A 144,179-nucleotide genomic window follows, 5' to 3' on the forward strand; every position below is an offset into this window, starting at 1 on the left:
GACTGGTTGATAAAATGAGGACCAAGGTTTCTTCTTATAAATAGAATAGCCTACACTGTGTATTCTGTGGTTTCGGCTGCCATTTAGGGGTGTATTCTAGTGTTTGATATAAACCAAAGGGCAGATGAAGTAACTGATCTTTGTAGAAAGATCTAAGTAATGTTGTTAAATATGTCTGTGTTAAATATGTATTTTGCTGAACTACTCTTTGTCTCCGTGGCATGACAACTGGGAGTCCCTCAGGGCTCTGCCCTTAGCCCCACTTTATTCAACTTGTATGTGAAGCCGCTGGCTGCTGTCGTCAGGCAATTTGGCCTCACCATGACATCGTATGCCGATGACACGCAGCTGGCGGTGACACTTAGTGGGGACCCTGAGGTGACTGCGCTCAGATTCCGGGCAGGACTTATAGCTGTGGCTAGTTGGATGCGTAATAACTGCCTACAGCTTAATGCCAAGAAGACCGAGGTCCTGATTGTAGGGAAGCAGGCGGACCTCTGGGGAGATCAGTGGTGGCCTCCCGAACTAGGGGTGATCCCCCTCCCAGCGGCCGAAGTGAAAAATCTGGGGGTCTGGCTGGAGTCTAATCTATCTTTTACCAGCCACACGAAGAAGACAGCAGCTACCTGTTATGGTATTCTGCGAGGACTGAGACCAGTCCTCAAATTCTTCGACCCTCCCACTCGGCAACTGGTGGTGCAGGCCTCCATCCTTTCCCGGATTGACTACGGGAGCGCTTTGCTTCTAGGAGTCAACCAGGCGGAAGCCACTAGGCTTCAGAGGGTGCAGAATGCGGCTGCACGGGCTATTGTTGGCCTCCCAAGACGCTGCTCGGTTTCGACCGTTCTGACCTCTCTTCATTGGCTTCCGGTCAGACAGAGAATCAAATTCAAGGCTCTCTGTCTGACATTTAAGATTCTGAAGCTTTCCTCTCCCCCCGCCTTGGTGGGCCTCATCTCGGCGTATGTCCCCTCGCGGTCCCTCAGATCTGAATCACTCCATTTGGTGAGTAAGCCTAGGTTCAGGCTGAGCAGGATGGGAGGTCGTTCCTTCCGTGTTCTGGCGGCTGATCTGTGGAACTCCCTTCCTGTGCACATTCGCGCCCTTAATAGTCTGACTCTTTTTAGACGGGCCATTAAAACTCACTTGTTCTCCCTGTGATCTGAAATTCTCCTCTTTTCAGCTCGGATCTGTTGTGTTGTGTACATGATCTGGCGCCAGGACGCCCCTTTGCTGGGGCAGCTGTTGCGCCTAATAAATGTTATTAACATAACATAACATAACATAACAACCTTCTCATTTGATTATTAATTATGTTCTTCAAGTTGAGGCAATGACAAACCCTTCAGCGCCATGTCAAGGGCACGGGCCCAGTTATTTGAATTTGATTGAATACCTCTCTGGAGTATTTTCACAACAAGGCGCGTAATATGGCTTTGCCTGAAGACCTTAAAAGCGACATATATTTGAGAAATTAGCCTTTTTGTGTTAGATCTTGACTTTTCAGGCCGAAATCAAGTCGAATCTGAGAAGGCAACACATTCTGGAGAAGATGTAACAGTAGACAGAAAACCTTATTTTGTGCAGAGTTAAGGAAAGACCCAAACTTTCCTGGAAAGGCTTCTGTACCATATCAGACTGTTGGAATAACCTGGCTTTTATTGCAGTAAGTAGTGGCAGATAGGTTGGACTTTGTAATTTTCGGTGTATTCAGTGAAAATCTGAGATCAGGGAAGCAAATCTTGGTTTCAGTGAGTTGCGGTGGATTTGGTGCAATAGCCAATCTTGTAGCCAGACGCAAAGATATTTATACGATGAGCCTCGAATAATTGATTGCCCACCCAAAGACAAACTCCCCTTCTTGTTGATTTGTCTGCCAAAAACCACAAGCTGAGTTTTTGTGAGGTTGATAATCCTTTAGTTTTTAAAACAATAGGAATTACGATTTTTAAGTAACCTTTGAAGCCCAATTACAGTCAGATTCCTCAAGAGAGCAGTGATAAAGGGAGACAGTAAGGTGACTGGTATAACTATTAGTGCACAGTCAGGTGAGTTCACTGACATTAATAATGATCCGAATGCTGGGTAAATCCTCCCAAGACGAACAAGATTGTGTTTTTTTTCTGCTCACAGGTCAAAGACAACCAAAAGAGTGTTGTTCAGTGGGCAGAAATACAGCATAAATAATCCACAACCTAAACCAAGTAAACTGGCATTTATCAATGTAGGCGCCCTATGAAAACCTCACAAAAGGAATTCTAGATATGGCACACTCAAACTACCTAGCCCCCACCCTTGAATGTTTTATCCTCTACCAGAAGTTGGAAGGCCAACAAGAGTATAGACTCATTTTCTTGTACAGCGGCATCCCTGGTGATCCAACTTCTCAATGGTCCTCAGAAGAACGAAAACAAATAGAAAGAGACACATTTTTTTACGAGGAATGCAGTGTCTATATTGAATTAAAGATTATAAACTGGTGATACTGCTCTATTTAAGAGGAGGTAGTTTCTCATTTTTCCTTTTCTGATGGACATTACCAGTAAGTTCAAGTTTATTTCAATTTGCACAATTAGTTAAAATCATAGCAAACAATTCAATAAAAAGAGCACCCGGAATCAAAAAACATTATCAGGCAGATTACAAAAGATACCACTGACAAGTGAAAAGTAATACACTATCGCATGATTAATATTATAAAAAAGAAGCAACAAAAAGCTCCGTTCCTAATAGCAGCAGCGGGAGATCATGTATCATTCAGTTTATGAAAAATACTGCTAACAGGACGAATACACACTTTTACATGATTTGGAACATAGCAGCAAAAACCCTATTCATAAAAGCAGCCAGGGGAGATCGCAGGTCAGCTTAAACAAATGCTCAATAAAAGTGCAAGTGCTAAACAGAGCCTACATAGGCGAGAACACCCTTTGCTTATGTTTCCCAGAGTTAAAGTACAAGACGTGCAATTTGCAGCTAACAATGAGGTCGCCCGGGCCATCCTGAAGGGGTCCATGCCCAGCATAGTGTTATAGGATTTCCTCTCAAGTTGTAACAGTTTTGAGAATTAACCAGGCAGTTGTCATAAACTTAATGAATCTTGCCGTCTGTTGACACAAATAACCTTTCAGACATTCAATTACAGCTGTTTTGCAGACCGTTATGCTCAACTGCCTAACAACTGGAAGAAGATATCCTCTGAGTAAACATAAGAAAGGGCACTAGCATTACACATGTAAAAGTGTTGCCTGCTTATAACCACAGCCCCTACATAAAATGTCCAAGGTGGCGGTCAGATGGCTGTACTTTTATGATTTGAGGGTGTTAAGAAAGAACACTCCACGCAGGAAGAGAGAGAATGATGAGTTTAATAGAACAGGATTCTTCAGTGCCAACTACTGGAGTGAGCTCCCCAACAAGACCAAGTAAGGGGAAGAGGGCAGGGAGGGGGGAAGGGGCATACCATGTTATAACACACCTCCCTTTGTTACACAACACATTTAGGTAAGTGCAAAGAGGCGGTAAATTGACAACAGCCTAACTACAAAGTAAAAGATACATTTGAGAGAAAAGTCCAATACATGCAATAAAATACAATACATTACATTGAAATTGCATATGAAAACCCCAGGCAAAAACACCAGTAGGAGGAACAGCGGTGAGAGCACTGAAATATATACTTTACATGCTGTAGTCAGCTTGCCATGCCGGACACCTCCGTTGCCGTGCCTCTCTTCCTATGCTTGAATCACCCACCGCTTCGCCAGAGTCCTCCTTGCTAGTGGATTTGGAGACATGAACATTAGTGCAACAAGCCAATCTATCCATGCTCCATAGATTGCCATCTTCTAACAAAACAGAGTTATTGTTTATCTTCCTTATTCTAAGGGGTTTAGAGAAACCAGAAGGTTTAGACTTCACTAGAGTGGGTTTCTTGACCACCACCCAATCCCCGACCCTCCATTTTCTGTCCTTAGTACCCCATTTAGCATCATACTTGTCTTTATACTTTGCTTGATTTTCTTTCACCTTCTCTGAAACATAGGTCCTGCCAACCCACACCGGGGATCCTCCATTTAACCAATTGGGGTGAGCTTTGAACCTGGGTTCCTGCCTTTAAGAGAGGTAAACGGGGAGACTCCGGACACTGAATTAGGTGTGATGTGATATGACCACACAATCTTCCTTAAACACTCTACCACGGATTCTCTAGTTGACACAGCTAGTTGAATGGTATCCTTCAACATTATATTAGCCCTTTCCACTAACCCATTAGATTTTGGTGAGTACAATGGAGATTTGATGTGGACAATAGATAAGTCGTTCAAGAATTCCCTCATCTCATCTGAAGTGAATTGCACCCCATTGTCCGTTATCAATTCACTGGGGATGCCCTCTTTTGAGAAGGTCTCTTTAAGAAACTCAATGAGGAAAGCAGTGGAGATGGAAGGGACGAACTTAGTGGTTATCCAATGGAAATGATAATCGATTAGAACGAACATGAATTTTTGAGAAAGATTTAACATATTCAATGGGCCAATGATGTCCATCCCCAGTTTGTCCCAAGGTTTGGTAGGCACGGTGACAGGAACCAAAGGAGCTTTGCGGACATTCTTGGATTTATCACTAGTACCGCACTCAATGCAATTTTTTACAAGTTCATCAATTTGTGTGTCCATTTTTGGAAACCAATAGCTTTGACGAATTTTACTTTTCTTCAGACTTCGACCTGGGTGACCTCCATGCCCTTTCCGTATGATGTGACCTCTCATTCCAGACGGAGGGACTGTCTTGTTACTCCTCCAGACCAGGTCTTCCACTATGGATAATTCATCCTTCACGCACCAGAACTCTTGGAGATCCTCTGCCACCTCCTCTTTTTTTTCCGGCCAGCCCTTTAAAATCATTTCTTTCAATTTGCGCAACACATCATCTTCCTGAAGTGACTTCTCCCACTCATCTTTTTTTATGGCCGGGACATCAACAGCAAGGATGGTTTCTTCTACTTGGATCTCTTCAGGTTCATTTTCCAATACTGGCATACGCGAAAGACAGTCCGCCAAGGAATTTTTTGAGCCAGGGACATGTACAATGGAATAGTTGTACCCTTGCAGTCCTAGAACCCACTTGGAGATGCGTGGAGTGGTATTTTCTAGCAGTTTGGTGGCAAACAGCGGGATCAAAGGTTTGTGATCTGTCCTTAAGCAGAACGGAATTCCCCACAAAAAGTACTTAAAATGGTGAATAGCCCAGTAACACGCCAGTGCCTCTTTCTCGATGGTGGAATAATTTGCTTCCGCAGCCTTCAAAGTCCTTGAAGCGAAAGCTATCACTCTTTCTTCGCCATTTACCATTTGAGTCAAAGAAGCTCCCAACCCTTTATTACTGGCATCAGTTGAGAGTGTGGACTTAGCATTAGGATCAAACGTGTGCAGAATTGGAGCATTCACAATGGCTTCTTTGACGCGTTGAAATGCTTGTTGGTGTTCAGTGCCCCATTCAAATTTGGTTCCTAGTTTGAGCAGTTCACGGAGTGGTTGTACTTGATTGGCAAAGTTCTTCACAAACTTCGACATATACTCAACCAGGCCTAGGAAGGACTTCAATTCTTCTTTATTTACCGGAGCAGGAGCAAATTTGACTGCATCCACCAAACTGGCCTTGGGTTTGATACCTTCTCTAGAAATAGTGTGCCCCAGATACACCACCGTCTGCACCCCAACCTTACATTTTTCTTTCTGGGTCGTGACTCCCGCTTTGCTGAGTTTAGACAGAACTACCTCCAAAACTTTGTTGTGCTCACTTTCGGATGCTCTATAGAGTAAGATGACATCCTGGAAGCAGATAACTTTTTCAAGGCCTTGCAGGATAATTTGCATTATGCGCTGGAAAACAGCAGCCACAGAAGCGAGTCCAAATGGTAACCTTGAGAACTGATATGCACCAAAAGGGGTTATGAAGGACGTGAGGTGCTTTGAATCTGGGTGAAGGACAACCTGGTGATAGGCCGAGGACAGATCTAGAACTGTGAAATACTTTGCTCCTTGAATTCCCATCAACATTTCATTAATGTTGGGGAGGGGGTGTCTGTCTACCCAGATGTTGGCATTCAAATCCCTAAGGTCAACACAGAGGCGGATGCCCTTCCCCCCCCTTTCGCCGCTACCACGATGGGGGCCAACCACTCTGAGCTTTCAATACGCTCTATTATTCTGTTTCCTTCCAGTCTGTTCAATTCTTCCTGAAGGGTTTCTCTTAGCAACAAAGGGACAGACCTTGCTTTGTGTACAACTGGTTTTGAATTAGATTTAAGTTTTATCTTGTGAAGGAACCCTTTAAGCTGCCCTAACTTGTCTGTAAACACCTCCGGAAATTTCTCACACACCTCCTTCCCAACCGCAGGCCTATCAATCAGCAACACCTGTTCAGGAGCATTCGGGTCTAGTTTGATACCCAGGTCTTTCTGGTGTTTCCACCCTAGCAAATTAGATCAATTTTTTGTGATATACACTTTACCCAATGTTGGCCTATCTTTAAAATCAATCTGCATTAACAACATTCCAATCAAAGGAATCGGGTCGCAATTGTATCCTCCCGGTTTGATATCTGGAGGCAAAAGATTATACTCTTCATGACCTGAATTTTCTTTAAATGCAGACTCATTTATGAGAGTGTAAGGTGAACACGAATCTGCAAAGACTTCATATGCAACATTGTCTAGTAATATTTTACATTCAGGATATACATTCACCTCCTGTTCACCAATGTTCATCACTTGAAAAATAATGTCCCCTTGCAACGGTTGGTCCAACTCTTGGACCACCATGTGAGTAGTACTTTTCTTTTCGTGGCATACCCTCGAAAAATGGCCCCTTGATTACAATTACTGCAAGTGACTCCCCTCGCTGGACACTTTACATCATTAGCTAGATGGTTTGGGTTACCACATCTGTAGCACTTTGGCTTATTGGGCTGAGCACTGTGTTTATTCACCTCAGGTTGGTTAGACTTAATTTTAACATCTCTCTGAACTACTTTGTTCACACCATTGTCATTAACCTGTTTAACCTCACCAGCCTCCTTCATTTCATTCATACAGTAGCTTGTGTGTTCAATGCTGATGGCAATATCAATAGCTCTTTGTAAATCAGGGGCTTCTGCTAAGAGTCTCTCCTGAATTTTCTTTTCACATGTGCACCTAACTAATTGATCCCTGATTAAGGACTCAGAAAGAAGACCAAATTCGCACGTGGCTGCCAAACCCCTCAACACAGCAATATAATTCTTCACTTTCTCATTTTTTCCTTGAGCCCGCAAGAAAAATTTGTGACGCTCAAGAACTATATTAATCCTGTCCCCAAACTGTTTTGCCAATTTTTTTATGGTAGCCTCATACACATCAGGCTGAACCCTGCCATCACCGACCACATTGACGTTAGCAGCGTCAACAGCTACTTCAGGTAAGTCTTCGAACACATCCCTACCATATTTTCCTAAATTATGCAGTAAAATGTGTTTCTTCCTTAAAGATGAAAATCTATTTCCTCCTATAGCAATCAAATATGATTCAAACAAATTAAACCATTTTTTCCAGGAAATAATTGGATCACCAGCTTCATCCAAAAATGGTGGTGGCTGAGACAAATTTAAGGCTGTCATGATAATAGCTAGAGAGAGAAGAAAAGAAGAAAACAAAAATAAGGAGAGAACCAGAATGATGAAATAGAATACCCAGAGTGGGTAGAAATAGAAAGGTGAAGGGAAACCGTCAAAATAGCTCACCACCTAGGATACACAAATTATTTTCAACAGGCCTAGATAATGAAAACAAAAAAAGCAGTGCTGTGCCAATCAGCGAAGAAACCGTCAAAAGGCACCTGTGGTTAAACAAAATGAAGCTATATAAATTGAATAGATGGCACCAAAAGGATATAAATTAGTGCTATGTAGATTTTGTAAATAGATTACTTTTGAAAACACTACTGAACTACAAAGGAAAGCACCAACATAAGTATTTACCACCCCATGCTCCTTTCAATAATAACTCAAATGCATATTAGTTTCGAAAAAAACATGTGCACTCCCTCTCCTAGCAAGTCATTGGCCGTAGGTGAAATCTCCAACAATTCCTGACTGGCTACGATGACACACCTGTAGAAAGAAAGTAAGTCACAGTCTCCCTATGACAGCAAAAAGGAACAGGCCGTGAAATGTTAATCGTTGTGTTCCAGAAGCAAATTACCGTTCCCTTGAGAGGAGCGAAAACGCATTACAGTCATGCAACCATTCCTTGTAAACGGGAAAGCCCAGCAGACCGAAACAGTTAAGAGGGAAGGGCTTCCTACCCACTGTCTCCTATCTCATTCTTGCCCCTCAACAGTAAGAGCTGGAAGATTCTGTTAATTATGGAAACAACCCGGAAGATTCCGAGTTGTCACCGCTAATCAAATCGGATACGTGGACACATGCGCCAGACTCTTCACGTTACCTCAGGGTGGTTCACCGACGTGGAACTGAGGAACGCAGGGATCAGGCAGGCTGCTTCTACAATGCCGATGTCAATTTTCCTCACCACCTTGAACTGGAAGCAGTCCGTCACAGATTTCTGTCCTTCCCAGAGGACTTGACGTGACAGGAACCACCGAAGCAGAGCAGGCTCTCCGACGTAGATTTCCCTCGCCGGCCACCAGTCGGAACGAAACAAGTGTCCCGTTGCCAAGGAAACTCCGTTGGTAAGGAACTGACGTGACTGGAAATGCAAAGGTCGTAGCAGGTTCACCGGCGTATAGTTACCACGCCAACACCAGGCAAAGCGAGTTCAGCGTCCTGTTGCGAAGGAAAACCCTTTATCACCACAGACACAGTTCTCCATGTGAATGAGACGGCTGCTGCTTAGGTGTTGAAACGGCAGGGTCTTTTAATCTCTTCCTGCTTACCGGTGTGTCACAACTTCAGATGAGCTCAGATGGATTACTTCACGAAGCTTGGTCCTTGACAGGGGTGAATGGAGCGCCGCTACGCCTCTCTTACGATCCGTTTACTTTTGTAGTTGGCAATTATCACAGGGGAAAGAATCCTACCGTCCCCAGCACGGTATTAGTCGCCAAATTGTTAAGAAAGAACACTCCACGCAGGAAGAGAGAGAACGAGGAGTTTAATAGAACAGGATTCTTCAGTGCTAACTACTGGAGTGAGCTCCCCAACATTCCAAGGCGAGCTTCACTCCAACATTCCACAGGAGGGAGAGACCAAGTAAGGGGAAGAGGGCTGGGAGGGGGGAAGGGGCATATCATGTTATAACAGAGGGGTAATAAGCCGAACCTCTAGTGCATTAGTTCGGACTTTACTGTAAAGTTTCTAGGAAGTTTCAAGTACACCAGAAGACATAGTGGTTCATATAGAGGAATTTTCAGATCAGGGTTCTTCTTCAGGTTAATAGAGCGTAAGTCCTCGTGAGCTGACAAGAGCCTCGCTTGCTTCCTCAGTGGTTTTGCCAACTTTTCGGGGGCAAAGCAGTCTTTAAAACATCTCTGGCACTCACATGGTCTGTGGCTACTTGGATACGTGTGTAGGTGTCAGATTGCGGATCCTGGTGATGTCCCACAAGAGGTTTTTTTAATGGCCCCTGCTCACCTAATGCAAGCTTGGAGCGCATGGATAAGAAGCTGGCAAACAATGCATAGTTTTGTTGAACAAAGTTAAACTCCAAACAAATCTGTGCTTGGGCTGCTCAAGGGAGGGATAACGCCGGCCGGGCTTCGCTCCGCTGAGGCGTTCATCACCAAATCCCTTTGCTTGCTGTTTGCTGTGGGTGGCGGCCGGGCTTTGCCCCACCAACCGACTCACCCCCACTGCAGCTTTCCTGTTTGGCCAGGCCCTGCTCCGCCGAGCAGGACTACAACTTCCAGCTGCCCCACCCAGGCCGCTGGCTCACCTGTAATCACCGTGCGCCAGGAGGCGCTTAAAGGTCAGTGCGCACTCAAGGACCCTGGGCTGCTCAAGAGAGGGATAACGCCGGCCGGGCTTCGCTCCGCTGAGGCGTTCATCACCAAATCCCTTTGCTTGCTGTTTGCTGTGGGTGGCGGCCGGGCTTTGCTCCGCCAACCGACTCACCCCCACTGCTGCTTTCCTGTTTGGCCGGGCCCTGCTCCGCCGAGCAGGACTACAACTCCCAGCTGCCCCACCCAGGACGCTGCCTCACCTGTAATCACCGTGCGCCAGGAGGCGCTTAAAGGTCAGCGCACACTCGAGGACCCTGGGCTGCTCAAGAGAGGGATAACGCCGGCCGGGCTTCACTCCGCTGAGGCGTTCATCACCAAATCCCTTTGCTTGCTGTTTGCTGTGGGTGGCGGCCGGGCTTTGCTCCACCAACCGACTCACCCCCACTGCTGCTTTCCTGTTGGCCGGGCCCTGCTCCGCCAAGCAGGACTACAACTCCCAGCTGCCCCACCCAGGACGCTGCCTCACCTGTAATCACCGTGTGCCAGGAGGCGCTTAAAGGTCAGCGCGCAATCTCGTCCCGCGAGGACGCGCGTGGGACGCGCCGGGCTAAGCCCGGGCAAAGGGCGGGCCGTCTGTGGCCATCCGGGGTCGGACGAGGCCGGGCTGGGCCACCCCCCTGGCCCCCTGACTTACTTCTGAAGGTACTTTTTATTGACTCTGTCCTGTCACCGGGAGGATACCATGACTGTCACACTTTTAAATTACCTGTTAAAGACTACACAAAAACTATACTTTTGTGGACTGGTGGGAAGGGAAGGAAGAAACTGCTTTATTACCCCGATACCCATTGATAGAACGTCAGAGAAAATCAGGGTCAGGCGAAAGCGCAGTTAAAATCTAATCATGTCTAAACCTCCCAAAACGCTCTCGGCTACGAGTAAAGCACAACTAGCCGGTACACCAAACCATGTTAACCCTGAGCCAAATATCGTACTACCTAATAAAACCAAAAAACCTACCGCGATTGACCTGATACTGAGGAAAGTCACAGGGGAGATTGAGCGCATGGAGAGGAGTCTGTCCTCTTCTCCAATGCCCTTACTAGTCACCCCCACACAATCTAGGGATTTAAGTACCTCTGTAAGTTCCAACATAGAGATAGTGAGTAACTTAAGTGAGGGTATCCCCTGCGCACAGTTGGCAGAACATAAAGGGGCAGACGACACTAGGGACACTAATTCAATCACATGTAAAAGGCCCAAACAACGGGGGCGTAGGAAGGGTCAACCTTAGAAAAACAAATTAAACACACTGGTGTATCGATCTAAAAATAGTGAAGAGGTAATTCCTGTAGAAGTAGTGCCAGACCACTCAGGCCCACCAGGATGGTTAGACGAGGTAATCGGAGACCTAAAGAAGCAGCTCTAGGCCTTCATCACTACCCAACTAAAACCGATTGTCAGTAGGATAGACAAAATAGCTAGCGAACTGATTAAACAGGGAAAGACCAAGGGCCCGATAAGCAGTAATTTCACTCCAGGTCCAAATCAAACTACCAACACGGTTATTGGCCAAAAAGCGGATATAAACAACTGTGTCAGTAATATGCAATGTACGATCGCACAGGTACACGACTCACCTAAAACCTCAGTACATCCAGAGAGGGGAAATGGTCAGAAGGAGGGAACTAGGAATATAGATAAAGTCCAACAGCGAACAACTACGCAAATGGGGCAAGAAGGGTACCACACAACTCAAGGACTAACTAGTCTACATCAAAAAGACCATGCTCCGTATGAAAGACCAGAAAACTGTTCACCACACATAAATCTGCCCCCTGAAGCATGCCCCTACGTCATTTTGTTCGCAGGGGTTCCAGAACTCAGGGCTGCAGAACAAGAATCACACCTAGACCAAAAAACTAAAATAATCAAATGGTTGAATATTCATAGGCCTTTGAATACCGGGGAATGTGGTGAGATCCTCCATGTAAGACAAGCAAATTGGTTAGGTGGTAGAAAGAAAGACATCACTGGGGATTGTATTGTGGCGAATTTTAGAGACACCAACCTGGTGGAATATATACTAGGAAACCCAAACAGAAACCAGACCAGCACCATTTGCACCCTACCATTGGGATACTTTTACCCAAGGAGACAGAGTATTTACACTCCGCCCTATCCCAAGTGGAGTACCGGAAGGGCACCACCTAGACAATGGGATAGAATGACCAATCACCCAGGCCAATTTTTACCATCTCGAGACTACCCACAGTGGAGAAATAGATTCAGTCCCCTACAGTCCCTTGACGAAAACGACTGACTACCCCCACCAGGGAACGGGCAAGAAAAGATGACCACAGGGGAGGGACCCGAACGCATTAGGAAGGGGGCTGGGGAAAGCCATGAAGTAATGATGACTGAAGAATCCCAAACAAACTGTGGCGTGGGTGATAGCGGGGTAAGGTTGCCTAAGATGGCGGGGCACAGATCGAATGATCAGGACCGTATGGGTGGGAAAGCTTCCAGGGCAGGGCTAGCTCTACTGTCCTGGAATATAGCTGGCCTGGGGGGGAAATTTGAAAACAAGGACTGGAGGGAGTATATCTGTGGCTTTCAAATAATAGCACTCCAGGAGACCTGGACACTCGATTCTTCTCCCTATCAGTTAGACGGTTATAAATGCTTCTTCGTGCCTGCACAGGAAGGAAGATCAGGTAGGGCAAAGGGAGGGTTAGCCTTGTATGTTGACCTTGATCTAAAAGGCACATGGACGCAATCTCGTTGGGTATCACACACTCTACAGGCAGTGGTATTCCAAGGACAAGGTCAGAGGTTGCTGATATTAAATTTTTATAACTCAGGACCGGTTGACGGGAATTATCCGGTCATAGAGGAATTAGAGAGCAGACTAAATGAAGAAATCGAGCAAAGGAAAGGGGTGTTGAACTAATTATTTTGGTCATGGGCGACATTAATTGTCACCTTTGCCCAAAACTTCTCCCCGTAAGCCCTGATTGGTCATCCTGTCCAATAGAAAGTGGACCACACTTCGAGCACAATAAAGAAGGAAAACTGCTAATGAAGCTGTTTGATAATTGTGCTCTTACACACACTATTGACCTCTTGGCCCCGAGAATAGATGGCAGTCTCACACCAACATACAAGGGAAGAGGCTGTTCATCTATCATAGATTTCATTCTAATATCCACCTTTGCAAAAGACCAGGTTAAAGAGGTGAGAACGGACTGGAGCCCCTTTAGCGACCACAATCCCCTAATTCTTGAAATTCTATTTAATGGGATCACAATAAGGAATGACCTCGTAGACACTGAGATGCGCCCAACGGACCAGGGGAGGCGACTACGATGGTCAAAAATCAATGCTCAAGATTTTTACAGAACCTTAAAAGAAAGAGGAAAAGAACAAATAGTTGCCTGTTTAGAACTTACAGTAGAGGGCAGAGATGTGGTCTCAGCATTCGAGTCCTTAACCAAGGTGGTTGATGGACTACTAAAAACTAAACGCCCCATAAAGGATACAGTACTCCCACGATGGTTTGACTCTAATTGCTCGCGGGCACTGAGGGAGTTAAAACTCTGCCTTAAGACTCGCCCGAGGGATAAGCAGAAAGTTGCCTTGTGTAGGTCTAGCTACAAAACACAGGTCAAACAGAGAAAGATCACACTGCAAAAGGAAGTCTGGGTGGACCTGAGGGAAGCAGGGGAAAACAGGAACTACACTCAATTTTGGAAAATCATTAATAGGCCCTGTATTCAAGATAGCAGTTCCCCGGTCATCAGTACTAACATTCTCCCAGAACAGTGGGTCAGCCATTTCAAGAGCCTCTACAATCATCAAGATGACGCAGCTGTGGCAGAGTCATGGGAGGGGCTGCGCCCTACTGAATTAGAATTCTCTCTACAAGAAATCACCATGGCCATTCAAGGTCTGACCGTAATAAGGCACCAGGCCCGGATGGCACGCTACCAGATCTTTATTTAAGTAACATTGATTTATGGGCGCCCGTTATGACTAGGGTGTTAAATGCAGCGATAAAATCTGGGCTCCCGCGATCTTGGTCTACTGCACTAATTGTCCCTATCTACAAGAAAGGTAGTAGGGACAATCCGCAATGCTATAGACCAATATCGCTGATAGACGTGACAGCTAAACTACTAGGTAGGGCGGTTTTAGACCGCCTCACCGCTTAGACTGAAGAGCACCACACCCTAGTAGATACCCAATACGGATTCAGATCGGGCAAATCAACTAGCGCTCAATGTCTTAACCTCTACCTATTAGTTGCTAGGTATACAAAAGCTAGCAACGGAACGGTGTATATGGGGTTTATGGACCTGGTCGCGGCCTTTGATAATGTAAATAGAAGCAAACTCTGGGCCTTGATGTCTAATTTGGGAATCGACCCTGGACTTATAAACATTTTAAAAGAATTACATTGGAACACCACTGCTAAGGTTCGCTACAGCGCGGAGGGGGTGAGTACCGATCCCTTCCCGTGCACTAGCGGAGCGAGGCAGGGGTGTATCCTGGCTCCCTTTTTATTCTCACTGTACATAAATGATCTAGAAAGTACACTGATTGCTCTGGAGACTGACTGCCCCAAAGTGGGATTGCGCCATATACCAGTACTGTTGTACGCGGATGACGCGGTCCTGCTTGCACGAACAGCACTGAGTCTGCAACACCTTGTGGATGGATTTGTGAAGTTCATGAAAAACTTAGATCTTTCCGTGAACTTGAGCAAATCCTTTGTAATGGTGGCAGGGAAAAAAAAAAACTAAGAAATTTGTATTCAAAATAGGGGCCCACGTTCTAGAAACCGATACCACCTTTTCATATTTGGGTTTCTTATTTGATGGGGAGATTAGGTTTGACTCCTTGCTTGAGGAAAGGTGTAGGAAACTGGTTTCAGCAAACAGTGCTATATTAAACTTTGCCCGTAGGCTGGGCCGCTGGTCACCAGAGCAAGTAATGACTTTGTATAGAGCGGTAAGCACCGCCAAGGCCACGTATGGGGCAGAGGTCTGGGGCTTCAGGGATGTAAGACACTTACAAGTGGAGGAAGACAAGTTCCTACGTAGGATTCTGAAGACACCGCAGAGTATCCCAGCAGCAATTGTACATACTGAGCTTGGGATCCCTTATATCTCCGACCAGATAAAGGTGAGACCTATCCTGACTTGGCTGCGCATCTGGGTAAATCTGGAAGTGGAGCTAAGCAGGCAAATAGTCAAAGACTGCCTACAGAAAGATAAGTGCCTCCAAATCCCATGGCTAAAATATGTTAAAGATACATTAGGGAGCATAGACCATCAGATACTGTTCAGGGAACCGACCTTGATTGACACCTCTTGTAAATATCGGATTCAAAAGCTACTACTAGCCAAATATGAACTGGGCAGACAGTATTCTGACTCTCTAAAATCATCTGTAGTTGCTCACCGCTCAGTAAGCAACGGGGAGGGTATGGAACCATATTTATTTTTAATGTATAATCAGCAAGACAGATTTTTAATGTTCCGTTTTAGGCCCAATTTGTTACCTAATATCTTAGCTTATCCGTCTGGTTTTACTTTAACAATTGAGCAGAAGGGTGCCTGCGGCTGCGACAATAGGTCTCCGCAGGACACCCTTCATTTTGTACTCTTATGTTCTTTTTATCGATCCCCTCGCCGTAGATTCCTTGTAGATATTTTAAAAGAGTTAAAATTCCGCCATGCTAAATCGGCATTACTTTTTCTGCAAAGAGCTTCTGACATGCGTACCCTATGTTCCATTATTAGCTTTCTAAAAGTTGCTGTTAACTTAAGAAACACGAGAGGCTGACCTAGGATGCACATAATTTTTATATGCTTTTAAACTGTACTAATTCTGTATTTAATATTCTATGGTTCAGAAATGTAATTGATGATTTTGTACAATGAATTTTTATGATGGTTTTTAATCATCGAAATAAAGTATACTGAACTGAACTGTAAGGTTTCTAGGAAGTTTCAAGTACACCAGAAGACATAGTGGTTCATATAGAGGAATTTTCAGATCAGGGTTCTTCTTCAGGTTAATAGAGCGTAAGTCCTCGTGAGCTGACAAGAGCCTCGCTTGCTTCCTCAGTGGTTTTGCCAACTTTTCGGGGGCAAAGCAGTCTTCAAAACATCTCTGGCACTCACATGGTCTGTGGCAACTTGGATACGTGTGTGGGTGTCAGATTGCGGATCCTGGTGATGTACCACAAGAGGTTTTTTTAATGGCCCCTGCTCACCTAATGAAAGCTTGGAGCGCATGGATAAGAAGCTGGCAAACAATGCATAGTTTTGTTGAACAAAGTTAAACTCCAAACGAATCTGTGCTTGTGCAGACCATCCCAGTAGATTTAATAAGTGCGTGTAGCCTTGGCACATAGCCTGGTCAAGCCAGCTTGTAATATGATTTAGATGAACAAATGCTCTGTATGCCAATGTGGGCAATAGTTTGCTTTCAATTACTTAGCGGATTGCTACTAGTTCCGGGCCAGAGAGATTAAGATGTAGTCGCTGAAAAGGTAAGGACCTTGGCTGATGTTGCTAGAGCTTCGAGGTGCGGGGTAGGAAGGCCGCATTTTGGTTGTTTTTTGGGGGATTTTTTTGTAGCGCAAACTAGACTGAATGTATCAGAATGCTTTACATGAGCACCATTTGTGTACAGACGGACACATTATTTTTTTTTAAGCACAGGAAGATTAAGTGATTTTCCCAGAACCACGGGCTGTTGAGCATTCCTGCTGAGACTCGAACCCGGTTCCCCAGCTCCGGGGTCAACCGTTCTAGCCGCAAGGTCACATCCTCCCATAATTCCTTAAGCAAAACTCCTAGGTATTTTATGCTAGGTGCTCTTTCAATTTTTTGGGTATTTATATACCAAGCACCTTCCTTATTTGTATTGTTCCCAAAGACCTCAATCTAAGTTTTTGTTATATTAATACTGAGTTCAATTTTATCGCAATACGCAGCCTGTGACGATAAGGCCCTTTGAAGACCAATTGCGGTTTGATCCATAAGTATATTGTCATCAGCCTATTGTAACATCTGCACCATCTTTTTGGTTTAAAGCAGTTTGCTCAGGAGAGGTGGTCATTCAAATCCGCAAGGTACAAATGAAAGAGTAAATGTGTCAAAATACAGCCTTGCTTGAGGCCTCGGTTGGTGAAAATCTTGGCTGATTAGGCCCATTTGCTTGTCATTTGTACTTTGACCAAAGTATTGGTGTGGAGGCTCCTAATTGCATTCAATAGATGTGGAGGTATACCCCATGCATCCCATTTGGCCCACAGCCAAAGTCTGTCTACTTGGTCGAAGGATGTTGCAAAGTCAATAAATGCACTATAAAGATGTTGCATCCTTCATTTAGTCACATTCCTGATGAGGATTGACATGCATCGGTATTGCCCATTGATTCCTATGGGCTTCAAGGCCCATGGGAATCAATGAGCAATACCGATTCGGTATTTACCGAATCGGTAAATACCGAATGTTACCGATTCGGTAATTCAGATTTAAGAAATACCTACATCTCCCACCTTCATATTTACCGATTCATAAATACCGAATCGGTAAAATTCGGTATTTATGAATCGGTAAATAGGAATTACCTACATCTGGCCCTATATTTCCTAAACAGGGGTTTTAGATAGACAATTCTATAGTTCAGGTTCAGATTACATAAAAGTAGAAAGTGCAAGGTACTCTGTTTGGTATGCTCATCACATGGACATGGAATGGCTGGTCGCTATTTCATTTCTGGGAATGCGACTAACTGGTTAACAAGACCTAGTCTCATCCTAGTTGATCAAACCTATGAGAGGGTCTTGACACTATTGATAGATAGCTTTGAAAACCATCAGGATCGATATACAAGTGGTAGAGCTGGTAGATAGCTTGTTTCATCACAATTTTCATCCTACACTCCTTCTTATGGGACAAAAAACACATGCTTCATCTCCTGCTTAGACAGACCAACCACTTCAGATGGATTTTCTTGGATCATAAACTTAAATAGATCACTGTTAACAGATGCTATATATTTTAGCCATGGAATCTTGAAACAGTTGTCTAGTCGCAGGCAATCCTTGATAATTGATTGTGTAAATACGGTCTCCTCTTTGGACCAGATTGATCTCCATAGCTGAAGCGGCCTTAATGTGATGAAGTCTGACAGGAAAATGAGCCCCACTTCACTATGGATTAGCTCAGTAGTGGCTGATGCCGGCAGGCACAGGAGCTTTTAAGCAAGAGTTTTCCTCAGATTGCAATTAAAGGCTGGATTGGTAGCCCCATACCCCTGCGCCGTATAATTTATTTATTTATTTATTTAAAACTTGTAATGCGCAACAGCTACCCGCAGTGGGTTTCCCGGCGCAATGCATTAGAGACGGATCTAGCTTTATAGATATAAGTCATATCTTTAATACGGCGATCCCCTAGTTTAGCGGCAAACCTAAAAATCCCATGCACACTTTTAGACATCTTCATCTGAACATTAAACATTTCACGTGATCATTTACCATTACCAGAGAAAGTTAAACCTAGCTAACAGAAATTGTCCACTGTTTCCACTCTATCACCGTCTATAAAGAACGATTTCAATTTTTTGGGTTTTGTACCACAAGTCATTGTATAAGTGTTGGCCTTGTTTATCAGCAACTTCCTACCCTTCCAAAATCTGCAAACCCATCTATTAAACGCTGTAGGCCAAGCGGTGTTCTAGATAAAAGCACATCATCGTCTGCGTAAAGCAAAACCGGTATAACCTGGCCCTCCACTGCCTGTAACATCTTGAGGACTATGTCAACATCATTAATAAATAAAGTAAAAAGCAATGGAGCTAGCATGCAGCCTTGGCAAATGCCACGCTTAACCATTCGCCCTGATGACCATACCGAACTCTAGTCATTAATTTCTCGTATAGTCTTGCAAGAAAATATATAATACGCTCAGGGGCACCCAGGTAAAGTAAAACTGGCCAGAGAATTGCATGATCCACAAATTGAAGGCACTGCTGAGATCCACAAAACATAAAAAGAGACCCCCTTGTTTAGCACAGGTATATTTCCCGATTAAAAGCTCTAGATTGATGCACTGTTCTAATGTACCTAACCCCTTTCTAAAACCGTATTGAGCTTGTGTTAAAATCCCATTTTCTGCAACCCACTCTTCAATCTTACTAATAAAACCCTACTCATCACCTTTACAGACAAATCTAATAGCAAATTGGCCGATAGTTCTTGGATTCCGATTTATTCCCTTTTTTATAGATTAGAATAATGATTGATTGGCCCCAAGTCATAGGGGTTCCCTCTATAACAGAGGAGTCAAAAGTGTGGTCCATTTATTAATTGTCACCTTAAAAATGCTTGCTAGAAGGCTGTTGAGACCAGATGCGTCATTAGAGCGGATTGATACTAGGACTTCCCGAACCATTCCATCTGTGATTTGCGTTTCAAGACCATCTGCATGGTTAAGTAGTCCAAGAGAGTGTGATGTCGAAATTGCCTCCTGTTCTGCTCAATTATCGATGTATAACAGAGATATATATGCTACCCAGTTAGCCATGGGGATGTTAAACAACTCTTCTTCATTTTGATTCCCACTTGCTTTATAGACCATAAGCCAAAACCTTTTTACAATCCCTTGCCTCTATTGCTAAAATGCTACCCATTGGAAATCTGTATTGCGCTGTTGTTTCACACTGACTTGATCTTTTCGCTATGTTTCATATTTGTTAGATCCTTACACACAGCCCTTAGAGATCTATTAAGCTCTCTTTTAAGTAATATTAGTTTGTTACTTTTCCTCTGGCCAGGACGAGGTTTACGCAGAGGACCAAGGCAAGGCTGCAGATTTATTAGAGAATTTAGTAGTTCATTTGATAGTCTGGCCAGGTTTCAATTAGAGTAGAGGACATATTTAAAGTATACAAAAGAAAAGTATCAAGGAATGTCGTAGTTGGAAATTCAAAGTTTACGTGCCACCCTATATGTTTAATGGGTTCTAATCCTGCTTGCTCTCCCCACTGAGTTTCCCTATATAAGGTGGCAGTCATCAAATGCAGAGAAAATTACAGTATTGCGTGGTCACTTGATAGATTATGATCAATTTAAAGTCTGAGATCTGATCGAAGTTTTGGATAGTGACCCATAAGTAGGCAAGTGTTGCCAGTCTTTCATGAGAGGTGTGCTAATAAGCAGCATCACAATCTGAACTGCACCTACCATTAAGGGTGCCCAGGCCCTTGGAATGTAGACTGGAGGACAACTTGATGTCAAGTGTTGAGCTTCATGAAAGAGAAGAGGGATTTGAAGATGAAAAGCTCCTAAATTTGTCTTCAACATCTAGCCACTTGTGGTCATTTATCCATTTTAAACAGATTGGCGATGAAATCACCCGCTAAAAGCCAGGTACACTTAGGTGGTGTTTCAAAGAGATAATGGATTGTGGACCTTTTTTCTCTTGATTCGGCTTAATGTAAATATTTGCTAGTATTATTAAGTTTGATTGATTCCCTTGTGCTAGGGGAGATAAGAGTTTGACGGTGAAGACTGCTCTGTTTAATTCAGCCAGGGTGGAGATAGTAAAACCCAATTTGTTGTACACATACATTGAAACACCCCCAGAATGTCGACCCCCCCCTTGGTGGATCTGGGTGCAGGTGAGTGATATTCTGTGTAATCCAACCAGGTGTTTGCAGATAATTGCCGAGTTTCTTACTTTACCAGTAGGGCTTTCTTTCAGTGAAACCCCATCACATTCCCCTCATTTCACCTTCCCTGCCTTGAGTTTGGAAAAGAAAAGCAAGACCTGCAGCACCAGTTCTGTCACTCCTGCCTCCAGATCAAACTTCTAACTCCAGTGTAACTTCATGGCCCAGGGACCTTGCTTTGGTTGTGGTGGACAATATGGTGGAAGAGAAGAATACAGTAAATCAGGCTGATCTGGTGTCTACATCACACTCCTTATATGTAAGCATCTGGTAGTAGGGATAGTTTCTTTTAGACATGCACCTCTCAGCAGCACAGTTACAGCCATCCAATCAGGCATAACAGCACGTTAATGCTGTGAAAGGCGGAGAGCTCCATACAGCCAATATCTGACTAATGTTACCCAATAGATCATGGATCTGATTAAGAAGGACCAATGTGCTACTGGACATGCTGTGTTCCAGTCGCATCAGGCCAACAGCAGGAGAACCTCCATCAGTAGAAAAGGGAATATTCAATCTCATCCTGACTTTGCGATTGCTGATTTGAAATGGTGTTCAGATATTAAATTTGCTGGTGGAGCAACTTCACTGTGTCTTTGGTTGATGTTATTTTATGTTTGTTTCCAGAGTAGTGACTACCCCAGACTTGCTAGCTAGAGCGTTGTGCTGCATTACCCCCTCTGAAGGAATGCACTCCACAGATTGGCCATTACAAAGCATATTTTGCAAGCACTCCCGGGTGCATGCTGGCGTAACCCCATGGGTGCTATTAGTCGAGCTGGCATTACCATTGTTGTTTCAGGCTGACAGTAGTAGAGTTGCCTATGCTCACACACTTCTGGTTTACCTACTATCCCATTGAAGCTCCTTTGAGGTTTCTTTTCCTTTGAGATTGATGGCACTGTAACATAGGACCAGAACTAAAAAAACATCCTGAACTCAGTAAGCGTGATTAAGGTCTAACACTCAGCCAGTGAAATTAGTCAGCATGAATGTATTTCACTGGTCTTATCAGAAAAAAACATCAGGCACACAAGACCGTGGAGGCATGTTTTTACCCAATGGTAATGCAAGACATCAGTGAAATGTGATATACAAAAATGCACATTTCCTCAGTTATGTGACACTCTTCATACCTCAAGGTTCCAAATAAAAACGCAGTGCAAGATTATTAAATTCATCTGCAAAAGAGGGGGCGTGCTGTACGCAACTCCGGCCAACTCTTGAACTCACGCCATATTTCTGTATTTCTGCTTTAATGCCTTAACGTAGGACTTAGGAGCAGCCCTTCTAGGACCAACACGACTTACACTCCACCCAAAAATAAGATGAGGCTTCTCAACTGGGTTTAGCGTATGAGAGGCTAAAAAACAGGCTAGCATCAGAGCTTTGGTGGAAATAATCTGGAAATGAAGAGATCATCAGAACTCTGTTATGGTAAACTGTGGTTGAGGAGATGATCAGCTTTCATTTGAATGGAAGGAAAGCAATGGATAAAACAAAAAAAGTGATGGTGGAGGTAAAGGCAAGAAAGCTTGAACATGTACATGAATATTAACGCCTTAACTGCGGTGGTTTTTCCGCCGCGGTGCAGGAGTTCTAAAGGGTGGGCGGAGCTGCGTTGGCCGTTGGCCGACGGCATCACTAGGGAGGTACTGCTCCCGTCGGCCAACAACTGATGGCAGCACGGAACGGGTTAATCCAGAACTTTGTAAATGAACAAAGGTGAGTCCAATGAAGGAACAAACATCAGTAAAGCTCAGCAGGGGACACAACTAGGTATCCTGCGAGGGCAAGATAAAAGCAAAGGACAACCAGAGCTTGAGTTAAAGATAGCTATAGAACAGCTAGGTTTTGAAAGTGTTCCTATATTAACAAGCATTGGCAACGCCAATAGGTCTCGGCAATCCAACAGATATAGGCGTTGTCAATGTTAATGTCTATAGGCATAGTCAATGCTAATGACACATTAGCGCAGCTATGTACACTCGGTTCCAGGTAAGGTCTGTCCTCCTCACAGCGAAGCGTGTAATGCGCCCTTGCCCCTCCAGGGGCCACAGCACTAAAAGCAGTGCAGCAGACACACATCGACATAGAGAAGCAGCCGTTTGTCTGCTTACAAATGGCATCATGTTACAACAATGTATTAACAATGTTATTAACATTAGCTTGCATAATGCAAGCAATTGTTATTTGTTATTGTGGTCTCAATGCATGCTTGAAACAATGTATATGGTCCTATTAAGGATGTTTGTTTCAACTATATATTTCTTGTTCCATCACGCAAGAGATATTAATAAAAGTTATATAAAGGAAATGCATTTTGGTAAATATAACATAGTCACTGTTATTTTCCATGTGATGATCAGCCTTTAACTTGATGGATATGGCAAATGAAAATCAAGCCCAAAGGCATGATAAAACAATACTTCAAGGGGAGATGTAAATATAAACTTGCACTTCTGTATATTTCATAGAGGCTTTATGTGATATGTTTAGGGCCCACTGGTCACAGGCAGTGGGTCTGGGCGGGTATTTCATTATTTTGCATTGTTTTGCACCCGCTCTCCACTGGGCACAGGCAGCATTTCTTCTTTACAAAGTTTTGGGCCTGTTGCCCATTGGTCATGGGTGGTGGGCCAGAGAGGCATTTCTATTATTTGCATTGTTTTGGGCCCAGGTGGTGGGCCATTTCATTGTTCTTTAATGTTTAGGGCCCACCACCTACTGGGCCTGAGACACAGGCCGGGGGGGGAGGGAATTATTGTTTTTTTTTAAATGTTGGGCCCACTGGGCACAGGTGGCAGGCCAAGGAGGCATTTTGTTTTTTGGAAATGTTTTGGGCCTGCTTCCCACTGGGCACAGGCAACGGGATATTTTATGTTTAGGCCCGCCGCCCACTGTTTATGGGAGGTGGTGCTGGAGGCATTTATTTTACTTTACATTGTTGTGGGTCCACTGCTGACTGGGCATGAGCGGCAGGCCAGGGGGCATTATTGATTTTTTTAAACACTTTGGGCCCTCTCGGCACAGGCATGTGGGTGGGAGACATTCTGTTTTTTAGAAATGTTTTGGGCCATCTGGCCACTGGGTATGGGTGGTGGGCCCAAACGCATATTTTATGTTTAGGGCCCGCCACCCACAGATCACAGGCGGTGGGCCCAAGGGCATTTCAAGTTTTTTTTTCTTTGTTTTGTTCGCAATGGGCACATGCAGCAGGCCCAGGGCATTTCTTTTTTTCCAATTGTTTTGGGCCCAGGGACACATTTTACATGTTTAGGGCCCATCACCCACTGGGCACAAAGTGGTGGCCCGGGGGGCATTGATTTATTTTTAATGTTTAAGGGCTGCCACCCACGAGCCACAAGCGGTGATCCTAGGCTCATATGGTAAATGTTTAGGACCCAGGCAGCTGGCCCGCGGGCTCATGAGGTGGGCCCAGTAGCATATTTTAAATGTTTAGGACCCACCCCCCACTTTGTGCACGCGGTGGGCATGGTGAGGCATTGAGCTCTTTTTAATGTTTATGGGCCTGCCGACCATTGGGTGTGGGTGGTGGACCCAGGGAGGGCATTTATTTAAAAAAAAAAAATTGGGGGTTTTAGGCCCAGCACCTACTGGGTGGCAGGCCCGGAGAGCATGCATTTCTTTTAGAATGTTTTGTGCCCGCTGCACACGGGGCATGTAATGGGTGAATAGCAGGGCCCGATGCACACACTTGCCCCTGGCATTTATTTTTATCAAGTTCCCTGAAAATTGCTAAATATACATGCCCCTGGGCCCCCATGTACCCCGTGGGCGGCAAGCCCTAACCATTTTGAAAAATACATGTCCCCTGGGCCCACCGCTTGTGGGTTGCGGACCTCATCATGTACAAAAATAAATGCCCCCTGGGCCAGCCGTCCATGTGGCACCAGGGGGCACGCATTTGTTTCATGGTGGGGGTCTGCTGCACACGGGGTATGTGGAGGGCCCAGGGGAGCGATGTTTTAATTTAGGAGTCCAGTTCTTTCAGGATACAGTGGGGTGGGTGGCTGTGTTGTGGGGTAGGGTGACATGGAAAAGGGCTAGTCTTCTCTTACTCCTTTTTGTCTTTTGTAGAGTCTCTGCTGGTTCGTTAGCTGTTGGGGAGTCTCGTACATATGCTTGCTGCTGCACAGCTCTCAGGTAAATCTTAAGTACTGTACACTTTTGGGGCGATAAATAATGCATATGTTAAAGTGCAAAACCTTGAAGTCTGCATCCATATATGTGAAGTCTTACTTGCAATGGGCCATTGCAAGTAGGACTTCACCCGTTATGGGTGGGAGGAATGTGGTTGCCCCCACACAGGCTTCATTATGTCTATCCCAGACAATCCTTGCAAGTGTTGAGTTGGGCCACTTTTCACAGGAGTAGCCCTATGTTAACACATGGTTTTGTGGTAGAATTCTGTGTAACCTTGTGTGTGTTTTCTTTAATTATCAATGAGTTATTTAAAAAAAATGAATACACTCTTTGGGGCTTTTGAGTACATATGATTTATAGCATTTGGCCAAAAGGCATGCCATAAACATGTTTTTTTTATTGTTTTCTTATTGGGGTCAAGGTTGTGATTTTGAGCCCATGCATTCATGTTTCATCCTTTTTATATCTTGAGTTCTGATGGGTCCACTGCATTCCTGTTTAAACTGTGATTCTCTCTTTTTTCCCTAATAACTGGAATGTCAAGGGTTTTCTTTTCTTCTCAGTTGATTGTTCTGGTTTATATCTGCATTGGTGGTCTGTTCCCAACTGTTTCTTGTTTTTCATTTCTTGAAGCCACCTGCATTGCATTGCACCTGGGTTCAAGGTTCTTTTTTTTGGTTTGTTGAGGGTGGTTTGGAAAGAGTTTTGGATCATCCATACAGACCTTTACTCTGACTTTTTCCTAATCACATTGGATTACTGTGTAGCAAGGTATCTTCCCTTTGAGCACGTATGCCTGGTTTTATTCTCCCTCCGCACAAGTACAACAACTGCGCTTATGTGCTCTTGCATTTAAACTATGCTTGTAAAAATTTGTTTCCAAAGGTTTTAGGTTTTCCTTTCTTTGCAGGCAGCTCACCCTGCCCTTTCTAATTCTCTTTTCACCATCCATGCCACCTCATTTGAAAAAAAAATTAACGTTTTCCATTGTGGTTCAATTTCCATTTTTTTTTTTGTTGCACATTCTTTCTAGAGCAGGCATGGTTGTGTTTTTTAAATCATTTTTGACTTATGCTTTTTATCTTCGCCCAACACTACTCCCACTCCCGCCCCCATCCTCCACAGACAACTCAAACTTGCCTAGAGGGACCAAACAAGTGTGCCATAACACTAAAAAGGACTTCTGCCTTTCTTTTTGTATTTAAATCGGCTAAATGCAACTTCGCTTCAAAAGGTTTCATGTTTTCCTTTCTTTGCAACTGACCATTCTGACACTGTGTGTACTCAACTCCATTTGAGGACTGCCGTTTTCCATTCTGGTTTTGTTTCAGCACGTTTTACTTTTTTCCCTTTGATTTGCACATGCTCCAGAGTTTAGTGCATTTTTTAATTACTGCTTCCCTAAATTTTCCAAACTTTCTTTTCAACAATTGCAATGCCTTTTATTCCTTTTGGAATGCATCAAATAACACCAAATATATTTTCTAAGTAAGTCCTGCACCGGCCCCCCTAAAGACAACTCAGACTTGCCTAAAAGAACCAACCAGAGTGCCATCTCACTACAAAAGACTTCTGCCTTCCTGTATGTATTTATACTCCATATATGCAACTTTGCTTCAAACGGTTCAACATTTCCCTTTCTTTGCAACTGGCCATTCTGTTTTAACACTGTTTCTCAACTTCATTTGAGGAGTGCCATTTTCGATAATGGTTTTATTACAATACTTTTTTGCCATTTGCAAGTGCTTGAGAGTTAATTGCATTTTTTGACCACTGCTTCCCTACATCTTCTTAACTTTCTGTTCTAAAAAAAAAGGGTCAGTTTTCAATGGAAAAGGGAGGTCTATTTTTTAATCGAGAGACTTGCGGGAATGCTGGGTGGAAGGTAGTTTGTGACTCCCCTCAGAGTCCTCAGCTTTCCATCATAGAAATGTGCGAAAAATGTGTTTTTAGGTGCATTTTTAGGTTTGTACGGGAATCTGGGTAACAGAAACTGATGAGAGTGTTGGATTTTAAAATCCCATTCCCGCAATGCACTTGTTTCATGCTATGTTAGGTTAGCAGTGTGTGGCTAAATGGATGCCATTTGCATTCAAGTTATGCAACCCACTGAGGTATCCCCGTAACGTACAGACTGCAGTTAGCGAGTGTGACTCCATTTTGTATTTGGTAATCCTTCTTAGACTGCTTTGACTGTGCCTGAATTAGGCCTGTTGCTCGTATTGCTTGCCTCAGCAGAACACTGTATTTCGTTATTATTTTCTCTTCTGTTCAAGGTTGTTTCTCGACATACTAATGAATAGGCCATTCTGCCCTGGTATATCTCTCAGAGTGTGTAGTTCTGCTCCCACGTTAAGAGAAGCTGAGACTCAGCACGTTAACCTTTAGTTGCTAATAGTATGTAGCCATCTGGCAGATGGTAGCTCATCCCTCTGTCCCCTCTTTGTTCATGTTCGGCACAGGCTGGTAACTTTCCACTGTGGGCGTGGTTGGAGGCTCTGGGGAAGAATCATTCCATGTTGTAGAGTCTACAATGTAGACTGTTGGGGGGCCAGTCCCTCGGCAGACATCTTAGGGTGCAGGTCCGATTGGACTCCTCTGCAGAGTATTGCTAATAAATGCATGTTTGTATTATCTACTGTCTGACCGACTCTTCATTACTCTGGAAGGCATAGCAAGTAGTTATAAGTAATCCAGGTGGCCCCTAAGGGCCACTTATTTTAAGAGCCACACAAATCACTCCATCCTGGATTACCCTGGGTATCTAGTTTTCAAACATGTACAGGTTTGCAAGGTTTCCCTAGGTGCCAGCTGAGCTAGAGCCCAAAATACACAGATAGGCACATTGCAAAAAAGGTTCGGTTTTCAGGGGAAAAATGTGATGTGTCCTGGTTGCATTTTGGGCTGTTTCCTGTTGCGGACACTAGGGGCGATATGTATCAACATTCTATTCTGCGATTCCTAAATAGCGATTTTTAAGAAATCGCTATTTAGGAATCGCAAAATGGTATGTATGTAGAAATCAGCTTCTTTTTAGCGATTTCTTAATATTCCTTAATTGCGATTAGCAAATTGCTAATCGCAATTAAGGAATAATTTCCCATTCATTTCTATGGGCCAGGAGGCCCATAGGAATGAAGGGGAAATGTGCGATTAGCATTTAGCTAATCACAAATTGAGAATATTTTCAAGGGTGCAGGGGTGTCCAAAGGACACCCTGCTGCACCCCTGAAAATGACATGTGTGCGCATATGGCACACATACATGCCCTAAGGGCATGTATGAGCGTCACATGGCACCTTTTGTTTTTAAATAAAATGCTTTTTAATAGGAATTCGCAATTTACCACCAACTTGAAGTTGGTGGTAATTTGCGATTCCTTAGGGACAATTAGCAATATTTTTTTGCATCATACATTGCATTTAAGGAATCGCAAATTTTGCGATTCCTTAAATGCAATCGCAAAATAAGGAATAGCAATTTGTGCGATTCCTTATTTTGAACCACATTTGTTTCATACATACCATTTAGCAAATTCGCATTCGCAAAGGCCAAAATTCTGCAAATTTCGGCCTTTGCGAATGCGAATTTGATTGATACATATCGCCCTAGGTCTCATCACACAAATGAGGTACCATTTTTTCAGGAGAATTTGGGGAATGCTGGGTGGGTGGAAGTTTGTGGCTCCCACAGATTCCAGAACTTTCCATCCCAGAAATGTAAGGAAAATATGTTTTCTTTTTACAAAGTTTGAAGTTTGCAAGGGACTCCGGGTAACAGACCCTGGCAAGAGCCACACAAAGTACAGGTTTTCTAGGTTTCCCTAGGTGCCGGCTGAGCAAGGGCCCAAAATCCACAGCTAGGCCCATGGCAAAAAAGGGGTCTGTTTTTATTGGAAAAATGTGATGTGTCTAAGCGGTGTTTGGGGCTGTTTCCTTTCACGGGCACTTAGCTTACCCATACAACTGTGAAATCAATTTTATTGCGAGACGTGGGTGAATGCTGGATGAGAGGAAGGTTCTAGCTCCCCAAAGATTCCAGAACTTTCCAATCTTAAAATATATATGAGGAAATTGTGTTATTTTTGACAAAGTTTGAGGCATGCAAGGGCTTTTTGGTAACAAATCATGATGAGCGCCACACAAGTCACATCATTTTGAATTCCCATGGGGTGTATAGCTGTAAAAAATGTTCAGGTTAGGTAGGTTTCTCTAATTGCCGGCTGAGCTAGGGTCCAAAATCCACAGCAAGGCACTTTCCCCCCAAAACGTCAGTTTTCAGTGGAAAAAATAGATTTTTCCATGTTGTCTTTTGGTCCGTTTCATGTTTAGGGCATTAGTCCTAATCACACAAGTCAGGTACCATTTTTATCGGGAGACGTGCAGGAATGCAGGGTGGAAGGAAGTTTGTGAGTCCCCTCAGATTCCACAGCTTTCCATCATAGAAATGTGAGGAAAATTTGTTTTTTAGACAAATGTTGAGGTTTCCAAGGGAATCTGGGTAACAAAACTTGATGAGAGCCATGCATGTAACCCCATCCTGGTTTCCCCTATGCAGCAGGTGGACGGGCCTTGAGTGTTCTTCAGTGATGCAAGGTGGCAGGCGATGGACAGTCTGGGGATGATTGCATAGAGAGTGCTGGAGTCATAATGGGGATGGTCTGAGGACCAGGGTCCATGGCGCCGGCCACAGTCCAGGCACGGATGGGCCAAAAAAAGGCCTAGCACCGGAGGAAGGCCTAGCAGCAAAGGGGTTATTTTAGACCCTGCAGTGGTCTCTAAAAATGGTTGCAGTGACTGCAGAGTGAGGACTGAATTGTTTGTGAGGTTCATGTGTAGGTCCTCTAGATAATCATACATCGTCATTATCACTAGTGTCTGACTCTGTAACAAGTCCATCAGATTTTAAATGTTTTGGCATTTCTCTGCCACAATGTCCAATTAAACATTTATACAGTTGTTTTGGTCACTGTTCAGAATGCTTTGTAGATTTTCAAGGGAATCTGGGAGACTTGTTGAGTTGCATCTCAGACTCAATTCAATTCAATTCAATAAACTTTATTCGGCTATATTTCATAGCCATAAAAGTACATAAAATCACATTAAAATTTACAAAGATCAGGCATTAGTGAAGGAGTAAAAATGAACAATCTACACAGTTTATAAGTACATAAACAGAAATTATATTATCATTGTTTTAAGCAAATAAAATACACTTTTAAGAAATGTCACAACAGAGGAAACAGTGAAAATGTCCTCCAAAGTCTGTATGGCCAGAAAGGCAGGGCGACAGTGTCTCAAATTCATATATTTTAAAATTGGCACAATCCATCTTTTTCTAGATATCAGATAAAGTCTACAAAAAAATAAGATATGTATATCCGATTGGTCAGAAATATTGTCACAGGGGCATTTAGGCAAAACCCTTGCCCAGTCATTCATGGCTGGGAAACTTACTAGTCTAAACAGAATTCCAAACCTAAATCTGGTCAGTAAAAACCTTTCATGCTCTTTCATATGTAAATTTAGATAGGGCTGGATAGTCCTTACATTAGTAACCATTTGATGAGAAATCACAGTTTTTCTTAACATTTCGCCTGTTTGTCTAAGACTAAAAAGGAAGTTTAGACACAAGGATTTCAAAAACTTTCTGGTAATGTTAGACATAGTTTCTGGCTCATCAAAGAACTCTGGGTGTTTGATATTCTTACAAACAGTTTTGATATAACAGAACCATTTTATCCTTTTTGCCCCGCCTAATTTTAACGCATCTCCCAATATGAGTCTATTTAAATGACATTTCTCATTGGTCCATACCCGATGCCATAATAGTATCGGTTGAATTCTAATTAGGTCTTCCAAAAAGGGAATTCCCAATTCTGTATGGCAATTATAGTTGGACGTGCTCCTTGGGAGTGCCAACAGATAGCGTAAAAATCAATTTTCAGTTACTTGTAGTCTACTGACGTTTAGGTTTCCCCATATGCCTGCCCCATATAGTGCCACTGAAACACAGCTAGTCTTATAAATGTAAATAAGCTCTTTAACTGGCTTTTTGCCCATTTTTTTGCTAAAAGATTTAACGGCCATGATGGCTTTAGAGAATAATAGATTTCTAGCCTGTATTGCACTATTCCAATTTCCAGTATGATCAAAAAGAATCCCTAAATAAGGGAAAGTTGGGGTGTGCTGTAATGGAATTGATTTAATGAACATGGTTTTTTTCCTTAGACGAACATTGCCACCACAATTCATTACAAAGGTCTTAGTGCAATTTATTTGTAATTCCAATTTCTCCATAAAGGCACTAAAAGACGAAATCATGGTCTGCATGGCTAGGGGGGTTCTCGCCATGAGCACAGTATCATCTGCGTAAATAAGTGCAGGTAACCGGCGAGCTGAGGCGTTTGGCATATCAATACATTCCTGTAGGAGGGTGTCCTCTAGGTTGTTAATATAAATAGAAAATAAAAAAGGAGCAAGGACACACCCCTGCCTCACGCCCCTGCCAACTCTAAATTCCCTTGTGCATTCACCCCTCAGACCAAATCTAACCATTGCACTGGCCTCATTATATAGTTCTCTTAAAAAGCTAATAATGTTTGCTTCAACACTCAAATTAGTTAAGATAGTCCATAGTTTGCCATGATTTACAAAATCAAAAGCCGAGGTGAGATCTAGAAAGGTTAGGAAAAGTCTACCTCCCTTAGCCGTTGTGTACTTCTCTATCAAAATTGATAGATTGAGTGCTTGCTCAATAGTGCCAACTCCTTCTCGGAACCCATATTGAAGATCACTTATGATATGGTGTTCCTCTGCCCATTTCTGGAGTCTGTCTAGAATGACTCTCCCAATGATTTTAATGGTGGAGTCGAGCAAAGATATAGGCCGATAGCAAGCACATCTCAGACTCAACAAACCTAGCATAGGTAACAAAGTGCTTACAGTGGTACTGGACAGAAGCAAACCAAGAATCCCAGGGGCTACAACAAGGGTCCCGTATCATCCGTGGTTTCATCCTATGGTTCTCAGCAGGTGTTGCAGGTACCATCCCTTTCTGCTACTTGCCATGTAAAAGATTTACCAGCAGTACAGAAGTAAAGGAAAGCATTTAGCTCCACAAAAGGCTTCATAAATCACACCCCAACAAGGTTCATGATGTGTGCCAAGCATGGATTTTGTATATTAATGATTTCTTAACACAGTGTTGTATGTCTTGAGCATGCATACTGCATTGTCTAGAAAATAACATTCTGAAAGGCTATGTTGTATACTGTGAGCACCCTCACAACTACTCGTGCTACAGTCCCATAATTGCACTGTGAGAGGGACACTGTGTCTGCAAGGTGGGGCTGGATTTGACAGCTACCCTGTGAAGAGACCATCCAATATACATCGCCCTTCAAGAGGAGGTTTTTCATCAAATATAACACTGATCTTCTGATCTTGCAATTGTTCTTTCAGATCATTACTGGCTCCTACATATCTCTCTGGGAGATAACGGTCTTGAACCTGATGACTTCCAGGTATCACGCCACCATTCCGTACTCGCTCGCGGAGAAACTTGCACAACACATGGTGGTCAGTTTTGCTCAGTGGAATGTTCAGCGCTGTGCAGACATTGACCCAGTCACTTATTAGAGGCACTGGCTGCTGTCCTCTTTGTGAAAAGTGAGTTCAAAGTCATCTGAGTGGCCCGTTTCGGTGAAGAGTGAGGTTCTGGAACATCTGGGCAGCATGACAAGTGTTTTTGGGATCGCTCATGCATACCCACTGTGTGGTTCCATATTGAACACACCACAAAACAGCACACCACCATCAGCATGCATCAAGTCTCTGTACTCTCTGGCCCAATCCGCTGCTATCGGGGTAGGTAGATGTGAATGGTGCTTCACAGCCTACACAGGCTGCATTAACTTCTCCATCCTGCTTTTGGTGTGGTGGCAATTCGTGCCGGCACAGTGATCCCACACAGAAATGTAAAGAAATTTAGATTTTTTAGCTAAATATGTTTTGCACCCTTCCCGGTCACGGGCATTTGGCCCACCAACAGAAGTGAGGCGGAATTTTTATTGAAAGAAGAATATGGCATATGGAATATGGCACAGTTATGCAAGGAAAGTGAATGACTTTATTTAGGTTTGTAGGGCATTGTTGGTAAGAAAACGTTTTGGGATCCATGAGCAGCACACCATCCTGTACTGCCTTGTGTTTTTAGTTTATGAAAATATCTAGAGGTGGTAGATTTTCCTTAGAGACAATGTACACCATGGCAGGGAAAGACAGAAAAGACAAATATTACTGCACAACCATCTATTCCTCGAGTACACACACATACTGGTTGGATATGGCACAAGGGTGAGTGAAAGGTTCAAAATGTATATTTTATTAGCAAGAGAGTTCACAAAAATGAAATGCACTGTTAATAATTGAACAGTCAAAACAATGAATCAATGAATCACATCTGTAAGCTGTAAAACCGCAACAAGGAACCAACTGCTTTACAGGCCATTCACACACCTTTCACATGTGATACACACAAGACCATTCACACCGCATGCCACAGGACCAGCACATTACAACATTCAAAAAAGGAGACAATGTACACCCTGGCAGAGAAAGACCAAAAGTACAATTATTACTGCACAACCATATATTCATCAAGTGGGTGAGTGATGGTTCAATATATAAAATTTTATTAACCAGAGCTTTCCCAAAAATGAAATGGACTGTTAATAATTGAAAGGTCAAAAAATGAAACCAGTGACTCACAGCTCATGAGCAGGAAAGCCACGTCAAGGCCCCAACCACTTTACAGTCCATTCACACACCATTCATACATGACACACTCAAGACCATTCACGCTGCTAGCCATGGGCCAGGTAGATTGCAACACTCAAATCAACAGACAGTGCCATTCAAGGGCCCATCACTTTCATGTGCCCACATGCCTTACACAGCAACCACAGCAGTTGATGGAGTGTGTGGACTAGCGTTTGGCTAGCACTGTGTGTAGTGACCTGCAGCAAGTCACCTCTCACTCCACCAGCGAAGCACCAGTTCACACACACTGCCAGCCAAACACCAGTCCACGCACACCACCAGCCAAACACCCTACCATGCACACCGCCAGCCAAACACCAGTCCACGCACACCGCCAGCCAAGCGTCAGTCCATGGACACCGCCATCAGAGCGTCAGTCCATGCACACCACCAGCCAAGCTCCAGTCCATGCACACCGCCATCACATTTTTTTTACAGGAAGAAAACACAAACGTACTAACTGAACACAAAATATGAAACAATACAGATCAGGCAGTTCACTTTTACACTCACTGTTGCTCCTACAAATTCTTTTCTATGTGGTGCATTCTAAAACAAGCAGGCACACACAGCACAGGCTTAGAAGGACACTCGGGCAGTACATATGAGTTTCTTTCCATGCATGTCTTCGCAAACAGGCTCTACATCTCCTACTAGGAAAGTCTTTTTTGGCTGTGGGAGGAATGTGATCAGGAAAGTGGTGATCTTTCAATATGGATACAAAGAGATTCCTTCATGCACTCCAAAAGGTAAAACAAAGTTCAAATATTCCTTTAAAGGGTCGATAGGGTGGTGAATGCAAATGGGGTATCGCTCACTGATCCAAGAACGTCAGTAAAAATGTACACGATAAGCGCCACCCCAGGGGCGGCGTCCCCAAAGTGCAAAGCGTAATGTCCAGCAAATCGAGTAATCCAAAATTAATCAAACATGGAAACAAGTTGATCTTTTCTCAAGAATTTAATTTATTGAGTCTTCATAAATTCTTTTTCATAGAAAATGATGTTTTGTTTGCATATTGCATATTTGATGAGGCAAATTGTTGCTCCCAAGTTATTGGTCCCAATGCATTTTGGGCTGAATGGGGCCCTACATCAGGGGAATATTGAGGGCCAGATGTAGGTAATCCACATTTACAGATATTAAAATACCGAATTTTACCGATTCAGTATTTTAGAATCGGTAACTGGGATGTAGGTATTCATTCGGTAAGTATTACCAAATCGGTAAGATTCGGTAAATATCGAATCGGTATTTACCAATTCGGTAATTCCCATTCATTCCTATGGGCCTGGAGGCCCATAGGATTGAATGGAAATTACCGAATCTGTAAATACCGATTCGGTAAAAGGGGGAACACATTAAAGGGTGGCAGGGTGTCACTTTGACACCCTGTTGCACCCCTGAATAGTGTATGGGTGCACATGTGGCAGAGATACATGCCCTAAGGGCATGTATCTCTGCCACATGGCACTGTAATAATTTTCAAAAAATTGCTAATTTTGGGGGTTTCGATATTTACCACCAACTTGTAGTTGGTGGTAAATAACGAATCCTAAAATGGGAAAAGCACTCATTTGATTGCTCCCTACATTTAAGATTTGGTACTTTACCGAATCGGTATTTAAGAATTCGGTAATTTGCCAATTCCTTAGATTACCGACTCGGTAAATTATCGAATCCTTAATTTAGGCCCCTACATTTGAAAAGCCTAATACCGGTCGGTAACGGCCGAAATTTGGTAATTTTGGCTGTTACCAACCGGTATTAGGCTAACTACATCTGGCCCTGAATGCCTAAACAATTGAAGCAAGAGAAAATGCAGGTCACTGTACAAAAATGGTGGTATATTGATATCATGCATCGCAATCAAGATCCGTCGGTTGTGATGAAATGTCGATAACAATCATGCAATTGGTGAGAAGATTTAGAAGAAGAGGTTGGGGCTGTAGGTGAGCTTACCGTGGGTTAATCGAGAGCTTTTAATTAATCGTAGGCTGACCGTGTCTGTGGCTGCAGCATTGTGGAACTTATGAGGCTAAGATGTGATCTCATGCAGTTAGTTTGCAGAAGTCATATAATCAGTGAAACAGAACATTGATGTGAAGTTATTCCGAGTAACTATTGTCAATGTCAATAGACAAAATGGCAGCCGACGGTAGGTTAAGAGAGTTTGCACTGCGGCATCAAAAATGTTTCCAAATGGAGCGAGTAGCCTGACTGTGTTGTGAGGAAGATTTAAATGGCATACCGTTTCACAGGAAGTGCCAGAACAGACTAATTAGTGTGCCCGGACTGGGCAGGTGATCTGACGATGATGTGAAGAGAAATCAAAGACAGAGCGATTTAGAGAAAGTAAACAAACAAGAGAAAGGACAGATTAGCTTTCTAGACGTGAATATTTCCAGATCTGGCATGAAGTTGGAGACCGATATGTATAGGAAAGGCACGGACCGTAACAACTTGTTACACTTTAACAGATTCCATCAATTGCCTTCAAAACAACATTTGCCATATTCCCAACTGTTACGTTCAAAAGAATACCTTCCGACCCTGGCAAATTATCCACAAATATCAATGACATGCTTCAAAGGTTCAAGGACAGGAAATATCCTTCAAGAATATTGGGAAATGCCTTACAGCACGTTGCATCTACACCTCGCGAACAACTTTTTGCACCGACTACAATGTCAAACAAAGAGAACCGCATCGTTCTTGTGTCAAAATTCTATACACAGAGCTTGGGCTTCAAAAAATGTATCTTGAAATATTGGCCACTGGTACAAACGGAACAGGATTTAAAGGCGTATTTTATAATCTTCCAATGTTCGCATACGAACACTGCAAAAATATTAAAGAAATCCTATCTTTACCTGAACTTGAACCCATTCAACAGTCTCACAAAGGTACAATTCCATGTTTCAATTGTGACAACTGCAATAACATTTTCAAGGGGAATTACATAATCCACCCACGCAAAGGCAATAAAATCAAGTTACGTACCACCGCTATTTGCGACAGCAAAAAAGTAATTTACCTGCTGAAATGCCCCAGCGGTTTGGCTTATATTGGAAAAACTGAGCACAAAATTAAGACAAGATGGAACAAACATAAAAATAACATTCAAACTCACAATCTGAAATCCAGCATAGATTCTCACTTTCTGTCATCTAATCATAACATCAGTTAACTGCGTTTTTTGGTTCTTGAGACTGTGTTACCACATGACGGTACAAACAACAACAGATTTCTTCTCCAGAGAGAAATACACTGGACCAAACTACTGGATACACTCAGTCCGCACGGGCTAAATGACTGGATTGACAATATTTGTTTCTTATAAACTGATATGACTTCTCAATATATTTCATCATCATCAAACTGAACTGATCAGAACATATTATTTGATACATTTCTTCAATAATATTTTTCACTTATGGCATTTCTTTCAATGATTTTTTGCAATGGTTTATGTTTTAATCATCATTGTTTATTTTATACTTATTGTCCAACATCCCAAAACTATTTCTGTACCATGTAGTGGTAATCTAATTTTTTCCATAAAGGATTCCAGTCAGTAGTTATGTTATTCCATGATGGCGCTCATATTCACCTTCGCACTTCACTCTGGTCACGTTTCAGTTTTGCTCACTTTTAGTACACGAACCACCACTCTTAAATGGCAGCCACGATCTCTTATTCTTGTAGCTTCTCTGAATCAGTCTGTCTTTGATTTCTCTTCATGTCATCGTCAGATCACCTGCCCTGTCTGGGCACACTAATTGGTCCGTTCTGGCACACCCTGTGAAACAGTTTGCCGTTTAAATCTTCCTCACAACACAGATGGGCTACTCGCTCCATTTGGACACATTTTTTACGCTGTGATGCAAACTCTTTCAACCTACCGACACCAGTAAGAATCACATCATTGTTTATCTAACTTTGTCTTACCACTCACAAGACTTTATTCATGATTTAGTCACACGCGATTACACTCTGGGTTCACAAGCTCCAACATCCGAGTTTACTTAGCATGATTTACTCCAAGTTTACTTAGCATGATTTACTCCATCTATGCATTGGCCACCATTTCGTCTTTCGATGTTGACAATAATTACTCTGAATAAGTTCACATCATTGTTCTATTTCACTATGAATGAAAGGCATTCATGTAGCGCACAGCTACTCAGAAGAGTGTCCCAGTGAATCAAAAGGGCTAGCTAGCAACCACATACACTACCGCAAATACAAATGAGAAAGAAAATAAAAAGCAGCTAAGGAAGGCCTAATTATTGATTAAACAGCCACGTTTTGAGGAGCTTCCTGAAAGTAGTTAAATCCGTTACCACTCTCAATGACGCGGGAAGCACGTTCCAGGCCTGTGCTTTGAGGAACCTAAAAGAAGTGCCACCTGAGCGAGTATGCAATATTCTAGCAACCGACCGCCGCTAGATTCGTAGAGGAGGATCTCAAAGTTCTAGGTGGAACATAGTGAGTAATCCTTCTGCAAAGGTACCTTGCACCCCTCCCATGAAAGGCCTTAAAGAATAACACCAGGGCCTTGAATCTGATCCTCTTTTTTACTGGGAGACAATGGAGAGCTCTGAGATGAGTGGACATATGAGTGCTAGATTTCAACATGAGAATGGCTCTGGCCCCAGCATGTTGGGCCACCTGCAGGCCCTTAAGTAGGAATTATGGGAGGCCCAGGTAAAGCACTTTCACATAGTCCAATCTCGGTGTAATCACTGCCTGGACCACAGATGTCCTGTAGTCCACAGACAGGAGTGGAAGGAACTTCCTCAGCATCCTAAGGAGGCCAAAGCACGTTCCCACCACTGATTGGACGTGCGCTCCTTGATAGGCAGTTGTCTATCATTGCGCCCAAGTTCTTTATCGTTTGTTGTGTGGTGAGAGGAGGTGACATATCTTCAGGCCACAAAGTCACCACTCGTCCGATGGAGGGGCGCCAAAGAAAATAATTTCCGACTTTTCAGGGTTGCATTTAAACTGGTTAATTATTGTAAATGTAAATGTAAATGTGTGGGACTTGTAAAGCGCACTGCTGCCCGTAAGCGTCCTGGCGGTGAAGACAACTGGGGAACCCGTCCTGGCTTTCCCTGTGAGATGGTCCCTTCTGGGTATCTCCAAGGTGAAACCAGGCATCCTCGGCGTCTGTGGGGGCCCGTTGTAGAGATGAGGCAAGCTTAATTCCCAGAGTTGCCGAGTGTGATCCCTGGTTAGAGTAGGCACCGAGGCGAGAATTATCGAGTCTGCTGACCCTGGTCCACACCCTGTCGCGTCGGGAATTGAACCCTGATCCCGGGCCGTTCTCTGCTTCCGGGTCTGCCTACTCTAACCAGTGAGCCACACCACTCCACTCTTAACCATGTAAACACTTTTGAAAGGCAGGTTTTAATCTTGGCTCCCTCAAACTCTTACCTTTGTCACAAGTAAATAAGAGCTGAGTGTCTTCTGCATAGGAAATAATCCATAAATCTCAACCAAAGCAGCCAGAGGGGACATATAAAGATTAAAATATGTGGGTCTCAAAATGGAACCCTGAGGAACCCCTACGTCCATACCAGGGATTCCAGCCGCAAAGGGAGGAGTCCAAACCTCCTGGTCTCCATCTTTCAGAAAGGAAGTGAGCCATTTTAAAATACAACCACCAATACCGAAAGTCTGGATCCTGTACAGAAGCCTATCATGCGGAATGGTGTAGAAGGCCACTGATAGGTCTAACAGGATCAAGATGGCTTTTCCTCCCCATCAAGGCTTTTCTTGATGTGTAACGAGACCTCTAATAGAGCAGACTCTGTACTATGGTTGGCTCTGAAGCCAGACTGACTAATGTGGAGAAGATTGTTGGTTTCTACAAAGTCAGTAACCACCGTATTGACATATTTCTCCAAAGCCTTGGAGAAAGCTGGAATCAGGGAAATAGGCCTATAATTGCTGGTATTTTAGGATCAGCAAAGGGCTGTTTGAGCAAAGGCAGAATTTTGGCTTGCTTCCATCTAGAAGGTATGTGTCCAGTGTCTAATGAGTTATTAAAGATTTAACTCACAACTAGATTAATTGCCTGTGCAACGGATGCTAGCACTTTTGCTGGACAGGGGTCGGTAGGGGATCCCGACTTCAAGCTTTTGATAGTGGCTCGGGAACCTTCCAGTGACGGCGGGGGGAAGTGCCACAACAAGGGGGCAGCTCCCGGCATGGGTTCCGAGGAAGGAGCAGGTAACGTTTCACAATCAGAGGGAGAACCCTCCCTGAGTGTCTCTTGAATCATCACAATTTGTTCGTGGAAAAAAGTTGCTAATTCTAGAGGCCATTCGGCGGAAGCCGGAAAGGCCTTTGTCTCCAAGGTAAGCTCCGTAAAAATTTTAACAATCTTAAACAGCTCCTTACTTTCATACTTGGACGACTCTATTTTCTCAGTGAAGTTATTCTTTTTTGTCTCATACACTTTGTTATAATAACTTTTAAGTGCTTGTTTGTATTACTTTTAGCAACCAAATCATAGTTTTTTCACCATTTCCTTTCCAACCGTTTGCAGATGTTTTTATTGGCTTTAAGCAACTGATTGAACCAGGGAGCCGAGGGTTTGGTTTTCTTAGGTGAATACGACTGCACTGGGGCTAATTGGTGGACACCATGGAGCACCCAAGATTCTAGCAGCAAAATGTCACTCTCTGGGTTTCCGAGAATAAGGGGAGTTGAGGATTTGAGTGCTTCACCAAGCATCGAAGGAATGATTCAGTGAAGGCTCTGAATGTAGTTTCCTTCTTCATGGCGGTCACAGGGCGACCCACTCCTGTCTTGGGTATCCTGAAGTTAATAAGATAGTGGTCAGACCATAACACGGGAATGGGTGCATCTACCTCCAGTGTTATATTGGTAAAGATCTGTTCAAGAGTTTATCCGCTATTATGTGGGGTGCAGGAATACAGGTGCCAGTTCAAGAACTGATAATGATTCAGTAAGGGTAATGGCTTCCGGGTCTGTGGGTATATCTATATGTAGATTAAAGTCCCACAAAATCATGTAGTGGTTATAGCGGAGGAGGACAAGAGCTGCCATCATCTCACTGATAGAGTTCAGAAATGGTTTAGAAGGACCAGGGGGCCTGTAAATCAGAGAGCCAGCAAGCAATTGTTGAGCTGACAAGGTGCATTGGAAACCAACACATTCGGCACCCTCCAGTTTGCCAAGTGGAGTTGCATACACCTTTTTCTTTATAAACAATCACTATACCCCCTCCTTTACGAACCTGGCAGTCTAACATCAAGATCTTGTAACCGGGACCAATTGCCGTAGCAAGGGATGGGTTGGAAGACTGCGTAAGCAAGGTCTCCGTGAAGAACAACAAATCAGGAGAAGATTCCTGCAACAGATCAAAGTTCTGAAGTTCGTGTTTCTGAAGAAATTGTGTGTTAAGTAATATGGCTTTAAATCCTACCCCAGGCCAACTTTGGCACCTCCCCAAGCACAGCAATCAGACTTCATAGTAGCTAGAGTGCTGTGCATAGGCCGCCAATTACAGAGCGCACAAGTGGGGGTGATTTCTTCACCCAGTTCTATGTTGTTACCTCGGCATTTCTGTGTCTCGTCCCAGTGGAACAATGACCTCCTATCATACTGGTAATGCTGTGCTTGATCCCCAGTTGTGCCGGCGGCAGGCCAGGTGCTGGGTGCCTCCAGGACGCTGACGGGCACAGACAGGCTTGCCATAGGCGCGCCTTTGGTGCACCAGCAGCGCAGCCACACAGCGTTCCTGCTTATATCCATTAAAAAACTAGAGCGCGTCAAAAGGGAAGAGACGTTGCTCAACGTGCAAAGAATGGAGTTTAGAAGACCGGAACTGTCAGTCACCTCCCTCCGGTAATTAAAAAGCTCATTCAAAATGTATATGACTTTTGCGAACTAACTGCATGAGATCACATCTTAGCCGCAAGAGTTCCACAATCTGCCAGCCAAGGACATGTTCAACCTACGATTAATTCACAGCTCTCAATTAAACCACGGTAATCTCACCTACAGCCACAACCTCTTTTACTAGGTCTTCTCACCGATTGCATGATTCTTACTGACATTTCATCATGAATGTGATGCATGATATCAATATGCCACCATTATTGCACAGTGACTCGCATTTTCTCTTGCTTCATTTGTTTAGGCGTTTAATGTTCCTTTGATGAAGGGCCCCATTCAGTCTGAAATGCATTGGGACAATAACTTGGGAGCAACAATTTGCCTTATCAAAGATCTTTTTTCCTCACTGGCAATATATGAACAAAACATCCTTATCTATGGATAAGAATTCATGAAGACTCAATAAATTCAATTCTTGAATATAGATCAACTTGTTTTCTTAATTTTGGATTACTCTATTTTCTGGACATTACGCTATGCACTTGGGGGGTGCAGCCTCTCGGGTGGTGCTTATCTTGTACAGATCTTTCAATATGGCCACATCCTCCACCAACTACAACAAGACTACCTATCACAGACTTAAAAGCATTAAAGGTTGATAAGTGGAAAAGATGGATAGACAACTTCTTATACCAGATGAAAGCCTTATGAAGAGCAGTGTAAGGTTCTGACCTCTGATATACTCTATCAACACCACCCATGTCCCAATTATAATCTACAATGCACACAGGTTTATGCACTCCAGTAACCTGACCCCAAACAGTCCCAAGTGAAGTAATTATAGCATGGATGGTAGTCAGCATGTAGACATCTCTCCTGTCTGCAAACTTCACAGCTAGAAGTTCATCACTTCGCAAACCACTGCACTGTACCCTCTCAAGTGTTTTACAAACAAGTTCTATGGATAACCTTTACGGTTAGATCAGATTGTGGCACAAGCAACAGTATCCACTTTGACCAATTCCCTGAACAATTGCACGCCAAAGTGGAAGTTATCAATATATAGATGGTGACCTTTGTTAAAAAGTCCCCTAACAAGTTCCCACACAATCTTATCACTAACTCCAAAAGGGGACAGACTACCAGGGGGGTCAGTACTGGAATCCGTAACTGTGTACACCATGAAATTATAGACGTATCTTGTCCTACTCTTAGACAGCATATGCATCTTAATTCCATAACATGCCCTCTTGCTAGGAATGTACTGCCAAAAAAACAAACGGTCCTTGAACAGGACCAAAGGCTCTGCCACAGCTATTTGTTTCCCTGGATCATAGCTCTCAGAAAACTGATCTACAAAGTGATCAAGGAGAGGCCAAATCTTAAAAAGACAGTCACAATCAGGGCAATCAAGTGGCAACGCTAAACCATTATCGACGAAATGCAGCATCCGAAGCAGAAGCAAATACCGATCACAACTCATGATTGCAGGAAATATAACTGTTGTCATTAAGGGAATGGTACACCAATATGAATACAGCGACGGCTTCCTTATCAACCCCATCAAAAAAATTCAAACCAAGAACATCCTCAACTTATCTAGATTTGTGTGAGTCTACCGAGTAGCTCTAGAGTGGGGCTTGAGTCGGGCACTCTTGTCCCTCAAATACTGTCCAGGATGAAAATTAGTCTGTTTAACAATCTCGTCCAAAAATACATCGTCCATAAACAACTGAAAAAGTTTTAGAGGCAAAAAGTTTTCAGTATTCACTCTACACCTTGCAACACCAGTAAAGGCAGGAAATGGCGGCTGCACAATGTTTGGAGATACCCAGAGTTCAGCTCCTCCAATGGGAAACCTTGCATTCCCATGCTACAATCCAGATGTGTCTTGCTGCACTATTGACACATCAGTGTCCTCCTCTAAAACAGGAATATCATCTGCACTGAGAGTGGCTTCATTATCAGTTGATGCCTCTCACACAGATAATTCACTTCCAGAATCTTCCACCCCCTCCTCTGCCTCAGATGCAGAGTCATGGTCAAAGGAAGACTCAAAAAGTACACCAACAACCTGCTGAGCAGTCATCCTGTGGCTTGCCATAATCCTTACTGAGAAAAGTAAAATTCACAAACAAATCAACAACAATCAGCACTGTGTAAAAGAAGTAAAAAGATGTATCACAAAGATCTATCTACTCAAAAACAATACCACTCACATGGCACAGACAGCTAGACTCACTAGCACCTACTCTGACCCACTAGCACCTACTCTGAACAGACACAGCAAAAACTAATGCTTTTCTCCTGGTACTCGACCTCCAGAACCCTGCGTTCTTCATCTGCTTATTTGGCCACAGTCCCTAAAATCCGGAGGATACGGATGGGAGGCCGTTCCTTCGGATACACTGCGGCCAAACTCTGGAATTACCTGCCAGTGACTCTAAGGAGCACGGAGAAATTCTGCCCATTTAAAAAAGGTCTGAAGTCCCATCTATTCTCTAGGGCAGTGTAGTGAGGTGTTCTGTGTTGGTCTGGATAAGTCAAAGCGCCAGGATACCCTTTGGGTGACAGTCTGCGCTATACAAATACGCAATATATACATACATACATTGTTTGGTTAAAAAGTAGTAGTGGTTTAAAAACACACATTACATAGTGTTGCACTGCAGATTTCCTGTCACGATATTGCTCACCGTCTTTCCGTAAAGCTGCCAAGAGCTTTCTTTTTCCCACTGCCTAATCCCGTTTCTTTCCATTTCACTGCTATTAGCGCCGGGACGCCTTTTCGCTGAGGCAGCTGCGCGCTCTATAAAATATTCTAACATAACATAACATAACATCCCACTTGAAAGAAAAAATAAAAAAGAATGACAAAACAACATATTACACATTGTGCACAACTACTAAAAAATTTACACACACAATAAAACAGAAGCCAAACATGCTGCTATTATTACACCATTTGCAAAAACACATTCATGCAAGGAAATGGTACTCATTTAGAGTAGTACAAAAAACGTTTTCTTACTAAACACATACAACTAAACAAACTGCAGATCTACCAGTTACAAAACCGCAAGCAGAAATAACAGCTAAAAAAGGCAAAAGCTCTGAACTAGAATAAAAAGGAGAAATAAAACATTACAAACACAAATGCAAATGACAAGAAATAAAACACTTAACATTATAAAACGCTATGTCACTACCCAAATGCCAGTCTATACACACCACCAGCCAAGCGCTAGTCCACACGCACTGCCAGCTGAACTCCAGACAGACACAAAAACCTTCCCTGGTGTCTAGTTTTCTTCCCCCCTTGCAGGCAGATGGGCCTATAGATATGGCAAATTTGCCACTGAGGGGGACAGAAAAAAATGGCCAAAAGAAAATATTAGCATATACCCCCCATTTGGGGCAATGCTTAACCAAGGGGCCACCCAAAATATAAATATATAAATATCCCTGGTGCTACTGGGTTCTCTGCCCCCCCCCCTTAAGAAAATGGCCAAAAGTAAATTTAAAAAAATACTAGTGAAAGGAACTGCCCTCAAACATAAAATGACAACATCCCTGGGCAGATGAGCCTCCAGATACAGCAGATTTTGCTCCCCCTTCAGGTTTAGGTTGTTAACGGTGGCACTACGAGCTAGCTGGTCCAAGGAACAACATACCCTTCAGGGGTGCATGGAATCAGTGTGTCATCATCCTAAGTTTGTGTTGTCCGCAAACTTGCAGTTCTTACTGAGTGGTGGAAACAACACGACACAGAATTTACTAAATTATTTTGTCAGCCACACGTAGATCCCTGTCAGAACAATCCATCCGGGCATTATTGTTTTTACATTATAATCAGCAGCACAATTTTCGGCTAGATTTGGACTGCTCAGAAGAATGGCACATACCTGGCCAAGATTAAAGCCTAAGGAGACAAGCATACAGGTTTCATGGGCATTATTCACTAACAGGTTTATGTCATATGTGTAGCCCTTGACCTAAAACAATGGTCTAATTTGTAAATGAACAAAATTCACATTGGCCTTCCCATTGTAAAGAATTACAATCGTATTCTCCACAAAATGTATACAAATCTATAAGTAACAACAGCACAGTGCTTATGGTGAAAGTAATGTGAACATAAATTCCATATGATACATACAATAGACAAACCCTGCATCATAAACACTGTACGCAATGCTTTGCTGTAAACTTTCATGTTGTGAAATAACTCATAAAAATAAGATCTCTGGTTTTCAGCTGAAAAAATTGCAAAAATAAATTGCTACAAAAATCATGCAAAATTCCCATATTTGTGCCACAACATTTTCTAATCCATATCCTGGGGGTCTGGCTAGAAATGTGCTTAACCATGTGCTTTGACAGACAATCAAGGGCATGCAGAAATACAAGTATATCATACCGATACCAAACGTGAGTGTTGACTTACACCAATTATGTGTAAAATAGCTAATCAGGCACCCTCAGAAAACAGCATCTGGCATTTGACCCCAGTCTTTGAATGCACAAATATGATGAGATAAGAACACAATTTACAGGCCTTTTTACAAGGGTGCTTGGAGAAGCGACTAAGAACATGAGGGTTCTTGTTAAGTGCTCTTTAACAAAGAACAAATTATTTCCTGAAACAGATCCTAAAATGGAACCATTGGAGGAAAATTGTAATTGGTTCATGTTCTCGGCGAGGGCTAAACACAGGAAGAGGCATGAAAAATGCCTACCATGGACAAATGGGGAGAAAGAAAATGAGAGTGATGATGGAAACAGCAAATTGGAAGCCTATTAGTTGAGCTTCAGCCCACAAAGTATATACAACATGTCCCTAGCCAAGACCTAAAAAAGATTGGAATTAGACCTGATCAAAGGAGGGGAGGTTGTTCCACACTATTACTGCCAAGAAATAAAACAATGTAAAATCAATAATGCAAGGAATCAGAAAAATATTTGAGGAAGAGAAGGGTAAGGGTCGTGAGCGAACCAATGCACTACATGTATGTTTCACATTCTGACTGATGGGTGCAGGTCCAAAAACAACAGAAATTTGATGTGTGGATGTGAAAATCATCACCGTCTAGACATAGGTGGATCCTTCTTCTAAGCTATTTCACCAGAGTGAAGCTGCTCAGGACAAGGTACAGTGGGGCATATTACCAACAACTAGCGATAATTATCGCTATGTTGGCTTAGCGGCAATATTTTTATCGCCAAGCTGCGGCGATTTTTATTGCTTAGGAACCTTGCTATTATCAAGGTTTATCTCCTAAGTGATAAAAATCGGCCGAAATGCATGAATATCGCTGAAAAGTCAGCGATATTCATGCATTACCGAGCTAATGCTCTTAGCCATGTTATCCACCTACCATTGGATAACATGGCTAAGAACTGCTCAGGGACAGGTGTTAGCTTTTGGAGATATTCGCGCTTAGCGCAAATATCTCCAAAAGTTGGTAATAGGAGATAGCGATGTTAACGACTGTTTCCAGTCGCTAACATCTTGGCACGCCCACTTTGCATGTCATTAGTGATAAATTTCACTGACATGCAAAGCGGGGCTCAAGATGGTCGCTATCTCCTACTAGCTGTCGCTAACTGGTGTTAGCGACAGCTAGGTAATAGGGAGATAACTTTTAAAGCCAAAAAAGCGGAGATAAACCCCCTTGATAATATGCCCTAGTGTTTTTTATTGAACTGGACCTTTGTGTGTGCCCAACAACTAAGGGCAAGCAAAGAAGGGTGAGGAAGGTGTATAAAATGTATCTAAACTGTTACTGACGATTATGCCAAAAAAACTACAAATTACATTTACCCCTCCAGTCCTTCCCCTCTCCCACCCCCCCAGCCGCTTCCACCCCCTGAACGAAACGATGAGCGGAATAAAAGGGGGAAAGATGAATAGCAACAGAAGATAAAGAAGAGAACAGGGGTGCAAAAAAGAGGTAGAAAGAAGGGAGTTGGGGGGTGAAAATAGGGGAAAGGGAAGGGAAGAACAGTAACAACTCAGAATGTTCTACTCCTGTCCTCATGTGCTCTGTCAATGTCTTGCCTTATTTTCTGGTACTCTGGCTTAATGTTTAATAAGGGAGTATAAAGTTGTTATGACTCCTAAAGAGGTTAAGCGAAGTTCCTGATTATTGGGCTCCACGTGGATCACTCAGTTTCCAGAGTGCTCTACAGTTAAGCCCAAGCTTAAATTTTAATTAGCACTTGTATCTGAAGAGCAGTTTTTAGGCAAATGTATGCTTTTTTTTTAGATTTTTTACATAGAATTCAACACGTGTGAGCATAAAGTATGTGAGTCGGTACTTTCAAACAGACTGCATGTGAAATTCCGATTTTCTTCTTTAAAGCCCTCCTTTGACAGAACCTTTCAGCTTTCATGCATCTTCATAGTTTTGAAAGAAATGCAAGAAGTAAAAAAAAATTAAAAATCCTTTAGTTGGTTTGAATCCTAGATTCCAGTGAAAATATGCATGGAAATATCAACTGTAATAAAAAAAATATAGGAAATCTTGACTTAGGCCTGTCAGACAAGAGCAGCGCACATTGGCCTTCCATCAAGTAACAGGCAGATTTTGTATAGCACGAGGAATTTCTCATCCTTTTAATTAGATGAAGCAACTTGGATACACGCAGGCCCAGAAATGGTGTCACGAGATGCAGCGGTGAGCCTTAGGGTTTCAACAAAATTCAGCAGGCTGTAAAGTGTGGATCAAAAATGCTCCTGAACAGCCGTTGAGTTACCTCAGTCAACGTTCCCGCCAAAGCAGAGAAAGCAGATGGTGTGAAGAGAAAAACAAATGAAGGAGTGGATAAACGAAAGAACAGGGGAAGTAGGAGAAGTGGGAAAAGAAAGTTGGAGCAAGGAATCAATGAGATGGGAATGCCAGTCAATCGAGAAACAGTGAATGGACAGACATGACAATAAAGTTTAAAAGTTGTGGTTATGTTTATTTAATGGGAAAGGAAGCGTGAAATGATGGGTTGAGAAGTGTTTAGGGATGGTGGGAAGGGTTAAGAATGACATGTTAGTTGATTTATAGGGATTATTATCTTGTAAACTCAGCCTAAGGAGTTAAGGGGCATATTACCAACCAATAGAGATAATTTTTGTCTCTAACTTATTTAGAGACAAAAATTATCGCCGCAAATCGGCGATTTTTATCGCAGATAAACCTTGCTATTAGCAAGGTTTATCGCAAATGCGATAAAAAACGGCCGCAATGCATGAATATCGCTGAAAAGTCAGCGATATTCATGCATTATCGAGCAAATGCTCTTAGCCATGTTATCCACCTCCCATTGGATAACATGGCTAAGAACTGCTCCTGGGCAAGTGTTAGCTTTTGGAGATATTCGCGCTTAGCGCGAATATCTCCAAAAGTTGGTAATAGGAGATAGCGATGTTAGCGACTGTTTTCAGTCGCTAACATCTTGGCACGCCCACTTTGCATGTCATTAGTGATAAATATCACTGACATGCAAAGCGGGGCCCAAGATGGTCACTATCTCCTATTAGCTGTCGCTAACTAGTGTTAGCGACAGCTTGGTAATAGGGAGATAATTTTATCTCCGCTTTCTTGGCTTTTAAAGCCCAAAAAGCGGAGATAAAGCCCCTTGATAATATGCCCCTTAGTGCTGCCCTACTTGCTTCGCAATTAAGCAGCCTTGCCCTTGTGCACGCATCCAAGAGAACAGAGGGGCATATTATCAAGTCAGGCGATAAAATTATCGCTGTTTTAGCGGTATAAAACTGCCGCTAAAACGGCGATAATGGGCTTGATAATATTCTCTATGGAACTCCAATTGAAGCCCATGTTAAAAGTCCTTCACATCTAACATGGGCTTCAATTGGAATTCCATAGAGCATATTATCAAGCCCATTATCGCCTGTCTTGATAATGTGCCCCAGAGTGTCCTAGTGATTTCCCTTCCGATGGAGCACATTCAGATCAGATCAGAATACATCCACTATCCCACATTTCAGTCGACAGTGAGCAAAGAGCATGTTCTGCCCAGGCTTAACTGTTACAGTGTTAAAGGCGATATGGCTGACGGCATGAAAATGTCTGCATTGTGCACAGCACATTGGGCCAGATTTACTAAAATTTGACGCAACGCAATACAGCAAGTCAACTTGATGTGCTGCACTGCATCAATTGTAGAGGTCAGGAATGCGCCATATTCACTAATATATGGTGCATTTCTGCTCTCTCTCTCTGGGTGGGGCATTTGTGGATGCCTAGCGCCAATGCTGGCATCCGTGCACCATGGTGCAATTTTGCCTGCATTACCAGGGTTGCTTTTGTGCAGGAAAGGACACCTTCCTGCACAAAAACAATCCTCAGATGGCATTTGCCTCTTTCTATGTGTGCTGCAGAATACAGCACAAATAGAAAAAGGAAATAACGAGGATAAATAAACATATTTTTCCTCGTTACGCCTCTGTTGGGAAGGCACACCATGTTGATGCATTTCCAGGCTTACTAGTCTTAGTAAATCAGGGAATGCGCCCAAACCATGGGCGGATGCATGAAAACCCTCACACCCAACCCATGGAACGCCTTTCCAAAGCAGATTAACGCAAGGCAGTGACTTGCGTTGCCTTGCATTACTCCAGATTTACTAAGCCACACAGAGCCACTCAAGGTGGCTTAGTAAATATGACTCTTGGGCTAGCATCACCAGCGGAGAGGATATGACGTAATGGTCAGAGCTGCTAACTTTGGGCCTGAGGAACCAGTTTTGAGTCTTTGTAGGTTAAATATCCTGTGATTCTGGGCAAATCACTTAATCTCTTTTGTGCCTACCAAAAATGAATGTGTCCTTGTGTAATATAACTGGTGCTCATTTAAAGCGCTGAACTGGGGTGGCAGAGTGGGCTAAAGAAGGGTGATGGATTAAACCCAGATCAGTTGACTGGGGGTGAGTGCTTGTATTGTCAACGCTCCGGCCATCATTTCCTTTGGTTTTTCTTTGTTCGCCAGAAGTTGGCAGGGTATGCTCAGACGTGAGTCCCTTGCTCACTTTGCCACTGGATTCAAGCAAGCCGGGCTGAAGAAGACTGGAATGCCAGAAACCGGTCCTCGGTAGCTTGTTTCCGGTCCAGGGAAGGCATGGCTTGGCAGTTCAGGCTGGACTGTTCCCATGAGGCACAGGGTCAGACTGATTTGCATACGGCCATGTCTGAACTGGGGTGGCAGAGTGGGCTAAAGAACGGTGATGGATTAAACCCAGATCAGTTGACTGAGGGTGAGTGCTTGTATTGTCAACGCTCCGTCCATCATTTCCTTTGGTTTTTCTTTGTTCGGCATAAGTTGGCAGGGTATGCTCAGACGTGAGTCCCTTGCTCACTTTGCCACTGGATTCAAGCAAGCCGGGCTGAAGAAGACTGGAATGCCAGAAACCGGTCCTCGGTAGCTTGTTTCCGGTCCAGGGAAGGCATGGCTTGGCAGTTCAGGCTGGACTGTTCCCATGAGGCACAGGGTCAGACTGATTTGCATACGGCCATGTCTGAACTGGGGTGGCAGAGTGGGCTAAAGAACGGTGATGGATTAAACCCAGATCAGTTGACTGAGGGTGAGTGCTTGTATTGTCAACGCTCCGTCCATCATTTCCTTTGGTTTTTCTTTGTTCGGCATAAGTTGGCAGGGTATGCTCAGACGTGAGTCCCTTGCTCACTTTGCCACTGGATTCAAGCAAGCCGGGCTGAAGAAGGCTGGAATGCCAGAAACCGGTCCTCGGTAGCTTGTTTCCGGTCCAGGGAAGGCATGGCTTGGCAGTTCGGGCTGGACTGTTCCCATGAGGCACAGGGTCAGACTGATTTGCATACGGCCATATCTGAACTGGGGTGGCAGAGTGGACTAAAGAACGATGATGGATTAAACCCAGATCAGTTGACTGGGGGTAAGTGCTTGTATTGTCAACGCTCCGTCCATCATTTCCTTTGGTTTTTCTTTGTTGGCCATAAGTTGGCAGGGTATGCTCAGACGTGAGTCCCTTGCTCACTTTGCCACTGGATTCAAGCAATCCGGGCTGAAGAAGGCTGGAATGCCAGAAACCGGTCCTCGGTAGCTTGTTTCCGGTCCAGGGAAGGCATGGCTTGGCAGTTCGGGCTGGACTGTTCCCATGAGGCACAGGGCCAGACTGATTTGCATACGGCCATGTCTGAACTGGGAAGGCAGAGTGGGCTAAAGAACGGTGATGGATTAAACCCAGATCAGTTGACTGGGGGTGAGTGTTTGTATTGTCAACGCTCCGTCCATCATTTCCTTTTGGTTTTTCCTTGTTCGCCATAAGTTGGCAGGGTATTCTCAGACGTGAGTCCCTTGCTCACTTTGCCACTGGATTCAAGCAAGCCGGGCTGAAGAAGGCTGGAATGCCAGAAATCGGTCCTCGGTAGCTTGTTTCCGGTCCAGGGAAGGCATGGCTTGGCAGTTCGGGCTGGACTGTTCCCATGAGGCACAGGGTCAGACTGATTTGCATACGGCCATGTCTGAACTGGGAAGGCAGAGTGGGCTAAAGAACGGGGATGGATTAAACCCAGATCAGTTGACTGGGGGTGAGTGCTTGTATTGTCAACGCTCCGTCCATCATTTCCTTTGGTTTTTCTTTGTTGGCCATAAGTTGGCAGGGTATGCTCAGACGTGAGTCCCTTGCTCACTTTGCCACTGGATTCAAGCAATCCGGGCTGAAGAAGGCTGGAATGCCAGAAACCGGTCCTCGGTAGCTTGTTTCCGGTCCAGGGAAGGCATGGCTTGGCAGTTCGGGCTGGACTGTTCCCATGAGGCACAGGGCCAGACTGATTTGCATACGGCCATGTCTGAACTGGGAAGGCAGAGTGGGCTAAAGAACGGTGATGGATTAAACCCAGATCAGTTGACTGGGGGTGAGTGTTTGTATTGTCAACGCTCCGTCCATCATTTCCTTTTGGTTTTTCCTTGTTCGCCATAAGTTGGCAGGGTATGCTCAGACGTGAGTCCCTTGCTCACTTTGCCACTGGATTCAAGCAAGCCGGGCTGAAGAAGGCTGGAATGCCAGAAATCGGTCCTCGGTAGCTTGTTTCCGGTCCAGGGAAGGCATGGCTTGGCAGTTCGGGCTGGACTGTTCCCATGAGGCACAGGGTCAGACTGATTTGCATACGGCCATGTCTGAACTGGGAAGGCAGAGTGGGCTAAAGAACGGGGATGGATTAAACCCAGATCAGTTGACTGGGGGTGAGTGCTTGTATTGTCAACGCTCCGTCCATCATTTCCTTTGGTTTTTCCATTTAAAGCGCTCTACCTTCAGGTCGAGTTAAAAACAAAGGGCCATAAAACCCTTGATAAATCTGGGTCACTGTCTGTGCTTGTTGCTGAAGGTCTTTGAGTTTGACTTTGACTGAAAAGATTTAAGTGGCACGGTTGTCATTTTTCCGCGATCCTAAAGGATCAGGAAAAATAATAAAGTAAAATCCAGTTTGTATGGCCAAAGATAATTAGTCAGGGGAAAATGGTGATCCTATATAAAGAGAAAAACATTTATAGAGCAATTTGAAGAAGTTTTCAGGGGCAGAGTTGAGCAACGAAATACGGGAAATTAAAGTGCAGTCTTCTTTTTTTTCCAGTGTAAAATCGTGTGTAGGCTATATTATTGTATAGCTATTGTGTCACTTTTCTGATTAATAGACTACTATCCCACCCTTTCCTGTGACCACTGCCTGACCTCCATACCCACCAGTACATATATGCTTTGTTTAGAACAATTCCTGCCTGTTACCAGCTACTCAAAAACACAGCGAAAGCGTTAAGCAAAGCTTTTTCCAACCATCCATTTAAAAAAATACATGCCAAGTCCCAGGAGTAGGAACAAAGGTCTGCCGGAAACAGCAATGTGCAATTTTCAGAGAACTCTTTCTCTATAATCACAGCGGCACTCTTAGCACATTTTCTAAACGCTGACTGCGAGTTCTGTCTTTTTCCTTGCCATTTCACATCAGCGGTGCAGGGAGAGCGGACTTGCTGGGTCAAATCCGCTTTTAGCCTTTTCTTTAAAATAGGAGTTTGATGCCAAAGCGGCTAATGCCAAATCTCCCACCCTTCCACGTCAATATTTTATTTCATTTTTAGGGACAGCTTATCACAATGTGTACTTCTAAAAAGTCAGCTCTGGGGCATTTGGGACAATTTTGAGCAATTTACGATTGCACTTTACTAAATTTGCTCAAAAAGAATAGAAACCTCCAGGCAGAACATAACAGGTGAATGAAGGCTTAAGTGCAAGAAAACGAGTTCAGGTACCACTCATTTGTATAAGACAGCAACCGTGGCGTAGCAAAGTAGTCATGGGCCCTAATACACACTTCAAAAATAGCCCCCTCCATCAGCCTGGAATGAAAAGACAAACATAAGTATGGGTGTTATTACCCTCAGACCTTTGGGCGCCTGTGCCACTGGACCTGCGGCACTTTAAATGGCTATGCTCTATAAGGGTTTCTGAATCCCTCTTTCCACTTGTCTTTCCTCTCTCGTTTCTGTCTCTTGTATTCTCATCTCTTCATCTCTGTCACTCTCATTCCTGTCCACTTCCAGCTTGTCTTTCTCTCCGTTTCGCCCTCATTTTTATCAACTACTCTTTCATTTTCATAGTTTCTTCTTTACCCCCTTTTCTACATATTTTATTCCCATTCGTCTCTCTCTCATTTCTCTTACATCTGCTCTCCTCCCTTGCATCTACATCTGTTTCTCTCTACCTTAACCTCCCCTTAATTCCACTCTCCGCTGTATCTCCTTCTATCTTTTATCTCATACATCTACATTTTGTCTATTTCTCTATCATCTATTTTCTTCTGTTCTCGTATGCATTCTGATCTCTGACACTTTCTCTTTTTCCTGCTCCTCTCCTTTTGCTCCCTATCTTCCTTCTCTCCCCCTTTCAGGGCTGGACAAACTATTCATTCCACCAGTCATTTCCCCGGTGGGCTGGAGGACTTTGAGGATGGTTTTGAAAGCCCAGGTCCACTCCTGATGCCTCTGTCACTTTCCCCAGGTCCGGAGGTTAATTGTGGTAGGCATGGTGAGACTTCAAAGAGAGAAAGCGAGGGAATAATTGGGAGGTAGAGACAAAGCGATCAGAGGGGAGAGAGAGGAGAGAGAAAGAGAGAGAGAGAATGGATGACCGGAAACAGCGAGATTACGGATGAAGGGTTCAGGGCTGCTTTACGCATTTTTACTAAGGCTGCTTTTGGTTTCTCAGTCCAGCACTACCCTCTTTTTCTCACTTAACCTCTCTTTTCACCCGTTCACATCTGCTTTTTGTCCTCCCTTTCATCTCCTTCCAATAGCCCCCTTATCCTCACTGCACTTTTTCTACTTTGCCCTTTATATCTCACCTCCAGCAACATTTCAGACACTGCATGTGTAGCAAAGGCTGGTAGAGAGGCGCTGGCTTGTGCAGCTGCAGTAATCCAATTGTACTCTCAGTTCAACACAAGCCCTGTGAATGCTCTGACACGAAAGCATTAGCCTATGTCCCTTTGAAGCTTCACTCAGTTATGCTTGTGCCGGTGCCAGCACCGACCTGGGGTCTGCCTCTCTCTGTGCATAAGAGTGACTCTTCCCCAACCCTCTCCTTTATGCACAAGAGGCAGACACAACGGGCCGTATTACAGAAAGTGTTCCAGGGGTATAACGGGCATGTGCGCTCACTTTGCACATTCCCTGCCCACTTTGGTATTGCATGCAGGGCGAGGATGCTTTTACAGCCTCTTCTATAATACTGATAGTGCTGGTGCACATGTAGTGCCAGTGCTATTGTGAAAGGGACAGAGGCAAGCATGCCTTCAGGAGGTGCACTGAACCTGCACCACAAAAGATGGTGCCCTGTCAGTGCACCTCCTATGGGCAGCCCTCTCGAGAGGTTACAGAGGGTTCTACGGACCCTATAGACATTTTTTTGCAGGAGGGTGCAGTCTCAGTCACTCACAGCACCTGCCTGAAGGGGAATCTCTGATCTCTTTTGAAAATGCAGATGGGTGCCACCTGCAATGTGAAACAAGGAGTAGTTTAAAAAAAATGCTTCAAGTTTAACTTGAATACACGGCCCACAGTGTATACACCATCTTGAAAATGCAGAGTTGGGTTGACCCCAGGAATTTGTACCCCATTAGTTAGGGCATGCCCAGGAGTCATTCTCACCCACAAACAAGTGCAGGGCATAAATGTTGTACCTCCAGGCACTTCCATCAGAACGCTTTCTGAACCTGCCAAAGATCAGATATAGACTGGACCTGTCCCTCCTATACCCAGGACAAAAAGTGGACTCCAAGGGTTCAAGACTACAGGGATACAACAGTCTACAAGAAACATTTCCTGCCACTGCCAAGCTGTCCAGTGGTAACTGGACCTGGAATGGACCCTGCTGTTGGCCTCTGATTGACACCCAATGAGTCTCTAAGTAGTGCCTCTCCTACGTCCTGGAGAGTATAGAAATGTACCCATGTGGTGGATTGGGACTTGACCTACATTCAGAAGGTATACTCTTTGACTCCTAAAGTCATTTTCAGTGTTGTAAGGCATACTTCTCAATATGACGGTCCCTGGGTCACCTTATCAAATTTAATAAGTCCTAACTTTAGTTAGGGAGCAGATAGAGATATGCTGTTTACACTCAAACTGATTTGTAATTTAAAATTTTCTTTAATAGTGAAGTTGTATATTAACCCTTTCACTGCTAGGCCATTTCCACTTACTGCTGAGCCTTTTTTGACTATTTGGGGTAGTTTGTACTTAGGCCTCCATAACATTTTGTGCACATTAGCTATGCATGCCAAATTTGCATTCTTTTTTTCCCACCATCCTTAGAATTCTAAAGGACCCAGGATTTGTGGGTTCTTCTGGAGAGATTCGAGAACATAGCCAAAACCTAGCTAAAGTTTGGGTTTTTGAGGGAAAATAGTGTTAGATTTGGGGGTCTCTAGTTGGCAGAGGTAGGTACCTTTGACCAAATAGGGACCCTTTCGTCTAGTCAGGGTAAGGGGGTACACTCCTAAAATAACCCCTACTCACCCCATTGGTAGCTTGGCACGAGCAGACAGGCTTATCTCAAAAGAAGTGTGTAAAGCATTTGTGAACACATATAGTAACCCAGTGACAACACTACAGATGAACACCACACAAGTTGTAGTATAAAAATAAGTATTTTTATATAGACTTAACACAAGACCACAAACAAGAAAAATCCACAATACTGTACTTCAAAAATGGTAGAATTAGCTCAGTTCTCTTTAGATGTAAAATGCGACACTAAGTTCAATGTACCTTTAGATGCGTAATGATATACAACGAAAATGTTGCAGGGAAGGTGATGTGTCAGTTCCTTACTCACAAGAACGGTGATGCGTCAAGTTCCTACTGCTGCGTAGGGAATGTCTCCGTTCTTCTCCGCTTAGGGAGGTGATGCATTGGTTTCTTACTGCGCCGTGATGCGATGAAGATCCAGTGCAATGACACAAAATGGCCTCTTCTTCTTGATGCGACAACGATGCATGCACCCCAGATGGCCGTGCATCGACTCAATGATTCTTCTGAGCCGCAACAGGCCCTGCGACACGCTTCTCCGGCAATGCAACGGCATCTGCTGCGACGGCGACACTCTGCTCCGGTGATGCGAGGCACTTAGGGTGATGCGATAGCAACTGGGGCGACACTTTGGACCCTACCGCACCTCCGGGTCCATTGAGACGCACGAAGCCCCCAAAGTTTGGGTATGTGCTAACAATAATACTAAAGTACGCATGGTATGCTTGCATGAATGAATTGTTGACAGCACGGTTTTAAAATTCTAACGTGCACGTGGTATGTATGTATGAGAGCCCGGGTGAAAGTACGGTATTACCTATACGCTAATTATAAGAAATGTGTCTTTTTGCAATTGAGACTGCGATCACTGGTCTTTATTCACGGTTTATTCACAACCTCTATCTGTTCTATGGATTCAATGAAACACTAGAACACAGAACATAATTCAATGAATACGTTGTTTTATTAAAAGCCTGTCACAATCACGTGTGGATGACTGGCACTGAGTGTGGTCATGTTCTCCACCTTCATGGCATGCACACAGAATGTAGCATATTCATTTATGGGTTACGCGCCAACTCACAATCACAATGTGGATACATAATCTTGTTCCTTTGTACTTTTTGCCCTACAGATGGAGCCTAGCAATACCAAGACATTTTAATATTCACGAGGAGAATCTACTCTTCCCTCTACACACGAATAGGATAGGGACCTCCATCCTGTAATTTCCCACACATAGAGGGGGATTTTTTTCGACTGCCCTGAAGAAAGTCCTGGACCTTTACAGCCCTCGTGGACTGAAACATGTCGGCACTGGCATTAGTGTTTTAGGACCATTAAAATCCAGAAAAGACTAGTTTTATTAATTTTTAATAACCGGATCTGACCCAAGAATAGGAAGGGAAACCAGGGGTCAGTTTCAGGTGTTTTATCTTTAAATCCACCCCCTTCATCTATCTAAAGAGCTACCCAACACTGTGGTTGAGCCCACCTCGACTTTTAGGGGTCGGGTGACCCGATGATGAAGCATGACACCACCAGGGTGTGTGAGGGTAACTAATAAGAACTAGTCTTCCTCCCTTGACAAACACCGACATGACTAGCATGACCCTCATACCCTAGGTAGATAAGTGCGTAATCCATACCACTACAGACATTGATTTACTTTAGAGTACACACTATCTGGCAACTCGCCATACTATAGTGTGATTGGAGCTTCAACTCCTCATCAGCCCCGACCACTACAAACCACACCCCGAACGCCAGCTGCACCAACCAGCTGACCTCCTGGTCTCACGTTAACAACGAAGAGACACGCAAGGTAATGAACTCCATCCACAGACCCCTGCCCACACCACGTTTTCAACAAACCGGACGCAACCATCGCACCCCAATTGAGGAAGATCATCAACATCTCCTTCGTTTGGGAAATCGTGTGCATCACTGCTGTCCAATATGTCGCTATGAACCTGCAATCCCAGATGGTGTGGAAGAATGTCCCCTCCTCCCCGCAGCCCCGCAAGCAGAATTTGTGCATTGCCCTTCCTATCTTGTGTAGGAGTGGTCTGGTGTAGTACGTGCGGTGAAGTATTTTGAGTTGGACCAGTTGCATTCTTGAGGGGATTGCAGTTTCACGGGGTGAGGCCTCCTGCCATTCAGAGTCTTCAAAGGGGCCCACCTCCTCGGTCCAGTTCTGTTTCAGTGTGGATGTTGCGTCCGGAAGATTATTTACAAGCTTCCTATAAGTAAGGGAAGTGGCCTTGGCCTCCATGTGTTCAGTAAGAAGCCTATCTTCAAGAGGAGATGACTCTTCTAGGACAGTGCCCATCGGTATAACAGAATGTAGCGCGTGTTTAATTTGCAAGTATCGGAACCTTTCCGTCTGTGACATCTCGTATTGTGTTTCCAGGTGGGCAAAATCTACTACCTTACCCTTTTTCCATACGTCACCAACTACCGTAATACCAATGTTGTCCCAGGCCTGGAATCCCTTACTATTTCGGAGGAAGCCCAACTTGCTTGAGTCCCAAAGCGGTGTCCTTTGGGTGATAGTTCACAAGCATTTGAGACGCCTGTTGGCCCGGTACCATAACTGCACTGAGTGATGTGTAGGACCTATCAAGTCCGGAGGCAGACGAGGGCTATATAGATTACCCAACAGACCCTTACCTTCCAAAGAGTGTCTATCTGCAAGGTATGCAGGGTCAGTTTGTGAGGCGTGCAACCAGAAATTAATCTGTTTGAGATGGGCTGCCCAGTAATATAGTTCTACGTTTGGAAGTGCTATCCCCCATCGTAACAACTTCTAGTTAATTTATCTTGTGCGATTCGAGGCGGTTTTCCTCCCCACAGTAGATGGGATACCGTTGCAGCAACCGCCTTAAAATATCGTGAGGGGATCAGTGACAGGTTATTTTCGAGCACATAAAGGAAACGGGGGAGCGCCATCATTTTATACAGTGCTGCCTTGCCTAGAAGCGTGAGAGGTAAAGTCTGCCACACTTTCACGTCGCGCTTAAACCGTTCTAGAAGGGGGCTGAGATTTAGACTATAGAACTCGTCAGGCGTTATAAGGATACCCAGGTACTTAAAGGCCGTCGTCGTAGCCCTTAAGGGGCAGCTTAGTGGCAGAACAGGTGGCGGACCAGCAAGGACATAAAGGATGGACTTAGTCCAGTTAATTGTGTAACCTGACACTCTACCGAACCTCTCGCACACATTCAGCAATTCGAGAATAGATTTTTTGGGGGAGGTGAGGTATAGGAGGATATCGTCAGCGTATAGAGAGATACAATCCACCCACACGTCAGTCCACCGGAGCCCCTTGATGGAAGGTTCCCATCTGATCCAGATCGCAAGCGGTTCCAGGATCAATGCGAAGAGCAACGGAGACAGAGGGCACCCCTGTCTCGTGCCTCGGCCAAGTGGAAAGTCTCGCGAGATGTGGCCATTCGCCACAACATGCGCCAGTGGTCTAGTATAAAGCAGACGTACCCAGGCGCAAAATTTGGGACCAAATCCCATATGTTGGAGCACCGCAAACAAGTACGGCCATTCGACTGTGTCAAACGCCATAGTGGCGTCAAGCGAAAGGATGACAGCGGGGTCCCTGAGAAAGGGGGCACGAGCGAGAACCGCATGAAGCCGGCGAAGGTTGAGAGCTGTGCTCCGATGTGGCATGAAGCCAGATTGATCCGGGTGAACTAGCGTCGCCAGGTGTGGAGTAAGTCGCAACGCCAGCAGCTTAGCGAGTATCTTTGGTTCCGCATTGATAAGTGAGATTGGACGGTAGGAGGCGCAGTCTGTCTGTCTGTCTATCAGACCAAGAAGACGCCGCCCACCCCGCAGCTCCGGCCTAACAGGGAATCTGTCTCGTGAGCCATCTACTATGTCGTTGAAGTCGCCCCCCAACAGGAGTGTCGCTTCCGGCAATGTCAATAGAAATGACGTGAGGCGGAGTGAGACTGTGCATGGAGCCCAGGTGGGATGTACACAGAGACTAAATTGAATAGGCGCCCCTCCCACTGACATGTCAGCGCCGCGAAGCAGCCATAATCGTCAATACGTGTTTGCTGCACCACCAGTGGGAAGTTTTTCTTAATAAGAATCCCCGTACCCCTGGAGCCTGAGGAAAAGTCTGCATGAGCCAGCACCTGGTAACCCCATCTGTCCATAGCTCAAACTGCCAACCCAACCAGGTGCGTCTCTTGCAGAAATACCACTGCAGGGCCACAGCGTTTCAGGTACTGGAGTACCAGGCCCCTCTTTACTTTATCTCCTAAGCCCCTAACATTCCAGGTGAGCAGGGTTAGGGTCGTCCGCCGAGTCCGCGGCCCCTGTGTGGTGGCTTCAGGCATCATTGACAAAGAAGTGTATCAAGGATATAGTATCGTGTTTGGCCTGCAAGCCTACACATGCAGTAAGGTTCGCAAATAATCTAGAAATGTGTGTGGCCCGTAGATCCGCTGTGTCGTCCCATAGTGCTGACACTAAAAAGGTAAGTCTTACTAAACAATAAGAAGCAATCAAATCCATAACATAAGCAACGAAGTGTAGCGCATAAGTTACCTTCCACCCCCTGTACCACCCACCCTCCCTGCCTCCCTGCCAGGCGAACCTACAACTGCCCACCACCCCAACTCTGCAGAGTGCTTTAATTTCCCTCCCAGAACAGCAATACTTGCGTATCGGGGGTAGAGTCCCAGGAAGCAGCAGCCTTTAGGAGTCCCTCAGGCCTTCCCCAGTCCAGAACCCCGAGGCAGTACAAGTGGTAATGTTCTTAGTGCCTCCTTTCCAATAATGAAGGAGTGTCTGTTATACGACAAATCTTATTCTTCTTCAGGATGGAAGTCGCTGTGCGGCTCCTGACCTCCGGAGCCCATATCTTCAGGGAAGTCCTCCCCTTCCCGGCGGCGGTGCGGTTTCGGTCTCCGGTCTTGTCTGTGCACTGGACGCCAACCCTCCAGCCATTCTAGTGTCGCCTCAGGAGAGTCAAAAAAACATGTCTTCCCTTCAGCCACCACTCTTAGTTTAGCAGAAAATAACATGGAGTATGGCAATTCTTGCGTCCGCAGCAGCTTTTTATCTTCGAAGAAGCTACGGCGTCTTCTCGAGACAGCTGCAGTGTAATCCGGAAAGAAGGAGAGGGTTGAGTTCAATATCCGGATTGGGGGAGAGATCCTTGCCGCCTGTAGAATCGCGTCGCGATCTCTAAAGTTAAATACTGGTCTCGGGGGCGCCGCGGGCTTCGGCTTTCCACCCGGCACTCTATGAGCACGTTCAACTGAGAAAAAGTTCAAAAGTCCCTTGGGCTGTAGCCTAGCTTTTATCAGCTCTTCCACATAAAGGTCCATTGCCCGGGTCCCTTCCGACTCCGGAATGCCAATAATTCTGACATTGTTCCGTCGTGCGCGCCCTTCTTGATCGTCCAGTCTGTCAGTGAGCACTTTGTTGTCCTTTTCCAGGTGAGCTACTGACAATTGGAGGTCCGCTGTGTCCTGAACCAGGGATATTGCCACTACCTCCATGTCCTTCACCTGTCCGCCATTTTGTGGAGGTCTGCCCGCAACAGGGAAACGTCCGTGGATATCGTTCCGACTGTCGTTTGGACATTTGCGAGCGCCTTCATGATGTCCTCTAATGTTACCTTCTTTCCTCCATCGCCTTCTTATGCTTTGCTATGAGGTGGTGCTGTATGAGAACCTTTCTCATAAGCATATTTATCCAATTTAGCCTGGACAGTCTGAGTTTTAGGCCACCTGCCTGCCATTTTACCCTGGGTCGCAGGTCGTACAAAAAATGTAGAAGTGGCGCAGTCACTAGGCGATCCGGGAATACACCCCCAGACTGTTCCTCTTCCAGCTGTGTGGTCACAGGGTGTGCAGTCGAGTACAGGCAAAGTGGAACGCGGCAGTACGAGTTGTGGGTACAGAGGCAATGGGGGAGGCAAGATGGGCGACGGAGTAGACACCACCTATATGGCTGAGTAAACAGAGATCTCCGCCGGAGTTGTCCCAATAGCTGCTTTCAGTACGGAGGTTCTGCGCAGCCGGGCAGCGCTGGAGAAAACCACGTGAGTCGACAGGTCACCCCCAAATCCTGACTTGTCCCTCAGAACAATTGCGGGTCAATCATGCGCGTCAACAATGCCAGAGGGCGCGCCGCAAAAGGAGTACCACCAGTCTAGTGGATCACACTTGGGTCCAGCACAGTCCCAGGACCCAGCAGTAGCACAGTCCTGAGTGTAGCAGGGGGTGTTTAGGCGAAGAAGTAGTCCGGGATCACAGGCCGCATTGTAGAGAGCAGGGGAGACAGGTAATTCCAAAGCGGCACCGCTCCAAGTCCAGGGCCACCTCCGCCGCGTTCCGGAGCCTACAACGGAGTTGTGAGGCCGCCTCAGGAACACCAACAGTGCTGGGGGGGCGGGGACAGGCTCCCCCGCGACACACCGCAAAATCCCGGCAGTAGGGGAGGACGCCGCGGGGAGCAGGAAAGGCGGCTGGATCGTCGCTCAGCGTGTGTCCCCCGCCGGCCACTCCGCCAACTCCAGTCCCCGGTCTTCAAGGCCGTTCCAGGCCTCGTGGGGTCCGGCAGCGATATTTCAAGCCCACAGCCTCAGTTTTCAAGCGGGGGGGCATCGATGCATGCCGTTCGAGGTTCGACGGCGGGGATGCCCTCAGGTAACTCTGGTGTTGCGGATTAGTATGCGAATTTAGCATTTAGGGCTGCGTCGATTCCGGAGCTCTTAGACTAGGCGGCCATTTCCTATGGCCGGTAGCCACGCCCTCCCTACCTCCAGTTTTTAGTGCTCTTTTTAACTAATATTTTAAAATTCACTGCCTCTTCTTTTTGGATTTTTGTCATTCTGGAAACATTTTATTTATTAGAAATGACTTCATTTTTCAAAATTGGTTTCGGATTTTTCTTGTGTTGTGTTTTAACTTCATTATTGTTTGTGTGCTGCTGCACACGTAGTTTACACCTTGCCTCTAAATTGTGCCTGGCTACTTTGTGCCAAATTACTTGAGGGTTAAGCACAGATTAATTTAGTGATTCACTCTGACAAGGATTTTGGTTGTTGCCCTTGTGGGGCTTGCACCCCGTCAACTAATAACCTTATTTCTCACACCTACCATATGCACATCAGACTTGGTCCTGCTCCATTAGGAATGGTCCAGCACAATCCACATGACCAGGTCCACTCTGCACCATTTCAGACTGGTGGTGTACGCATAATCATCCCTGTTCAATTAAAAAAAATATTGGGCACCTGTCAATTACCACTCCATTTAGTAGTTATTAAGATATTTGCATTACAAAAGTTGAGGAATGCGCTTCAAATGATTTTTTTGAAATAGCAAAATTATGAATCCATATACAAAATATAAGAAGTGCCAATGGGGATTTGAGGATCTGGAGCCAGATTCACAAATCCATGCATTACGATTGGCTGCCCATCACAAAATGATGGTTGGCCTACATTGCACCATTAAACGGGCACCCTGTTCGGAAACATAAAAATAATAGGATGTAATGGGGTAGGGTGAATAGACCCTGACCTCTAGTAACCTGTGGGGGAGTCCTAAAGGGACTCAGATAATGAAATTATATAAAATGCAAATTTTGGTGCAGGATGAACGAATCCTATAGCGGATTCATGAATCTGGACCCTATCTGATTCCTTCATATCCTCAAAGAAGGCTAAAGATCTGTGAATCCAGGAACAACAAGCATTGGCAAGACCAATAGGTCTAGCTTATGGACAAGCCATTGACTTGTGAGTGTGGGCAATGGAAGGGCGGGTTGGAGGAGAGATTGGGACAGTACAAAAAAAAGTGTTATGAAGCAACCAGCGCAGGCCACGTCATCAGCATGTTTGTTCCTTACAACAGTTGGGGAGGGCAATAAGTAAGAACGACAACAAAAGGGTGGGAGGGAAATAGGAGAATAAACAACACAAGCATGAGGGTTGGAGGGGGAAGTTGCATGACAGACCTGGGAGTAGGATGAAGAAGAAGCAGCACGGCATGGCACTCAGGGGAAGAAGAAAGAATATAAATAAGAAATAGTACCTCAATTACAGCGCCAGCAGAGGCATGATGCTAATGTAAATATAGCATTCAGTAATTGGTCCATGCTCCAGTCCAAAGAAGAGGAAGTAAATCCAGCCTGTTCTGCCTAACTAGAAGGTAGTAAATGAGAGTGAGAATGAAGCCCGCAATAGGTAAGCAAAAGGCAGGCTCCAAGCCCTGAGTTGAACAAAATATTTCTTGCAAGTGAGAGCACTGACAAAGACGAGAACTAAAAATGTGTGCAAGTCTTGAAGACTTCTGTACAGTCAGACGCACCTGTCTCATTTAGTAATGCGATGCGTGCGATGCGTGCCCATGTTACAGAATTCACCACTTTTCCTTGGAACAATCCATCACATCTCTGTCAAAATACGACTCCTCAATTGAGTTTGCCATTCTTCAAATTTAACATTTCACATTTGACATGTGAAACATCAAATTGAACAACACCTGGATTATTTGAGGCGGTCTGGGGCCCCGTGGATGACATGTCAGCTCAGCAGGATATGGCGGTTTCCCGACGTGAGGAAAAAAAGCAGGGGCAAGAACTCATTCAAGAGTAAGCCATGTTAATGTCATCACCAACAGACCCAGGACAGGGGGCTTCTAACCTCTAAAAAAATACACTTAGCAAAACCAGGTTCTAGCAACTCAGGGAAACGCTTGAAAATGAGATTACTAAATCACTGCACAAACAGTTCAAAGTTAATTTTCTTTCCGCCGTATGAATAAGGGCTTCATAATTAACTTTACCTATTTCACTGCCTGTGTGTACCTTCCTTTCATATACACTTTCTCAGTCTGCTTCCAGAGCTACAGATATCAAACAAAAATTATACATTTCTGAGCCTGAAAATAATAAAGGAGCTGGATGGAAAGCACGCGCTAGGGTACCCCACTTTAATCCTATTGCAGTTTGCACCACATATTACATTGTTATTCTATTTTCCCACCACCAATGGCCAAACGGGGTCTGTTTGATTGGTGAATTACAACACTGAAACATTTGAACAAAATATGTGTGTGTTTGGAGGGAGCATTTTCTGTTTCGGCACTGGAGGTATAGTATGTGGCAATGTTGAACGCAGGTCTTTCAAACTAATGGAGAAACAGCAGCAGCGAGATACATGACACGTTTCAGGTGAGGCCCACAGGCAGCCATTTGTCCTGTCAATGTATATTAAATTTCTTGTTTTCGTACAGCGCTTTTGCCATTTCTAAGCACTTTAAATAACGTTTTTCTGTTGCTCACAACAGGGATGTCATAAGGATTTTGGGGGCCCTGGGCCAAATGTATTTTGGGGGCCTCTGTTCGGAACAGCTTTGAATTTATGATTCAATTTCAGCTCTTTTGTGCGCTCTTTGGCCAGGTCATTAACACTGTACAGGCGCTCTAGTTCAAATTCCAAATGTATTTAGATCTAATATTTAGGGATAGTGATGTGTTTTCAATATTGTAACACAGCAGCAGGTCACTAATGTTACTGCAAATAATCTATGTGACACCCTCCCATTTCTCATAAGTGAGGTCCTACTGTCATCTAAAAGAAACTTTTTTTTAATAGATTTTGCATGCAACATAAGCTCATTTCTCTGCAAAAAGCCTGCAATAGACTCTCACACATCCCCCACATTAAAATACATTAAAGGAAAAGTGTATTTAAGTGTTTTTAAAACGTTCTGTTTAAGAATTATTCAACGTCAACAGTGCAAGACTCTGCAGAACACAGCTGGCTCTGTGAGGGGCCCCCCCTGAACGGCTGGTGCCCTGGGCCAGGGCCCACTTTGCCCATGCCTTGAAACGTCTCACAATCCCAAATGTCCTCATGTTTCCGACTTTGGTAGGATGAGAAGCTTAGTTGAACTCCCGTAGTGTTCAGTCTCACGACCTGCTGTTCATATCAGTTGTCAGAGGTGAGTGTTTAACTCACTGAATCATTGAGATGGAATACTACAGTGTCGGCACAGTACTGGTCACTGTTACTGATTACTGACCAGAGCAGTCTTCGTACTCGAACTGGAAAAGAAAATAAGTCTGGCACCAAAATTAAAGTGGCCCCATTGGTCAAATAGATAGCTACAAATGTGTCCTACGTTTGCAAATTGGTGCAATTTTTACTTGCAAAGACACAGGGCCTTATTTACAAGCCCCTTGCGTCACCCCTACGTCACTTTTCCCATGATAAAAATGACACAAAAGTGGCACAACCGGCTTGAAAATAAGCCCCACACTATTAAAGTGCATTGTAAGGTATGGAGGACTGTGTGGATTTGAACTTGCTGCAGGCAATGTTTGTTACACTGGCGTGACGAAACCTGAGGGATCCCCCCTGCAAGGTATGTGGAAGGGCCCCCTCCGGACTCAACCAGGAGCTCTCCGGTCAGAGTACTGTGCGAGGGGGCCCACTGGAGCTTGGGGCCCCCTGTACCACGAGTGCTGCGGGGGCCTGTGTTACACCACTGGTTTGTTATAATATCATGGCATAGACCGCACCAGCAGAGCACAAAAACCAGCCCACACACTGACCTGTCTGACCAGCCCATTTGCACTGGCTGATTGACGTTTAGGCCAGTCCAACCCTGGCAGGCTCCCGCTAGTATTCGTTTACACTTTATTCACAGTTGGTTTGTGAGACCACTATTTTGAGTTAAAAGGGATCGCAGTTTCTGCCATTTAACAGATTTGTTCAAATGATCAAATAATTGTAAAGCATGAGGAGTCCATTGATTTTTAAATGTTGTTGCTCAGTGTGCAGTAAGTACGTGGATTTCAGAGCGCTGAACAGATAATATTGAAGAGTTCACCATTGGCGACAGGGACATTTTCTGTCGAGGGATTCCAAGGCCTTTGTTTACAGTGCGTGGAAGTGTAAAGAATAGTGTTAAATGTGTGGTAAACAGGTTAGACCACATTTAACAGTTTTTTCTAATTTAAGTCATGATTGTGAAGGTGCCATTAAGGATGCAGAGCAGACAACTGGACCACTAGCTGGTCTTAAAAAACGTTTTTGCATGCATTCGCAAAGGGGCACTCTCCTGGGGTCCCCTTCCTGTTTGTGGCTGGGTTAACACCTACTTGAAGCAGGAGGTAAAATGTGAATGTTTTGCAAGTGCATTTCATTGGCAAACCATTTATACATAGAACTGAGAGTCACTGTTAGGAAGGGACGCCCTTAACACGCCCCTTTCTAATACCGAATCGCTCACCCATTTTCGATTTGGTAATAGGTTACCGAATACCGAATAACAAAATAGGGTTCTGTACATACAAAATGGCTACATACATGATGCCCAAAATGCCCAGTAATCAGTTTACAGGACATCTGTTTTGACCTGCTCTTTTAAGCAAATCTCCGGTATTACCTATCTAGACCACCATGCTCTGCTGGTCTCCATAAATCAGGTGGTCATACTGGCCGCCCCTGTTTGCTCAGGGAGTGAGAAGTTCATGTGATGCAAAGTACAGCAATGGTTGCCAGCAAACTCACCCCGCTTAATTCATCCCCCCAACCACACAAAGTACCCATCCTAATGGGATGTTGGAAATGCACTTCCTTCGCAAGAGATCCAAGTGGGGAGTGTAGGGGGATTTATTTATGACTGGATTCCAGATGAATGGAGCCAAAAGATAAATCTACATTCAGAAATGTATGCAAGCATAGATGTGTTTATTCTACAGTCAGTGGTCAAAGTGCACTCAAATAAGTATGGGAACAATGATGCTGCATGTAATGGGGGAGGGGTCAGTGAGAGGGGGCAGGGTCAAAGGTGTGGGGAAAAACCAAAATATCCTGCAAGTTTTCTTGTTCTTTCACATTCTGGTAGCTACATATAAAATAGCGTACAGCTTAAATGAAAAATGCATTTAAAAAAAGGTTAATCAGTGGAAAATGCTCTATCGCACAATATGAAGCCTCTGTTGGTTAATGCAATGCAGAGGTCTGCATGTGTAATCATAGATCCACATAGTTACATCTTGGTTGGTGCAGTGAAGAATAGTGACTTCTCTGTTTTTAGTGCTGTGCATATGCAAGTCATTATTTCAAACTTGCATTACACACAGAAAAAGAGACTGCAACAAAAGGAGCAAACAAGTTTAGGATAAAATAGTGCTTATGAAATATAGATTTTATTAATAGCCAAACTGTTTGTAAAGCCATTTTTTTTAACTGTCCCTACAGCACCTCGTTAGGGGTAGTTAGTGTTACTTAAATACAATTACAATTATAAGTATACACTTCACAGCTCAGCTGGTAAATCTTTGCACTCAAAATAATAAATCTTTGTCATCACAAAGCTTCAAGTGATTTAATAAATTAAACCCAGTAATGGCTCCCAAGCACCCTCTACATTTGCAGATTAATTAGTTGGGCAGATTTTCAATTGTTTCAAGCAAGCAGGTATCCTGGCAAGAAGGCTTTTTTCTTGTTTGGTTTCACAAAGCACAGGAGACTCGCTGAATTAAACTTCAGATGATCCTTTAAAACTACTAAGATTAATTGTCCTAGGATGGCTGTCTTTTTACAAAAAGTAGGGGAACGTTTTTTTGTGAGAAGTTTGCCTGGCATATGCTGTCCACTAATTAAAGTAGGCACCTTGCACCAGTCTACAACAACCCTTATGGTGATTTAAGAGGTCAAAGATGACCTTAGAAAGCTTTCCAAATGGCAGCTGTGGAGAGCAGCCTTCAGGCTTAGTCTTGAAGGAATGTTAAGCAGCCAGTTTTACCAGAATGCAACAATATAGTATTGGTTAAATGAAAGGAGAACCACAGAGTAATTATAAAAATATGTATTTAATAATATAACACTCCCTAGTACGTCACAGTATCTTCTACACGAAGATCATCACAAAGCACACAATACTGTAGCACAGAAACAATAGTAAATAACACAAATACACAGTGGGCTCCAAGGGGCAGACCATATATTAAAATAGTGGTATAAGTGCCACAACTCGAGTCAAGACAGTGTCTAGAGGATGTAGAGTCGCTGGGACCCCAAGGAACCACCCAAGGAGAGAAAGTAGGGACCCCATGGAGGACGGGTGCAGCGTGCTCCGTGTAATTCTATGGGGAAGCCGCGGTTGAAGTGTTAAAGATTAAGGACCCTTCACACTGGACTACAGAGAAACCCTGTGGAAGTTAGGCAGTTGGAGAGCCACCCCATCCGTGGATACAATAGTACAAAAGTTACCTATCCCAGGGAAGCTGGGTGCATAGGTCTGAAGGGGCGTCGGAAACCGCTGTCAATATCTAAGGAGGACCTCAATGAAGAGCCACTGCTGGGAAGGGGAAAAGAGTCTGATGGAATCCCAAGGGGGAGTCTAGTTGAAGGGTATGTGAAAGCAGAGGGGACAGAGACTTGGTCACTCAGGAGTGACCAGGGGCTCGGTAGACAAATGCCCAATGATGTCGGGTGCTTCAGGTTAATTGAGGGGGTTCTTGACTCTGCAGCCACAGGGATCAGGAGACGTCGAGGACAAACAGGAACACTCAGTGCAAGGATGACAGAGTTCTTTGTAGGAAATGGTGCCAAAGGATGGAGCTACACGGAGCCTAATGCACACTCCTTCACTCCAATGGAAGTCGGTTGTCCTTGATGCTCCACTGGTCCTTCACGGAGTCTGTATGGTGCACGGGCACAGACGATGCTTTGTACAGAGTGGGAGACAATGTATGGCCCAATCGAAGTCCAGAGTGTCCTGATGGTAGAAGGTTGGTTGTTTCTAGTCCCGAATCTTGTTCACATCAAATCTAGGGTCCTACAGCCAGGTAAGCCCTTTTGTACCCACGGTAGGGGTTTGGACAGATTCAGGGGTCTCTCCCAGGGGAGGGTCTGGACAGTGGGGAGGTTACTCCCATGTCCTTTGTCCAGTTTTGTGCCAGAGCAGGAGCCAACAGCTCCAAGGACTGGTTTGAACTGGACTATGCACAGGGACACCAAATGTACTCCTTATGGAGACTTTCGGTCACTGGCAAGCGTCCCCACCCAAACCAAATACACTAAATCCTGTCTGGGAGGTGGTCACACCTCCTTGTGACAGGATGCCTATTGTTGCACCTTTTTCTTGTCGAGCTTGGCTCAGCAGCAGGAGGGCAGAAATGTGCCTCTGGTCGGCAGGAACCATTTTGTACTGGCCAGAACTAGAAGGCAGGTACTGGTAACACCAGGGACCCAATGAAGATCGCTTCTGAGGGATGGAATGGGGGTATGATTCCATAATATTTGACACCAAACACATTAGGGTTACCTTCAGCCGTTTTAGAGTTGGTCAGTACACTGTCGCATAACGCCACTCTATTTGTCGCAAGGGGCTGATACACTGACAATCAGGGAGAACGGTCTCCGTAGGCTGCAGGGATGTTGTGCTCATGCAGTGGCCACCCCCTCACTTAGAAGCAAGCACCCTGCCCTCAGGATTGTAAAGGCCTGCTAGAGGGGTGACATAGATTTTAAGTGCAGGGACCCTTAGATATAGTAAACCTATATATAAACTAAGTGGTGCATGCACCAACGTACACAGGCTGCAATGGCAGACCTGCAGTTCCATTTTGCATGGCCTCTATTGGGTGGCATAATACGTGCTTCAGCCCATGGGATGTCTCTGGGGTACCTATTCCTTGGGTACATAGGTACCATATGCTAGTGACTGACAAGGGTACCCCAGTATCCAATCTGGAGTGTACCTAAGTACATGACATAACAGTTTATGGAGAAAACAGATAGACTGGGGTCCTGATTATCAGGATCCCAGTCAGACTAGTCAAAAACCGTATCACATGAAGCAAAAAGTGGGGTAACCATAAGAAGCAGATCATACTTTCCTACAGTTTTTCATAAATTAAAAAAGTATGGGCCTCACTGATCCCACCCACTGCTACATCTGACTACAGTGCATATATTTCTGACTAAAGGATTCATGTGGATTTATTTTAAAGTGCATATGTATGTGATCCCGCCCCATTATAACTATGGAAATCAAGGGAAGAGCGGAATGTTACTAGACATATCATTAAGCTCCTGATTTAAGTCCAATCACAGTGAGAATAAAGCACTGTTAAGTGGCGTACCGGATCATGGCTTTTGACTCCTGCTTATTTGCGTTTTGTGTGTGATTAGGAGTTCGGTGCTGCATGCAGAGATCTGTATAGCTTCCTTGTGTGCTCTTATCGGCACTCCAGGGTAAAACTGCAAACACTGGTGCAATTAAAAGGGAGGTGGGGAGGATTAGACAAACTAAACTGGAGCAAGCTAACTGCGGTGAAAGCATCAAGACTAGAATAAAAAACACAAGGGTGGATACTGCGTTTGTGAATTTGTATCCACCTTTGACTCATGTGGAAGGAGGATGAGATGTTGTAGAGACAGTGGGCCTTATTTACAAGAACAGACGCATCACTGTGTTGCGTCGACAACATGTCAAAATGAGTTATGAATCAGTACGCCACATTTTTAACACCATGGATGAAGCACATTTATGGTACGGCTTACCACGGCATAAGGTTCAGGCAGTGTAAAAAGAAACTGGTGCTGCCAAAAGGTGTGTTGTCGCATCGGAAACTGATGCATCAGGAGGAAAACTGATGTAAGGCTGGTTAGTGCCACGAGGAATGAGGGAAGGGGCTGTCCCAAAAAGGAAACAAGGGGGGCAGACTAAGGGTGGAAAAAGGGCTAAATTAGATCAAGGCCTCACTATTCCTGAGACCACGGGTCCTATAGCGGACTGGGTGCCCCTTCCATCTGTTAATGTTAATGGTAGCTGCAGTCAGCCCTCCCAAACCTTGTCGGCGGTGCAGCCTGCCGCTTTTAGATATGGGAGGAGCCCATTGGTGGGGGGGAACAGTTTACCCATGCTCTTAGTAACACTCTGAAAACTCTGTTCGATCCCCTGGTGGCTAGGCTTGACCGTATTTCTTGCAGGTTACAAGCAATAGAAACGTTCCCCGGGGGTATTGTGGACCATTTGAAAAGTATGGGGAGTATCCAAAGAGTGTCTGTGGCTAATGGGGGGGCTGTTTTTCCAGCTAACCCCCCCAGTTTGGCAACTGCCCAGCCACCTAACCCCCTGACTTCAGTAACTGTTCAACCACCTAGCCCCCCTACTTTAGCAATTGCACATCCATTCAACCCCCCCCATTTCAGTAATTGCCCCAGCGCAATCAATCCCTTCTTTTCTAGCACAGAGTTTTGAGTCTGCAGTAGCTGCGAACTCGATTAGGTTGGCAAGGTAGACCACGGCGACTGGTGATCGTCCTGCCCATGATCCCAGCAGAGTAAACCGGAAAAATTTTGTCAATCTACCCGCAGAGGCTGCTCCCCACGTAGTGGTCTTAACTGGTGTCCCTGAGCTCAGTAATTCTGCATTAGAAACTTTTGATTCCTTAAGAAATAAAGTGGCTAGTTGGTTGAATATCCATAGGCCCCTTTCCCCCAATATTACAAGTGAAATGTTGATGGTTCGGAGGGTTTCGTGGGTGGGATACACTACGAAGAAAATTAAGGGTGATGTTATCCTGGTAAACTTTAGGAACCCAGTGATTGTCTCTCATATCTGCAATTGGTTGGGCAGCTCGGGAGGCACATTAATTCAGCCATTCCCATTGTCTTTTTTCTATCCACCTTCAAATAGTCGACTGTACTCAGGGCTCGAAGAAGGGTGGACTAGGGTGGGTCCAAGGTGTCAAAGCAGAGGGTTTAGGTCTAACCAATATGAAGCATCTATGCCCATTGATTATTTACACAGTAATAGGTATAGCTGCCTTGACCAGGTAGACTGACTACAGCAGGAAGTAGGCCTCAGGGGTAGAGACGGGGGGGCGGCCCCCTCAGATCTGTGTAGCAACCAGGAAGCAGGCCCTGGGAGGACCGCTGAGCTGGGGATAGTGGTGGACATCCCCGATAGTTGGCCTTTGTGCCAAGAACCTTTGCACCATGGCCCGACGGGTGTTACTCATGAAGAACCCACTTCGCAAGCCCAATGTAGCCCTTCTGGCTCAACTGTATTAAAAATCCTTTCCTGGAATGTGGCAGGCCTCAGTAATAAACTGGCCTGCCCTGAGAGGGGTTCTTTTATAGACTTGAACGATATATGTCTCTTTCAGGAAACTTGGGCACGGGAAGAGCAATTCCGATCAGGTTTTGCCTCATTCTCAGTCGCTGAAAGGTGGGGGATAGGAGCCCATTTGGGTTGCAGTGCCAGGGTTATGGATACAGCATCAGAGGATGTCCAATGTGTGGTCTTAGAGTGGCAGAATGGCTCCAGACTCGCCTTGGTCAATATTTATTATAGACCTGTGAGTGTTTCATCCGAGTCTGGAGCCATTGATGGGCTCTCCTCCTTCCTAAGTGAGATACCTGAGGGAGTCACGCTCGTGGTAGGGGGAGACCTAAACTCCCACTTTGAACCACTTGAGGGTCTGCTGGATGGTGCAACACAGGAGGAGGATGATGTCTGGAAAATCCAACAAGTGGCAGGCCCCTCGGCAAGGTCATGGGCACCATTGGCCGTACAAATTACGACCCTGACGCTGAATCACTCAATCAGGGCATGTAATGGCCTTGTAAAGTCGGATAACCCTCCTATGTGTACTTTCAACAAACCTGGGAGGGAGGCACGCCTTGACTATATTTTTGTTGAGTGCAGTGCCTGGCATAGGGTACTAGATTTCAGGGTGGTACCCAGGGGAGAGAGTGACCATAATGCTTTGATCTTAGACTTTTCCTCTCCCGGCATTCCTAAGGGCAGTTCAGCGTTAGAGTCCGGACCAGTTAATAGGCCATCCTATCAAATAACAGACGCAGGGTAAGATGGGATAAGCTGGTCACCAACCCAGATCAAGTTGCGGAGTTATATGCCCGGGTTATTCCAGTATTAGAAGCCGCTGGCGCCCTAAAGGTGCAACACCCCCAGCATGAACTACACGCAAGGCTGGCAGAACTTAATAGGGTATTAGTCAATAGCTTGTCAGATATATTAAATCCCCAAGGCCCTAGTGGGAGAAGGGCTGGAAGCAAACCCAGCTGGTACAACAGTTCCTGTAGACTGGCGAAAAGAGAACTCCTTGAGGCACTGAAACAGAACAATAACAGGGCACTTATAAAGTTTAGGAGGCTAGCATATCGGCAATTAATTAATCATGCTAAGATCGAGTGGGGAATGAGAACTGGGTGAAGCTAACATCTGCTCTAGAAGATGCACGAAAGTTCTGGCAGATTGTGAGCACTTGATCGGTTGAACCCGAGTTGGCAGTAGTGCCGAATATCGCAGCGGAGGTGTGGGAAGAACACTTTCACACCTTGTATCAGGGGGACAAATCCCTTACAGAACTTCCCCTAGGTGACACAGTGCTTAGCTCTGTCCCTGGTTCGCCCGAGATTGAGTTCACTGAATGTGAGGTTTTGGCTGCTATATCTAAAATCCCTGCTGGTAAAGCCCCAGGGCTGGATAAGGTCCCTGGTGATCTTTTAAAACATCCCGGGATCTGGGCTCCTTATCTATTGATGATTTTTAACGCAATTTTAGGGGGCATGGCGGTCCCAAGCACTTGGCTGGGAGCAGAGTTAGTCCCTATCTTCAAGAAGGGCTCACCTCAGCTCCCAGTCAACTACAGGCCAATCAGCCTAATAGATGTATCACAGAAACTTTTCTCAAGGCTAGATGGAGGAGTCTGAAATCTTAAGCCCGTATCAGGCGGGCTTTAGAAAGAACGTATCCACCACGGACCAGATTTTCCGATTAACTATGCGTTTTTGGAAAACGGTTAAGGTCGAGGGCGGTTCACTATATACTGTTTTTGTGGATCTCCGTGCGGCCTTCGATCTGGTTCCACGCCGGAAACTGTGGAGCATCCTTACGGATTTGGGCAATCCTGCCCCTCTTCTGAATAGTATAATCCGACTCCACACTCAGAATTTTGCACAGGTTAGGTGTGGGAGAGAAGCTAATTTGTCATCTAGCTTCCCCGTTGGCAGAGGAGTGAGGCAGGGGTGCTTCTTGGCGCCCACCCTGTTTTGCCTCTACGTCAACGGGGTAATCCCCCACCTGATTCGGTCCCCAACAGAAATGCTCCAAGGCTTGCTGGGTTGGGATCTCTGCGATTATGTTCGCAGATGATACCCTATTACTCTCTAAGACCCTTATGGGTATACAGCGAGTCTTGGACGGTTTTGTGACCTTTTGTCATGAGCGGGGGCTGGAAATAAATACATCAAAAATGAAAATCATGATTTTTAACCCTCCGAAAACAGCACGCCCAAGCCCCGCGATAGGAGGAGCCCGGCTTGAAAGAGTGCAGACGTTTGAGTATCTTGGTCTTACTCCTAATGAAAGTATGACCTGGACTCAACATCAAATTAAATCTCAACTAAAGCTCTCTCAAAAGGTGGGGGGCATTCTCAAACTTCTAAGTAAATCCACGGTAAAACCTGCTGGAGCACCTCTTGAAATTTATAAATAGCAGGCACTCGGGCGGTAATTTATGGTGGCGAAATGTGGGGTCACAATTGTGTTCCTGCAATTACCGTCACGGAAAATAAGTTTCTTAGGCAGTTGATATCACTGCCACCTAGTACAACTTTGCTGCCCCTCAGGCTCGACTTGGACCTCAGACCACTAAAAGAGGAACTGGGCCTAACTTTTTGGAGGCGACTCTGGGTGACCCCAGAGCTTAACAACTATAGGCAAGAACTTTCGGAGGTGATAAAACTGCCGAACGCGTGGAAACTTCCGTGGTTAAAATATACAAGACAGGAATTTGAGAGGTTAGGCTGCCCCTTATGTGGATCAATCCGGAGCAAGCTTGCAGAAGCATATCGCGTAAACAGCTGTTAACCTGTATTATGAATATAATCTATCTGCCTGCTTATCGAATGCCCAAACGGCGACTCTGTCCAGCATGTTTTTTCACAATGAAAGACTATTACAAATTTGAGACTGTACTCGATTGTAGGAGAGTAGGGTCTGCTATCCTATGGTCACCCCAAATTTTTGCTTTTTGCTTCACTGGTTTATGACTTAATGTGGCTGTGGGCCTGCTAATCAGACCCACAGCCTGCTGTTCTCTCTCTAAATTGTAACCCATGCACTTTAGGTGCATAACGAAATTGGAACTGGTTCACCTTATTGGCCCCTGTAACAGTGTACCCAGGTACCCAGGGCATAGGTGCTTCCAAGGCCTACCAGGGGCTGCAGCACGTATTGTGCCACCCCTGGCCTGGCCTCCAGATTTGACACAACTGGCTGATCACTCAGCTGGGGTAAGTCAGTGTAACCACCCCTTACTTAGGTGTAGTATACCTATACCTAACCTAAAATGGGCACATATGCTCCTATCAGCCACTCCTATGGAAGGCCTCATCAATCCTGGAGGCAGAGCGCTTGGAAATATGTGAGATAGTGCTCTGGCACGAGCTGAGCCTGTCTGCAGCTTTCGGAACCATGTCCTTTAGCTGTTTCATGATACTGCCATACCATATACTCTTAAGTGCATTATAATCCTCGCGGTTAAATGCTATCTTAGGTTTGGCTTTATCAAAACATGTCGAGTAAGGTGTCATACGAATTGGAATACTACCCCCTCGCCAAGTCTGGCGACGGGGGTAGCATTCCACCCTTCTAGAGGGACACGACATGTACCTAACCTGAACCCCGGTTACAGTTAAACAGAGCCTTAGCATCGCAAAATGGATGCTGCCTCCACAGACACAAGTCTGACCTCCTGCTGCTGGGAGTCCTTCCAGCGAGGGCAGCTTGGAAAAAGGGTTTCCCGCCTTGGGAGGTGCTAGCACCACCCCAGACAGGATTTTGTGTATTGGGTAGGACAGGGCTGAATAGAATCAGACATGCCTGGGGAACACAAGGTGTCCCTGTGCATAGGCCAGTTCAAACCAGTGCTGGGGCTTTCCAGCCCCAGTCCTGGTGCGAAACTGGACAAAGGAAAGGGGGTGTAGCCACCCCCCTTCCTGGTCCCACCCAGAGGAGGGACCTAATAGGTGATCCGGCCCCCCAGATTCGAATAAGAGTGGGAGCTGTGTCCTGAGACTTCAGATCATCCTGAATCAACTTGAAATACAGAAGAAGACTGGACTTCGACATTCTGCTGCACAGAAGACGGAAGAGAATCTCCCTTGTTGCCAAGGAGTGACCACCCTGTTCACACAGGCACCAACCAGCAACTCGACGTCTGCTTTGCCGCCGCCTCCCGCCAGAGCCCGAGCCCAGAGCCTGACAAGACCCAGACTCCCAGACTTCTCTCCGCCCGATCCACAGCCCCTGCGAAGAAGGGACCCGTGGAGGCACCGAGAGACGTGGGACCGGACCTCTTGGAAGACCTCCGAAAAGCTGACTGCTCAGCATCAGAGGTACCCTCGACGCTGTGCTTTGGGTTTTGAGAAGCCCCAACCTCGAGCAGCCCTTGCACCGAAGATCAGCCCCCCAGCATCTCCACGATCTGCGTGGGGCCCTTTTGCACTGTGCCACTCGACGCGCCTAACCGTCCACTTGCCACGCGGCTAGTGGCCATCTTGGCGATGAAACCTTCAACTTTGACTGCAGGTCTGGGTGCTCCAGACTTGCCCTTGCTCCTGTAAAAAGGAGCCCCTGCTCTGACCTTGCTGTTCCGAGTAACAAGCCTTTTTCACTTCCTGCGTGGCTTGCATTAGCCAAGGCCTGTTTGCTTCTATCAAGTCACCGACACCGCCAACAGCGAGAAGCCTGCGTGGGACAGCTTGTGACCGACTTCTGGACGTCTTCGACCCCTCGTGTCCACGTGGCTGCAGAGAGAAGCTACACCTCGACGCCTGTTTGCACCCGACATCGCCTGGTTCCAATCTGGTTCCGCGGTAGTCACTGGCTAGTGACTTTGAACATTGTCCCCTCTGCTTTCAGGTCTTCAACTCTTCAGATCCACCCTTGGATCCACCGGAACTCTTCACCTCGAGCCGCCTGCAGCATCTTCAGCTCCAAGCACCAACGACCAGCGTGACGAAACCCGACACTACTTCGACCCTGTGCACCCGCTTCCTGTGGGTGAGGTAACTCAGCTCCGCCGGTGTTCCCACACTGGTACACACCTCTAGGGCCTGTGTCTCAAGTTTCAGCTTTCTAGGTCACTCGGAAGGTTCCGTTTTAACTAACTTTGTAACTTTTACGCACCATTGACATTGCATTGGTAAAGCGTGCACTTTCCGCACTGCACCCGAGTCCTGCGGGCCTTTCCCGACTTCATCACTGTTAGTCCTGAACAGCTCCAGCGATTCCCTAGGCCCTAGGCCTCTTCACTTTCCCCATAGCGGTTCTTATACCACTATTTTAGCATATGGTTTAGGTGGCCCCTAGGGCTCATCCATATTCGTGCAACTTTTGTGTATTTTAACTGTGTTTTGTTTTAACGCTTGTGCTTCTGTGCTCATAAAGAGTATAGGGTATCTTTTGAGAAATAAATCTATATATATTTTCAATATATATCTGTGTGGTGTCCTTTCATTTGGTATTCCAGGGATTGTGTATGGAAAAACAGCTTGCTTCACATGCCTTTACAGAGTTTAGCCTAAGACTGCTTACTCCATGCTACCCCTAGGATAGCTTGTCTATAAGGTTGACTTTACAACCTGCACCATAAGGGTTGCTTGGCATGGTACAAGGTGATCACTAGAACTAGTGAGCATCATATACCAGGCCAACTTCTCACATTGGTGAGCAGCGGATTGGGATTTGAGCTTGCTGTTGTTTTACCATTACAATCTTTGAAAATATCATTTGAAAGATCATACAGGTACCTGATAGGTACACTAAAACAAGACTAGATATACTTAAGTTCTACTGAACTTAGTTGTTGTAGAGGATAGGGAGTAGCACACCCTGACTACAACTACTAGATAGGTTTTGTAGGAAAACACAAGTGTAGGTAGATTGCAACACATCCACCACACTAGAGCAATGTCTGGAGCAGAGGGATCCACTGGACCCATCTCTGTTGAGAGTGACCCTCCAAGGGCACCATCCAAATTTGCTATCTTTCCATTTAAGGAACTGAGGCAACTGTGTTCCATGAGAGGAATCAAAACAGGTCCTACTCCTACAGCAGGACACCTCAGAGAGCTATTAGACCAGTATGAAGCTCTAAAGAACCCCAAACCAGGCCCCTCAGGGACTGGTGAGGAGGGTTCTCCTTCTGAAGATGATAACCCTGATGCCCCTGCCCCTGTCATCCAGATAGATGAGGATAACCAGACCACTGGGAAAACTCAGCTTGAGGAAGAAGAAGAGGAGGAGGAGGAGGAAGAAACTGATTCTGATGAGGATAGAACTAGCCAGGTGATAGTCAGCAGGCTTAGCCAGGCTAACTTAAGCTTGTTTGGGACTGACAATGGGTCCAACCCATTCAGACCCCCAAATAGACTTAACCAGGAGCATAGGAGGAGTCACTCAGGTGAATCCAATACTTCCCATGTTTCTAAAGGTTCTCATGGCAACTCCAGAAGGGAGTTGACTAGCCCTCAGAGAAGGGAACATGAGGCCAAAATGAGAGAGGCTGAACTTAGGATCCAGAGACAAGAATTAGAAGTTGCCCTGGCCAAAGAGAAACTTGCTAGAGCAAGACAGCCTAGAGAGGGTGGGTTAGAACCCACTGGTGGCAGCAATATCCCTAAGGATAAAGACAGGTCCTATGACAATAGAAACCTGAGTAAGATTGTGCCCCCCTACAAGGTAGGGGATGATATCCACAAGTGGATGACTGCACTTGAGAGAGCTTGCAAAGTACAGCAGGTCCCTCAGGAGCAGTGGGCAGCAATCTTGTGGCTCTCCTTTGAAGGTAGAGGCCGAGACAGACTCCTCACAGTTAGTGATGGGGATTCTAGAAACTACCTGGTCCTGAAGAGTGCTCTGATTGATGGGTTAGGCTTAACCACTGAACAGTACAGGTTAATGTTCAGAGATACCCAGAAGACACAGACTCAGGACTGGTCTGAATTTGTTGAATGTGCCACTAAGGCTCTGGTGGGCTGGTTGCTGGGAAGTAAGGTTACAGACTATGAAGGATTGTACAATTTGCTTATGAGAGAACAGATTTTAAATAACTGTCAGAACCAGCAGTTGCATCAACATTTGGTTGACTCAGATCTAACCTCTCCCCAAGAATTGGGAAAGAGGGCAGACAAATGGGTTAGAACCAGAGTTAAGCAAAAGAACCAGAACCAGAACCAGGGTGGTAACCAAAAGAAAACAGACCAGAAGGGTGGGGCGCAGAAAGCTAAAGACCAGAAGTCTTCAACAGGGCCCCAAACTAATACTGAGGGTGGGTCCCAAACTTCCAAGAAAAAGAAGAAAGAAGGTCAAAGAAAACCCTGGTGTAGCTTTTGCAAAAACACCACTCACTGGACAAGTGATTGCAAATAGGGTGGAGCCCCCAACACTGCAGCCCCTAAGGCACCTGCACCCACTAGTACAGTTGGCAGTGTTGGACCACAGACTAAGGGGGTAGTGGGTAACACCTTGGGAACTGAGGGAGATTCTGACCTAGTCAGAGTCCCCACACAGGCTGTTCTGATTTGTGATGGGGAGATAGATTTTTCCCCTACTATAAGTCCCAATAACTTGGGCAAGTACAGACAGACACCTCTAATTAATGAAAAAGTGGCTCAAGCATACAGGGACACATGTGCCAGTGTCACCATGGTGACGCCTAGCTTTGTGGACCCTGGACAATACATACCAGGTGATAATTACCTGGTGACCAACGCCAGCAATGTCACTACTACCCATAGTGTGGCAATTGTTAACTTTTCCTGGGGAGGGGTAACTGGCCTAAAAAGAGTTGTGGTTAGTGCTGATCTCCCAGTAGAGTGTTTGTTGGGCAATGACCTGGAGAGCTCTCTATGGTCAGAAGTTGAGTACAGGACTCATGCAGAGATGTTAGGGATATCATCACATGTCCTTGTAAAAAGTGCCTCTCTGAACCTCAGGTCTTGGATCCTGGAACAATGGACCAAGTACCTTCCAAGACAAGGAACAGGAGGGGAAAGGCTGTGCCTTCCCAAATGCCTACAAGTGAGGATCAGCCTTCACAGGAAGATGATTCTGAGACCCCTGAAGGAACTGTCCCTATAGAGCTTGAACCTGATCAGGTTGAGTTTCTGGGGACAGGGGGACCTTCTAGGGCAGACTTGGGGCAGGCTCAGTTATCCTGTCCTTCTCTTGAACCCCTCAGACAGCAGGCTGCTGCTGAGGCTGCTGGGAATGCTCAAGGTACCCATAAGGTTTATTGGCATGATGGGCTCCTTTATTCAGAGGGTCGAGACCCCAAGCCTGGTGCAACCAGGAGGTTGGTCATACCTCTGCAATTTAGGGGCTTCCTTCTTACCTTGGCACACGATATTCCCTTAGCAGGACACCTAGGCCAGAACAAAACATGGGACAGACTTGTCTGTCACTTTCACTGGCCTCACATGTCAGAAGATACAAAGGAGTTTTGTCGCTCCTGTGTAACCTGCCAAGCAAGTGGCAAAGCAGGTGGTTCCACAAAGGCCCCCCTGATACCACTACCAGTGCTGGGGGTGCCCTTTGAAAGGGTAGGGATTGACATTGTTGGACCAATGGATCCCCCTACAGCATCTGGGCACAGATTCATACTGGTGGTGGTGGACCATGCCACCAGGTACCCAGAGGCAATTCCCCTTAGGACCACAACAGCTCCTGTTGTGGCCAGGGCCTTACTTGGAGTTTTCTCCAGAGTGGGGTTTCCTAAGGAGGTAGTATCTGATAGAGGTGCAAACTTCATGTCAGGTTACTTGACAGCTATGTGGAAAGAGAGTGGTGTCAACTATAAGTTCACAACTCCCTATCATCCACAATGCAATGGGCTTGTTGAGAGATTCAACAAGACCCTAAAGGGCATGATCAAAGGATTACCTGAAAAGCTCAGGCGAAGATGGGATATCCTTCTGCCCTGCCTTCTGTTTGCTTACAGAGAGGTCCCACAAAAAGGTGTTGGCTTCAGCCCCTTTGAATTGTTGTTTGGGCATCCTGTAAGAGGACCCCTATGTCTGGTGAGGGAAGGATGGGAGTTACCTCTCAAAAAGCCCAAGCAAGACATAGTGGACTATGTACTTGGTCTCCGCTCCAGGATGGCTGAGTATATGGAGAAGGCCTCCAAAAACCTTGAGGCTAGCCAGGCCTTACAGAAAGCCTGGCATGACCAAAAGGCTGTCCTGACTGAGTACCAGCCTGGACAGAAGGTATGGGTGCTGGAGCCGGTGGCCCCAGCAGCACTCCAAGACAGATGGTCTGGACCCCATACAATCATGGAGAAAAAGGGAGAGGTTACCTACTTGGTGGACCTTGGAACTCCCAGAAGCCCACACAGGGTGCTCCATGTTAACAGGCTGAAAGCATATGTTGACAGGGCAGACATGGGCTTGCTCATGGCTACAGATGAGGGGCAGGAGGAAAAGAGTGACCCTCTCCCAGACCTGCTGACTCAGAACCCTGAGGATGGCTCAGTTGATGGTGTGGCCTTAGATGGCAGCCTCACTGAACATCAGCAACATGACTGTAGGCAGGTCCTGCAGTCATATCGACATATGTTCTCCCTGACACCCAGTCAGACTAACTGGTGTACCCATGTGGTGGACACTGGTGATAGTCTTCCTGTAAAGAACAAAATTTACAGGCAGCCTGACCATGTCAGAGACTGTATCAAGACTGAGGTACAAAAGATGCTGGAGTTAGGTGTCATTGAGCCTTCAGAGAGCCCCTGGGCTAGCCCAGTTGTTCTGGTCCCCAAACCTCACACCAAAGATGGAAAGAGAGAGATGAGGTTCTGTGTGGATTACAGAGGGCTCAATGCTGTCACCAGGACAGATGCACACCCAATTCCAAGGGCAGATGAGCTCATAGACAAATTGGCTTCTGCCAAGTATTTGAGCACATTTGACTTGACAGCTGGCTACTGGCAAATCAGGTTAGCTGAGGAGTCTAAAGCCAAGACAGCATTTTCTACCCCCAGTGGGCATTATCAGTTTGTGGTGATGCCCTTTGGTTTGAAAAATGCACCTGCCACCTTCCAAAGGTTGGTGAATCAAGTCCTTACTGGGTTGGACGACTTTTGTGCAGCATATCTGGATGATATTGCTGTCTTCAGCTCCACCTGGGAGGATCACCTGGTCCACCTGAAGGAAGTGCTAGAGGCTCTGCAAAAGGCAGGCCACACTATCAAGGCAACCAAATGCCAGATAGGGCAGAGTAAGGTTGTGTACTTGGGCCACCTTGTGGGTGGAGGCCAAGTTCAACCTCTGGAGAGTAAGATTCAGACCATAAAGGACTGGACTCCTCCAACTACCCAGACTCAGGTCAGAGCTTTCTTGGGCCTGACTGGGTACTACAGGAAGTTTGTTAAGAACTATGGGTCCATTGTGACTCCTCTTAATGATCTGACATCCAAGAAGATGCCCAAAAAGGTTCAGTGGACAGTAAACTGTCAAAAGGCATTTGATGACCTGAAGAAGGCCATGTGCTCTGCACCTATCCTGAAGAGTCCTGACTACTCAAAAGAGTTTATTGTCCAAACAGATGCTTCTGAGTTGGGAGTGGGAGCTGTGCTTTCACAACTTAATGTAGATGGTCAAGACCAGCCCATTGCTTTCATTAGCAGAAGGCTGACCCCCAGAGAGAAACGTTGGTCAGCCATTGAGAGGGAGGCCTTTGCTCTGGTGTGGGCCCTGAAGAAGTTGAGACCATACTTGTTTGGCACTCACTTCAAGATTCAGACCGACCATAAGCCCCTCTTATGGCTTAATCAGATGAAGGGTGAAAACCCGAAACTGCTCAGGTGGTCCATTTCCCTACAGGGGATGGACTTTACAGTGGAGCACCGCCCAGGGACTGACCATGGCAACGCAGATGGTCTCTCCAGGTACTTCCACTTAGAACATGAAGACACAACTGGTCAAGGTTAGTCTAATGTCCCTGCGTTTGGGGGGGGGGGTTGTGTAGGAGAGTAGGGTCTGCTATCCTATGGTCACCCCAAATTTTTGCTTTTTGCTTCACTGGTTTATGACTTAAGGTGGCTGTGGGCCTGCTAATCAGACCCACAGCCTGCTGTTCTCTCTCTAAATTGTAACCCATGCACTTTAGGTGCATAACGAAATTGGAACTGGTTCACCTTATTGGCCCCTGTAACAGTGTACCCAGGTACCCAGGGCATAGGTGCTTCCAAGGCCTACCAGGGGCTGCAGCACGTATTGTGTCACCCCTGGCCTGGCCTCCAGATTTGACACAACTGGCTGATCACTCAACTGGGGTAAGTCGGTGTAACCACCCCTTACTTAGGTGTAGTATACCTATACCTAACCTAAAATGGGCACATATGCTCCTATCAGCCACTCCTATGGAAGGCCTCATCAATCCTGGAGGCAGAGTGCTTGGAAATATGTGAGATAGTGCTCTGGCATGAGCTGAGCCTGTCTGCAGCTTTCGGAACCATGTCCTTTAGCTGTTTCATGATACTGCCATACCATATACTCTTAAGTGCATTATAATCCTCGCGGTTAAATGCTATCTTAGGTTTGGCTTTATCAAAACATGTCGAGTAAGGTGTCATACGAATTGGAATACTACCCCCTCACCAATTCTGGCGACGGGGGTAGCATTCCACCCTTCTAGAGGGACACGACATGTACCTAACCTGAACCCCGGTTACAGTTAAACAGAGCCTTAGCATCGCAAAATGGATGCTGCCTCCACAGACACAAGTCTGACCTCCTGCTGCTGGGAGTCCTTCCAGCGAGGGCAGCTTGGACAAAGGGTTTCCTGCCTTGGGAGGTGCTAGCACCACCCCAGACAGGATTTTGTGTATTGGGTAGGACAGGGCTGAATAGAATCAGACATGCCTGGGGCACACAAGGTGTCCCTGTGCATAGGCCAGTTCAAACCGGTGCTGGGGCTTTCCAGCCCCAGTCCTGGCGCGAAACTGGACAAAGGAAAGGGGGTGTAGCCACCCCCCTTCCTGGTCCCACCCAGAGGAGGGACCTAGTAGGTGATCCGGCCCCCCAGATTCGAATAAGAGTGGGAGCTGTGTCCTGAGACTTCAGATCATCCTGAATCAACTTGAAATACAGAAGAAGACTGGACTTCGACATTCTGCTGCACAGAAGACGGAAGAGAATCTCCCTTGTTGCCAAGGAGTGACCACCCTGTTCACACAGGCACCAACCAGCAACTCGACGTCTGCTTTGCCGCCACCTCCCGCCAGAGCCCGAGCCCAGAGCCTGACAAGACCCAGACTCCCAGACTTCTCTCCGCCCGATCCACAGCCCCTGCGAAGAAGGGACCTGTGGAGGCACCGAGAGACGTGGGACCGGACCTCTTGGAAGACCCCCGAAAAGCTGACTGCTCAGCATCAGAGGTACCCTCGACGCTGTGCTTTGGGGTTTGAGAAGCCCCAACCTCGAGCAGCCCTTGCACCGAAGATCAGCCCCCCAGCATCTCCACGATCTGCGTGGGGCCCTTTTGCACTGTGCCATCCGACGCGCCTAACCGTCCACTTGCCACGCGGCTAGTGGCCATCTTGGTGACGAAACCTTCAACTTTGACTGCAGGTCTGGGTGCTCCAGACTTGCCCTTGCTCCTGTAAAAGGAGCCCCTGCTCTGACCTTGCTGGTCCGAGAAACAAGCCTTTTTCACTTCCTGCGTGGCTTGCATTAGCCAAGGCCTGTTTGCTTCTATCAAGTCGCCGACACCGCCAACAGCGAGAAGCCTGCGTGTGACAGCTCGTGACCGACTCCTGGACGTCTTCGACCCCTCGTGTCCACGTGGCTGCAGAGAGAAGCTACACCTCGACGCCTGTTTGCACCCGACATCGCCTGGTTCCAATCTGGTTCCGCGGTAGTCACTGGCTAGTGACTTTGAACATTGTCCCCTCTGCTTTCAGGTCTTCAACTCTTCAGATCCACCCTTGGATCCACCGGAACTCTTCACCTCGAGCCGCCTGCAGCATCTTCAGCTCCAAGCACCAACGACCAGCGTGACGAAACCCCCACACTACTTCGACCCTGTGCACCCGCTTCCTGTGGGTGAGGTAACTCAGCTCCGCCGGTGTTCCCACACTGGTACACACCTCTAGGGCCTGTGTCTCAAGTTTCAGCTTTCTAGGTCACTCGGAAGGTTCCGTTTTAACTAACTTTGTAACTTTTACGCACCATTGACATTGCATTGGTAAAGCGTGCACTTTCCGCACTGCACCCGAGTCCTGCGGGCCTTTCCCGACTTCATCACTGTTAGTCCTGAACAGCTCCAGCGATTCCCTAGGCCCTAGGCCTCTTCACTTTCCCCATAGCGGTTCTTATACCACTATTTTAGTATATGGTTTAGGTGGCCCCTAGGGCTCATCCATATTCGTGCAACTTTTGTGTATTTTAACTGTGTTTTGTTTTAACGCTTGTGCTTCTGTGCTCATAAAGAGTATAGGGTATCTTTTGAGAAATAAATCTATATATATTTTCAATATATATCTGTGTGGTGTCCTTTCATTTGGTATTCCAGGGATTGTGTATGGAAAAACAGCTTGCTTCACATGCCTTTACAGAGTTTAGCCTAAGACTTCTTAGTCCATGCTACCCCTAGGATAGCTTGTCTATAAGGTTGACTTTACAACCTGCACCATAAGGGTTGCTTGGCATGGTACAAGGTGATCACTAGAACTAGTGAGCATCATATACCAGGCCAACTTCTCACATCGATGATATTAGTCCTGCTGGTTTTAGGAAGTTGCATCTCCAATGGAGATACGGCTCTTTGCCAATCAGAGCCCTCACGAGTAAATGGTGCCCACCTACTAAAAATTGCCCAGGTTGTACTGCGGAGTCAGAAAATTAATTGCATGTCCTGTTCTTTTGCCCTTCCTACCAGACCCCCAGGAAGAAGTGGATTCTTCCAATCTGTCAAAACTTGGGGATTAGGCAGTGCTCCCAATCTTACCGAATATTAAAAACTGATCTTTCTCCTCCAATTGTTTTTGCTGTAGCCAAATTTTTAGCAGCCATGTGGAACATTAGAAGGAAATATGTGAATGCTTGTCTCAATGAGATATAGTATACACATGTATAGTTTTAGGGAGCTTGAATACCAACCAGAGAAGGGAGGGGCTTTGAGTCGATCATGCTTTTAATTGCTTTTAGCGTTTTTGTATTTTAATATGATGAAATAGCACAATGGACTTGATGTAATTTTAGCTTTTTATTATGTTGAAATGAAATGAATTGTGCTAATTTTACTGTTGATTGTATGCGAGGTCTTTTATGACAATACTGTCAAAATAAAGATGATAAAGAAAAGAAAGAAAAAAAGTTAGTGCCATGCAAAGCGAGGCTAACTACTCTAGCATCACTTTTCATTGTGTTAAGCATTAAAACACTTAACAACATTACACTTTGAGTAGAAAGAAATTGGAGCAATCCACAAAAGGCATCCATGGAGTGGGAAGAACAGAGCAGCAGCCATGACTACAAACTCAACAACCCCAGCACCAGCCCAGATGTCCAGACCGACTCCCAGGGGATTAGGAAGAGGAAGAGGAAGTGCAACTTCAGCGAGGAAGAGAATAACATCTTGATCACGGAGGTGACAGAGCACCAACATAAGCTCTTTGTCATCTCAAAATAGCCATTAAGAAAGAAAGATGCCTTTAGCAGTCCATAGTGTCCAAGATCAACAGCATGGGCCAAGCCAAGAGGACAGTCTCTGATTGCAAGAAATGCTTGTATGACTAGAAGCACAGGATCAAGGAGAAACTGTCCAACAACCTGAAGGTAGCCATGCAAACAGGAGGTGGAAGCCCAGCATTATAGGAGAAGCTGGATGCCTTGGAGGAGTGGGTGGCAGCTGTCATCCCAGAGGAGTTGGTGGCAGGAGTTCCAGGACAAGACAATGCAGCCCATGAGGAACTACAAGACCTACAGGGTAACCTGCAACAAGGAGCAATGTAGAAAAAAGGTAATGCTGTGCAGTGAAGCTAGGTAGGTCCCAGCACTACACTGCACTGTGTGCAGGACAAAGGGCAGGAACCTGGGCCACGTACTGTTAAACATCACATAAGTGTAAGTCACATTGCCTAGTCACATGTGGCATAGCTCATCCAGCTCCCTCACATTTATCCCTTCCATTTGTGAAGTTCAGCACCAGTCCCAATTTTCTTTTTATACTGATACATGTGACAATGTATAAGAGGAGTCCACAGAACTACAAGTCCTACAATGCAAATCAAAATACATGGTGCCTCATGTACAAAAATGTTGCAGCACTGGAGCATCACTTTTCATGATGCTCCAGTGGTGCAGGCCTCACAATCCTATCTAAGAGGTGACACAAAGCCACCCTTCATTGTCCCATAGATATGGAGTAAGGCAAGCCAGCGCAAAGTGCAGTCTTGTCTTATCACTAAGTCAAGGAGGTGTTCCATGGGCATTGTGGTGGGTTTACTCACGCAGCACCATTGTACAACACACATAGAGGAAAATGCCTCCATGGATTGTATTAGTGCAGGAAGGTGTCCCTTCCTGCTCATGAACAATCCTGCCAACAATGCAAAAACCCTTGCACCATGGTGCAAGGGTACCTGCATTGGAACTAGGCACAAGTTCCTGTGCCGCCGCTAGCAGAAAGGATAGAAATTCACCAAAAATCATCAATACTGCACAACAATGCCCTTTCTTTTTGCAGCGCAGAAAAGTGACATGCTCCTATGTCCAAAACTTTTAAATGAGGCCTGAAATGGAACAGCACATCAAACATGAACAGATTAACCCTGCCCAACCTGACGGTTACAATGCAGGCCACCTTGCACCATGATGCCACTGTAGCTAACGTGGGCCCATGCGCATTAACCCCTTCGACGCTCATGACGAGCTCAGCTCATCATGAGGTATGCCTGTCATACGCTCATAACGAGCTGAGCTCGTCATGAACCGCGGGATTTGCGAATCTTTAGCGCACAGCGGGAAAACGCTTAGCGCGGGTGGTGTTAATCTGAACTGTAAATGAATGGAATGCAATGGGATTGTCAGACGAGAAAGTACACACTTGAGAGGGGGACAAGTGTTTGGCATGTGAAGGATTAAAACATGCAAACATGCCAAGAGTTACACGTATAGTAAAGTGATTGAAACTACATAGCACACAGCAGTTCGATGTGTAGATTGAGAGCACACAGGTGTCAGCTCCTAGTGTAGGGAGCTGCCAAACTCCTGTAATATCCACAATTAGACTGGGTGTGGGGGTGAATGCAAGTGATGCACACAAGTGGACCATGTGTGTTGAAACAAAAGATGGTGTGTGGCATTGGTGGGCCCGTGGTAGTGCAGTGCATTATAGGCGCTGGCTAAGCATGTTGAACTGCCACAGTGTCGGAATGGTGAGACATTGCACAGCAAGGAGGTGAGAAGACATATGTGTACTTCAAGGTAGCCTGACCAAGACACATGGACTGCTGTGTCTGACAGTCTCAAAATTGTGTCACAGCTGGAAAGGGATGTGGAAGCACATCCTAAATGTGATGTGGGCCTGGTTGAAGAAGATGTAGCACGTGGCAGGAGCAAGTCAGAAAGCTAAATGTCTCACCATGCCACATGCGGCAAAAGTCAGATGATGTGAAACAGGGATCTGTCAAAGTAAAGGATGGACTAGTTTGACACCACAAAGGGCAGGAGTCAATGATGGTTGGAAGATAAGGTGGATGGGCCCAGTTGTGTCGCAAACAAGGGTAGGTACATGTCACCAATTCCAGCACCAGCATCATGTGGGCTATAACTCATCCCACAGCCCTCAAAAACAGTCAGCCATGTCAGTCCATTGTATATTGTCACGCATATTATTGGTATGTTAGGCACGTGAGAGTCAATCAATCACTACTTTATTTCGCATCAATTTTCAATGCACAAACATTCATACACCGCAGAATATCTAACAAATAAATTACAATAAGATCATAAGATATTAGTTTTAAAACAATTAAAAGAAGAAAAATTATTGTATTGGTCAAATTACATCATATTTGTCAAATTGCATGGCACATGAGGGTCAATTTATCGTCTGGGTACCATCAGTGTGTGGCAGTGAGTTTAGTGCCTGGCCCAAAATCAGGTATGGCAGACGAGGTATATGCACGTACAAGTGAGGGGGACTGAGTAAAAAGATGTCTGAAACTGCAGAGGGCTTTCTCTGTCAATGAAGAAATGGCCATGTGCAGGATATGTGTGAAGAACTGAACTCTTGGCCACATGAAAGCACAATGTACATGCAAGACAGTACAACAAGGCAGAGTGTCATTGTGTGCTGCATGAAAGGGAGACTGCAGGATCATCCCAAATACATGATAAAACCCACTTTACCTTCACAGGAGCTGGGGGCTGAGTACTGGTCACAGGGAATTCGAACACCCTGAGGACAAGATGGAATGTGCACTGCAGTGGTGTAAATAAGTCAAAACACTATGGGGCATATGCACAAGCCCCTATCACCACTACAACATCACCTATAATAATGTTGAGGTTGCGATAGGTGCTGCACCTTATGTACAAGGCAGCGCTAAGCCACTTCACGTGGCTTAATGCTCCCTTTACAGAAGGCCGCTTTCATGTTATGGTTAGCTTGATAGGGGTAGGCAGTGGATGTTGCTGTGGGTCAAAGAAATGCCTATGCACACACAAGGGGTAAGGTACACAGTAGTGAAATAATTTATGTAGATACGATTATATACAGTTCAAGATAACAAAAGTAATCAGAATTTGGAGACATTCGTTGTGTAGATTTCGGAGTATTTAATGGTTCCACAACCAGCCGACACGTGTCTGCGTTGTCCGTGTCTGCTTCACTGACACTTGTAACTCTTAGAGCCCGATGTAGGTAGCCAAATACCGGTCGGTAACGGCCGAAAATCGGTAAAATCGTCCATTACCGACCGGTATCAGTGGAACGAGATGTATGTCACCAAAAACCTACCGATTCGGTAAATACCAGTCGGTAAAACACCGAATACACAATCTCCGAATCGGTAAATAAGAAATGGTAAGTTACCGAAACGGTAAATACCGAATTCATATTTACCGAGTCGGTAAATAAGAAGTGGTAAAAAAGGCCATTTGAGATGTAGCAAAGTCAGGAAATACCGAATTTCATGAAAATCGGTAATTAAGAGTCGGTAATTACCATGGATTGGGAGCAGGTGGAAACCAGGAACAGGATATATAAGAAGCTCCCAAAATGCAACAGTACACCCACAATGGCGGCTACGGATACAGGCAGCAGGAGAGAGGGTCTGGCTAAGGGAGGAGCAGGTATATAGGCAGAGGATCACCCTCTTCCAACTCACTGAAGCTGAGATCCTGCAAAGGTACCGACTCCACCCCAGAACAATCCTGGACTTGATCAGGGACCTCCACCCATATCTGGAACACCCAACCCCAAGAGCACACGCCATTCCAACCACATGTACAGGTGCTGTGCTGCCTACACCTCCTTGCCTCTGGGAGCTACCAGCACGTGATAGCCACTGTAGGCGGAGTGTCCCAGAGCTGCCTGTCACGCTTCTTCAGAAAGTTTCTAAATGCCATGATGCAGAGGATGGAGCACTACATTGAGTTCCCTGAGACAGCTGCAGAACTAGCAAGGACAAAAACCGAATTCTATCAGCTTGCACAGTTCCCGCACATAATAGGCTGCATCGATGGGACGCACATCCCATTATGCCCACCTGCAGCAACTGAGCACATTTACAGGAACCGGAAATCCACACATTCAATCAATGTGCAGGTGATCTGCAACGCTAGAAACATGATAATGGACATCGTAGCCAAATATCCTGGGAGTACCCACGACTCCTACATCTTCACCAACAGTGGGATATACAGACGCCTTGTTGCTGGTGATTTTGATGATGGATACCTGCTGGGTAAGTATGTGTGAGACACCCTGACAGTTCATGCTGAAGGAGCACTCTTGAGTATGTGAATAATCTAATTATCCTTTCCCACCCAGGTGACAGTGCATATGCCCTGCGTTCATTTGTGCTCCCCCCTACCTGAACCCATCCAACAGGAGTGAAAGGCGTTATAACCGGGCACACAGAACAACACGTAACGTTGTGGAAAGAACATTTGGCCTACTGAAAAGTAGATTCAGGTGCCTCCATAAGAGTGGAGGTGCACGGTAATACACGCCAATTATCTGTTGCAAGATTATTGCGACCTGCGCCATGCTGCACAATCTTGCCACCAAGGATGGCACAGAGATAGAACTCACATATCATGAGGACATTGATGATGAGACAGTACAAGCAGATCACAATGCAGCAGGAGCAGCCCCAGCAACAGATGGTCGACTGCGACGTGCTGAAGTTACCAACAGATACTTCTAATTGAGCGAAGACACACAGCCATGTCCAGTGATTTGAACACTCACTTTAATGTACACAACTGCACCTTCCAAAAATTAACTATAATCAAATTAAATTCACTTTGCACAATGTATTGCCAAAGTTTCCTCACTTTGACCTGTCATGTGCGCATCAATTATGTCAGTGCTTGCGCTTACGCATGGAGTTTTGCGAGGCACGGGGCTGGGGGTCTACATGTGAAGTGGTGCCGGTGTCTTCGGCATGGAGTCTGCTGCTCCTACGTATGTCCTGAACAGGCGTGCTGGACCCACTCCTGCTCGTTGTCTCCTCAGTGTCCCCAACAACCATGTTGCCACCTGTGGCTGTCAGCTGGGTCAGCATTGCCTCCATTGCTGAGGTCACCCTACCCATCCCCCGGGACGAGTCACTGCAGCAGTGAACAATGTCAGTCTGCAGATTCACAGAGTGGCGACACTGCAGGGTGGTGGAGGTTGCCAAGCGGTTGATCGACTGATTGAGCAGCCTGACCTCGCGCTGATACCTGCGACTCTCCTCTTGGTCACTTTGCAGCCTGTCACAGAGGGTGCCCATGCGCTCCTCCATGCCCCTCACCCCCTCTGCCATGGACTCCATCCCTTTGCCCATTGCCTCCATCCCTTTGCCCATGGCCTCCATTCCCCTTGCCATGGCACAAATCCCACGATCAATGTCCCACATCCTGGTATTGAGGATGCGCACCTGCCGGTGCACAGCCATGACGCCTCTGGCCTGCATATGCTGGACTTTCACCATTGTGGCTTCAAGCCCAGCGAAGACACCCTGCACATCCTGCCCCTCATCCGGCTCTCGTGCCCTACGGACACGGTCACCAGCACGGCCAGAGCCCTGTGAGCCAAGTTGTCCAGCGTGGCCAGACATTGTTGGTGTAGTAGGTCTGGGAGCCATTAACACTTCCTCATCGGAGCTCTCCAGTATGCGGAAAGGTGGGACATCCTGCCTCCATGGCCTCACGCGCACAGGGGACCCTGAGCTGGGTGTTGTAGCTCCTGCTGGTGCTGACTGTGGCTGTGTGTCAAACAGCAGGGGCGAGAGTGGCTGAGCATTGGTGTCGTCCTCCATTGCTGTGGGTGCCTGGGGTGTGGATGTGTCCTCAGGGACAGTGGTAGGTCCAGCAGTGTCTTTTGCCTTCTCCCGCGCTGCCGATGTTGTGGCACTACACTCCTCTCCCAGCGCTGCTCTGCGCGATGACTCTCCTGTGAACAGACATGGACAATGATCAGCTGCCTGTTTTGCCAACACATATTCCTAACACACATTGGCATTTACCTAGACTGTTTGTGCATGGGGAGTGTGGCATGGCATGCAGGGTTTGGTGTTGGCAGCTGTGATGTATGTACCTATGACTACAACTACCATGATGCATTGCTGGGGACTACAGTCCTGTGTGCTGGATTTTGAGTGATTCACCCACATTGGGGAAGGGGCCTGGGACTGGGTGGGGTACATGTACATGCATCTTACCTTTCTTACTTGCAGCTCTGGCTGAGCTATCAGCATCCCCAATCCTATGTATGCTTTCATGCTCCATGGTAGATTCAACAAGCTGCTCCAGGTCGGTGAGGCTTGGGGCACGGCTCTTCCCCCCACCAGTTGCTGCTGATTCCTTCCTCTGGGTGGCTAGTTTTTTCTTGGTGGTGATCCTCAGATCATACCACCTCTTCTTCATGTCATCGATGTCTCTGTGGGTCACTCCTAGAGCATTGACCTTGCTCTGTATTGCCAGCCAGGTGGTCCGATTTACAGACTCTGCAACATGCAGAGACTGTTTCCCAAACAGCTGGCTGTAGTGCTGTACTACCTCCTCCACCAGCACCTGGAGCTCTGTGGGGCTAAATTTAATCTTTCTCTTCCTGTCACCTCCATCCTTTGGTGCCTCCTGGGACTCCATGCTGTTTCCCTTGATCTCACTGCTGCCTGCTCCTCTGTCTCCCTTCCAGCTCTCTCTGCAGTTCTGTTGCTCTGCACCTGCATGGGCGTGGCCACCTCCAGGTACTGGGGTGTGGTACTTGCACCTGATTGGCTGATCTCTCAGGTGCCAGGATGTGGGGTGTGGTGGGTGTCCCTGATTGGTGCACAGGCTCACATGATATGTATTCGAAATTTCGAGATCGGATTTTACCGATTCGGTATTTACCGATCGGTATTTACCGATCGGTAAAATCCGCTTCGTTGTCTCCCATTCATTCCTATGGGACTGGAAGGCCATAGGGTTGTATGGGTGTTACCGAGTCGGAATTTACCGCTTCGGTAGATACCGATTCGGTATTTACCGGCTTTTAATACCGATTGATACCGAATCGGTATATTTTACCGGATTATTACCTACATTAGGGTTTCCGGTTCATAAATACCGATTCGGTATGAGTCGGTATTTATGAACCGGTAAAAAAAAATTACCTACATCGGGTCCTTAGTGAGATGTTGCTTGTGGAGATAGAACTAGCTTCCGTACCAGTTGTGCGATGTCTGTCTGTACGAGAAAGATTAGGTATCATGGCATCGTATTTCCTAGCGTAGGTAAAGATTCTACCCTCTTTATAGTCTTGCTCATCTCTCCTGAGCTGCCTGGCCTTTCTATTCTTAATATCAGCCTGGTGTTTGAGAAGGATTTAGTCAAGAATAGTGTAATTTTTGACGGTGACTTCAGGGAGATTGAGATCTTTAATCTCTTGCTCCAATGTGGCGATCTCTGTCTGTAGTATGGTAGTTTTGCGTTCGGCACTCTCTATAAGTATATCCATGAGAGTCATGGAATTGATGGACGCACACTTAAACAGCGCATACCTTTACAACGCATTTTTTACAATGCAACATCCATTATAATGCATTCCATTGCAACGCATGCCATTACACCGAAATTTTAAAAACTACATTTACAACGCATTCCATTACAACGCATAATACCTTTACAATGCATACCATTACAATGCATAACATTACATTGCATGTTTGGGAAGTATTGGGTAGTGCAGGGGTAAAAATTACTATTCTAACTACAGGGGGTGCAACAGTAGGGTAAGTGTTGGATATTCTAGGGGTTAAAATGACTATTCTAACTCCAGGGAATGCAACAGTAGGGTAAGTGTTGGATGGTAATGTAATGCCTTGTAATGGTATGCGTTGTAATGACTGCGTTGTAATGACATGCGTTGTAGTGGTGTGCGTTGTAGTGTCATGCGCTGTAATGGTTGCGTTGTCATTGCATGCGTTGTAATGGATGTTGCGTTGTAAAAGTTTTGTTGTAATGGTAGTGCGTTGTAAAAGTTGCGTTGTAAAGGTTGTTTCCCTATAAAACAACCATAGACATTTCAAATGGTTTCTTCTGTCAAAACATTGCACCAGAAAGTAGGTATTTGACCGCTGCTTTCTCCATCATGGGGAAACATCGACAAGTTTGCCGTCTCCCCCAGGGATTCAAGAATAGTCCAGGTTTATTTTCACCCAGAGTAACAGTGTTACTACAAACGTATGATGATAAGGCATTATCTTATGTCAATGACATCTATCTTACAGACGATGATCTGGACGTGCACTTGAAAAGAGTGAACACCATAATACTTGGGTTTGCTTCTGAAAGGTACAAGTTCAATTTTAAGAAATCACGAATTGCCCACCTCAACGTCCTATTCTTAGGACGTTGGCAGCCCACTTTCTAGAGAAATGTGCGCTGCTGCAACCTCCAAAAACGCTGAAAAACTTACAGTCAATTCTAGGTTTCCTGAATTTTGGACAAACTTATGTTCTGAATTACGCAGAAAGAGTTAGACCTCTCTACGAACTAATAAAACCTGATTTCAAATCAACTAATTGGACTCAAGAACACACAGAAATTTTGCGTTCAGTGCAAACTGACATGTTAGCAAAAACACAGTTACAAACACGCGACAATGTGCGCAATCTTGTGATCCGAATTATCCCAGGGAGATGCGGATTCACATACCTAACCTTTAACGAAGGTGAAAAGGTACCAATAGCTTACAAATCACATTTGTACACACAAGCTGAAATGAAATTCACTTCAACAGAAAAAATTCAGGCAGCGGTTCAGACTGCTCTAGCAAAGGAGAGAGCCCTCGCACAGGGTAAGCGCATTAAAATCGTTACACCTGTACCTGCTTTAGAGGCAGTAACAAAGGCAAACATTCCAAATGCAAAAGAAAGCTCTACATCCAAGATGGATACAATGGGTTAATTCTCTTGCTGCAACAGACGTTGAATACGTTTTTGACCCCCATTTGAAAACACAAAAATTTCTACAATACGAACTAGAATGTCCTCTGCCGACTGGAATTCTACCTCTAGAACATTACGGCTGTATAATCTATACAGACAGATCAGCACAGCCTGCAATTGGGGGTAAACAAGCCTATAGTGCTGCGTGCGCGATTGTTAAAGGTCGCTGGCGAACAGGTAAATTTCGACCTATGGTCACAAAAACTCAATCACTCGGAGACAGTACAGCTCAGCGAGCTGAACTACAGGCTTTCAAGATGGCACTTGAGAATACCGATCGCGAATTCCCCACACTTATAGTGTGCGATTCATATTACTGCGTCTAGTCTTACAATGAATATCTGCAGAACTGGGTTCAAAACGGTTTCAAAGACGCAAAAGGTGGCACAATTAAGCATAAAATGCTTTGGGAACAAGTAGTTCTATTAAAGAAAGAACTACAAAAGACTCATGTGATTCATACACTGAGTCATCAGCGTGATGGCGTTCATGTTGAAGGGAATTCATTGGCTGATGAGGCCGTGAAGGCAGCTGTGCAAACAGCTTCCGTAGCAGCAATCACTCATTCAAAAACAAAAAGATACGGTGAAACAATGCTAGCAGTGAATGCCTCAATGAAAGGCAGCTATGCAGCGTTACCTCTAAATTATTCACTCGGATATACATACATAATTGATGCAATCTCCGTTCCTTTTGCTCGAATCCCTGGAGTGGGGAATAGATAAATTCCAAACAGGAACCAGAGAGGTGTTTTGGTTTACGAAGCACATATGTGAGAGGGTCTGACACATCAATGGATCTTAAAATCTCTATTAGAATTAGAAGAGATGTACTGGTGGCTGGGAATGAGCGTCAAAGTTTACAAATTCGGAATTAACTGTGATACCTGTTACAGAGATCATAGCTTTGAAAGCCACCAGGTACCTGACTACAGTATAGCCAGCCGAGTACAGGCACCACTGCAAGAAAGCATTCGATTTTCTACACGCGGACGTCACCATGGACGGATGCAATCCCAACAATTGACAGAAATGCCTCTGGCTATTTCATCAACTTTGATACATTTTCTGAGGACCCCAGTGAACCTGAAACCATGCCAGCAAATACAACTTTCAAAGACAAAATAACAGAGCTCTTTCATCAACTTGAAAAAACATATCTGGTTTCACCATGGGTTGAATTTTCGATTGTGTTAGGTGTACTTTTTCTCCTGCTCTGGCTCATTCTTGTTTTAAGTTTGGGAAAAATGATAGATGGAAAATACTGTACAATGGACACAGCAAGTAAGAACATCAACTTGCTCCTGAAACCTCACAAATCATCTAATCATGAACGAAGAGACCTCTCATCAGTGAACATCACAGCCGTTACTATACCTGGTGGTATAGAATGGGACGTAACTGATTATGACATTTATGGCCCTGTGGAACTATTGAAGATTCCACACCAATTTAAGGTTTCTTTAAGTGATTTTGTCTCACCAAGCATCTTTCTGATGATTGGGACTTTGAAACTGTTAATAACATGATGACAGATTTAGAATTGTCAGCAAAATTTACAAAACATGAATACTTAGAAGGTTCATCAAGTTATGAAGAAATGATCATTGTGGTCACCATTTTTTGCCCAAATCTGCAAACGCTAGCAATGTTTTTACTTATAATCAATGGGAACATTGTCAAAGGGCAGCTCAAACACATTTTATGAAAAGTTTCCATACTTCTCAGGTTTTAATGTCACAAATCCAAAAATGTGTTATTTAAAAAATGTGAATAAGACAGGAATGAAAAACATGCTGACCAATACTAAACAAATTTATTCTACAAACTTTTATGCTCAGCTGTCTACATTAGGTTTTAACTTTTGGAAAGACAACATTGAGACAAAAACTGTGTGGGGCACAAAAGACTGGCAGGTGCAACGTTTAGAAACCTTATTCAGAGCCTGCATTATCCCAGAACAAATAATGTTTTTAAATGACACTGTTCAACAAACATCTTGTCTTGGCTTGACTAAGATAAAAGAGTTAAACAAACCGTCCATACCTAAAGCCACACCTGACAGTAATGGTACTACAGATGAGGAGGTAGACGTAATACAGATTTTACAACACAACAGAACTAATCCTGATTGGAAAAAATGGTTAATCTGGCCCATAGACACAAATAACTGTCAAGATAGATTCCTGAACAATACAGAAGGGTTCAAAGTAACTAGGCCAGATCCAAGCTATTCCCAGAGACAACATCCAGGGCTAGTCACCACATACAGTGTAGGAAAACTATGCCTTGAGTGGCTACAGAAATCCACACTTCCTGAAATTAAACAACACTTGCCTTTACTTAAAGAAGGCGTTGACTTGCGTGACTTCTTAATAGGGCCTCGTAAGCAACATCAAAAATGTTTCATATACGTCGATATATATTCTGCTTACAATGAAGCATGGAAAATCACGCAAATGGAAACTGCAGAAAAAATACAAGAAATTGACCGTATTAATTTAGAGAAAGCTCTCTCTGTAGTGGATAATGGGTTAACGGCTCTGTCCTCCAGAATTTATTCTTTGGACAGCATTGTATCATCTGCTATTGACATAATAGAGCAGGACTTGCTAATGTTACAACTTGGCCAGTCTCAATTACATTCTATAATGCTGCTAGGCTGGACATTACAAAATCTCCATTCAGGCTACGTGCCATGGCGTCTAATCAATACCACGTCATTGTTTCCTGTCTTTAACCTTAACAAATCTCTTTGGCACAAAGAGGAGCAGACTATACGGTGCTGAGCATTGAAAAACTGGAAAGATTACCATTAACCGTTTCTGAGAAACCTGTCTTGAAATGGATAATGCATGGCACCATCACGATACCAGTGACGATTTTCCAATTTCAGTAGTTCTTACAACATATGCCATCAGGCCTGTATGAAAGGTTGGGTAAAGGATACATTAAGTCAACCTGGAATTTCCCATACACACACAAACGTTGGAATGGGGAAAAGGAGGTATTTATTAGTACTAGAAATTGTAAAGACTCAATATACGGACACTTTTATGCGAAGGTATTAATTTACACGGAGCCTGCGAAGGTTCTTCAAATAACCTCTCTTGTCACCTGCACGGTTCACCAGCAGCAGTGATAGAACCAATTTTCAGGCAGCTTTCCAATGGCAGCTACGTTATGCTCAATGATCACAGCTGTTGTGGCATGTTGCCAGGAAAAGCGTATCTAGTTAGTGTGTCAGCCAGGGTCACTTGTTGTATGCAAGTATTGTATCCAAAAAGCAAGACAGACAGGGAGTCAGCGTTATGGTCTTCACTGAATATCTCTTCTATATGAATTGATACTTTAAGCAGAATGAAAGCCATTCTTTTGCAAAAAACTGTGCCATTGACCTCGTCTAAAGAAACGTATGATCTGAAAGTTGCAAGGACTTCTGCTGAGATACATGCATTATTATCAACCAATTGCCCGGTACATTTAGCAGAAATATTAAGTCAAATCTTAAACATGTTTGATACCAGTGGCATCGCACATGTATGTAAGACGATTTTTTGGGGACTGTTAGCACCCTTTGAAGCAGTCCTCTGCATTTTTCCAAATTTCGTGCACTCTGTGTTCGGCGGCCTGCCTCTGATTTTGGGACTCGTAGCAGGAATTCTATTTTTGTTTATTCTGCTCCAATATCGCAAGTCCAGTCACCAACGATACCCAGACTACCATGGAACAACTCTCCTAGCCATGCAGTATCGTGACAGGATTACACAGATTCTTGGCTTGGCTTGTTTCAGAGATCTGAATACCACTTGATTTCTTTCGTTCAGATCAATCTGGCAAGATTGCATCTTACCTGTTCTACGATGCCTGCTTTGTGGAGAAGAACGCGTGTTAGATGTTTGTCTAACACTACCATCGGTTGCGCCAATGGATGCAGACGCATTACTGGGTCCGGTAATGGCTCGAGTGTTGTGTTGCTCCCCAACGGCTACCAGTCCTGATGACGGCGTTCAGAAAGATCTAACCAGCAAATCCAACTGGAAGTGAGATACGAGGAACAGCAGGCACACAGGTACCATCTGATATGAACATTGTTAATGCTGCAACCGACGCTGACGTCGATGCTTTTCATATGTGCACAATTTATCTGCTTGATGAAGTAGTTCCACTTTCACCTACTGTGGTAGATGATTTCTTTGCCAGCTTAGACAATTTGATGTTTTCTCCTGACACGAGAATAACTTTTGAAATCTGCACACAGCGTTCCATGAACTCTAAATTTGGCCTTCACTTTTCATAACAATCATTCCAAAGCTTTGGAACTCTAAAAGAAATTTTTGGGGGGGGGCACAAAGTAATCTGCTTAAAGTAGAACTATTCTTAGAGAACAAGAAATTCAACACTTCCTAGAGACAGTATTTGACCTTGTCCTCTGAAAATAACAATAACAGTTTATATATACTCTGCTATGGAATGGTCTCGACTTTTTTCTCTGTAAACTTAGAGCCATTTCATAAATGTCATTACATGATTCATTCAGTTAGCTTTGGCAACATCATACTTCATGTTTTGAATGACGTCTATTGATTTTAAATGCGTACTATACAAATGCTCATTTTTCGTGTGCAACCTTATCAACTGCATTTTGTGTATTGTGAGGTAGGATTGTGAACACATGCTTATGTTATGTTTTAGATGCTTACGGATTTAGTAATATTAGACATAATACATGAAGTGGGTGTTGTATAGTGTTTTAGGACCCTAGTGTAATTTTCCCGTTCCATGCCCTTATACAGGTATAAAACACCCTATTCTTATATAGGCATAGAAATCATAACCATATTAAGACATAGCTTAAGTAGTCCTAATACGGCTTTGCTACTTCCACTAGTTCCGAAAATCTACAACGATTTCTTGGAAAAAGCCGATTTGAGCAGTCAGGGACTTCCCCCTGCATGAATATTGGAGAAGCGTGGCTCAGTGGTTAGAGGCGGCAGACCCGGAAGCTGAGATCGGCCGTGGACCAGGGTTCGATTCCCCGCCTCGGCGGGTCTCGGGCTCAAAATTCCACGGACTCGACAATTCTCGCTCCGGTGCCTACTCGACTCACGGGGTCACACTCTGCGACTCTGGGCAATAGCTTGCTTAATCTCCACTACGGCCCCTCGCGGCGGGATGCCTGGCTTTCACCTTGTGGATACCCTGCCGGGGTATCTCACAGGGGAATACCAGGACGGGTTCCCTAAGCAAGCGCCTTGAGACCCCTGGGTGATTTGTGCGCTATATAAATCGAAATACAAATCGAAATCGAAATCGAAATACAATATTGATTTATCCAAGAACTCATGGAGTTTTCAAAGAACAGAGGGGCTGATTAGGATGGCGGACGGACTTAGTCCGTCTGCCATCCTGTCGTGGCAAGGGACTGTCCGCCACAATAGTGGAGGTCCCGTGTGTCCAATTAGGATGCACCCGCCACAGTGGCGGGTGCATCCCGCTTTTTAAGCATTGCAACGGGCGGTGCTGAAAGCACCGCCCGCCGCAATGCTAAAAATGCATGTTGTGCGTTTCAAAGCACAGCATGACAGGCACCGCGCGGTGCCTGCCATGTTGTACTGTGAAACGCAGGGGGGTACCATAGGTATCCCCCATGTGCACCCCCCCTTCACCCAGGGGGCCCACAACGGGCCCCCAAAGCAAAGACTGTATGCCTTTCCGTGGCGGCAATGAAAGGCATTCCCCAAAGTCCATCCTAATATGGCTGGTGGTGTCTGATAGACACCGCCACCATATTAGACCTTTTCCGCCATGGTCGCAAGGCGACCGTGGCGGAAAAGCGGCGGACGGTCTTCCCGTCCGCAATGGACCCCCCAGCCATCCTAATGTGGCGGGGGTAATTTCAGTGAGGATGGCGGACGGATTGCCCCCGCCGGGCCGGCGGTGGCTACCGCCAGCCTGGTGGGGGCAATCCGTCCGCCATCCTAATTGACCCCTAAGTCTTTAATGACGTTATTATGCCCAACCTTATGTAAAACTCAGCACCTTCAAGGTATAAATATGCCCACACTTGCCTAAACAGACACATGGTGATTTGGAGCAGTTCGACTATCTACTTGCCCGACGCGCCCTGCTACAGCAAGTGCCGAAGGAAACCGACCCTCCAGCAGACGCACTGAGAGAGACGCTGTCTTTTCTCTTGCCGAGAAATCCAGCTCCAGTGTTTCCAACCTACCCTTGCGGGTTGTTTTGAAATCGAGTCCTGAGAGAGAGGTACCAGACCTCCTACAATCTGAACCAAGGTACGGAGCTGATTAGACCCTTTGAGAATTCTTGGATTAGATTCTTGGTAAAAGAATACTGAAACTAAGCTACTCGTCACTTACTTCTTGCCTTGTACTAGACCTAGGATAGGTACAGCGGGGTAGGCGTATTTTAGATGCACCAGTAGAGTACATTTAGTCTTTATTTATTAATGTATGTATTCTATGTATTTTATGGCTTAGAAACCATCATGCTTTTACAGTATTCTTTTTTAATACTCTTCTTACTGTATGCATTGTACTTTGCTACCAGTATTACGATTGTAGCAGTTCATTTCCTCTGCATGAGAAAGAAGACTGTTCAATAAATACCCTTTTATTGAAAACACCCGCCTCTCTGTTTCTCTGCACCTCTGGTGAAACGAAGCAAGCACGATTGACTCAGTGAAATAACTATCTATTGTTTCCGCGACTCTAGAGATACATTTCTTATTCTTGGGAAACAAAGTTGTCATGTTTTTGCGGTTATTAGAAACAAATCCCTTCTTGTGTATTCGAGAAAGTTTCTAGTGATCTCTGAGCTAGCTGGCACTCACAATTAAGTCTAGTATATTCTGTTGAGACCTAGTCGACTTCAGTCCTACGTCAAATCTATAGGATATACTATTCCAATGCGCAGAGCCTATTGGGAATATAGGAACTACACTACATGGCGCCCAACGTTTGGTAAGGCGATAATTTAACGCTAGATACTAGTGTAACTCAGTCGTATATAGGAACCACACTACACTTCTAGATCTCTTTCCTTTGTCTCCCCATCATATGGTAAATGGGATAATGTCTAGAACCTTGTACTTCATTTGTTTATTATCTCCCTCATGAAATATTTGAAAGTGCCTGGCAGCTGCATAATTTACATGATTGTTTTATATGGCTCTCATATGTTGAAGTATTAGCTTATTTACTTTCAATGTTGTACTCCCTATATATCTCTTAGGACAAGCACATTTAAGCGTATATACTACATGATTTTTCTGGCATGGAAAGAGGCGTTTGATTTTATTATTCTTCCTAATTAGCGAAACAAAATTTGTTACATTTTCCCCTTGTCTACAAGACTTGCATTTATTACACTTCATGAAACCTTGTTTATGTTTTAACCAGGACTCATTTTCTATTGTAATATTACTCCTAACTAACTAATCTCTCATGAAGCATGCTCTTATATAGCTGAGTATGGTCATCAAAGTTTCTAAAACCGGGTAACTCCTCACCCAGTGCCAATGTTTATTCAAGACTGCCCTTACCAACAATGGGGCTTATTTACAAGACCCTTGTGCCACCCGTACGTCACTTTGTCCCATATTAAAAGTCAGACTTGGTATGTGCTGATGAAGTAGCACACATTGTTACCACTTCTCACTTTTCAGGGATTAAACAGAGCATCTTCCCTTTTCATGTACCTTACTCTCGGAAGGACCTGTTTGTTGTATTCCCTCCCTTGTAACCTCGATTTCTGAATCCCTCCTACATTCATCCATTCTGTTGTCTTATGCTGCTTTCAAATAATGTAATTTCTCTTTGCTCTTACTATCTCACCACATGGTATGCTAGCTTTTAGTGGTCTGAGTGAGAACTAGTCACCTGAAATATGCTGTTCCCAGGAGTCTATTTGCTGTAAGTACATGTTTCCATCGAGAACCACTCAAATCTAGCATACCCTATTATGAGTTAGTTAGAGCAAAGATAATTAGTAATAATCGAGAATAGTATATGTGGTTCATGCAGAAAATGCCAGTTTATACACAAACCAGTTAACAGCAAGTATATTTTGGACTTCTTTAGGGGAGTTAAGCTCTCACTTAATAAATTCACACGAGATATCATCAAATTACATTTCTCACTAAATGCATTAGTTCATGCAATAATTTTGTAAAATGTTCGTGGAATGTCACAAAAAAAGTATTGAATTTTGTTCATCTGTTTTATTAATACACAACCGGGTACATTTACTATGAGATAACTCTTGAAGCCAATGTAATGCACTCTGCCTTTGCATTTATCGCACGTCTAGCCATGGCTAACCTATTTGTACACTATTTCAGTGTGCTTTTGAATTTCGGTTAGCAAGCATCTGATCCCAAGCTACATCAATTTTATTACATGAGATTGCTTTCACTTTGCACTTTTTTATTTAGAGTCAAGCTTTGTATTCCCTTTTTTATCCTATAATGCCAACTATATATGAAATTGATTTTCTTTAGGTATAATATGGGAATTGTGTTACTCAATAATCTGTATTCATTCATATTACTATTGAAATCATAGGAATGTATTTATTGTCATTTTTCTCAACAGGGTTATGCTGATTTTATTTTGAGTTTACTGAAACAAATTTCGTGGTGTTTAAAATGTAATCAAATTATATAGAAAAGGCTGAATAGCCTTACTGTGATTGCTTCCCTGGGCTTTAAAGATGGCTGCAAAAGCTATATATATAAGTCTGGGAAGAATGTCCTTTTTATAACTCAGCACGAAACAAACGTATTGCAATATTGCTCAAATGTTTCCATATTATTAGAGCCCAAATGTCGTTCCACTTCCAAATAAAGATGCCACAAAAAGCACCACAAACAGATTTATTTCCATATGGTGGAATGAAGTTGTGAAACATGTCTATTTTGATTTGGCAAAGGGGAGGCAGGCTTCTATGTACTATAAGGAATAACGCACCCCCACCTTGTATGACTTTACAGTACACCCTCTTTAGTCCTGACACCTCATATTCTTTCAGTCTGTGTGTCTCGTTGTGGTTATGGTACTCCTTGGTAATCTGTGCAATCTGGAGAATATATGGTTCAGAATGTTCTAATATATTTGAAGGAGCACCCTATAAAGGCTGACTATTCTCATTGCGCAAACTAGTCACCTACACTACAATGTGCTGTTCCCAGGAGTCCATTTCCTGTAAGTACTGGTTTCCATCCAGAACCACTCGAAGCTAGAATACCCTATGGTGAATTAGAGCAAAGATAATTTGTAGTAATCGAGAATAGTATTTCTGGTTCATTCAGAAAATTGCTTGCTGATGAGAGTTTATGCACAAACCTGTTAACATGTCAGTATATGTTGGGACTTGTTTATGCCAGATATGTTCTAAATTAATAAATTTACGTAGTATGTAATCAAACTGCATTTCTTACTAAATGCATAATAAGTTCATGTAATCTTGCAGGGTCGGCTCCTCCGTAGTGGCAGTAGAGCATAGCCCCTTCTGCTGAAAGAGGAAAAATAAATTGATAATAAAAGCATTTTATTACCATTTTATCATTGCCTAAAAGCTAACGAGTGAGTCTTCACTGGGACGGGGTAGGGCAAGGCAATCCTGTTGGAAACGCATGGCAGGGAGAGGATTGGTGAACACTTTTAAGTGCGCATGTGTGTTTGGCCAGCCATCCTAGCCTGGCGAAACACGCATATGCACTTAAGTTTCTCCAACCCGACTGTGGTGCACAGCCAGATCTGAAAAAAAACAAGACTCCAATGCACGGTCTGTGTTGCAAACGACGTAACTCAGACCAATGGTATTCACAGCATGAGAGAAGTGCCGGGAATTTGCATCCAAGAGCCTGCGCAGTCGGAGTCCAGGATTGGCGGAGAGAACGAAAGGTGGCGGCCTTTGGAGCACAAGGTAAGTGTGCTTTTAAATATTTTTTGTTGTGCGTTTAGTTTTTGATTATATTTTCCCCCGTCCTGCCTCACCACTAAGCACTTATAGCAGCCACCACTGTAATCTTGTGAAATGTTCATGGAATTTCACAAAACAAGTGTTGAATTTTGCACATCTGTTTACTATGAGCTAACTATTGGAGCCAATGTAATGCACTTAGCCTTTGCATTCATCACAAGTCAAGCCATGGCTAACTTGTTTGTACACAATTTCAGTGTGATGTATAATTTCGGTTAGCAAGCATCTGATCCCAAGATACATCCCAAGATACATTAATTTTAGTATATGAGATTGCTTTCACTTTATACTTCATTTAAAGTCAAGCTTTGTATCCTCTTTCATATCCTATAATGCCAAGTATATATGAAATGGATTTTAGTTTGGCATCATATGGGAATTATGATACTCATATTATCGGTTTTCATTCAGATTCATATTTAAATTTTCGGAATGAATGTATTGTCATTTTTATGAAGGGGTTATGCTGATTTCATTTTGAGTTTGCTGAAACAAATCTCCTCATGTTTAAAATGTAACACAATGTTATTGAAAAGGCTGAATTGCCTTACTGTATGCTTCCCTAGGCTTTATAGGTGACTGCAAAAACTATATAAAAGTCTGTAAACAATGTCCTTTTTACAATTCAGCCCGAAACAAATGTATTGCAATATTTCTCAAATGTTTCCTTATTATTATAGCCCAAATGTCGTTCCACTTCCAAATAAAGATGCCACAAAAAACACCACAAACAGATTTATTTCCATATGGTGGAATGAAGTTGTGCAACATGTCTATTTTGATTTGGCAAAGGGGAGGCAGGCTCCTATGCACTACAGGGAATAACGCACCCCCACCTTGTATGACTTTAAAGTACACCCTCTTTAGTCCTGACACCTCATATTCTCTCAGTCTGTGTGTCTCGTTATGGTTATGGAACTCCTAGGTGATCTGTGCAATCTGGAGAATATATGGTTCAGAATATTGTAATATATTTGAAGGAGCACCCTATAAAGGCTGACTATTCTCATTGCGCAAAGTAGTCACCTACAATGTGGAGTTCCCAGGAGTCCATTTCCTGTAAGTACTGGTTTCCATCCATAACCACTCGAAGCTAGAATACCCTATGGTGAGTTAGTTAGAGCAAAGATTATTTGTAGTAATAAAGAATAGTATATCTGGTTCATTCAGAAAATGTCTTACTGATGGCAGTTTATTCACAAACCTGTTAACAGTCAGTATATTTTGGGATTTATTTATGCCAGATTTGCTCTAAATTAGTAAATTTACATGGGATTTAATCAAACTACATTTCTTACTAAATGCATAATAATTTCGTGTAATCTTGCAGGGTCGGCTCCTCCGTAGTGGAAGTGGAGCATAGCCTCCCCTGCTGAAAGAGGAAAAAGAAATTGATAATAAAAGCATTTTTATTACCATTCTATTTTGGCTAAAAGCTAACGAGCGAGTCCTCAGTGGGGCCTGGTGGGGAAAGGCAATCCTGTTGGAGAGGCATGGCAGGGAGAGGAGTGGTGAGCACTTTTAAGTGCACAAATGTGTTTGGCCAGCCGTCCTAGGCTGGCGAAACACACATATGCACTTAAGTTTCTCCAACCCGGCTGAGTTGCACAGCCAGCTCTGAAAAACCCCAAGACTCCAATGCACTGTCTGAGTGGCAAACGAAGCAGCTCAGACCAATGGTATTCCCAGCACGAGGGAAGTGCTGGGATTTTGCATCTAGGATCCTGCGCAGTCGGAGTCCAGGATCGGTGGAGAGAAGGAAAGGTGGCGGCCTTCAGAGCACAAGGTAAGTGTGCTTTTACATTTTTTTCGTTGTGCGTTTAGTTTTTGATTATATTTTCCCCCCGTCCTGGCTCACCACTAAGCACTTATAGCAGCCACCACTGTAATCTTGTGAAATGTTCATGGAATTTCACAAAACAAGTGTTGAATTTTGCACATCTGTTTACTATGAGCTAACTAGTGGAGCCAATATAAAGCACTTTGCCTTTGCATTCATCACACATAAAGCCATGACTAACTTGTTTGTACACTATTTCAGTGTAATTTATAATTTCGGTTAGCAAGCATCTGATCCTTAGATACATCCCAAGATACATAAATTTTAGTATATGAGATTGCTTTCACTTTATACTTCATTTAAAGTCAAGCTTTGTATCCTCTTTCATATCCTATAATGCCAACTATATATGAAATGGATTTTATTTTGGCATAATATGGGAATTGTAATACTCATATTATCTGTTTTCATTCAGATTCATATTTAAATTTTAGGAATGAATGTATTTTCATTGTTATGAAGGGGTTATGCTGATTTCATTTTGAGTTTGCTGAAACAAATCTCGTCATGTTTAAAATGTAATAAAATGTTATTGAAAAGGCTGAATAGCCTTACTGTATGCTTCCCTAGGCTTTATAGGTGACTGCAAAAACTATATAAAAGTCTGTAAACAATGTCCTTCTTACAACACAGCCCGAAACAAATGTATTGCAATATTTCTCAAATGTTTCCATATTATTATAGCCCAAATGTCGTTCCACTTCCAAATAAAGATGCCACAAAAAACACCACAAACAGATTTACTTCCATATGGGGGAATGAAGTTGTACAACATGTCTACTTTGATTTGGCAAAGGGGAGGCAGGCTTCTATGTACTATAAGGATTAACGCACCCCCACCTTGTATGACCTTAAAGTACACCCTCTTTAGTCCTGACACCTCATATTCTCTCAGTCTGTGTGTCTCGTTGTGGTTATGGAACTCCTTGGTAATCTGTGCAATCTGGAGAATATATGGTTCAGAATATTCTAATATATTTAAAGGAGCACCCTATAAAGGCTGACTATTCTCATTGCGCAAACTAGTCACCTACAATGTGCTGTTCCCGGGAGTCCATTTCCTTTAAGTTCTGGTTTCCATCCATAACCACTCGAAGCTAGAATACCCTATGGTGAGTTAGTTAGAGCAAAGATCATTTGTAGTAATAGAGAATAGTATATCTGATTCATTCATTTCCCCCCACTCCTGCCTCACCACTAAGCACTTATAGCAGCCACCGCTGTAATCTTATGAAATGTTCATGGAATTTCAGAAAACAAGTGTTGAATTTTGCACATCTGTTTACCATGAGCTAACTATTGGCGCCCAATGTAATGCACTTTGCCTTTGCATTCATCACATGTCAAGCCATGGCTAACTTGTTTGCATACTATTTCAGTGTGCTTTATAATTTCGGTTAGCAAGCATCTGATCCAAGATACATCAATCTTATTATATGAGATTGCTTTCACTTTATACTTTATTTAAAGTCAAGCTTTGTATCCTCTTTTATATCCTATAATGCCAAGTATATATGAAATGGATTTTCTTTTGGCATAATATGGGAATTGTGATACTCATATTATCTGTTTTCATTCAGATTCATATTAACATTTTAGGAATGTATGTATTGTCATTTTTATCAAGGGGTTATTCTGATTTTATTTTGAGTTTGCTGAAACAAATCTTGTCATGTTAAAAATGTAATAACATTTTATTGAAAAGGCTGAATAGCCTTACTGTGTATGCTTCTCTAGTCTTTATAGGTGACTGGAAAAACTATATAAAAGTCTGTAAACAATGTCCTTTTTACAACCCAGCCCTAAACAAATGTATTGCAATATTTCCCAAATGTTTCCATAATATTTCAGCACAAATGTCGTTGTTCCACTTGCAAATAAAGATGCAACATAAATGCCACAAACAGATTTGTTTTTAAATGAGGGAATTGAAGTTGAGCAACATGTCTGTGGATTTGGCAAAGGGGAGGAAGGCTCCTATGGGTTATAAGAAATAAGACAGCCCCACCTTCTATGAACTTAAAGTACACCCCTTTAGTACTGATACCCAGTAGCGTCCGGTGGTGTAAGAACTGCCGGGCGCTGACGCGGTGCGGGGTAGAAGCAGGGTGTGTGGTAGTAAACTACAGATTACGGCCAATTAGAGGTAAGTAAACATATAAATAAATAAAACAAATTTTCTTGCGCTCGCTGCATTGCCAAATGTGATGCAGTGCGTGCAACAAAATTCATTTTATTTATTTATATGTTTACTTACCTCTAATCAGCCGTAATCATAGCTTACTACCCCCCACCCTGCCCCTCCCCACCCCACGTCAGCGCCCGGCAGCACTCCCACCACGGGCTATTACTACTGATACCTTATATTCTCTCTGCTTGGGTCCTTGTATCTCCTTATGGTTATGGAACTCCTTTGTGACCAGCACAATCTATAGAATGTATGGTTCAGAATATTCTAATATACTTTCGTGATTACCCTATAAAGGCTGAATATTCTCACTGTGCAAAGTAATCCTGCATTTCCGTGTGTAACTGTGCCCAGGAGCATTGAATTATTTCTTAGCACAGATTTTTCACAGCATTATCGTACGTTTCTAAGTCATATAATCACTCCGGCAGTGGTCATTTTTTATTTAGTGGTTGCTGGTGGGGTCACCAGCACTTCTTTTTGGGAACCAGCACTTATTTTTCTTCATCAGACAATGAAGCAGCACTTCTTCAGAGCCCACGAGGCTCCTACATCCCGGGGGCATTTTGGAGGGTAGAGCGGCCCCGGTTGGCAGCGAGGTGGCATTTGTTTCTGGAGCCCAAGGGGCTCCCACATGTCCTTGGGCCCCATTGTTGTTCAGAGCCCCACAGGAGGGCCAGGAGGCACGCGGGTGCCAGGCTCCCTGCTACAGCTTCCCAGCACTTAGTGGGCAGCTGCTACGTTTAGGCCCTTGCACCTTCTTCCTTGGCTGCCTGCGCAGCCTACCCTGACATTGTGGACACAGGGCGTTTCAGCCCCTGAGAGGCCAGGGGGCCTGGGGACAATTTATGTGTTTATGGCCTCATGTGATCTTTGCACAATTGGTGATAATCTGCCTAATGTCATTTCTGCATCATGTATAATGTCTTTGTGCCTATACCTCTGAGTGTAATGTTATGCTTAGGAGGTTGTTTTTCCTAGTATAGTGATGCTATAGAGCTCATGGTTCCCTGCGTGATATTTGTCTAAGGTGTTTAGGATTGCGTAGGTGGTACTTAGCTTTTACCAGTAATTACTGGTTGTGTGCTACATTGGTTGTGTGCTACATTGGTTATTTGGTGCTACAATTGTTCTATGGCCTAAGTGCTAGTTCTACCAAGTGCTTATTCCTGACAGTGGTCCATGTGGCCCTGTCCTGTACATATATCCCCTGTAAAGTCCGCCTGTGCCTATGGCACATTGTAAAGTGTGTGTTCATTATCTAATATGTTTGGTATAATACAAAGGCTATTTTTATATAACCTTGTGTGGAGTTCCTTTTGTGGGGGGCCTTGGATGTTGTTGCTGGTGGGTGCGTGCGCAAATACTTAACTTACATTGCCTCCGGGGTGAGCCTTACTGCTCGTGTCATGCTACCAAGGGGGTGAGCAGGGGTTATCTTGGTGTGTAACTCCCTTGCCCTGACTAGAGTGGTGGTTTCTGCCTGATTGTGGCGCCAGCCTTAGCGAACCGGAAATCCCATTTCTAACACTGGAAGCAACGTAAGGATCCGGATTTGTGTTTGCACAGTACCACAGCGACAACTGACTCCACTACAAAACTCTACATTTTAGATAGTCACATAGAAGGGGATTATTGTTTTTAATTGGTTCTAAATGTCATTTCTTTGGAAATGTGTTTATCCCATTTCTAACAATATATCTAAGAGCCGGACTTTTAATCAGAAGAGAATTCTTCTGAATGGATTCTCGGATTATGCCATGGTCATCCTAGTGTTAGAGTTAGGCAAAAACATCGCTCATTCCAAAAGATGGACTTTAAATAGGCAATACCTATTGGAAGAAAGCTGAGATAAAGGAGTTTCTCACCAGAAATCACGGTACTGCACCTCCTCATATTGTCTGGGACTCTCTTAAGGCATATATTCTTGGACTAGCTATTGGGAAAGATGCTGAAAACTGAAGGAAAAAAGCGATACCTAGAGCAGAAGGTGTAAAGGTGCTATGATATCTTTCTTAGTTGCCCCTCGGCCCCAACCATAAAAAACTTGAAGAGGCTAAACAAGATCTTACCAAAGAGCATTATGTTAAATGTGAATCTTTTCATAGTAATCACAAGCAAAACGTATATGAAGAGAGTAATTATACCGGGTGGCTCCCTGCATGTCAAGCCAGAGAGCATGCATCAAGCAATCAGATCAGTACATTGATATGCCCTGCAACTGGAATCCACTGTGAAGATCCAGTGGTCATAAGGGATATATGTCACAACATTACAGGAATATTTATGGCCAACAACAGTCTAATTATAATGCAACCCTGGACAAATTTTTCCAGACACAAGAAATTCCAGTACTCTCCAAGATTGATAAAATTAGAATGACGTTCCCTTACTCCAAAGAAGAACTGGGGATGTCATAAAGAAACTGCCAAATGAAAAAGCCTGTGGCTTGGATGGTCTCCCGGCTGAGTTTTAAAAAACCTTTATGGGGGGCCATTTTAGAATTTTTTTTTGTTGATTGCTAATTCAATTTTAGATGGCCGCCCAATACCACCTTCATTTCAAAAAGGGAATATAGTTAGGTTATTGAAAAATGGAAAAGATTGTGAAGACCCTAATTCATATCACCCTATCACACTTTGTCGTGTAGTTCCTATAAAAAGTATACAGGGTCTGCGCTGTTAGACAACATACACTGTAGGATTGGTGTCAGACAAACTCTGATCAGCCCCACCGGGTAAGTTGGCCTTCTTGTACCAACTAGCTCACAGTGCCACTAGAGTCTCCTCTTACCAAAGAGAGAATAGTTCTTGGTAACCATCGAACTAGACAACCCTAATCCCTCAGGACCATGGAAACAATATACTACCTTTCGCCCAGTCACTCGTGCTTACTTAATCTGTCTCAGAGAGACACACCGAATAAAACAAACTGGGAATTTTCAATAATCATTTATTGAACAGTTTGTATTCTGGTGTAGAATAGATGTGCTGTAACAACCGCTAGACCGTATAAGATATAAATGATTAACAGTTCTATAATGGCAAAAGGATGGTATAGTTCTTCCATCTTACAAAAATCATGAATATATTAAATAATATAAAACACATGATAAAAGATGCATACTCCTACGATGTCTCCCTAACTAGATGTACCTAAGTGTACCTAGCTTAGGTTTAGGCTTTAAGCCAAGAATTTCTCTAGGATTTAGTCAACCCCAGTACCTGAAGTGAAACTATGGGACCATGTCCTGGTCTCGAGCTGGACACTCCGTGAGGGATGTTAGACTGGAGTGTCTGCATGCAGGAACCTCAGCGACTCTGGTCAGGGGGCGGGCCTGGAAGTCTCAATCTCCTCTAGATATCTTAGCAAGATGTGATGTACATATACCCGTAGGTCTCCCCAGGAGTCCTACCTTGCTGTATCACTGTGTCGGCCTAGGGATGACATCGGGCATTAACTGTTTACATAGATTTTATGCAGGAGATGACAGTCCTGCTCTGCTTCCAAGTACCCTCATGCATAATGTATGAGATTTCGAACTAGGGAAAACCCGTGTTCTGAATGCAATGTAATATCTAGGTAAAAGGTCAGTCCCTGTAAACTGTTATAAGTGTAATGTAGGGAGAGACTATAGGTGAATGGTAGCGAGTTTACAGAGGCCTATATTATAGTACCTATAGGGAATATAACACCCACTCCTCTTCTGAATGGATGACATAGTTTTAAATTCTACACTTACTATTAGGTGTTCTAGATACTCGTACACAAATATACAAACATTAGTTTCTTATTGTGTAAAAACATTTGTTTAAAAAAGATTTCCTAAAAAATCTGAAAAAAATATTGTTAAAAAGGGAAAGTATTAGAAATTGACAGATAGGCTACTGCTCGAATATGTCCGTATTTATAGTCTGAACTACTACAAGCATTTTGAAATCCATACATGCATGAAAGGAATGTCAATTTTGATATAGAGTTTACATTTTCTGGATTGTTTTTCAAAAGTCGAATTTCTTCCCAGCACACGACGGTCCAAATGAGTGAAATGTTTACGTGTCCTGGCTGGTAGACAAACATTCTCGTTGCTTGCTTCCACAGTTGGCGGTCCCTGTAACAACTCGCAGATAATGTCTATTGAGCAAAGATGATTTTCTGTACTGTCTACAGCCAGTGCTGGGGCAGCCTGTGCATCCTGTGCGCCATTCAAGGCCTAGGTGTCAGAGGAGGAGCCAGTGCCTGTACCAGCAGACGCTGATGTTACCAGCGGTGGCTCTAAGAATTCCAACATCGACATGGGAATACTGTGGTAAATAAATAATTAATTACCGGTACTATTTTTTAATACAATGAATAAAACAGATAGCTCAATAAATAAGAGACAGGATTCGAGGTATCTTGAGTCTACAGGCTTTAATCAGGCATAAGGGACAGGAACAGGACAGCCTGCAATAGAAAGCACGGGACGGCACGGCAGCTGCCAGGGAATGGGAATGGCATGTAAGGGGTAAGGGTAAAGGGGTAACTTTTAATAACAGTGCACAGTATATATACTAAAACAATTACATTACATTCAATACAGTAGGCGTAGCAGTAGGCGTAACTTGTAGCAGTCGCGAAAGATAAGGACGAAATGGGAGTAACAAGAAGGCGTGTACAGGGCGTATACATAGACATGTGATGTAAACGTAACAAAAGTGTCATAAACGGGGCGGAAACATGGAGGGGGCTACCTGAGCAGCTGGGACCTTTAACCTAGTGGTGCGCGCAAACGGGCAATGACGTGTTACCAGGAGAACTGGGGGCTATGACTTCTGAGCTAGAAGAGGAGACTAAAGTCTGGAGTGTCAGAGCGACATGTACCTAAAACATATCTGGTATCTGGTGTTTGGAGTACATGTTGATAGAATCCAAAAGTTATCAGGGCAAAGGCTACTAGACATTAAGACTGGTGCGTGCATAATTCCACATGTATTGCGTGTGCTAGGAATATTCTATGAATATTAATACAGTATTTCTCTTACATGGAGACATAAAGGCTAGACCATGACGGAAACTATTGATGCGATTCAGTAGCTTAGGAATGCAGAGAAGGAGGGCTGGACTGATAACTGGAAGCATAACATACTCTTGGCAGACTGGGAGGCAGAGCCAGGCCGGGCCGGACACTGTGTGGCAGGAAGTAAGCGAAGGGTCTGGGATGCAGGTGGGGGCTGTATCGCTCCTCAGAGAGGGTTCAGGAGACTGGAGCTGAATCTGATGTCCGGGCCCTTTTGAGGCCTAGAAACGGGGACAATTCAATGGATTAACGTGCACACTGTAAAATGTGGCAACATAGGTTTACATAGGCCTAATACTCGTTGCTTTCACGAGAACTGGAAACTGGCATACTAGAGATGGACACAACTGTAATTACGTTTTTAATCGGTCACAGGGGGATACATGCATATCGATCATGCACGTATAGCATAATATGGGGAACACGCAGGCACATATAACATGGCAAAATTTACTTTTCCACAATACGCTGGGGACACTGCAAAACATGGGCATTTATCTGGTCCAGCAAAGCATCAACGTCCTGTCGTGCACATGATGGGAGTGTCAGACAGAGATACAACATGCATTCTTCACAAAACAGGCATCGGAGGACAGGTAAAATGCAGTCCATCCAGACTGGTCTAAATGACAAGAACCAAGAATCATTTAGTTAGGGAAGGTGTGCCTAGAAGACGTTGTACTATGCGATCACGGTATTTTTTCTCCAGGAGTACTGTTTCTATCTCCTTGGTGACTGGGACTTCCATTACGTAGCAGAAACATGACAATCAGGATATCTGCTATTAGAAACAGGATCAGCAGCAGTCCTCCAAAAATGCTTCCAAATACGGAGTGTCTAAAGTTTGGTATATTTCCGAGGACCGTCTGAAAAGTGCTTAACAGTCCAGAATCTATGTTCTTAAATAGGTCAACAATGCCTGTTGTATCACACATGTCAAAGACGCAATTTACCATTTCTGCAAAATGGAAAGGGCAGTTTGTACGTATAAGTGCCTGTATCCCTGCTGAAGTCCTTGCTACTTGGAGATCAAAAGTCTCTGTTGCGGAGGTTTAGGGCACGGATTTCTGTGTAAGCATGGCTTTCATTCTGCTCAAAGCATCAAACCGTATTAGATAAATATTTAATGAAGGCCATAGTGGCGCCTCCCTGACTGTATGTGCTGGGGGAACAATACTTGCATACAGCAAGTAACCCTGGAACTCACAGTTACCAGATATGCGATGCACTGAAGCATTACACAGTAACCTTGATCGTTCAGCATCAAGTAACTCCCATGCGAAAGTAGTCTGACAAATGCTGTGATCATGGCAGCTGGGCACCCTCTAAGTGACAGGATAAGTTTGCTACGGAGCCATTACAGGCCCCATAAAACATTATACCCTGGCATATAAGTGATCCACGTAAGATATTCTCGCAGTTAGCACTGCTTAGAAACACTATTTTTTCTCCACTCCAGCATGAAAATCTGTACGGCAATTTCCAAGATTCCTTGATGAATTCCCTACCCATTTCTTCATATCTGCCTGCCTGCATTTGTTCTAGGCAATATTGGAAATGAAAGGTTGTGAGCAGAAGAGTTATGTGGCCATGGATTGACCATTCAGTTGATGGTGATTTTGCCACTGTGAAAGCTAATCTGTCCAGTTTGTCAATGTGCAGCATTGTATACTTTGCTCTCCTCTGTACCATTTCTATCTGTTTCTCTGTCAGATGGATTTTGAGTCTACGCTGTCTTTCCATAGGTCGAACCCTTTTTACCAGCAATAGGTGGCAGAAGTACATTTCTTGTTCCTTCAAGTGCCAGGACAGGTACGGATTTTCTGTATGATGGTCCAAATTCTATTTTGTCTGCTATTTCTTCTCTGACCAGATCCCTGTCTTTAGGGATCCAGACAGGTTTTGCTGTAACACTTTTTACTTCCCCAGTGGTGTTCTTCTTTATATTGACATTACTCTCTAATGCCCTGGTTTTGTTGAGGTCCTGTAAACACCAAACGTTTATGGATGTCAAAAGGTTTTTCATCTGCCACCGAGCCTTCACAACCAAGATCAGGTACCCACATTCTCGTCCCAAATAGGACCTCATAAGGAGTGATCCCCCCAGAGAGCTTCTTGGCTGATTGTTTAATGCTCTCTGGACTCCATAAAGATGTTTTACCCAATTTCCATCCGAGCCTAATACTCTAGCTGTTACAGATTGTTTTAAGTCACACTTTTTCCTCTCCACAACCAAATTTCCCTCGGAATGGTATGGAGAGGAGTACCGCAATGCTACACCCAGACAGACTTCCCATAGCTTCCTTGTAAGCCCTAGAGCTAAATATGGGGCCACGGTCAGAATGTAGTGCCCTGATTGCCTATGTCCCTATAAAGACTCGCAAATCTTTTATAGCAGTTCGAGTATCAGCCAAGCACTGGGGCCACACCCATAGGAACCTAGAGCAGGAATCAATTGCAACCATGATATACTTGTAAGCCCCATCAGACTTGTAAGGGGCTGCAGTGGTCCAAATAAACACACAGGAGTGGTTTGTCTGATATTAGTAATGGTATCTGCACTGGACGTGTTACTGTGGAGCCTTTCATCTGCTGGCAGATGTTGCATTTCAAGACATAGTCCCTAGACTGCCTTTTTAGTCCTGGCCACCAGTAGCATTGTTTCAATAGAGAAACAGTAGCAGAAACTCCTGCGTGTGCGGAACCTATACCCTTGTGTGCTGCTAGAATGAATCCTAATCATCTATCCATATTTGGTATTACTCGATCCCCACTCCTGGAATTTGAGCAAATGGAACATTGTTTGCATCTAACTTGTAGGAGTACTTTAGTCGAAATCTTTTTGGTACTGCTGTTTTATTGCATGAGGCAATAATTGCAATCATTACCTCAACTTCTATCCTCGTTTTTGAACAAGTAATTGCAGCTACAGAAGCCGTGCGAACAGCCACCTTTGCGGCTTCGTCAGCCAATGAATTCACTTCAATGTGAACGCATCACGTTGATGACTCAATGTGTGTATCACGTGAGCCCTTGGTAGCTAGTTTTTCAACTACACTACTTGTTCCCAAAGTATTTTATGCTTAATCGTGCCACCTTTTGCATCTTTAAACCCTTTCTGCGCCAGTGATGTAAATTTTCATTGTATGACTGTAAACAGTAAAAGGAATTGCACATGATTAGTGTGGGGAATTCTCGATCTGTATTTAGCAGTGCCAGTATTCGTGCTTTTAGTTCTGACAACTGTGCTGTGCTGTCTCCAAGAGACTGAGGGGTAGATTTATGAAGGCCTTGCGCCGCCGGTGCGTCACTTTTAACATGGGAAAAAGTGACGCACCGGCGGCGCAGGGCCTTCATAAATCTGCCCCTGAGTTTTTGTGCAATTCAGACAAAACCTTCCATCCTGCAACCATCCTTTAACGATAGCACACGCAGCGCTGTATTGCTGATTACTCCCTATCACCAGTTGCGCAGAACCGTCAGTATAAAAAATGTATTCATACTGATCTATAGGCATTATTTCACTTGGTAGAGGATATTCTTGTTTGTATTGCAGAAATGTTTGTGTTTTTTAAATTTGGGTCTTACCTGTATTCTACATCTGTTGCAGTTAGAGAATTAGCCCATTTTATCTATCTTGGATGTAAGGCTTTAGCATTGGGAATGATTGCCTTTGTTGCAGCCTCTAAGGCTGGTACCGGGATAACAACTATTATACATTTCCCTTGAGCCAGGGCTCTTCCTCTAACTACAGTTTTCTGTACTGCTGTTAGAAATGTTTCTGTAGATGCTAATCGCATCTCAACATTTGTGTACAAATGAGATTTATATGCTATTGGTACTGTTTCACCTTCATTATATGTTAGACTAGCAGCCCGTCCTGACGTTGTCCGGGTATGAATTGCTGCCGGACAGTAGTATATTGTTTTGTAGGATTTCGTTTTGATAGCATTTCTTATCTGTGACATACCTGTGAAACGCTCCTATTCACAGTGCACTGCTGATGCACTTAAGAGTGTGCGTTCAGTAGTGTGTGAACTCAAGTTTCTCTACTTTATTTTTCTTTGTAATATTATATAGTGCGAACTCGACAACATGGCATGAGCACAATTTACATTACAGAAGAACACATTCATTTGTGGTAGGCAAGGGGAGACAAAGCGATTTGCCTGGAATCACAGGATGTTGAGCTGATGCCGAGATTCGAACGTAGCTCCCCAGCTTCAAAGTTTGCAATTCTAGAACTTGTGGCGGGAGGTGTGTCTAAAAGTGTATGTCGGTGCTGGCCATCAATGAGAGAGACCTGTGCATTTTTCAAATGGGTGGTGAAAAAATATGAGTATGTTGCTGAAGATGTGGGCCGCCGTGCCACCAATGTACTTACCGGGGGAGGGTAAACACCCATTATTCCGCAACTTTCTTTCCGCATACCATCACTCTGCATACTTTCATTACAAAAGTACCATGACTCCGCAATGCCATTATAACGCCTGGCATTACATTTTATATGCTTTTACCACGCATACATTTACAACAAAATTCATTGTAAATGCATGAATGGTAAAAGCATGTTTTTTTTTAAATGTTTGGGTATGGTAAGTATGGGTATAGGGGTATATGTTTTGGAGTACTAAGGTATATGTTTTGGGGTGTTTGGGTATTTTAAGGATTCAGATATAGGTTTGGGTTTTGGGGTACAGGGGTATTTTTAGGGTTCAGTGGCAGGTTTGGGTTTTGGGGTACAAGGGTATTTTAAGGGTTCAGGGCTAAGTTTGGGTTTTGAGGTACAGGGGTATTTTAGGGTTCAGGGGTGGTTTTGGGGTACAGTGGTATTTTAGGGTTCAGGGCTAGGTTTGGGTTTTGGGGTACAGGGGTATTTTTATGGTTCAGGGGTTGGTTTGGGTTTTGAGGTACAGGGGTATTTATAGGGTTCAGGGATAGGTTTGGGTTTTGGGGTACAGGTGTATTTTTAGGGTTTAGGGATCGGTTTGGGTTTTGGGATACAGGGTATATATATATAGGGTTAAGATGGGTTAGTGTTTAAGGGTGTTGGGGTATTTTAAGGAGTAAGGGTGGGTTATGATTATGGGGTGCAGGGGTATTCAAAGGGAACAGGGTGGGATTAGCACACGATATGAGACATGGCATGAAGGGAGGAACGTACCACAAGCCCCCAGCGTTTGTCACGCCCCCAGCACACACCCACAGCACAAGACAGACACGACTACTTTGCTGGCACGGTTCTTTTACCTATTAAATGTACATGGTGGCCCTCTGCATAGCCTATGTCCTTCTGCTGCAACTGCCCTTTCTAACGCTGTATTGGGTGTTGTGATTGGTGCTGTGGTTCCTGAGGTTACCCGCCTCAAAAGTTTGGGCTCTCTCTTTATTATATTAGTATAGATAGGTGTACCCAGATTGACCCGCAACTTTTCGGATCACCAGGTTGCGCATGTTTACGCATGTCTGTCAGTGTTTTGAAGCTATCATGTCAGCTTGTAAGGAACAAAGTGTATCTGTGTGTTTCTGTGTCCATTGTCTAACTGAAAAATCAGGTTTTATTAAATCGTAAACATGTTTTTTCTCTTCCTGCGTAATCCAAAATGTATGTTCTGCCAAAGTTCAAGAATCCAAAGATTGATAGTACGGTTTTTGTGATTTTGGAGGTTGGAGCAGCACACACTTTTCTAAAAAGTTGGCTGCCAGGCTTTTCACTTCATTTGAAAGCTCATATCCTAGAAAAAGGATGTTAAGGTGGGCTATTTTTTATTTTTTTTAAGTTGAATTTATAACCCTCAGAGGCGAATCCCAAAATTATGGTATTTACTCTGTTCAAGTATCAATCCAGCTCATCGTCCTTTAGATAAATATCATTCACATAGGACAATGCCTCTTCATCCAGATTTTGAAGTAATTCAGTTAATCTGGCTGAAAACAATCCCGGGCTGTTCCTATACCCCTGGGGGAGTAAAAAAAATAATTCTGTGACCCTAGCGTTGAGAATACTGTCAAATATCTGCTCTCTGGCGCTATATTTAGGTAAATGAATCCATTTGAGATATCTATTGTTGTGTTGTATTTTTTCTGCACAATGTTATTCATTAATGCGGCACTGTGTGCATTTTGAACTGCAAACATCTTAGTGCAAGTGTTTAACCACTTGGAAGCTCATCATATTCTGCTGCTGCGCTGGGATTTACAAAAACCCATTATTCATGACGAGCTGGGCTCGTCATGAGCGTGCTGGGAGGCTACTGCATGACGAGCCCAGCTCGTCATGAGCGTCGAAGGGGTTAAATGTCTGGGATCTAAAACTAAACAATATGACTTCTCTGATTTTGATACTGGAAACAAAGGGCTATTCATTTGAGAGGTGCAAGTTTTAATCACCTCTTGATATTCAAGTTGATCTAAGATCTCCCTTACTTGTTTTTTAGTGTCTTGCTTTATAGGATACTGCCTTTGTGCAGTCTGAATATTTTTTAGTGGAATAATGTGGTGGGTCGAATCTTCATCCAATCCAACATGGTTTTTGTATAATGCTGGAGCCTGGGCTACCGCCCACTCCCGTGCATATGTTTTTAAAAAATATTTTGGAACGTGGTCAGAAAATGATGGTAAAATTACCATTTCTCCCCTAGTCCAATCCATGACGAATACTGGCAGCTAATCTTGCTCAACTAACGAAATGTCATAGCCAAATGTCAGGTTCTCTCAAAAGAGACCTCTCACTGTCCTGCATTTGTCCCCCTCCATTTTGAGTGCTATTTCATACAATTTATGTGAGACGCTTACCCTAGTATCAGATGTTTCCACCGTGATATAATCATTTAAGGTTCTGGCGAGCTATTGTTACTTCTGCCGCACTGTTTAGCATCGTCAGAGCCCATTCCCCGTTCAGTAGTCGAGTCCTCAAAATTCAATAAAAAGCACATATATTGCAGTTAGAATTCAATTTTCCAATTAAAGGCAATTACAAAAATGGCAGAAAATGCTAAGGCTTTTTTATCAGATGCTATGTCCCTATGACAATTTGAATGAGCTATCTCAAACTAGAGCTTTTTATCTGCCAATTGAGTGTAGTTAGAATTCCATTATCCAAAGCATGGCAGTTAGAAAAATGGCAGAAAATTATGAGGCTTTTAATCAGAAACTATGTCCCTTTGACAATATGAAAAGGCTATCTCAAACTACAGATTTGTATCTGCCAATTGAGTAGAGTAAGCTGTTCCCATAACAATCTTTTCCGTGCACAAACAGTAAAGTAATAGTCAATTGGATTCATGGCCAGCTAGAAATCTAGGTTTGAGTCTTAGTTGTTGACTCAAAATTAGTCCTACATGTAGTACACTATATTAGGGTGCTTTAAAATTTCGGTCAGCAAGCATCTGATCCCAATACACATCAATTTTGGCCTCACATAATTCATTCACATGAGATATCAAACTACATTTCACACTAAATGCATAAGGTTCTTGTAATGATTTTGTGAAATGTTCATGGAATTTCACACACAAAAAGTACAGTATTTTGCACATTTCTTTTGTTAATTCACAGCAGGGTACTTTTGCTATGAGCTAACAATTGAAGCCAATGTAATGCATTTCGCTTTTTTATTCCTCACACATCAGGTTATGGCTAACCTGTTTGTACACTATTTCAGTGTGCTTTATAATTTAGGTTAGCAAGCATCTGATCCCAAGACACATCAATTTTACTATATGAAATAGCTTTAACGTTAGGCCTTATTTATAGTCAAGCTTTTTATCCCCTTTTATATCCTATGATGCCAACTATATATGAAATGGATATTCTTTTTGCATAATATGGGAATTGTGATACTCAATTATGTGTTTTCATCTAGATTCCTATTGAAATTATCAGAATATATTTATTGTCATTTTTATCAAGGGGGTTGTGCTGATTTTATTTTGAGTTTGATTAAACAAATCTTGTGGTTTAAAAATGTAATAAAATTATATTGAAACGGCTGACTAGCCTTACTGTGTATGCTTCTCTGGGCTATTTAGGTGACCTAAAAAACTATACAAAAGTCTGTAAACAATGTCCTTTTTACAACCAAGCCCTAAAATACGTATTGCAGTATTGCCCAAATGTTTCCATATTATTACAGCCCAAAATTGTGTTGCTCTACTTACAGATAACGATGCAACACAAAACACCACAAAAAGGTTTGATTTTAAGTGAGGGTAATGAAGTTGGCAATTTTGATTTGGCAGAGAGGAGGCAGGCTCCTATGTATTATAAGGAAAACGCACCCCACCTTACCTGCAATTAAAGTACACCCCCTTTAGACCTGAAACCTTATATTCTATAATCGGCCATGTTTCCCCCTTCGGTTGCTTCATCTATGGCCAAGAACCTTGGAGTAAAGATCGACAACGACCACTCCCTGAAGCCTCAGGTCCTCGGTCTAGCAGGTAAATGCTTCGGCCTTCTTAAGATGCTGAGGAAATTTCTCCCTTTGCTTTCCCAAGCCCATAGAAAAACTACTGTTCAGGCATTAATTGGCTCTCGCTTGGACTATGCCACCGTGCTTTATCTTGGACTTCCGGAATATCTTATGTCACACTTGCAAATAGTCCAAAATTCTGCTCCATGAACCATCTTTGGCCTCCATCGTAGAGCTAGAGCCTCTGATCTCTTGAAAACTCTCCATTGGCTCCCAATTCGGAAGCGAATTGTGTTTAAAGCCCTTTCACTTGCCTTTAAAGTTCTGCTTGACATTGGTGCTAAATATATCAGAAGGCGGCTGACCTTTTACCAGCCTTCTAGATCACTTAGGTCAGCTTCTCTGGCCTTGGCCCCTGTCCCCAGTATTAGGAGAGCGCGCATTGAAGGCCGCTCCTTTAGACGCCTGGCGCCACAGTTGTGGAACACTCTGCCGCTGTCTCTGAGAAGGAACACTAACCTGTTAGCCTTCAGGAAAGATCTTTAGTCGTGGCTATTTGTTCAGTAGTCTTGTCATCCTATGCCTTTTCCTTTTCTGCCTTGGGTTTGAAGCGCCGGGACACTCCCAGGAGTAGCTGAGCGCTATATAAATCCTATTTTAACATAAGATAACATTAACATTCTCTCAGCGTGTGTCCTTGTATCTCGTTATGGTAATGGAAATCCTTGGTAATCAGTACAATCTGGAGAATGTATGGTTAAGAATATTCTAATATACTTGAGTGAGTACACTATACAGGCTGAATATTCTCAATTTGCAAAGTAATCCTGCATATTCCATATGTATTTGTGCCCAGGAGCATTGAATTATTTCTTAGCGCAGATTTATCACTGAATTATCGTACGTTTCTGAGCCATATATTTATTCCAGCAGTACTTAATTTGGTCTAAAGGTTGCTAGTAGGGCCACCAGCACTTATTAATGGGAACCAGCACTTATTTTTCCCACTTAGATATTTCCAAAGAGCAAAATAGGGAAAACACACAAACGTTAAGGTAGGATGAAGACAAAGGCAGATAAAATATCACTAATGGTGAAAGCATTAGTAGGAAGTGACTGTCAGTAGATTAAAGAAGCCTGAGGTATATTCAGACTACATAGCCGTGGTATCTGATGTGCTGACATTTATTAGTGCCAGCCAGGCATCCGAGCAGTTCTTTGGGCACCGGCACTCATTTTTTTACAAATTAAGAACTGATATGAAAGAAGGGCTGCCTTCCTTGTACAGGTTTATCTGTACATTTTCCAATATTTATCAGTTCAAAAAAGTTCAACTGATCTGCTAAAATGGCTTACTCTCTTTTAGCCACACTAAAATCACCTATAGGGCCATTACTTGAAAACACAAGTCTTAATTTTGTTAGCCCTGGGAGGCAATACATTAGGGTATTTGGAAATATAATCTGTGAAAACATGAGCTGGGAAGCTCATAAAACAATAGACCTCAGTGAAAATAGAGACTGCAGCCAGAAGCCTTGAATGCTTGACAAAGTCAATATAAAAGCACTTATTGTGTAGTTAGAATTCCATTATCCAAAGCATGGCAGTTAGAAAAATGGCAGAAAATTATGAGGCTTTTAATCAGAAACTATGTCCCTTTGACAATATGAAAAAGCTATCTCAAACTAGAGATTTGTATCAGCCAATTGAGTAGAGTAAGCTGTGAACATAAACATCTTTTCCGTGCACAAACAGTAAACCAATAGTCAAATTGATTATGGCCAGCTAGAAATCTAGGTTTGAGTCTCAGCTGTCAACTCAAAATTAGGCCTGGGAGATTATTTTTTTATGCCGGAGTAATTTCAGTAATTAAGCGTGAATATTGTGATGCAAAATTACTGAAATTATGCAATTAAGCCAGCTTGAGTAACTAAGAGTAGTTTGAGGCAGAAATCCTACCACAGGAGCACAGGAACAATGCACTAAAAGTGAGCGAGATGCTGCTGGCTACTGCTCTTCTTGAAGTATTTAGGGCCAGATGTACAACCTGCAAAGTAGCGCCTCGCAAATTGCGAGTCATTTGCGACGCGCAATTTGTGAGGCGCTTTTTTGCATGTCCAACAGTGTGTTTAACACTGTTTGCGATTCCCAATGGGGTCGCAAATGGCGAGACTCATGAATATTAATGAGCCTCACGCAATTTGCCAGCCTATTGGGAATGACAGGCCCTCCCAGGGATGGTGTGCTGCTGGGCTCAGCAGACCACCATGTCTGGGACTGCTTTTTTTAATGAAGACGTTTTTTAATTAAATGCAGCCCGTATTCCTTAAAGGAAAACGGGATGCATTTAAAAAAGAAAAAGAAAACTTTTCAGTTTCATTTCTTTAAGGGCAGGCAGTGTTCTCTGGGTCCACTGCCTGCTCTTAAAAATTTTTTTCCAACATACTCACAAAGGGCAAGGGGTTCCCTGGAGACCCCTTCCCCTTTGCGAGTGGTTTAGCACCATCTTGAAGTAGGTGATAAACTGTGAGTGTTTTACGGCTGCAAATGAGGTCGCAAAACACTAGTACATAGCATGTTGACTCGCTATTAGGAAGGGACGCACCTTCCTAATAGTGAGAGTCGCAAAATAGTATTTGTACATGCTATTACCCTTTTTTGCTGCTGCAAACGGGAGATGCTCTCATTTGCGGCCGCTAAAAAGGGTCATACATCTGGATCTTAGTTCTATTTTGCTAGTGCAAAATGCATCCTCAGCCCCATTTTGGATGCGAAGGCGCATTTTGAACTAAGAAAATAGAACTAAAAGCTGGATTACGCTTTTCATTAAATTGCTCATAATTACAAGTAATTTTCAGGTAATTAGGAGTAATTACGCTAGAGAGAATGCTGCCTGTTACACCCACCCATAATCAACATCCTGTGATTCTGGGCAAATAACTAAATGGTGAAAACTAGTTGCCTACAATGTTATGTTCCCAGGAGTCTGATTCTTGTAAGTCCTGGTTTCCATCCAGGACCATTTGAAGCTAGCATACCGTATGGTGATTTAGTTAGAGGAAGGATAACTTGTAGTAGCTAAGAATAGTATACCTGGTTCATGCAGAAAATGTCTTGCTGAGGGACAGTTAGTGCTCAAACCTGTTAACTGCCAGTATATTTTGGGACTTGTTTATGCGAGATAAGGTCTCACTTAATACATTCACATGAGAAATGTAGAAGGTTCTTGTAATCATTTTGTGAAATGTTCATGGAATTTTACAAAAAAAGTATTGAATTTTGCAAGTCTGTTTTATTTTTACACAACAGGGTACATTTGCTATGAGCTAACTATTGAAGCTAATGTAATGCACTTTGTCTTTTTATTCCTCGCACATAAAGTCATGGCTAACATATTTGTATACTATATTAGTGTGCTTTATAATTTCGGTTAGCAAGCATCTGATCCCAAGACACAGCAATTTTATTATGAGATTGCTTTCACTTTATACCTAATTTACAGTCAAGCTTTGTGTCCCCTTTTATATCCTGTAAAGCCAACTATATATGAAATGGATTTTCTTTTTGCATAATATGGCAATTGTGATACTCAGAGTATCTGTTTTCATTCAGATTCCTATTGAAATGATCGAAATGCATTTATTGTGTCATTTTTATCAAGGGGGTTATGCTGATTTTATTTTTAGTTTGATTAAACAAATCTCGTGGTTTGAAATGTAATAAAATGATATTGAAAAGGCTGAATAGCCGACACCAGTTATTCTTCCCTAGGCTTTAAAGGTGATTGCAAAAACAACATAAAAGTCTGTGAACAATGTCCTTTAACCGAGCCCTAAAATAATGTTTTGCAATATTGCCCAAAGGTTTCCATATTATTGATGGAGCAGATTTCATTTGCAGTCAGACATTGCTTTATTTTTGTGCTTCAGACAGACTGCATTTAAAATTGACACGCTGATTTTGGTGCAAGTGAAAACAAATGGCACATGAGACATGAAATGAGGCCTAGTCAATCTGAAATGCTTTTGCTGAATTAACATGTGTTTTTGAAGTGTAGAGAAAAACTTGTGATATAAGTGGTGTTTTTAGTTGTGAAGAATAACCATAGAAATGTGTTCAATCTTCCCAGTTCATCCCTTGCAATCTAGATTCACTATTCCTGTCTTAAGAGACTTTGGCTTGTTGCATTTGAATAAAAAAAATAATCGTAGCTTGTGGGTGATAAGAGACATTGCAGGACGTTGGGACTGCTTCGGGAACACCAGGACCCTTTGCCGATTTTGGGGCAGTACTTTGTTGGACACCGTTGGATTGCGGGACTGCAAGGACCAGCGTGCTTAGCGACCTGTCATCTGCCGCAACTGGGCCTCTTCCCACCCCCACCTCCCCGCAGTAGATAACGACTCACGGCCCCCGCTCCGCGGGCGCCGCTCGTAGTCGTAGCTTGAGGCTGATAAGAGACATTGCTGGACGTTGGGACTGCTTCGTGCACACCAGGACCCTTTGCCGATTTTGGGGCAGTACTTTGTTGAACACCATTGGATTGCGGGACTGCGAGGACCAGCATGCTTAGCGGCCTGTCATCTGCCGCAGCTGGGCCTCTTCCCACCTACACCTTCTCCTATTTAGATACGCACATTCCCGTGTTTCGTGGGACGCGCGCGAGTGCGAGGCGGGCGAAGCCCGGGCCAAGGGCGGGCCCGTCTGAGGCCGTCCGAGGTCGTTTGAGGCCGGGCTGGGCCATCCCCCTTGGTTTTGTGTCAGTGTAGAGAGCTCCTCTAGCTATTATTTGTTCATCAGTTTATTTTATCTTATCTTATTTATTTAATGTTTTAATTTTTTGCGCACATGTTTGTATTTTGCTAGTGGGTGTGTTCTTTAGTACTGATCTCCAATGGCATTACGTTCCGGGAAGGGTAGAAAGGTGACTCTTTCCACCACTGGGGGGCGGTTACTGGCACTATCGACCAATTTATTAAAAGAGCTACAGTGGTTTTGGAAAAAGAAATAGCCCTCACTGAGAAACGCTTGTCCTTAGACCTCTTAACGGGGAAGCGATCATCGTTGGGCCTTATTGGGTCAGCGGTGACCCCTGAACAACAAGCACCAAATGATCCTCTTGTTGTTCAGAGTCCAAGAACCAGTCGCCTGCAGAAAGGGTCTAAAAACTCTGTGGTTTGTTCCTCATTGAATTCATCTGATGGGAGCAATGCTTCTAGCAGTTCGCGACAAAGGGCCTCTAAATTCCCTTCGTTACATAGTCCCCCACCAAAAACTCTAAACCCGGTAATTATAGGGAGTAAAAACACCAAGGCCAACTTCTTTTCTGGTAAAAGGAAGAGAGGGGGTGGCCCTCAGAAGGGTGGTTCAGCAAAAATATCGAAAAAAAATGGTTTAAATCAGTTTCTACCTCATGCAATACAGCCCCCTAGCCCGATTATAGCCTCACCTGATATAATTCAACTGCCAATCCTAGGCAGTGTAAACAAGGGGCTTTTAGTAAATATTGAAAAATTACTTAAATCACTGATGCTGCCCCTTTTGGAGAGAACAAAAATGATTTATACTAAACTTGAGCAACTTGAAAAATTAGTATCAGCAAATACAAATACGCTGGATACTCTAGCGGAAGGTACAAAGATCCCAAGTGTAGAAGCCCGCGTCTCCCAAGAAACAGGGTCCGGTAGCAGTGGAAGGGTAGCCCAGCAAGTTAATAATGATAGGGTCAATTGCCAGAACCCTAAACCCAGTGTTGATAAGCGCCCAGTATTGAGTAACCCATTGTGTAATAATATGGTGCGGGGTAGGGGGGAAGGTGAGGTGTTGAGTTCACTGCATGCTCCGCCTGTGCAGAATGCGGAGAGACAGCCAAACGGCCCCCCATTATTGGGAAGTGTGAATAGTAACCAGCAGCTGCCCTGTATTAACCTCCCCCCAGAGTACGAACCGTATACGGTTATATTGGTGGGAGTCCCTGAGATTAGTACTGGGAAACGGGAATCGCACATGGAGTTGAAAAATAAAGTTACGCATTGGCTAAATATGAATAGAACATTACCACCCACTTTAATAGCAGAGATATTAAACGTGAGACGGGTGAGCTAGGTGGGCCCTAGAAAAAAGGACATAGAGGGCCACTGTGTAATTGTCAACTTTAGAGATCCGTGGGTGGTTGAGTACATCTACAGTGAGCCGAGGTTGGTTAGATTAGGAATTATCCAACCCCTAGGTCTAAACTACTTTTGCGGTGGTTTGAATCGAGGTCCATCCCACTATTCTAACAATATGCAAGGGGTAGACCTAATGGTCTCTGTCGGTTTGCCAGGGATGAGTATTATCTCCCCCTGTCAAATCGATATGAGCCTCTAATAGGTCTAGATGGGGTGGATGGACTTAAGACCATTTCTTGTGATACCACTGTGGCCCAGGTAAAGGGTGGGGATGATAAAGATAGTCATTTTAGCTGGGCGATGGATGATATAGCGGAGGGATCACTAGTGGTTGGGGATGCTGCTGGTAGCGGCAGAGCATGTTGTGCTCCTTCTGGGGTGGATTTAATTTATCATGGGGAGTCTGCACTGGAGAGGTCAGGGGTGAGAGTGTGGTCGAACGAGATGTGGAGGGGTCGTCCATAGGCACTCTGGTTAGAGGGGTCCCCATAACAGGTAGGAGGTAAGCAGGGTCAAACTTGATGGTGATAGAACAAATCAAGCCTACCACTCGGGACAATTTATTAAAAATAGTCTTGTGGAATATTGCAGGGTTGAAAAACAAACTTGTCATAGCAGAGTGGTCTGTCTTCGTGGATGACCATGATATCCTGATCTTCCAAGAAAGTTGGGCTCCTGACCCTATTCACCGCCTGGGATATTTAAACTTCTATAAACCCGCTACGAGAGGCAAAAGAGGTAGACCTTTAGGTGGCCTAACTATTTGGGTTAGGCAGTCGCTTACCCTCAAGCCCTCTGAAGTAATAGTGGATAATCCTGATATTCTTGTGATTAAGCTGACCCGTCCAAGTCAATTGGAGATCATTATCATTAACATCTATGCTAGAGGTCAGCCAGGAGGGAGGAGCTCGGGAATAACCAACGAGCTGGATCTCATCCTTAACTCCGTTGGGATGGAAGGTTTTGTGATTGTGGCAGGGGATTTGAATTTGTACTTTCGAACCTCTAGTCCTTGAGGGGGAAGATATTCTAGCTGCAGAAGATGCACAGTGGGATATCCCCAATCTCTTCTTAAATCCAATAAAAAAGTGGACAGAGGCTGCCCTGAAGTGGCTGGGTTTGTGTCTTGAGTGGGGTTTGAGAGCTGTCAATGGTCGTTCTAGCTCTGATAAAATTGGAAGGGTTACTTTTGATAATGGTACCCACTCTAGTCGAATTGACTATATTTTATTAAAGGTTGAGTATTGGTCCCTTCTTGAGGACATGATAATATCTGCCCGCCCAGAGAGTGACCACAACCTGCTCCTACTTAGTTTAAAAACTGAGGGAGGTCTGCAGCGTGTTAGAGCGTTGGAGACTGTCACAGCAGAGGACCTCCTCACTAATGATAGGCGTAGAGTTCGATGGGATAGGGTAGTTAACGATCCCCAAATTTTAGTCAGGATCTCTCAAGAGGTCTCTACTACCCTGAGTGCCTTTCAGGCACTGGGCAAACGTGAAGAACAAATTGCGACCACCAGTGTACTTCATGAGCAGCTTTTGGAGGTTTTGAAATCTCTCTTCTCCAAAAGCGGTAATTCTAGCAAACCTGCTTCTAAAAATCCAGGGAACTCATGGTATAAAAAATCGTGCCGACTGGCCTATGTCTCCCCTGGTTAAAGCTATAAAATCACGAATAACCTAGAACATTAGGTTAGCGAGGCTAGTGTATAAGAAAATTAGTATTTGTATTTGTAGGTGTACTTATATAGTACGGTCCTGTCGCTCCAAGGGCATCCTGGCGCTTGAGATCCGGTCCACAGCACTTCCACTGCTCAAACATCCCTAGGGAAGAGATGCGTTTTTAGGGCTTTCCTAAAAGGGAAGTAGTCCCTTTGACTTCTCAGAGGGAGTTAAGCATGGGCGGATCTAGCGGATCTCGCGTACACGAATTTGCGTATTTACAGATTCGCAATCCGCGACAATACGCGAACTCTCGCGGATTTGCGGATTTTCCCGTTTTTTGTTTTGGCGAGCGTTCGCACGGATTTTGGGACAATTTCACAATTGCGAACTTACTTTTCGGCTCGCAACGGCCGCGACTATGTTGTTTCTACGTCTGGTTTATCATCACAGGTTCACAGCACCCTCTGTTTCACCACTGCCACCCTCTGGGACACCCATGCCACCCTCTGGTACATCCTCACTGCCACCCATTAGGTTTGTTTATCACTGTAGTTTATGGGGGTTGAAAAAATCAAGCACACCTCCCCTACTTCAACTGCCATGAATTAATTTGGGGTTGATTAATGTGTCAGTTATTTTGAAAGTTCCAGTCTGGCTGGCACCTGCTTCCTTCCTTATCTGTAATTTGCTTTCTGTTGCAGTGCAATTTTTTTTCACAGGACCTTTATGGTCTACTTGTAGCTATTCTATGAGCCTGCTGTTTGGGTCATAGCAGGGTCATAGAATAGTTGCAAACTCTGGAGGGGCCCCTCAGGAAGCACTAGAGTGAATGTTACTAATGTTAAGTTTGAACTTTTGCACCTGCTCATTGCTTTCAGTTTAGCAAAAATCATTTTTTCTGCAATTTCGCGCGTTTTTTGGGGCGCAAATCCGTGCGAGATCGATTTCGGAAGCCGCGAATGCTTGCGAATACACTAAATTTTTCTTTGCGACGTGTATGTTCGCGTGATTTTGTGCGTGTTCGCGAGGCGCTTGTAGCTATACGTTTGCCAAGTTACCCTAGCGGTCGTACACGGGCGCGGCCATCTTGTTTGCGTGACGTAATTCCGTTTCCGGCCGCTATGTGTAATCTCGCAAACTGTGCTGCTCGCTAGTACAATTTCGCGCGTGCTCGCGAGGAAAATCTCGCGCGAACTTACCCACGCGGTCGTGAAGGGGCGCGGCCATCTTGTTTCTCATTCATTGCTATGGTTCTGGGCATGCTTTCTGTATCCTCTCTGAATCTCTGCCATCCTTTGCTTGTTTGAAGTTTATTTGATCTATTTTACTTATTATCTATCCCTCTATTTTTCTAGCTCTATATTTTTGTGTTTTCTGCTGCTTTTAGTTACTTTTAAACTACTTTTTTAAACTCTTTTCTTTTCTTCTTCACTATTCTATTTCTTCTTTATCATTTAACTTTATTTCTGCCCAGACCATGGTAAAGGGAGCCAAGAAGCACCCTGAGAAGGGGAAGGGTCCCGCACCCCGTGCCCGGCTCCCGTGCGGGCGTTTGAGGGGGGAGCAAGTGGTGCCACGGGAGATCTTTAGCGCGGAGGAGGTGGCCGCACTCATCTTCCACGTCCAGCGCCGCCTCCCCAAGACGATCCTGGGAGGCGGCAAGATCGCAACCGGCTATGGCATCCGGGAGCGCCGGAAGCGGTGGGAGAAGGTGTGCCGGGCCATGTTTAAGCTCTCTGGGGTCCGGCGCACATATAACCAGGCCACCCACTGCTGGACAGATGTCATGGACCGGGAACGGGACTTGCTGGACGCGCTCGGCGTAGAGGTCCCCGGGCTTGGTGAGTAGTAGTAGCTAGAATCATCACTACTCTGTTTTATCCGGCTCTGTCATTTGCAAATCTTTGTTCTTTACCAAGAGCAATAATGCTGCTGATTACATTTTAGGTAAATTATATTTCAAAATCTTCTATGCATTTCAGGTGCACTGCTCTACTTCTCAGTAGCCTTGCTTGCTACTATGCTTATTTGTTTTGTATTTTGTGTTAATTTCATTGGCCTGAGAAATTATGTATGAGTGTAGTGTAAAGATAAGAAATGCGTAATGCTAGACACTAAGGGTCATATTTTCAATTACCGGCGCATCCCTGCAAAGTAGCAGGGGTGCGGCAGTAATTGTGTGCCATGCCACCACCACCCATTGGCCCAAAACGTCACAGAAGCCTTACGCATCTGTGCCGTAAAGGCGGCGCATTGCTGGAGTTGCGTGCCAACGATGGCGCAGCTCCAGCAATGCTCTGGGGTACCCTATCTCCCCAATGCTGCATCAAGCCGTACGTCGGCTTCAAGCGCGCAGGGTTTGAGTCATGCATCATTGTCCTAAAAGTGACTGATTGACATCTTGTAGATTTCCCTCAGCCACTTTTAGGATTCGTTCCTGCGCAGGTACGCCCTCCCTTGCGCCGGAACGCCCCCTGATGGCGCAGGGCTTTACAACGTGATGCATATATACGCTGCACCAACACCATGGCGAGTCTTTTGTTCTGCCGCTGCGTCACAAAAGTCACGCAACAATGGAGGAAAATGAGCCGCAAGGGACTTCTAAATCAGCCCCAACAGACTGAAGTCCAGTCCTTCCTTTAGACACATGGCTATAAGAAGAAATAGTGGCGGTGGTCGGTGGATTGATAGTTTGAGTATTCACTGATCTGCAAGCAGGATGGACTTTGTCTGTCACTTCGCGTGCTGCGGACTGCTGCCTGCCAGGCCTAGGCAAACCTCTTTAGTAGTCTGTTTATTGAGTTACATAGGAACTTTTTAAGTCAACGGTCCGCAAATCAGGCAATACGAATAACGTAGTATACCACATGAGATAGATCCCGTGGAGTAGTTGTCTATCTATTTGCTATTTCTCCAAAATATTTTGTTATTGTTCTTTTGAAATGTTTGATTTGGTTGACAAATCTCATCCATGTTTTCTGGTCTTTCTTTCTTTCATGTTGTACATCAGCTTCCCCCCAAGGGCAAGAGGACACAGGAGGAGGGTGCTGTTCAGGAGGATGCAGGCCAGGATCGGGCAGGCGAGGGCTCCTTTGCTGGCCCCAGTAAGTTTAAATTTTAATAAAGAGTACCTATTTTTTCCTAGCGTTCCTCATTCGATTTTTTCTAAATCGTCTTTGATCTTCTTGTAGACTGGATATAAATTCTTATCCTGCCTCGAATATGACTCCATGTGGTATTACTAGATTATTCTTATTAGTCTGTCTGTGTAGCTTACTAAGATTGGACATTTGGCAATTCCATTGGACTCCCATTCTATTCAGCAATAGCTCTATGCACTGTCTCCTTACTGACAAGATAGTGTGGCAGAGTCATTTAGCTCCCAAAGTCACCGATGATTGATCCCCAATGATCTTTAGATTATCCTACGCAGGACAAGAGTACGGAGTCACAGTCAAGAAGTGTCAGAGGCACTCATGCTTGCAAAAATTCCAAAACCTTTAGCTCATCCACTCTAGTCTGGAGGACCAAAAACCACAGAGTCTAATTAAGTTTAAAAGCTTTATTAAAAGTAAACACATTTATTAAAATCAACTTTGTCATAAAACTATTTAACTGAAAACGGAAAAGTGCTTAGTGCTGACGATTAATTGGACACATTTCTTGTGGTCGAGCCGAGCTCTCACCTGGTTTGAACTTGATCCTGGACTCGTGTTCTTAGAAGTCAAGCTTCTGTCTGTTAGGAGAAAAAGTGGTGCGTGTTAAAAATAAAAAGCAAGCATTCATCAGTTGTGCATAAAAGTGCAGCAAGACAACAGCCTTCCCTGGAAAAAGGGACATTTTTACTTTAGAGTAGACAGTCACAAATTATTACATTGTATTCTGTTTTTTTTAACATTTCTTTATTACTCCTAGACCAAATATTATATAGTAGTGAGTGGTGTATTCTAACATTCTTAAATGTACTTTGTAGGTGGAACATCTGGTGGCGGGGCCAGCGCGGAGGTGGCGGTGTTGGGCGAGGACTCGGAGGACTCTGGGGAGGAAGCGGTGCAAGAGCCGGCGGACGGTCCTGTGGGGGTTCGCACGGTGGTGGCGGGAACAGGTAAGCTATATATTTCTTACTTATTGAGATTGAAGACTGCATAGTGTGCTTTCTGCACGGGTGTATTACAAATCAACCAGGTAGTAGCCTCCTCGAAATGTACTCCGACTTAGCTGTGAAGTTTTTGGTGAGAAGAATCCCAATAAGATCTTAGATGAACGTGATGGATGGGATGAACGAAAAGCGAAAGAAGGGTGTACGTGTAAGTAAGTGGGATGCGAAATTTTATGATGGCTGGCAAAGAAGAACGATATGTGTTTGCTTGGCCCCCGAGGTGGCTGGGAAGGAAAGAATATGGTATGGTGCATGGCTGGGTCAATGATGAAGCAAGGATGGGTGGAAGGACAGCAGCCTGGGTGGGTGAAACAGAAACTGTATGTGTGCGTATACTTTGAATGAATGGATGCCTGGAGCATGGTATTCTCTGACTCTTAGATAGCACATGTGTATCTAGAGAGAGTAGATGGTCGCTGGATGAACTAAGTGTTACCTTGAAGAGCATGTACCACCGCACCCGCACGTCCGTTCCAGTGTAGGGAAGGCAAGGAAAAGAAATTGTAAATGTGTCCAATACTACCATGAATAGTAGCAGTACTTTGTATTGCAACTGCAAGCACAGCATATATCCGGTTATTACGGTGGACACTCCGTACCTCTCTTAATAACTTTAGTTTAGTTGTAGTACATCATTCATGTGTGGGTGTATCACTGTTCACTCAATATTAAGCAAAGCACCTAAAGTCATCCCATATGTCATCAAATACGTCCCATGTGAAGTGATAGATAATCAAATTATTTAGCTTCTTCATTTTCCTTTTCTAGTACTCATTTGCACTGTAGGGTGAAAGGTAAATTAATTAAGCAGTAGCCCTTGTAACAGAGTATTCTCAGTGCCACCCGTAATAGAAAAGTAATAGCTTCACCACCTGCATGTACTGGACCGGTACAGTAACGCCAGTCTGTCTCCTCATCATGGTGTGCAACTGTTTTTCTCGGGTGCAAGTTCACTGTGCTGCCATTCTGCCGGCTTGCATAAGATAACGTACCAATTTTCCTAAACAAGAGAGAAGAAGAAGAATAAGACTGGTGTACTGTCATAGTCGACTGTAATGGAAGTCCATAGTGGTCGTAGAATTTGTTCATTAAACTACCACTAATGTTAGAGCAAGGATGCAGAAGTGGGAGGTTACATAGATACTGTCCTCAATAGTTATGTACTGTGCTTTCAATTTGCTACTTGTACTGTGACCCAACTTTCGGCTCAATCACTTTGTGTTATTAATGCTAAGGAGCATTGGTTACAGACTATGTCTTTCTTTCTTCATATAGTTGCTCCTTCCAAATCGACATCACGGAGGGAGCAGGCTCGAATGGCCCGGCAACGGAGGCTGGATGCCACTGTCGCCGAATATCGGCGGCTGGTGGCCCTGGAGGAGGAGGAGGACACGCAGTCGACCGGTGCAACCACAACATCCTCGACTGGGACAGCTGCATCCTCCTCCGTGACCCCACGGGCCGCCAGCATGCGCAGTGCTCCAGCGGTACAGAGCCGGGCTAAGAAAGCCAACCGCCACCGCCAAGCAGCAGAAAGACCAGCTGCCCCCCACAGGAGCTGCAAGGCACGCCAGCGCCGCCTAGGAGTCCGAATGTCCTACCTGGAGCAGGAGGTCCTTAGGTACAAGAACTTGGTGGAGGGCCTCCGCTTCGACCTTGCCACCCTCCGCAAGGAGTATGATGCCCTGGCCGCAAAATTCACCAGCACCCTCCAGTAGTGGAGTGTCCCTTGCCCTTTTTTTAGAGACTTTTGGGGGGTGGGATTTGGGAGTTGGGTTCTTTTTGGGACTTTTCAAAGACAATCGTTGGGGTTAGGGAGGGTCTTGAGGGAGATTATTTTGTTAGGGCTACATAAATATACTTTTTTGAACTTTATCTGACCATACCTGTTTTTTACTGCTTTTCAGTCTGGTGGGTGGGGGACGGGGGTGTAACAGTAAGTTTGTTTTCCTGAACAGTCGTAGGACTTTAGTAGTACTACCGTCAATCTCTCGTCTAGTCCTAATACTCCATTATACTACCTCCCACCAAACGCTTATCTTACCTGTAATTTGTGTTAGAAATTAGGGCTAGGCCCAGGGCTGGCTCCACGTGAAATGGGGATTAACGTTGGCAATCCTGGGCAGGTGAAATTTCCTCATTGCGGTGGTACTAGTGGTGTGACACAGTGGCAGTTGCATGCCTATGGAAAAAAAGAAAACGTTTCCTGGTTTGTCCTTACTGTAGCATTACAACAGTTACGGTACGATCGAGAATATAGCAGGTGACAGTACACTAGAACAGTGCCATAATGTAGCCTAACAAATGGTAAAGTATTTGCTTGCAAGTATAACTAGTACTTGCGTTGAATTTATTTGACATTGGCTCCTACTACTAGAAGAAATAGTACTGAAGCTGAGTAAGTCTAGAAGATATCCTTGTATTCCTTCACCAGCCTGTTGCTATGACCTTATCCTCCCCAGCAAGTGTGTGGAATTATTGATGTCATTTTAGTCAGACATCAAGCAAAACAACACAGCCCGGGGGAAGAGGGTTAGGGTTTGGAAAATGGATGGGAATGGGGGTTTCTTTTTGGGTAGGTTTTGTTGAGAGAAGAAAAAAAATGCACAGCCTGGACAAACAATAATTGAAGATAAAGAAATCTTTGGGTACAAACTAAAGCTAAGCACATGCAGTCACACTCATAGAAGAAAACAATGGATACTGTATCTGTATTCTGTATGTTGTTGGAGTTGTCCTGTTGAATTTGGTAAGTAAGTTGCATGCAGCAAACAATTCCTCTTATTAGCGGCACTCCTCCATTCCAGCTGACGCTTCGTCCATCAATGTTGGTGACCACTGACAGAAGACACCCTGTGTCCACTGCCTGCCTGGCGGATGTTGACTGAAACTCGGCCTGTAATTATTGAACGGAAAACAGGAAGTGCTATTACAATACCACTGATAAATAAATAAAACGTATGTACGCTGTGTGGTGCAAAAAGTCACACTTTGATTTCCCTAATAGACAGTACTATATTTTTGAAATTGCGTGCTCTGTCTGAGTCACCTTTTTAAGGATAAATAAGTATGGCCAAAATATTATAGCGGATCTTTCCCCTCAAGGTAGGTGTACTGTAAACTGTGTTTTAGAACACAATTTGACCTTCCCATCAATGCTCCCACCAAGACCCTTACTAAAGCCAGTCGCAAAAATGTAGAAGACCCCCAATCAGATCTCCAAAAACGATGGCTAGCAGAAAAATGGTGACAAAACGTACTTTGAAAGTAACAGTAGGCCCAAATACACCCTTACCGACCGCGGATTGTATTCAAACCACTTGCAAGCAAGCAAAAGTATCCATAGCCAGCATCGCTCCAACAGTGCTCTAAAACCCCAGAACTGCGTTGCAATAGAACACCCCGAAACACATGCAATCCTGCTGCTAGGGCTAACCCTAACGAACCCTAACTTACAAAAAGTGCCAAAAGGTGTTTCCTTAAGGATTTTGTCCAAAACACTTCTATCCGGTATTAGACCTTCCCAGGAATGCCCCAGCCAAGACCCGCCAACCCACCCGCAAAAAAGCACGCGACAACACCCCCAAACAGCGAAAAAGCTAAATCTCATACTTACTATATCTCTCGGCCTTCGGTCCAAACGCGCTGTGCAGCTAGGTCATCATCATAACTCCTGTTTTCCACCACGGATTTCCTGAAAAGCAAATGCAATCAAGATTAGACTGTCGCAGCAGTGCTTCGACAGAGACCCCGGCCGCAACCCACCCACGAACAGCAGGAAGCCCCCCAAAACGCTACATTGAGCAAGATGTCAGAAGAAATAGCAAAAAAAAGGCTTTTCCTTAAGGATTTTGTCCAAAACACTTCTATCCGGTATTACACCTTCCCAGGAATGCCCCAGCCAAGACCCGCCAACCCACCCGCAAAAAAGCACGCGACAACACCCCCAAACAGTGAAAAAGCTAAATCTCATACTTACTATATCTCTCGGCCTTCGGTCCAAACGCGCTGTGCAGCTAGGTCATCATCATAACTCCTGTTTTCCACCACGGATTTCCTGAAAAGCAAATGCAATCAAGATTAGACTGTCGCAGCAGTGCTTCGACAGAGACCCCGGCCGCAACCCACCCACGAACAGCAGGAAGCCCCCCAAAACGCTACATTGAGCAAGATGTCAGAAGAAATAGCAAAAAAAAGGCTTTTCCTTAAGGATTTTGTCCAAAACACTTCTATCCGGTATTAGACCTTCCCAGGAATGCCCCAGCCAAGACCCGCCAACCCACCCGCAAAAAAGCACGCGACAACACCCCCAAACAGCGAAAAAGCTAAATCTCATACTTACTATATCTCTCGGCCTTCGGTCCAAACGCGCTGTGCAGCTAGGTCATCATCATAACTCCTGTTTTCCACCACGGATTTCCTGAAAAGCAAATGCAATGAAGATTAGACTGTCGCAGCAGTGCTTCGACAGAGACCCCGGCCGCAACCCACCCACGAACAGCAGGAAGCCCCCAAAACGCTACATTGAGCAAGATGTCAGAAGAAATAGCAAAAAAAAGGCTTTTCCTTAAGGATTTTGTCCAAAACACTTCTATCCGGTATTAGACCTTCCCAGGAATGCCCCAGCCAAGACCCGCCAACCCACCCGCAAAAAAGCACGCGACAACACCCCCCAAACAGCGAAAAAGCTAAATCTCATACTTACAATATCTCTCGGCCTTCGGTCCAAACGCGCTGTGCAGCTAGGTCACCACTCACCAATCATCATAACTCCTGTTTTCTACCACGGATTTCCTGAAAAGCAAATGCAATCAAGATGAGACTGTCGCAGCAGTGCTCCCAGACCCCAAAACTCACCCACAAACACCCGGAACCCCGCCAAAGAGCACCTCAAAGGCAAGCAAGTCAGCAAAAACGGCAAGAAATTTCCACCTCATATTTGGTCCAAAACACTTTCATCCATTATTAGAGCTTGACAGCAATGGGCCCAAAGCCGTCAACTCACCCGCAAAGAAGTAGAACACCCCCACAAGTGCTGAGTCTTTCTTCATTGGGCGTAATCCAGCACTCTGCTTTGAGGGAAATCGCAGTCTGGAGGAGGAGGATAGAGGAGCATGTTCTTCAGAACTTGTGAACCTGAGGAATGTAGGCTGCGGCACCTTCAAATCAATAAGCAAACAAGTGAAGACAGTTCTGCTGATGGTCTTGTTTTTGGCATTAGGTGATTAAAGTTTGAATTAAATTAACTGTGCAAAACAAAGAAAGAGAGACACACAGGAATAAAAGTGAATAAGGACGAAAAAGAAAGTTATTGATTCATTGTCTCATTTTCAGGGCTCGGTGTCAGGGAATAAAAAGAAGATTTCGTCATCATACTCTGCGAATTCAGGCAGGATGAGGTCAGTGCCACCGAACAGAGAACAAATCCCCTCATCTACGTTGCCGTCCTCCACGTCTTCATGCGGCGTGCTTTCTCGTACTTTGTAATCTGGTGGTATGAGGTGCTGATTCATCTTGATCATTGTCAGCCGCTCCACATTTTTGGGCGAGAGGCGGCTCCGTTTGGGAGTTACAATGCCACCAGCAGCACTGAAAACACGTTCAGAAGACACGCTTGCGAGTGGGCAAGACAAATAGTTTATAGCCAGGTTGGAGAGCTGTGGCCACAATTGTTTTTTGCCATGCCAATACTGCAATGGCTCATCATTAAGAAAGACCTCTGTTGAGTCATTCAGATAGTCCTGCACCATCGGCTCAAGGTCATCAACGGTTCCTCCACTTTGCTTACTTTTTGCTGTGCCTGTGACATTTTTTCGAGAACCATACCCCAGCAAACTTAGCCAATCCTCCACAGCAGCCACTGTTAGTGTTGTGTGTGGTGCAGATGATCCACTTGCCGGTGTCTTTAATGGCTGAGAGGTCACTTGTGCCCCAGCCACAGGTGCAGAAGTGGATTCTTGTGACTGGGGATGGCCTGCTGATGCTGATGCTGATGTACTGCCTTCTCCTTCAATAACCTGCCGTTCTTTTTCAAACCTCTTGGCTGACCAGGCTAGCCAATGTTTGTAATTTTTAACATCTTCATCAGCAAAAAGAAAGAATGCTTCGCCTGCCAGCGCCTTTTTGTAGCGTGGATCCAGAATAGTAGCACAAATGTAATGCTGTTCTGACTTGATCTTTTGAAGACGTTCATCACCACGTAGGCGCTCTAATAATTTCTCAGACAAAATAAAATGGTCTTTTTTTTTACATCTTTTTCAAACTCAGAAGACACCGCCATCAGTTGGTGCTCCAGCATGCACAACAATGGGATAGCTTTGCCCAAATTACAGTCCTCCTGGCTGACTGCACGCGTGAAGAACTCAAAAGGACGAAGCATGTCTGTCAGGCTTTTAACTATGTCCCATTGCGCCGCACCCATCCGCAGGTCCTCCTTCTGAGATGTACCCTCTGTTAAGAAATAGTGATCGAGTACCGTATACTGCTCATACAGACGCTCAAGCATGTAGAAGGTTGAGTTCCAACGTGTTGCCACCTCCTGGATGAGTGCTTTCACTGGTATTCGACTTTGAAGTAGCAGCCTCCTCAGATGCTTCCGGGCCTTAAAAGAATGGCTGAAATGGTTGCACATTTTGCGGCAGGTGGCCATTACCGCGAACGCTGCACTGTCTCTATCACTCAAGAATTTTTGAACTACCAGGTTGATACAGTGCGCCAAACACGGCACTCTGAAATAGCCACCCAGCGACATGGCCTTAACTACATTGGCGCCATTATCCGTGGAAACATAACCAATCTGGCGTTTTTTTGGGGATAGCATTTTCGAGACCTTTTTGTTAAACTCGTCCAAAATGTTTTCGGATGTGTGACTTTTCTCCAAGCCAAACATGGCTAGTGTTGCATGTTTCCGAGCAGCTTTGAAAACTTGGTCCGGGTCAACACCTGCGTTTAGCTTTGCTTTAACACCTGAAAAAGAGACCCAGTGTGCAGTGATGCACATTTAATCAGCGCCTGCGCCACTGGTCCACATGTCTGTTGTCAGATGTATTGTGTGAACAGCACTCTTCTGCAAAGCTGCCCCAATCGCCTCCAGCACATCTTAATGTAGTGCTGGAACCGCAACTCTGGCAAAATAGAACCGGCTAGGAACCTTCCATTTAGGGCAGAGCGTTGCCACTAATTCTAGAAAACCTACCGCTTCTACAAAAGAAAAAGGGAGAAGGTCCACAGCTAGCATTTTAGCCAGCTTAGTGTTATACTGTGGAAAAGTAAATTTTGCCATGTTATATGTGCCT

The sequence above is a fragment of the Lissotriton helveticus genome, chromosome 7, assembly GCF_964261635.1.
Source record: "Lissotriton helveticus chromosome 7, aLisHel1.1, whole genome shotgun sequence".
Classification (NCBI taxonomy): domain Eukaryota; kingdom Metazoa; phylum Chordata; class Amphibia; order Caudata; family Salamandridae; genus Lissotriton; species Lissotriton helveticus.